Source organism: Ornithorhynchus anatinus, chromosome 2 (genome assembly GCF_004115215.2).
Source record: "Ornithorhynchus anatinus isolate Pmale09 chromosome 2, mOrnAna1.pri.v4, whole genome shotgun sequence".
NCBI lineage: Eukaryota > Metazoa > Chordata > Mammalia > Monotremata > Ornithorhynchidae > Ornithorhynchus > Ornithorhynchus anatinus.
Window position 1 is genome coordinate 30,406,661 of NC_041729.1, and position 121,896 is coordinate 30,528,556.

Consider the following 121,896-nt stretch of genomic DNA (forward strand, 5'->3'; position numbering starts at 1 on the left):
ATCCTCTATTCTAATAATCGGTATATGTGATTGAATAGGAATAAATAGATGTGAGTCTATCCAGTTGTCAAGGCAACAACAGCCATTGACATCGCAGACAACCAATGACACAAAGAGAAAAGCACAGAGACCCATTCAACTAGAATAGCCCCCGGGGCTGGGGATGACAGAGATAATAATGTTGGTATTTGTTAAGCGCTTACTAGGTGCAGAGCACTGTTCTAAGCGCTGGGGGAGATACAGGGTAATCAGGTCGTCCCACGTGAGGCTCACAGTTAATCCCCATTTTACAGATGAGGTAACTGAGGCACAGAGAAGTGAAGTGACTTGCCCACAGTCACACAGCTGACAAGTGGCAGAGCCGGGAGTCAAACCCATGGCCTCTCACTCCGAAGCCCAGGCTCTTTCCACTGAGCCACGCTGCTTCGAGTGGATGATGCTACAGAGGCAATGGCATAGACTGAGGAAGCCACGGGGTTATGGTTCAGTGTCCTCTAGCCAAGAAATTGTTCAAGGCTTGGAAATAGTTGCTGTTAACGCTCACCCCAATTACCGGGGTTAAGGGAGCAGCATGGCCTACTGGATGGAGCATGGGCCTGGGAATCAGAAGGACGTGGGTTCTAATCCCAGCTCTGCCACTTGTCCTCTATGTGACCTTGGGCAAGTCACTTCACGTCTCAGGGTCTCAATTTCCTCACCTATAAAAGGGGGATTAAGACTGCGAGCCCCAGCTCGTTTATACCTCAGTGCTTAATACAGTGCCTGGCACATAGTAAGCACTTAACCAATACCATTTTTTTAAAAAAGCAGGGGGAGGGTTGTCACAGCCACACCCGCCTTGAAGAGGCCCAGCCCAGCTGCAAACCAGATCAGATTTGTGACTTCCATGAGGGAAAAACTTCAGGGTGGCAGGAACACTTGGGCTCACCTGAATTTCTTGGAAACGCAGCTACCCTGGCCTCAGTCCCACGAGCTCCTGCTCTGCCCAGCTTCCAGCAGTAGTCGAGGTAAGCCACTGCCTCCCAGTGATGCTTGTCAGGCGGTGGTGAGGAGCCTTCTGACCGTCCCCAGATGGCCATTCTCTTGGGGCACGATGCCCGGAGCAAACCTCAAGATGGCTGCCCCACATGCACACCATCAGATGGGGCAGGGCAGTGCTACAGCTGACATGCAGTTCCCACTGAGCCCCACCCTCTCATTCTCCCCTCCTCCCACCTCCTTCCTGGGATCCATGTAATACCACCGGGCCACAGGATCATGGTAGTGAGGCCAAAAGCAAAGACCCATGACGTGCTGGTGGATAACAGTAATGATAACTGTGGTATTTATTAAGTGCTTACTAATTGCCCCGCACTGCAGCATGGTGTAATGGGTAGAGCACGGGCCTGGGAGTCAGAAGGTCATGTTAGAGAGAGCCTGCTACCCTGTTGCTTCCAGACTAGCAGAGAAAAGATGAATGACATGAGAAGGGTCACAGGGAAGGGCAAGGATGGGATGTCTTAGTACAGTGTTCTGCACACAGTAAGCACTCAATAAATACTACTGAAGGATGGGAAGGGCTCATGGAATGAAAAAGTTTGAGAACCATTGAACTAATGGGAGGAGGTACTCAAGAACCTGCTGGAGAAACAGCCTGGCCTAGTCGATAGAAGACGGGTCTGGGAGCCAGAAAGACCTGGGTTCTAATCCCGACTCCACCACTTGTCTGCTCTGTGACCTTGGACAAATCACTTAACTTCTCTGTGCCTCAGTTCCCTCATCTATAAAATGGGAATTAAGACTATGAGCCCCATGGAGGACATGGACTGTGTCCAACCTTAATAGTTTGTGTCTACCCCAGCGCTAAAACAGAGCCTGGCACATAGTAAACACTTAACACCATACCGGGGGTGGGGGAGAAGGGGGGCGTTCGCATTGTTAGGGGTCAACAAACCACCTTGTGATATCAGGGTGGCCATCATGAACCTGACCCCTATCAACCTGAGACCTTCGCCCAAAAAGTCTTTAAACTGTGCTCATTTTATTAATAATAATAATAATAGTGGTACTTGTTAAGCGCTTACTATGTGCAAAGCACTGTTCTCAGTGCTGGAGGGATACAAGTTGATCAGGTTGTTCTACGTGGGGCTCACAGTCTTCACGCCCATTTTACAGTTGAGGTCACCGAGGCCCAGAGAAGTTAAGTAACTTGCCCAAAGCCACACAGCTGACAAGGGGCGGATGGGGATTTGAACCCATGACCTCTGACTCCCCAGCCCGTGCTCTTTCCACTGAGCCTCGCTGCTTCTCTAAGGTACTTCTTGACTTCCACGCAGCACCCTTCATTGGTTTAGAATGGAGACTCAGAATGCTTTGGGCAGATGAAAAAAAGCAACCACCCTCCAACCAGCCGGTGAGACTCTATTGAGCTCTGCGATTTGGAGTTTAATTAAATAAACAAATAACCTTCCTCTCCTTAACTCTAAGCCACTGCCATTCCAGAGAAAAGTCAAAGATAAGGAGCCGACCAAGAGGAAAGTCTTTTAAAACTGAAATTAGAGGTTTCTTAAATGTAAAGATGGAGGTGATAGGATTGCAAATATCTGTAAGAATGTAAATGTCTTCTCCGAAGCTCCGGCTATTCAAAGGAGCCCCAAAGGAGAGCTGTTCTTATCAGTGAGCTGCTGCTCAGCTGCATTCAAATGTTAATAAGAGAGGATCATAATATCTTTCAAGTATTATCTAAGTCGCTTTTTGGTACATAATAAAAAAAAAGCTGCAGAGAAATTTCTCACTGCCAGATGGAGAAAGTGATTTTATCAGAAACACGATCATACAAGCCCGACTGCAGCCCCAATTAACTGCCAAGAGAAGATGGGAGGATTCAGGAATACAATGAGGTGTCAACACGCTCTGCCCACACCCCACCCCGACTTTCCCGTTGTCCCCCTAACCCTCCCTGTAACTTTCAATTAGCTACCTAGACACTTATGAAAGACTGACAATTGAGAGGCTTTTTCCCATGGACAATAAAATTCCACGACCTCGAGTTGCCTTCCCTGCAAAATCCATTCCCTAATCAGTTAGAAGTCAAAGGACCTGGGTTCTAATGAGCTTGGTCGCTCATCTGCTATGTGACCTTGGGCAAGTCACTTAACTTCTGCGGGCCTCTGTTTCCTAATCTGTAAAATATGGGGGTTCAATACCTGTTCTCCCTTCTAATTAGACTGTGAGCCTCATGTGGGATTGGGATTGGGTCCAATCTATATAGTATCTACTCCAGCACTCAGTGCAGTGCTTGACACATTCGCTTGTTTCCACTCCAGCTCCTAGTACAGTGCCTGGCACAAAGTATGCGTTAAACGAATACCGCGATTATTACATAGTAAGCCCTTAAATACCTCCATTATAACGGCAATGATGACTATGACTACAACAACTATAGGTCATCTGGGAGGGGATTGGGATTGGCATAGTTTACTGAATCCCCATTTTGCAGATGAGGGAACTGAGGAACATAAAAGTTAAGTAACTTGCCCAAGGACAGCAAGGCAAAAGGCGGAGCCAGGGTTAGAACCCAACGTTCCTGACTCCTAGGCCCATTCTCTTTCCACTAGGCCACACTGCTTCCATGCTTAAGCATTTAGTATGTGTCAAGCACTCTACTAAAGGCTGGGATAGATAAGAAATAATTAAATCAGATATTGGCCCTTTCCCATATGGGGCTCATAATCTAACAGGGAGGAAGAATAGATATTTAATACTCATTTTACAAATGAAGAAACTGAGGCTCAGAAATGTTAAGTGCCTTTCCCAAGGTCAGGCAGCAGGAATGTGGCAGTGCCAGGAATAGAGTCCTAGGGAATGGGCTATAATGCCCAATGGGCATTTACTGCCCATCTGCCCAGATAAGGGCTAGGTTTAGCTGTATTTTATTTTATTCACTCATTCAATAGTATTTATTGAGAGCTTACTATGTGCAGAGCACTGTACTAAGCGCTTGGAATGGACAAATCGGTAACAGATAGAGACAGTCCCTGCCCTTTGACGGGCTTACAGTCTAATCGGGGGAGACAGACAGACAAGAACAATAGCAATAAATAGAATCAAGGGAATGAACATCTCATTAAAACAATAGCAAATAAATAGAATCAAGGTAATGTACATCTCATTAACAAAATAAATAGGGTAATAAAAAATATACAGTTGAGCAGACAGTACAGTGCTGAGGGGAGGGGAAGGGAGAGGGGGAGGAGCAGAGCGAAATGGGGGAAAAGAGGGTTTAGCTGTGGAGAGGTGAAGGGTGGGGGTGGGTAGAGGGAGCAGAGGGAAAAGGGGAGCTCAGTCTGGGAAGGCCTCTTGGAGGAGGTGAGCTTTAAGTAGGGTTTTGAAGAGGGGAAGAGAATTAGTTTGGCGGAGGTGAGGAGGGAGGGCGTTCCAGGACCACGGGAGGACGTGGCCCAGGGGTCGACAGTGGGATAGGCGAGAACGGGGGACGGTGAGAAGGTGGGCGGCAGAGGAGCTGAGCTTGCAGGGTGGGCCGTGGAAAGAGATAAGGCAGGAGAGGTAGGAGGGGCAAGGTGATGGAGAGCCTTGAAGCCTAGAGTGAGAAGTTTGAAGCCTAGAGTGAGAAGTTTAGCCTAGAGTGAGAAGTGTCTGCCTACCCCAGTCCATTCTTAGCTCCTTGAGGGCAGAGAATGCGTCTACCAATTCTGTTGTATTGTACTCTCCCAAACGCTTAGTACAGTGCTCTGTACACAGTAAGTGCTCAGTAGATACTATTAATGGATGATGGCTGGAATGGATCCGGCTGTCAAAAGGAAACTGCTGGATGCCAGTAAAACAACCTGGGTACCTGATTTTAGATAACACTCAACCTAATCAGTCCATTAATCATATTTATTGAGAGCTTACTGTGTGCAGAGCACTGTATAAAGTGCTTGGGAGAGTACAAGATAACAGAGTTGGTAGATACCTTCTCTGCTCAAGCCTAGCAGGGGAAATACATGGGTTAAGGGTTACCAAGCCAGGCGGGAGGGGTTGTTATGACAGAGGGAGCACTTCTGGAGTGGATTGACCAGACTGACCTAAGGATGAGGTCACCCATCCAAAGTCACCACAGGAGTGCTCAAGTTGTGGCTCAAACACCTTTCCTGTGCACTGCCAGAATGAACTGTCAATCAGTGCCACTCAACAAACATCCCACCTTGATACACACCAGAAATAGAAAGAGCCTGTATCTATTACTACCCTTGGAAAGTTATAATAATGATGGTATTTGTTAAGTGCTTACTATGTGCCAAGCACTGTTCTAAGCACTGAAGTTATGCAATAGCTTAGGAGAATGTGGAGGGGGAGGGCTAAGGGGAAGACATCCTGAAAAATCAGAATAGCTAATAACTCTTACTCAAAGCAGAACTTCCATTGGCCCCTGCTGCTTTCCAGAATGCAAAATCTTATAAACAACATCAGGGAACCAGGATGTGCCTCTGACTAAGTAATAATAATAACTACAGTATTTATTAAGCCCTTACTATGCATCAAGCACCATTCTAAGCGCTGAGGTAGATAAAAGCTAATCAGGTTGGAAACAGTCCCTGCCCCACATATGGCTCACAGTCTTAATCTCCTTTTACAGATGAGGTAGCTGGGTACAGAGAAGTGAAATAACTTGCCTAAGGTCACTCAGCGGATAAGTGGCAGAGCCAGAATTAAAAACCAGGTCCTTCTGACTCCCAGGCTTGGGCTCTATCCACTAGAACATGACTGTTCTCTCCACGTGATCTATGCATGGTTCCAGTGCATATTAAATACGACTGTCTCCCCTGATTTGTATGATAAAGGCCTACTGAACAACCCTAATCTCCACTGTCATCGGTATATGTTGGCTAAATCCAGGCGAGACAGGATCACAGAAATGGTGAGTTAAACAGAAATCAGTGAAGGGAAAAAGTGGCATTCCTGTGGTCTGAAATGTCGACTTTAGAAGAGGGAGAGAATTGGCATTCTGAACCCAGACAGACCAATCCGGCTATTACATTACTAGGGAAACAGCTAGAAAAAGCCCCGGCTTGAAAGTCAGAGGACCTGGGTTCTAATCCTGGCTCTGTCACTTGCTTGTTGTTGTTGAAAAAAGGCCCAGATTTATCTAACTAGATATACACAGGTAAAGGGGCCTGTAATGGCCATCAAGTTTGATCCTCTGCTTCCAGGCAGGACTATGCTTAACCTGGACACAAGCAGCCTCTGAGAGCTGCCCTGTCCTCAGTGACAGGAAGGAAATCCCACCATCTCAGAATTCCATTTCAAGAAAATGAGCTCCATTTTACAGGTAGAGAAACAGAACCCAGAGATTGAGTGTCACACTTTAAGGGTTGGAACCAAGACCTGAATCTAAACCTTCTGAGGGCAGGAATTATTTCTATTAACTCTATTGTATTAAACACAGTTCTCTGCAAACTAGGTGCTCAACTAGTCAATAGCATTTATTGAGCACTTATTGTGTACAAATATTAAAGATCGATTGACTCCCAATTCAATCCCCTTTCCAGATGCTGCCCCTAATCCATGTGCACATTGTTTGTCTATGATTTATATATTGTGCCTTTAGGAATTTAACATAGAGTGTCTAAAGAACTCACCAGGCTCCACTTGTTTGCCTTTGATGCTGTTACAGGCTGGGCTGGGTGGGTCTGTGAAAACTCCTAGTTAGGCTCTGAAGAAATGTTTCCCACTTGACTGAGGTACTAGTCGATGTTATCACAGCTCTCAGAGATACCTTGTTTTACCCTTGAAAGCAGAGCTGTAACCCTGGATGTCTGAATAAGAGGTGCAAGTCAAAACCACTGGGGGATCCAAGACTAGAGAGAGGTGAAATCTTTCGAAGTGTCTCTCCCCTACCCTTGAACAAATGAACAGAATAGCACAAACACAGACCTCAGACAGCACTGCTGATTCCAGCCTCCAACTTCCCAGAACACTTCTCTGGGGACATTTAGAAAGGTTCCTCTGGCTAGGAAGTACAAAGAAATGAAAGAGAGGGAGAATGAGAGAGAAAGGCAGAGAGAGAATGAGAGAATGAGAGAGAGAATGAGAGCAAGAGAGTGAGATTTGGTTGGAGTTGGGGATGGGAGGAAATAAGGGAAAGTGGGGAGGGTTGGCTCTATCCCAGTCTCTCTCCAGAGAGAAAAGATTGAAGTATTTTGAGCAGATAAGAAAGGCACTCAGATAGGCCTATGCTGTACCAAGTGCTCTTCGGCGTGGGGTTGGAAGAACATATCAGAGGGGTGACCCTGGGCAAGGATTTACATTCAGTGCAGCAGAAGGACTGGAGGGGCAAAGAAAGATTAAGGCCTCAGCTCTGATATTATTCGAACTTGGAAGAAAAAGCCCACATAAGTCTGGCTAAGGCTAAACTGGACAAGAGGAGAGCTGCCTATGGAAGTTCCTATTTGTGAGTTCCACTACCCCTGTAGGATTCCATTTCCAATCTCAACCCAACTTGCCTCTTGCTCTTGGGTCCCCAAGGAAAATGGCCCAAAAGGAGAAAGGAGTATCTGTTGGCTTTATGTTTTAGTAGGTTTTATGGAAATCACTCGCTCCACTTTCAAAACCTTACTGAAGGCACATTTCCAAGAGGCCTTCCCTGACTAAGCCCTCATTTCCTCTTCCACTCCCTTCTGCATCACCCTTGCACTTAAATTTGCTTCTCTTGTTCGCCTCTCCCTCAGCCCCACAGCACTATGTACAGATATGTACATATCTTCAATGTATTTACTTATATTAATTTCTTTGCCCCCCCTCTAGACTGTAAACTCATTAAGGGCAGAGATTGTGTCTACAAACTATTATACTGTACCCTCCCAAGTGCTTAGACTAGCGTTGTGTACACAGTAAGGGCTCAATAAATATGATTAGGGGACACTGCATATTCACAAGCATCCTTCAGGGCCATTTAATTATTGTATTTGCTAAGCACTAACTATATGTCAAACACTCTTCTAAGCACTGCCATTTTCAATGAATCAGGCAATGGCATTTATTAAGCACCTACTCTGTGCAGAGCATTATACTAAGGGTTTAGGAGAATGCAATAGAGTTAAATAATATGACCAAGGAGTTTACAGTCTAGTGGGGGAGACAAACACTAAAATAAATTACAGTTAGAGGAAGCATAGAATGGATCAGGGCAGGTGGGAGTAGGGGGAGGGCCCAGGGCTTAAACTTATTCAAAGACCTTCCTTCTAGCCAGGTTTTGGCAGAATTAATATTGGATAACCTCCCACTTAGCTACTAGCCTGTGGTCTAAGTCCTCACAGAAAGGGGCATTAAGAGGTCACAATGCAGCTGCATCAGGTTTTCCCTTCACGACTGTGAGTCTTGGCTATAGGCTACTAGCCACCACTAGCCCCTCCTCGAAAGACAACAGGTTAGGTCTTTTCTCCCTCAGCCAAACCAAGTTTTGGGGATGTTTTTGTTTAATAGTATTTGATAATCGTTTACTGTGTTCCACTCACTGTTCTAAGCGCTGGGGTAAAAACAAGCTCATCAGGTTGGATAAAGTCCATGTTCCACATAGGGCTCCACAGTCTTCATCCTCATTTTACAGATGAGGTTTCGGAGGTACAGAGAAGTGAAGTGACTTGCCCAACGCTACGCAGGAGACAAGCGGTAGAGCCAGGATTAAAATGCGGTAGAGCCAGGATTAAAATTTAGGTCCTCCTGACTCCCAGGCCTATGCTTTATCCACCAAACCACACTTTTTCTCATTCTATTCCACCCCCATTCCAGTTAATTCCATTTCCACCCCATACACTAGCCACCACCCAACCCTGAACTTTCCCAGTCTTGGTGAATCTGGTGTTTGGATCTAGATTGCGCTGGGTGGCCAAAGGCAAAGAGTTTTGGCATAAATGAGGACTCTGGCTTCTCCTCCCTCCTTCCCAACAGGCACTGGAGCTGCTGTTTGCCCATCATGATTCAGCAGACAGCCACTTGCTGCTCTAGCCTTAATCGAAGGCCTTCTCTGCTTGCTCCAGGTAAAGGCCCCATGAAGGTCACAGGCTGATACAATACCAGTTAATCCCTTCAGTCAATCCTGTCGGGCAAAACATTTCCAGAGTTGGTTCCTGCTTGGGGGATATTTTACACTCTGACTTTGGCCACTGCCCGGGCCAACCAATTACCACCCCTGAGGACTTGGGTTCTAATCCAGGCTCCACCACTTGTATGCTGTGTCACCTTGGGCAAGTCACTTTACTTCTCTGTGCCTAAATGATCTCATCTGTAAAATGGGGATTAAGACTGTGAGCCCCATGTGGGACATGGACTGTGTCCAACCTGAAGGGACTGCATCTACTGCAGCTCTTGGTACAGTGCCTGGCACATAGTAAGTGCTTAAACACCACTAAAAAAAAACCACAGAGGCTGGTGAGCTGGTTCCCTACCTCATAGACCCAGCCAAGTTAACAGCATCCAGGATTTCCAGACATGAAAGACGAATTGGAAGTCTCCAAAGCAGGAGTGGGAATCCATTCCAGAATCTCTGTGCGTCCTGAAGTAGAAGATTCTTTGTCTCTTTGCACTGCCATCCCTTTTCTCTAAAACAGCAGAAAAAAAGAAATCAGATGTTCCCCCTTGAGAAGGAGGAAAGGAAGCATGGTTGAGGCACTTAATTTGCCAAGTAGGGGCTCAACCATTATTAGCTCTAATAGCTCCAGGGGCCATCTTATTATCTTGTATTTATCCCAGTGCTTAGCACATAGTTAGCCTTTTATAAATACTATCATTATTACAGCAATCTATTGGGGAGGAGGGGAAGAAATCATCACCAATCCTCTAATTAGGCTGGAAAGGCCTCGGGGAGGTGTCAGAAGTGCCAATCAGTTCTCTTTTCTTCCCCAGACCCGTGATCTCTGAAGGGCAAGCCAGGGGCTGCTGCATTATATTTGTAGTCCCCCCTACCCGGACCCTCAACCAGCAACAGGAGACCCTTGAAACTGACACTACCTGAACTACCTAGTTCTGTGACCAGCTCAACTCCTCTCTTCCCCCACTCTTTTAGAAGTAACGACAGTACTCATTCGGCATGTACTATGTGTGAAGCGTTGTACCAAGTGCTGAGAAGCAGCCTAGTGGATAGAGCACGGGCCTGGGAGTCAGAAAGACCTGGGTTCTAATCCAGATCGGCCACTTGCCTGCTGTGTGACCTTGGGCCAATCACTTCATTTCTCCGTGCCTCGATTAACTCATTTGTAAAATGGGGATTAAGACTACGAGCTCCATGTTGGACAGGGCCCTGTGTTCAACCTGACTATCTTGTACCTACTCCAGCTCTTAAAACAGTGCTTGACGCATAGAAAATGCTTAACAAATATCATTATTATTATTGTTCTTTGCCTAGTTCAGTGCTCTGCACACAGTCAGCTCTCAGTAATCACAACTGTGCCAAATCACCTCTCCTGTTTACAGCTGGAAGACACAAGCACATAGGATTAGGTCTGGAGACCTTGTTCTTCTTGTGAGGCACCAGGATACCTAGAGTCACAGCAGCTGCTCAGGGAACAATGCGTGGAAATCTGACTTCTGACTACAGCACAGTTGATAATAATAATAATTACGGTATTTGTCAAGCACTTACTATATGCCAGGCACTGTACTAAGTGCTGTGGGGGAAGGGGTGCAAACAAATCGGGTTCATTCAATCACATTTATTGAGCGCTTACTGTGTGCAGACCACTGTACTAAGCACTTACAAGTTAAAGTCTAGAGGAGGGGAAACAGGCAATATTATTATTATTATTATTATTATTATTATTATTATTATGAATGGTATGTGCTAGGCACTTACGGGGAAGCAGCGTGGCTCAGTGGAAAGAGCCTGGGCTTCAGAGTCAGAGGTCTTGAGTTCGACTCCCGGCTCTGCCACTTGTCAGCTGTGTGACTGTGGGCAAGAAACTTCACTTCTCTGTGCCTCATCTGTAAAATGGGGATTAACTGTGAGCCTCACGTGGGACAACCTGATGACCCTGTATCTCCCCCAGCGCTTAAAACAGTGTCCTGCACACAGTAAGCGCTTAACAAATACCAACATTATTATTATTATGTGCCAGGCACTCTTCTAAGTGCTGATAAAATTACAGATATATACATAAGTGCTATGGGCCTGGGAGGGAGGAAGAGTGAAGGGAGTTAGTCAGGGCGATGCAGAAGAGAGTGGGAGATGAGGAAAAATGCGACTTAGTCTGAGAAGGCCTCTTGGAGGAGATGTACCTTCAATAAGGCTTTGAAGCAGGGGAGAAATAATTGTCTGTTGGGTTTGAGAAGGGAGGATGTTCCAGGTCGGAGGCAGGACATGGGCTAGGCGACAGCGGTGAGATGGGTGAGAACCCCCTGCCCCACATCGTTCATACAGTCTTAATCCCCATTTTACAGATAAAGTAACTGCCGCCCAGAGAAGTGAAGTGAAAGTCACACAACTGACAAGTGGAGAAACTGGGATTAGAACCCAGGTCCTCTGAGTCCCAGGCCCCATGATCTTTCCATTTAAGGAGCTGAGCACCTCAGGTCCTGGCCCAGCATCTGGGGAGATCCTTGGACTGGAGAGAGGTAGAGAAACTGCTCAAAATCCTTCAGAATTCAGTCAGCTAGGAGGAAGTAGCCAAAAGTGGGGAAGGAATTTTTTTTTATGGTACTTGTTAAGTATTTACCATGTGCTAAGCATTGGGGTAGATATAAGATAATCGGGTAAAATAAGCAGGTTGGACACAGTCTGTCTCACATGGGGTTCACAGTGTAGGTAAAAGGGAGTAGGATTTAATCCCCATTCACAGCTCAGAAAGCTGAGGTACACAGAAGTCAAGTGACATGCCCGAGGTAATCCAGCAAACCAGTGTGTGACAGGAAGCAGCATGGCGTAATAGAAAGAACGCAGACCTAGTCAGAAGGCTGTGCGGTCTAATTCTGACTCTGCCACTTGCTGCTGTGTGACCTTGGGCAAATCACTTCACTTCTCTAGGCCTCAGTTGTCTCATCTGTAAAATGGGGATTGCGACTGTGAGCCCAGTGTGGGACAAGGACTATGTCCAACCCGATTTGCTTGTATCCACCCCAGTGCTGAGTACAGTGATTGATACACAGTAAGCTCTGAACAAATACCACAGTTATTTGGAGAAGGAGCATTGAGTAGTGGATAGAGCACCGGCTTGGAGTCAGAAGGTCGTCGGTTCTAATCCTGGCTCTTCCTTCTGCCTTCTGTGAGGCCTTGCAAAAGTCACTTAACTTCTCTGTGCTCTCAGTTACCTCATCTGTAAAATGGGGATTAAGACTGTGAGACCAATGTTGGGCAACCTGAGAATCTTGTACCTACCCCAGCGCTTAGAACAGTACTTGGCACATAGTAAGCACTTAACAAATACCATAATAATAATAATTATTATTATTCCCTATAACAGTTACCTCGTCTGTAAAATGGGGAGACTGTGAGCCCTCTGTGGGACATGGACTATGTTCAATTTAATTTGCTTGTATCTACCCCAGTGCTTAGTACAGTGCCTGGCACACAGTAAGCGCTCAATAAATACCCTAATAATAATAATGATTATTAGTACTATTAAGTGGTGGAGCAGAATTAGAACCCAGGTCCTCTGATCCCCAGGCCCATGTTCTTTCCAGTAGGCTCCTTCTATTTTATAGAAGGAGCTATAGAGAAGCAGTGTGGCTCAGCGCAAAGAGCACGGGCTTGGGAGTCAGAGGCCATGGGTTCTAATCCCGCCTCCACCACTTGTCAGCTGTGTGACTGTAGACAAGTCACTTAACTTCTCTGTGCCTAAATTACCTCATCTGTAAAATGGGGATTAAGACTGTGAGCCTCACATGGGGCAACCTGATTACCCTGTATCTCCCCCAGCGCTTAGAACAGTGCTCTGCACATAGTAAGCGCTTAACAAATACCAACATTATTATCATTATTATTCTCGGCAGTGCTGCTAGGTGAACATGAATACAATGTCTGAAGGTATTGCATCTGCTTTGGATAATAATCCTTTGATGGTATTTAGTTTATTGCTTGGCTAACTCCAGGGAGCCAGCATCCCTCGCATGTCACCCTCAGACCGTGAGTTGTGTCTTGAAGTGGTCTTTGTTGTCATCTAGTGGCTACGCTATGCCAATACACGATTCCAGAAAGCCCTGGATTTGCCCAATCCCTCCTCATTTTTTAGGGCCACTGGGTAAGAAAGTCTGGCCTACCTGATTACTTCAAGGCGGCCAGCAAAATAGCAAGAGTCACCGGCCCTCTAGGATCACCCCAGGAAAGAGGGAATAAATAGGCAAAAGCGATACCCGGACAAACTTGGGGTTGGCTAGAAGGGACCCACCGGGAAGTCCTAAGATGGACAGGCTGGGCGAAGTTCTAAAAGCAGCTGGTGGCCTGGGAGTCAGAGGACCTGAGTTCCAACCCCAGCTCTGTCACTTGTCTGCTGTGTGATCTTGGTCACGTCTCAACTTCTCTGTTCCTCAGTTCCTCAGTTCACTCATCTGCAAAATGAGGACTCAATACCTGTCATCCCTCCTACTTAGACTATGAGTTCCATAGGGGCCCAGATTATTTTCTATCTACCCCGGCACACAGTTCGATGCTTGGCACATAGTAAGCGCTTAACGAAAACCCCTATCACTCTCCCAAGCGCTCAGTACGGTGTTCTGCTCATAGTAATTGCTCAATAAATACCACTGATTGATTTTTTAAAATACTACTGATTAAGCTGGCAGTTGAATCAGTCACCCAGGATAATGGACCAGACCCTCCTGACAGAAAAGACTGGGTTGGTTTATAAACCAGCTCTATAAATATCCATCCATCCACATACTCTCCTCTTCCCTCCTCCCCATGGCCACCACCATGCACACACAAGGTCAGAAATCTTTAAATGATTTTACAACAATCAAATTTGCCCTTAGTACTTCAATAATTCAAGTCCAGTGGTCAAAGCGGAACATCTGTGACACCGTGATGACTCTCAACTCTTCCCCAGCCCCCACTAGATTTGATCTGTGCTGAACTTTCTCCCCTTTGTGGTTTCATTTCAAGGAATGCACACTGCCTCAGATGCAGAGGTCATCTTTATTAAGCCTCTGAAGGATACAACCTAATAAGAAGATTATCAAACTTCTTTAATGTTTTTCCAATTGTTTGGCAAACACAATTCTAGCCCTATTGGGTGAGTGGCCATGGTCTCTCTATTTAATAAGTGGCAATAACAGGCTGCCATGATTGAAAAAATATTGCCCACTGTAATATTTGCCATAAAACATATTAACTCATTTCATACCACCTAAGGCTATATTAATATCTCTTTAATATAATCATCTATAAATAAATAATGGCCTGGTGACTTAATATGACAGCTGCCATTTTGATTTTCATTCACACAATGAGTATAATAGAAGTATGGATTTTAGCTGACCATGTGACTGTGCTTAGAAATTCACATGTCAGGGCTAAAGATGCATAGGTCAGTGGGGAAAAAGAGGTCCCTGAAGCTGGATATTCTCTCCCAAATGTTCTCTTTGTTAAATAAGAATTTGATCACCATCTATTGCTACCACTTGTCATGCTCAGGAAGATTAGTGCTCCTAATAAATTCACAATAGTCAAAGCTTAGAAATGCACAGTGCTTTCACCTCGAATAATAATCATAATAATTGTGGAATTTGTTAAGCACTTATTATGTGGCAGGCACTATACTAAGTGCTGGGGTGGATACAAGCAAATTGGATTGGACACAATCTTAGATTAATCCCAATCTTTATCTTTCTCTCCCTCCCCCTTGTCCCCCTGACTTGGAAATAAATTAAAAAGACCCTCCAGGACTGTCATTTCACAGATCTAAGTCAAGATGGGAGACTGGAGGGAAGGAACAAAGTTTCTTTAATAATGTTGGTCTTGGGTCCTAAAGCTGTGAAGACTTTGTGCCCAATTTGGGGGTGACTGGTGCAGAGTAGCTCTTTAAAATCAAACAATCATATTTATTGAGTACTGACTGTGTGCAGGGCACTGTGCTAGTGGCTTGGGAGAGTACAATACCTATTGAGATTGTGAGCCCCAAGTGGGACAAGGGACTGTCCAACCTGATTTGCTTGTATCCACCCCAGGCCTTAGTACAGTGCCCGGCACATAGCATGTGCTTAACAAATACCATAATTATAATCATCTTTACAAGTTAATCAGGTTGGATTCAGTCCCTGTCCTGCAGTCTAAGAGGAGGGAGAACAGGTATTGCATCCCCATGTTGCAGTTGAGGAAATTGAGGCCCAGAGAGGTGAAGTGGCTTGCCCAAGGTCAAACGGCAGGCAAGTGATGGAGGCAGCTTTAGAACCCAAGTCTTCTGGCCCCCAGGCCCATGTTTTATCTATTAAGCCACACTGCTTCCCTAAAAGATGTGGTTTTAGTAGGGTTCTGAAGATGGGAAAGCAGTAGTCTGCTGGATGTGAAGGGAGAGGGACTTCCAGGCAGGCAGAAAGGAGGGGATCCTTCCCTCCACAAGGCCTAACCTAGAGAGACCGATTGGGAGGGCAGCCTGAACACCTCCATCACCAGGAGAGGAGGTTGCGGCCTCCCTGGCCAACTCCCAGCATCCATCCAAGCCCCTTCTCCTGTTCTGTTAACAGCTGCTTCCAGCCCTTGTTCCTTTCCAGGCTGCCCCAAGGCTTTTCCCATTCCCACACAGTCTGCATTGACTATGAACTTGACTGTGTACTCTTTAGCACTTCGATACTCACCCCAGCCCCACAGTAGTGATGTAAATATTCTTATAGTTGACTTTTTCCCCTGCCCCTAATCTATTTCCATGTCTGTCTTCCCCCTGTAGATTATGAGCTCCTTGGGGGCGGTGATCACCCTTCCTTTCCAAAATCCTAGAACGAGTCGTCTACAATCGATGCTTAGAATTCCTTAACTCCCATTCTCTCCTAGACCCCCTCCGATCTGGCTTCCGTCCCCTCCACTCTACCGAGACTGCTCTCTCTAAGGTCACCCGTGACCTCCTTCTTGTCAAATCCAATGGCTCCTATTCCATTCTGATCCTCCTTGACCTCTCTGCTGCCTTTGACACTGTCGACCATCCCCTCCTCCTCCATACCTTATCTCACCTTGGCTTCACAGACTCCGTCCTCTCCTGGTTCTCCTCTTACCTCTCTGGCCAGTCATTCTCGGTCTCCTTCGCCGGAGCCTCCTCCCCCTCCCATCCTTTAACTGTTGGAGTTCCTCAAGGGTCAGTTCTCGGCCCTCTTCTGTTCTCCATTTACACTCACTCCCTCGGTGAACTCATTCGCTCTCACGGCTTCGACTACCATCTCTACGCAGATGACACGCAGATCTACATCTCCGCCCCTGTCCTCTCCCCCTCCCTTCGGGCTCGCATCTCCTCCTGCCTCCGGGACGTCTCCGCCTGGATGTCGGCCCGCCACCTAAAACTCAACATGAGCAAGACTGAGCTCCTCATCTTCCCTCCCAAACCCAGTCCGCTCCCAGACTTCTCTATCACCGTGGATGGCGCAACTATCCTTCCCGTCTCTCAGGCCCGCAATCTCGGTGTCATCCTCGACTCGTCCCTCTCGTTCACCCCACACATCCTATCCGTTACCGAGACCTGCCGGTTTCACCTCTACAATATCGCCAAGATCCGCCCTTTCCTCTCCACCCAACTGTTACGGGCTCTCGTTATATCCCGGCTAGACTACCGTGTCGGCCTTCTCTCTGACCTCCCTTCCTCCTCTCTCGCCCCGCTCCGGTCTATTCTTCACTCCGCTGCCCGGCTCATCTTCCTGCAGAGACGATCTGGGCATGTCACTCCCCTTCTTAAACAACTCCAGTGGTTGCCTATCGACCTCCGCTCCAAACAAAAACTCCTCACTCTAGGCTTCGAGGCTCTCCATCACCTTGCCCCTTCCTACCTCTCCTCCCTTCTCTCTTTCTACCGCCCACCCCGCACGCTCCGCTCCTCCGCCGCCCACCTCCTCACCGTCCCTCGGTCTCGCCTATCCCGCCGTCGACCCCCGGGTCACGTCCTCCCGCGGCCCCGGAACGCCCTCCCTCCTCATCTCCGCCAAACTGATTCTCTTTCCCTCTTCAAAACCCTACTTAAAAATCACCTCCTCCAAGAGGCGCTCCCAGACTGAGCTCCTCTTCCCCCTCTACTCCCTCTGCCATCCCCCCTTTACCTCTCCGCAGCTAAAGCCTCATTTTCCCCTTTTCCCTCTGCTCCTCCACCTCTCCCTTCCCATCCCCACAGCACTGTACTCGTCCGCTCAACTGTATATATTTTCGTTACCCTATTTATTTTGTTAATGAATTGTACATCGCCTCGATTCTATTAGTTGCCATTGTTTTTACGAGATGTTCTTCCCCTCGACGCTGTTTATTGCCATTGTTCTCGTCTGTCCGTCTCCCCCGATTAGACTGTAAGCCCGTCAAACGGCAGGGACTGTCTCTATCTGTTGCCGACTTGTTCATCCCAAGCGCTTAGTACAGTGCTCTGCACATAGTAAGCGCTCAATAAATACTATTGAATGAATGAATGAACATGAACCAGCGGTTGTATTATACTCTGCCAAGCACTTAAGATGGTGCTCTGCATGCCCTGAGTGCTCAACGCATTGCCTGACTGATATGCTGAACTGCCCCGGGCCCCTGCTTTCCATCCCCAATCTCCCTCCAGGGTTTCCACGCAAACTCCTCAAAGCATTGTCCTTCCAGCTAGGGGACCCTGCTGGTTTCAGCCTGATCTCCCCCATTTCCAGCCCCAAACCCACTCCCAGTCCTGGCTGCCTGACCCTGGCTCTGACTGGACAAAACCTTAGCCAGAAATACAGAGGCTTAATCTCTCACCTCCTTAAAGAATTCATCCAGGGAGCTCTAGCAGTAGATCTTTACCCTCTGTTGCTCCCTGTTATTTATTTTCAGGTCTGACTCCACTGTAAGTTCCTGGAGGGCAGGGATCATGTCTCCTAGCTCTATTGGACTCTTCCAAGTACTTAGCATAGTGCTTTGTACAGAGTGAGGGTTCATTAAATACTGTTGATTGAAAAGCAAATGGAGCCAGAAGATTCTGCTTCTTGCCTTCCCTCTCCCAGGCCAGTCTTTAATCGATTATTTTTTGCATGACTAAAGCATCTTTCTTCTTAACTGTCTGCGGCAAAACAAATAATACTCAGATATTTCAACATCGTTCGGGATCCTGAATATTTCATGGAGCCAGTTTAAAAAAAAAAAAGCCACAGGAAGGCACAGCCAAAGTTTCCTGAGTTCCACTTGGGGTCATACACTCACCACGAAGAGAGACCGCCGAACAATGATCCTATAAGCCGTCAATCCACCAAACCCCAAGTAATTTCCCACAGTGGCCCAGCTCCACTAGTGGGATGCTGAAGAGAATAGATGGGAGCAGAATAGCCAAGCAGCTTCTGCATGATGAACTGAAGTGGTAGAGAAGAGCCAAGTTGTAAAGGTCAGAGGAGCCAGGACCATGGCAGCAAAATGGTGGCAAGGACTACTAGGGGTGAGCAGCAGCTGATCAACTTGATTTGCTACATTTGGGAACAGGGGACTCTTTTCACTTGACCTCAATCTTGTCTACCTAACATTAAAGAAGCAGCGTGGCTTAGTGGAAAGACCACGGGTTTGGGAGTGAGAGGTTGTGGGTTCTAATCCCAGCTCTGCCACTTGTCAGCTGTGTGACTTTGGGCAAGTCACTTCACTTCTCTGTGTCTCAGTTCCCTCATCTGTAAAAGGGGGATTAAAACTCTGAGCTCCATGTGGGACAACCTGATTACCCTATATCTACCCCAGCGCTTAGAAAAGTGCTCTGTACTTAGTAAGCGCTTAACTAATACCAACATTATTATTATTACCTCACCACCTACCTCTCCCACATCCTGCCTCTGGCCTGCAATGCTCTCCCTCCACATATACAACAGACAAGTGTCACCTTGATTTGTTCCCTTTATTCACCCCACCCCATCACCTCAGCCCCACATCACTTATGTACATATCTATAATTTATTTGTTTGTCTCCCCCTCTAGACTGTGAGCTCATTGTGGGCAGGGAATTCATTTCATTTATTCAATTGTATTTATTGAGCGCCTACTGTGTTTCGAGCACTGTACTAAGCATTTGGAAAGTACAATTCAGCAGATAGAGACAATCCCTACCCAACAACGGGCTCACAGTCTAGAAATGTTTCTACCAACTCTTGTACCGTACTCTCCCAAGCACTTAGCACAGTGTCCTGCATACAGTAAGCACTCAGTAAATACTCTCGATTGACTGATTTTAGCGTAGAGGCTTTGCAAAGACTATAATAGCCCACTCCAAACAACATCGGGAACTTTAGATAACGAGTTAACATGCCCAGGGAGAGGCTGTCGGTCTGTGTGCACAGTATTGAAGTGTCCCGGTGTTTAGTCAGCTTTGCACACGTGGATACTGGCACTAGAGTCCACTTTGAACGTGAAGGAAGTACATGTACATGGTTCCAGCTGCCAAGCAGTCAGGTCAAAGCCACCCCACTGCTACTTCTTTTCCTCCTCTGAGAAAAAGGTCGGCTAAACTAATCGCTTCTTTCATCAAGGGATTAAAGAGGAACAATGTGACAACTAAGAGGATGTAGGGAGGGGAACTGTCATTTGCCCCCATGTTCCCACATCCAGAATTTGGCCTAGGTTCCCTAGGATTCCACAGATTATTTTTTTTAATGATAATTGTTAAGCACTATGTGTACAAAGTACTAACAGAGATACAAGATGCTCAAGTTGGACACAGACTATGTTCCACATAGGGCTCACAGTCTTAATCCCCATTTTACAGATGAGGTAACTGAGGCATAGAGAAGTGAAGCGACTTACCCAAGGTCACACAGCAGATAAGTAACAGAGTTGGGATTAGTACCCCAGTCCTTCTGACTCCCAGGCCAGTGCTCTGTCCACTAGGCCATGCTGTTTCTCCACTTGGGTTTGCAATCTAATGGAAGGGGATGACAGGAAGAAATTACCTATGAATAGGGAAAGCCAGAGGAAGAACAAATGAATAAGCAGGAAGCAGTAATGACTATTGACCTGAGGGTTCAGGACTCTAAAAGGGTGTCTGCCGACAAGAAGGCATTCTTATGTATTTTTTCAGAGCGGTAATTCAAAATACAAAGTTAAAAAAACTCCCTACCAGGTGCCCCTGGTTTGGAGTTCCGGAAGGTTTGCGAACACAGTGTGACTGGTTGAAATTAAAAGTGGTGGCCAGAATTCCAATGCAGAGATCGGAGGTGTGTAGAGGGGCTTTGACTCCCCCACCCCCGACTCCAATCAACTCCAAACCTGCTCTCGGGAATTCCTTGAATGTGGCATCACAGGAGAGCAGTCTGCCTTAAGAAACAACTGGCATTTACGATTGATTGTAGTCTCCCAGAAATCAATAACAAAAGGCCAGAGACTGGCTTTTGATTGACACACTTTTGATCCTATCGCTCTTCTACACAGTTTATCTGATCAGAACTAGAGAAAAGAGCAGAGACCCTGTAGATTTCTTCATTTAAACTCTCTCCATACAAGCCTGCGTTCCTGCCCCCGACAGCCATCTGATAAGTCAATCAATATATTGGGGTCTCAAATAAGGGAAGATCCCAGTATTGACTTTGGGCTGAGAGCAATACTTGTCCTCAGTCTCTAACCAAGGGACTGCCCTCTGCCAAAAACAAAACAACAAAACCACACACATACACACACAACAAAATCCACATCAATTTTAGGCTGTGGTGGTTTGGGAATAGAGTTTGGAAATAGACTAGAGAAGCAACAAGGCTTCATGAAAATGAACACAGGCGTGGGAGTCAGAGGACCTGGGTTCTAATCCCAGATCTTCCACATACCTGCTGTAGGACCTTGGGCAAGTCACTTGACTTCTTTGGGCCTCAGTTCCCTCATCTGCAAAGGTGGGGATTCAATAGCTGCTCTCCCTCCTACTTGTACCGAGCCCCACATGGGACCTGATATTCTAGTATCTACCCAATGCTTAGTAATCATCATAATAATAATGGTATATGTTAAGCACTTACTATGTGTCAGGCACTGTACTAAGCGCTGGGGTTGATACAAGCAAATTGAGTTGAACATAATCCCTGTCCCATATGGGACTCATAGTCTCAATCCCCATTTTACAGATGAGGTTACTGAGGCCCAGAGAAGTGAAGTCACTTTCCCAAGGTCACACAACAGACAAGTGGCGAAGTCGGAATTAGAACCCCTGACCTACTGACTCCCTCCGGGCCCATGCTCTATACACTACGCCATGCTGCTATGGAGCACTTTACATATTCTAAGAACCTAAATGCACAATTATCATTAGTTGCCTCCCCCTTTTTTAACAGTTATGGGCCTTCAAACTGTAAACTGAGGAGTCTAGGCCTAAACACCCCAACCTGATAAGGACCCTCCAGGCTGTGCCAAGGATGACTACTCTGTTTCTGCCTGCAATACCCAGGAAACTGCTCTAGACTCAAAGTCCCTAACCTTCCACATGCTTGAGGGTCTTGCTCTCCATGACAGTACACTGCCATAAAGCATAATAACATTAATAGTTTATGCATCTTGACAAATGTGAAATCCATATCTGGCCATTGCTTAGACTTGAGATAAGTTTTCTTTACTGTGCATTTCAAGGGATTGTATTGATACCCTAAGGAGACCATGACTCCTCCAATTTCCATTGACAACGTGAGTTTCATAAGGAAACATTCAGTATCACGTTTCCTTTACTGGGAGTTGAGATTCAGAAAAAGGGAGAGGCTGAGGCTACTGCCATTTTGATTTTCAGGGGTCACAGTTCCCTACTGTCACCTTATCCGAGGGAGGGGATACTGGCTTTCTTCCAAAATGCCTCCAAAAACTTTGCACTCCTGTTACCCCCATGGAACTTGCAATGAGTTGGAATAGGGTTGGGTTGTGGCTGGAATTACTATCAAGCCATTTTACAACTCACTGGTTTAGAGAAGCAGCGTGCTTAGTGGAAAGAGCCCGGGCTTGGGAGTCAGAGGTCATGGGTTCAAATCCCGGCTCTGCCACTTGCCAGCTGTGTGACTTTGGGCAAGGCACTTAACTTCTCTGGGCCTCAGTTCCCTCATCTGTAAAATGGGGATGAAGACTATGAGCCTCACGTGGGACAACCTAATTACCCTGTATCTCCCCCAGCGCTTAGAACAGTGCTCGGCACATAGTCGGCGCTTAACAAATACCAACATTATTATTACATAGATGTTATGTGGCCTAGAGGATAGGGCACTGGCCTAGGAGTCAGAAGAACCTGGGTTCTAATCCTGGCTTTGCCACGTGTCTGCTGTGTGACCTTGGGCAACTCATTTCACTTCTCTGTGCCGCAGTTACCTCAGCTGGAAGATGAAGATTAAGACTGGGAGCACCATGTGGAACAGGGATTGCGCCCAACCTGATTTGCTTGAATCTACCCTAGTGCTAAGTACAGTGCCTGGCACATAGTAAGCACTTAATACACTGTTGGAATAGGGTTGGGTTGTGGCTGGAATTACTATCAAGCCATTTTACAACTCACTGGTTTAGAGAAGCAGCGTGGCTTAGTGGAAAGAGCCCGGGCTTGGGAGTCAGAGGTCATGGGTTCAAATCCTGGCACATAGTAAGCACTTAGGTACCACACCCTACCAACTGCACTTACATATGTGTGCCCTATAAAAAAGTACATACATGCACACACACTATATATCGCTATTCTGTATTGCTTCCTGTAATTTATTTTGGTGTGTCTCTCACTAGACTGCAAGCTTCCTGAGGGCAGAAATCAAATCTATTTATCCTATCCAGCCTTGATTCCTCTATCAGATTCCCTGCTGACCTCCCTGCCTCCTGTCTCTTCCCACTCCACACCACACTTGGCTCTGCTGCCCAGTTCATTTTTCCACAAAAATGTTCAGTCCATGTTTCCCTGCTCCTCAAAAACCTCTAGCAGTTAGCCACCCAGCTCCACATCAAACAGAAACTCCTCACCTTTGGCTTTAAAACATTCAACCACCTTGCCTCCTACTACCTTACCTTGCTAGTCTCCTACTACGACCCAGCCCACACACTTGGCTCCTCTAATGCCAACCTACTCACTGTACCTCAGTCTCATATATCCCTGCTCTGCCACTTGGCAGCTGTGTGACTGTGGGCAAGTCACTTCACTTCACTTCACTTCTCAGTGCCTCAGTTACCTCATCTGTAAAATGGGGATTAAGATTGTGAGCCTCACGTGGGACAACCTGATTACCCTGTATCTACCCCAGTGCTTAGAACAGTGCTCTGCACATAGTAAGCGCTTAATAAACACCAACATTATTATTATTATTATTATTAACCAAAGGGAGAGATTAGAATGGATTTGTGAATTATTGTCCCCTGGAGCAAAATGGCCCAGACAGGCTAAGTCGCTTGTCTAGGGTCCCCATTAAGATCCCAAATAATAATAATAAAAATAATAATAGTATTTGTTAGGCACTTACTATGTGCCTAACATAAAGTTAGAGAAGCAGCATGGCTCACTGGAAAGAGCACGGGCTTTGGACTCAGAGGTCATGGGTTCGAATCCCCGCTCAGCCACTTGTCAGCTGTGTGACTGTGGGCAAGTCACTTAACTTCTCGGTGCCTCAGTTACCTCATCTGTAAAATGGGGATTAAGACTGTGAGCCCCACGTGGGACAACCTGATTCCCCTGTGTCTACCCCAGCGCTTAGAACAGTGCTCGGCACATAGTAAGCGCTTAACAAATACCAACATTATTATGTGCCAAGCACTATACTAAGTGCTGGGTTGGACACAATCCCTGTTCCAAGTGGCACTCTCAGTTGCAGTCCCCATTTTACAGATGAGGGAAATGAGCCATAGAGAAGTGAAGTGACTTGCCCAAGGTCACACAACAGACAAGTGGCAGTGCCAGGAATAGAACCTAGGTCCTTCTGGCTCTTAAGCTAGTGCTCTATCTCCTAGGCCATTCTGCTTTTCACCGTGTAACCTCACTCCTCTCCCACTATAACCCAACCTGCACATTTCACTCCTCCAGTACCAACCTCCTCACTGTGTCACTTCCCCATCCCCCCAGCCCTCACTGTTTTCACTAGACCGTGCCACCTCCCCTCAAACCAGCAATGAAGAGGGATGTTATAAGAGTGACCATCGCGATCAATTTAACGCAAATGAGGTGCCTTCGTGTCAGTGCCATGGTTTGTTTGGAACCCAGGAAAGACTCCGTGCTTACTCCTGGATCACTAAGACAGATGAAAAGTCTCCTTTCCTCTTGGAAACCAGAGACGCTTAGCAACCTGAATGCTTTCCACAGCTTGTACACTATTCTTAAGAGGGAAACACTGTTAAATACTGTTTCTGAAAGCATCCATCAGGCTGGTAGGGCTCACCCATGCAATCCCAGAACCCCACACTCTGCTCTCCTTTACCTCCTCAGGGCTTGTGTCAGCACCAAGGTCTTTATGCCAGTTCTAAATTAGATTGTTAACACACCACGGTTTCTCCAGCCTAGCGAAAAATCAATCACCATCGATTTTGTTATAAAGCTTCCAGTAGCCTCAGAGGGAGGTGGGCAGGCAGGGGACAGAGCAGATAAAACCTGTTAGTCACTTGCTTGAATTGTCCCCTGTTAACTATTGGCCCCCAAATTATCGAGTGTCAAATTGCTTTTCCCTGCTCATTTCATATGTAGGCTATTATGAGGCTGGATTTTCCAGCCCACCTCAATCTGCCATGAGAAAGGAGAAGCCTGTGGATGGCTGAGGACCGGGGGTCGTGATAGATATCCTTCAAGACTTCTTGCACAATGAGATGGGGTATGGTCATTGTCCCGGGAAGGAGGGAGGTTCTGAAACCAAACTCCTGTATAATCCCATTCCTCCCCTCGCTCCAGGTCACCACCTGTTTCCAGCCTTCCTTTCTGGAGAATCCCAAGCAAGAAAGGGGGCCTCATCCACTATCTTCCCTGAGCCCTGATTACTGCATGACTAACTGGAAAATCCAGGCCCACCACCCCATGGTTCAGTTACACAGGAGCTTCTGGAGGCAATGAGACTCAGCTCTATCACTGTCATCACACCCTGCATCGAGTCATTTCAACATCGTCACCCTCAAGGTATAGTAACATCGGTTACACATGAACACCGGCTTTAAGGCAGTCTATTAATGTTATTTACTGAGCACCTACTGTGTGTGGAACACTGCACTAAATGCTTGGGAGAGCACAATACAGAGTTGTGGACATGTCCCCTGCTCACAAAGAGCTTACGGACTGGAGCCTACCATCTTCATTCAAATGGCTCTATGCATCTATGCTCCTCTCCCATTACAACCCAACCTGCACACTTCTCTTCTCAAATACCAACCTACTCACTGTACCTTGTTCTCATCTCTCTCGCCATCAACCTTTTTGTCACACAGCCCTCCTGCCTTAGAATCCCTCCCCCTTTACATCTGCCAGATCACAGTTCTCCCCATCTTCAAGACCCTTCTGAAATCCTTTCTCCTCCAGGAGGCCTTTTCTGTCCAATCAGTTATTTCCCCACATCATTTCCCCTCCTCTGCCAATCCAGCACTTCCAGGGCACTAGACTGTAAGCTCATTGGGGGTAGGGAATGTGTCTGTTATACTGTACTCTCCCAAGTGCTTAGTGCAGTGCTCTGCACACAGTAAATGCTCAATAAATACAACTGACTTTAATACGACTTTAATCCTCATTTTAAAGACGAGATAACTGAGGCACAGAGAAGTGAAGTGACTCACCCAAGGTCACACAGTAGACATGTGGCAGAGCCAGGATTAGAACCCAGTCCTTCTGACTCCAAGGCCCAGCTCTATCCATTAGGCCACTCTACTTCTCTAGGTCCTACTGGAGTACGATATCTGTTTCTGTTCTCCTTCCTTCTTATTCTATGATCTCCGTGTAGGGCAAGGATTATACCTGGTTTTATTATTTAGCCCTATTTAGCCCTAGCACATGGGTACTCATGCCCCACCACTTTGCACTGCTTATGTCCATATCTTTATACTCTGTTGCTTCTGCCTACCTGTAGTTTATTTTAGTGGCTATCTTCCCAACTAGACAGTAAACATCTTGCAGGGAGAGCTCATGCCAACTATACTGTACTCCCCGAAATGTGCATTACAGTGCGTAGCACAGGAAAGTGCTCAATACATACCATTGGTTGATGGGTTTCTTGGGATGTTGGTGTTCAGACCCTCTGGCATTACAGTCAATGGGCCAGACACCATATCGTCTGTCAGCCTGTGGGAGGAACCCAGGTGTCCAGGCCATCCCTTTAATCTCAAGGAATCTTTCTCACTTCCCAAGGGCTTGGTTTGGACTGAAACTGAGCCAGGGAAGGGGACAGACTCCAACCTCCAAGTGCCCAAGAGACCCACTTTCAGTCTGGCCCAGTCCCACAAGCCCAAAGACAACATTCCCCCTCCGCCCCGACCAGAGGATTGTCCAAAGAACCTCCCTTCCTGGGGCTTTCTGATCCTCTAGCATGGGGTTCCAGAGGAAATTTGATTCTACCCTAGAGCAGGAGCCAGGCAAGGCCTAGAAAACACACCTGGAACAGGTGTGGCCCCTGCAAGTCTACTCAGAACCAATCAGAGATCCTAGAGACTGCAGAAAGACCTAAGATTCGGGGACATGGACCAGGTCAGGGGAGGCTACAATCTGCTAGTACTGTAGGCTGAGCTGCGGAGGGCACTGGAAACCTGACTCCCACATCCATCACCACCACCACACCACCCACCCACATACTAATACTGAATATTCAACAGCCAAAAGGGTCTGCACTGTAGCTTGGCCTAGTGGAAAGGGCATGGGCCTGGGTGTCAGTGGACCTGGGTTCTAATCCCGGTTCCACCACTCGTCTTCATGGTGACCTTGGGTAAGTCACTTCAGTTCTCTGTGCCTCAGCCCCCTCATCTGTAAAATGGGGATTGACACTGTGAGCCCAGTGTGGGGACCGGGACTGTGTCCTACCTGATTATCTTGTACCTCCCCCAGTACTTAGGACAGTGCTTGGCACATAGTAAGTGCTTGAAAAATACCACAGGTCTTCTTCTGCTTCCTTTACCTTTACCACACTAAATGATTATTCCGACAATCTAGCTCTGTTCAGTATGACTGGTGCAAAGGCTAAATGACAGTTTGGCTTGCCTCTATACTGCAGAATGAGGAATTAAGATTGAGCAACTTGCTTTCAATCCCAGATCTGCCATTTGCCTCCTATGTGATCTTGGGTGAAGTCACAACTTTTCTGGGCCCCAGTTTCCTCATCTGTAAAATGGGGATCCAATCTCGGTTCTCCCTCCTACTTATGCAGTGAGCCCTATTTTCTATAGTATTTGTTAAGCGCTTACTATGTGCCAGGCACTGTACTAAGTTCTTAGGTAAATACAACATAATCAGGTTGGACACAGTCCATGTCCTAATCCTCGCTTTACACATGCGCTAATTGAGGCACAGAGAAGTGACCCTTCCATAATTACACAGCAGACAAGTGGTGGAGCCGATGTTAGAACCCAGGTCCTTCTGAGTCCAAGGCCCGTGCTCTATTCACTAGGCAACACTGCTTCTCTACTGTGGGCCAAGTATTATGTCTGGCCTGGTTATTTTGGCCACAGTATGTACTTAATAGCACAATTACTATTATTAGGCAGGAGTCAAAATTCAAGCTTTGGTTAAGGAGACAGAAGGCAGCCTGAAAAGTGAAGAGAATGGGGTGCAGTCTGAAAAGGGTCTGAGAATGTGGGGACACAGCTGCACATTCAAGCATCAGGAAGGACTACAGGGCCCAGATCTGTGCAATCAGATAAATTCAGAGAGCAATACCAGCAGTAGGGTCATCTATTGGATTTGGAACCATAAAATGCTAGAGGCCAATGGCTGGGGAACAGCAGAATCAATCAATATTTGAGCACCTACCATGAGCAGAGCATTAAACACTTGGGGGTGTAGACTACAACAGAGTTGGTAGGTGTGTTTCCCTGCCCTCAACAAGCTTACAGTCCAAAGGCCTGTAGCATAACAGGGTAGCATTGATTAATGCTATTTATTGAGCACTTACTATATGCAGAGCACTGTACTGTTTGGGAGAGAACAATACAACAGAATTCGCAGGCACGTTTCCTGTCCACAATGAGCTTACAGTACAGAGGAAGTACAATGACAGTAATCAATCAATGGTATTTACTAAGTGCTCACTCTGTGTAACCAGAACACTGAACTAAGCACTTGAGAGAGACCAATAAAGTAAATGCAAGCCCTGCACTTTAGGACTTTATAGTCTTGCAGGGGAAGCAGACACACTAAAATAAATTCTGGTTAAGGGAAGCAATCAAGTATAGGAATAAGAACATAAATGCTGGTAGGGCAGGAGTATTTAAGTGGCTGGTGGGCAGTCTCAAATGTGTAGGTGATACTATAAGGAGGGAAAATTGGGTGGGGAAATGAAAGATTAGTCAGGGAGGACTTCTTGGAGGAGGGCCCCCATCCATTGCTCTTCTCCCAGCATGGAGTCTTCACCCATTTCAGTCTCCTATTCTGGAATGAGGGCAATTTCAAATCATCGGACAGTGCCTGACCACATTAGATTTCCTCCTGACACTTCGTAGAGAAACAGCATGCCCTAGTGGAAAAGGCTGGGAGCCGGAGGACCTAGGTTCTAATCCTGGCTCCATCTCTTGCTTGTTGTGGGGCTATAGGCAAGTCACTTGTGCCTCAGTTTCCTCAACTGCACATGGGGATTCAATACTTGTTATCCCTCCCAGACTGTGAGACCCCTGTGGGATCGGGTTACTCTTGTATCTACTCCAGTGCTTAATACAGTTCTTGGCACTTCCCCCCACAAAGGACTTTTACCCAAGGTCACACAACAGACAAGTGGAGGAGCTGGGATTAGAACCCAGGTCCTCCTGGCTCCCAGGTCCGTGTTGTATCCACTAGGCCACGGTGTTTCTCACTATGTATCCTCAGGACTTTTACAAAAATACTCTCCTCACTACCAGAGTGAAAACAGACCCGAATGACTGTTTACAGGGGAGAGCAGCCTTTCCTCCTTCAAATCCCTTCCTCAAGAAGCAGCGAGGCCTAGTGGATGGAGCACGAGCCTGGGAGTCAAAGGACTGGGTTCTTATCCCAGCTCCGCCACTTGTCTCCTGAGTGTCCTTGGGTAAGTCACTTCACCTTGCTGTGCTTCAGTTACTTCATTTGTAAAATAAGGGACTATGAGGGACAGGGACTTTGTCCAATCTGATTAGCTCGTACCTACCCCAGTGCTTAGTTCAGTGCCTAACACATGGTAAGCGCAATAACAAATGCCATAAAAAAGCTGCAAGTTTAGCAAATGTTTTAGGAGGTAAAGAGTGAGGAACCAAAAACAAGAAGAAATCACAAAAGGCAGGGACAGACATCAAGAACAATAAGCTAGTACATGTATCCCTCTAGGATATCTTTGAGCTGGAAAGGCCCTTAGATTTGGGACAATCAGTTTGCCTTGACATAATGTTCTCTCTCCGATTGCAGGGAACTTGATTTTCTTGCTTAACAAATGTGAGGAACCGAAGGGGGAAGGGAAGGTTTTTATGATTCTTTACATCTGTATAATTAGATATTCGATCCGTGTACTAAAACATTGAATCGGTGAATCTCTCTCACCATCTGGAGAATGTCCTGGGAAAGGAATTATTGGGTAAAATACAGTTCAATGAAAACAAATCCGATTAACCAAAATGAATAACAACAAGAGAGGCAGGAAGGAAAATGTCCCAGAGAACAGAAAGTAACTGGAGTCTTGGACTACAATTAGTCAGGGGTCATTTGAAATTGAAATTGCCACCGAGGGAAGTGAAGTGACTTGCCCACAGTCACACAGCTGACAAGGGGCAGAGTCGGCATTCGAACCCATGACCTCTGACTCCCAAGCCCGGGCTCTTTCCACTGAGCCACGCTGCTTCTCTAAGGAAGGAATCCCGGAGAACGTCCAGTACTGTTTCAATACCCTCAGTGAGCCTTCTACAATTTAAGGCTTCTCAACATGCAAAGACACGGCACATGCCCCAGTGACTAAGGAATAATAATAATAATAACATTGGTATTTGTTAAGCGCTTACTATGTGCCGAGCACTGTTCTAAGCGCTGGGGTAGACACAGGGGAATCAGGTTGTCCCACGTGGGGCTCACAGTCTTCATCCCCGTTTTACAGATGAGGTAACTGAGGCACCGAGAAGTTAAGTGACTTGCCCAAAGTCACACAGCTGACAAGTGGCCGAGCCGGGATTCGAACCCATGACCTCTGACTCCAAAGCCCGGGCTCCTTCCACTGAGCCACGAATATAGGATCATGAGCTACAGAGATAAAAACAAACGTGTCAGCACGCTCACAGTGCAGTTCCACAATGGCGTTTTTGGTCACACCTGCATTTACAGGTGACTTCCACTGCAAGTAGCATCTTTTTTGATCATGAACGGGGCTGGGGGGACTGTGTGTGTGCATGGGTGTTTTTGCATGTGTTTGTGCACCCTGAAATAGGAGGTGAGGGAAGCGGCTCAGTGGAAAGAGGCCGGGCTTCGGAGTCCGAGGTCACGGGTTTGACTCCCGGCTCTGACACTTGTCAGCTGTGTGACTGTGGGCAAGTCACTTCACTTCTCTGTGCCTCAGTTCCCTCATCTGTCAAATGGGGATTAACTGTGACCCTCATGTGGGACAACCTGATTACCCTGTATCTCCCCCAGTGCTTAGAACAGTGCTCTGCGCATAGTAAGTGCTTAACAAATACCAACATTATTATCTTATTTATTCACAATAGCTAAAATCCACTCTTTCCTCTCCATCCAAACTGCTACCCCAGAAATACAAACACATCCTATTCCGCTTTGATTAATGCACCAGCCTCCTTGCTGACCTCCCTGCCTTATGTCTCTCCCCACTCCAATCCACATTTCACTCAGCTGCCGGATCATTTTTCTACACAACTGTTCAGTCCATGTTTCCCCACTCCTCAAGAACCTTCAGTGGTTGCTTATCCACCTCTACATTAAACAGAAACTCCTTACCATCAGGTTTAAAGCATTCAATCATCTTGCCCTCCAACCTTACCCCGATGCTTTCCTACAACCCAGCCCACACACTTCACTCTTCTAATGCCAACCTACTCACTGTGCTTCAATCTCATCTATCTCACTACCAACCTCTCACTCATTCCCACTTCTGGCCTGGGACACCCTCCCTCTTTCATATCCAAAAGTCGATCGCCCACTCCACCATCAATACCTTAATAAAAGCACATCTCCTCCAAGAGGGAGGGCTTCCCTAACTAAGCCCTCATTTCCTTTTCCCCTCACTCCCTTCTGTGACACCCTTACATTTAAATTTGCACTCTTTTTTCACCACACCCTCAGCTCCATACTTGTCCATATCTCTAATTTATGTATTATTACTGTCTATCTCCCCTCTAGATTGTAAGTTCCTTGTGGGTGAGGAACATGTCTATCAATTCTGCTTTACTGTACTTTCCCAAGGGCTTAGTACTATGCTCCGCACACACTAAGTGTTCAAATATGACAAGAGTGCTTACTTTGTGCAGAATCCTTATTAAGCTCTTGGGAGAGTGACATACAGTTGGTCGACATGATTCCTGGCCTCAAGGAGTTTAAAATCTAATGGGGGAGGGGTGTTAGACTTAGTCTACTCCCTAAAGCAGGGAAATACCCCATTATTTAAACACTACCCCCTGTGCATATCGTTTTTTTCCTTTCTTTCTCCCATCTGTAAATTACTTTAATGGCTGTTTCCTCCAGTAGATTGTAAACTCTGTACTGCCCTGTCCCAAGTACTTAGTAGAGTATTTTGTATACAGTATGTACTCAATAGATGCTATTGACTCGCAAGGAGGAAGTGCCTTTAACTCTTTTGTCTACACGAGTTCAACCCTGTCCTTCCTATCAATGTAGATGGCACCAACATCTTTCCTGTCTCACAAGCCCATAACTTGAGCATTTTCCTCGAATCCTCTACCTCATTCACCCAACATATTCAATCCATCACTAAATCTTGTCACGATATCACTAAGATCTGCCCTTCCCCTCCATCCAAACTATCACGTTAATCCCAGCACTTATCCTATCGTGCCTTGATTACTGTATCAGGCTCCTTGCCGACTTACGTGCCTCCTGTCTCACCCCACTCCAGTCCATACTTCTCTCTGCTGCCTGAATCATTTTTCTACATAAACACTCAGGACATGCTTCCCCACTACTCAAGAACCTCCAGGGTGGCCCATCAACCTCCGTATCATACAGAAACTCCTTACCATCGGCTTTAAAGCACTCAATCAACTTGACCCCTCCTACCACAATCCAGTCTACACAAATTGCTCCTCTGATGCTAACATTCTCGCTGCACTTCAGTTTTGTCTATCTCACCACCAACCTTCCATCCACAACCTGCCTCTGGCCTGGAATGCCCTCCCTCCATCCGACAGTCTCTCTCCCACCCTTCAAAGCCTTATTCAAAGTATAGCTCTTCCAAGAGGCCTTCTCAGACTAAGCCCTCTTTTCCTTTTTTTCCACTCCCTTCTGTGTCTTGTTCCTTTATTCATCTTATGTACATATTTGTAATTTATATTAATGTCCATCGCCCCTCTAGACTCAACTCCTTGTGGGTAGAGAACATACCTGTTATATTGTTGCATTGTATTCTCCCAAGTGCTTAATAACTGTGGGCAAGTCACTTAACTTCTCTGTGCCTCAGTTCCCTCATCTGTAAAATGGGGATTAAGACTGTGAGCCCCACGTGGGACAACCTGATTCCCCTATGTCTACCCCAGCGCTTAGAACAGTGCTCGGCACATAGTAAGCGCTTAACAAATACCAACATTAATACAGTGCTCTGCACACAGTAAGCACTCAATAAATACGATTGACTAACAATATCTCGGAGAAGCAGTGTGGCCTACTGGAAAAAGACAAGCCTGGGAGTCAGGAAAACTGGGTTCTAATACCAGCTTCCATTATTTCTCTGTTGTGTGATATTGAGCAAGTCAAAATTTCCCTGTGCCTCATTTTTCTCAACTGTATGGGAATTAAATACTTGTTATCCCTCCAGCTTCAACTGTGAGCTTCATGTGGGACAGGAACTGTCTGACCTGCTTATCTAGTATCTATCCCAGCGCTTAGTGCAGTGTTTGGCACATAGGAAGTGCTCTATTTCCCATCTGCAATTTATTTAAATTTCTGTCTCCCTCTACGGATTATAAGCTTCTTGTGGGCAGGGATAATGTCTATAACTCTGTGTGCAGTATTTTCTCAAGTGCTTAGTACAGTGTTCTGCACAAAATAAGAACTCAATAAAGACAAGTGATTGATTACCTCGATTATTTTTATTGCTATCACTTTCTAGGTAAACAGTGAATTGCAATAAAAAAAACTAGTTACTAGACCTGCCTTCGTTAGCTGGGAAATGAGGTTGCTAATGCTTGAACCATTAAATGCAAGCTGGATCCATAAACTTTTTTCTCCTCAAGTGACAGGCTATTCACATGTGACAGACTACCACTCTCCCCACCTTCAAGCCTTATTAAAATCACGTCTTCTACAAGAGACTCTCTTCACCTAAACCTTCTTTTTCCCTACTCCCTTTCTGTCACCTTTGTATTTGGATCTGTCCCCTTTAAGCACTTGATATTCACCCCACCTTCAGCTCCACAGTACTTGTGCATATATCCATAATTTATCAATCAATAGTATTTATTGAGCACTTACTGTGTGCATATGATTGCATTAATTTATTTTAATGTCCATCGTCCCCTCTAGACTGAAGCTTTCTTGGGAGCAGGTCACATGCCTACCAACTCGGTTGCATCATACTCTCCCAAGCGCTTAGTACAATGTTCTGCACATAGTAAGCAATCAAATGCCGTTAATTGATTGATTGGACCACATGCACTGCTCCACTGCCAAGTCAGACAAGTCATGCATCTAACTAAGCTTGCGGTCATTGACAGGAAGGACAAAATGACCCTGGCCTTCCTTTTTCCCTCTGAATCTTTGATTTTCCAATAGAAAAAAAAAGCACTTCGGTCCTCTCATCTATTAATTCAAATCTTTTTTGAACATAATGATACTTCTGCTCAGTAAAGCTTCCTGGGGTAACAGATGTCTTATATTTCCTGCCTGAAGAAAGTGTTTCCTTTTGTTTTGAGCTTCCCAAATCTCATGCTTGGATGGAAGTCACCTCAACCTGGTGAGGTACGATTTGGTGGGACAAATGAAGCAATTTGAGGCAATTATCCAGATCGTTCAGGCAAAACATTTATTCCTCCATAATTATCCAGATACCCCAGGCAAAAGTGAATATTTTTCTTGCATTACTTGGTTACAACCAGACATAGTGTGGCCTAATGGAAACAGCACGAGCCCCAGAGCCAGGAAGCCAAGTTTCAAAACCTGGGTCTCCTTGAGCAAGTCACTTACCCACTCTAGGCTTCAATTACAGTGAGAAGGAGCATGGCCTAGTAGAAAGGCCACAGGCCTGGGAGTTAGAAGACCTGCATTCAAATCCTGACTCTGCCACTTGTCTGCTGTGTGACCTGGGGCAAATAGCTTAGCTTCTTTGGGCCTCAGTTACCTCATCTGTAAAATGGGGATTCAGACTGTGAGCCCCATATGGGACATGGACTGTGTCCAACCTCACTAGCTTGTATATACTCATCAGTTTGTACAATGCCTGGCACATAGTAAGCATTAACAGCGTGGCTCAGTGAAAAGAGCCCGGGCTTGGGAGTCAGAGGTCTTGGGTTCGACTTAAGCTTTCTTGGGAGCAGGTATGCCACTTGTCAACTGTGTGACTGTGGGCAAGTCACTTAACTTCTCTGTGCCTGAGTTACCTCATCTGTAAAATGGGGATTAACTGTGAGGCTCACATGGGACAACCTGATTACCCCGTATCTACCCCAGGGCTTAGAACAGTGCTCTGCACATAGTAAGCGCTTAACAAATACCAACCATTATTAAATACCATTACAAAAAAAAACCCAAAAAAACCTACCCCATCTGTAAAATGTGGATAAGACACCTGCTTTCAATCAATCTATGGCATTTTTCCCACTCCTCAAGGAACTTCAGTGGTTGCCCATCCACCTCCACATCAAACAAAAACTCCCCGCTACTAGCTTTAAAGCAATCACCTTGCCCCTTCCTACTTCACCTCACCACTCTCCTACTACAACCCAGCCTGCACACTTCATTCCTCTAATGCTAACCTTCCCATTGTACCTCGATCTCGTCTATCTCACCATCAATCTCTCGCCCAGATTCTTTCTCTGGCCTGGAAAGCCCTCCCTCCTCATATCAGACGGGTAATTGCTCTCCCCTACTTCAAGGCCTTATTGAAGGTACATCTCCTCCAAAGAAGCCTTCCCTAACTAAACCCTTTTCTCCTCTTCTCCCACTCCCTTCCGCATCACTCTTACTTGCTCCTTCATTTATAATAATAATAATAATGTTGGTATTTGTTATGCGCTTATTATGGGACGAGCACTGTTCTAAGCGCTGGGGTAGATACAGGGTAATCAGGTTGTCCCATGTGAGGCTCACAGTCTTAATCCCCATTTTACAGATGGGGAGGCACCAAGAAAAGTGACTTGCCCAAAGTCACACAGCTGACAGGTGGCAGAGCTGGGATTAGAACCCATGACCCCTGACTCCTAAGCGTAGGCTCTTTCCACTGAGCCACTCTGCTCTTTATCCTCCCTCCCATCCCCCCCCCCAGAACCTATGTATATAATTGTATATATCTGTAATTTATTTATTTATATTGACTACCTCCCTTTCTAGACTGTGAGCTCATTGTAGGCAGGAATGTGTCTCTCTGTCGTTATATTGTACTCTCCCAAGCACTTAGTACAGTGCTTTGTACACAGTAAGTGCTCGATAAATACAATTAAATGAATCATTGACTTTATTGAGTACTTACTGTGTGCAAAGCACTATATTAAGCACCAGTGGCTCACATACATGGGGCCATCAGAGATTAGCCTGTCTCCCTCTCTAGAGTTTAAGGTCGTTGTGGGCAGGGAATGTGTCTACTAACTCTGTTGAATTGTCCTCTCCCATTCACTTAATATAGTGCTCTGCACACTAAGTGCTCAATAAATATCAATGATTGCTTAATTGTCTACTTCTAGTAAATGTCTGGAAAAAGGAATCTAGGTAAGTTCATCAAATCAGCAGAATATGCTAAATTGCCTTCAAGAGGGGAATAGAATTCAAAGTAATACAAATGGGCTTGGGAGTCAAAAGGACTTGGGTTCTAATTCCGATTCTTCCACATGTCTGCTCGGTAACCTTGGGTAAGTCACTTCACCAGAAGCAGCACGGCCTAGTGGAAAGACCATGGGTTGGAAGTCACAGGACATGGGTTCGAATCCTGCCTCCACAACTTGACTGCTATGTGACCTCGGGCATGTCACTTCATTTCTCTGGGACTTAGTTGCCTCATCTGTAAAATGGAGAGTAAGACTGTGAGTCCAGTGTGGGAGAGAGACTGTGACCAACCTGGTTGGCTTGTATCTACCCCAGAGCAAATTACAGTGCCTGGCACATAGTAAACGCTTAACACCATAAAAAATGTAATAAAATGTTTTTAACAAAAATAGGATAAAGCACACTAGAAACAAATGCAAGCAAGTGCCTTTGTGGCCAAAACCAAATATCACAATCACAGAATGGAGAAACGTTGGCTGGAAACTTTGATATGACCAGAGCATCTTAGTGGACTAGAAGCTTAATAAATCAGCTTGTAGGAGAGTCATTTAACAATTCAACATGTATTTGGGATGTGTCAATTTGAGTGGCACATGCAAGGTTATGGAGAGGAATCCTTTCACTCACCCAGCATTTCTCAGAGCAATGTCCAGTTTTGTTTTCGTTTATTTTATGGTATTTCCCAAGCACTTACTATGTGCCAGGCACTGCACTAAGCACTGGGGATACAAGCTAATCAGGTTGAACACAGAACCTACCTCGCATATAGCTCACAGTCATAATCCCCATTTTACAGATGAGGTAACTGAGGCCCAGAGAAGTTAAGTGCCTTGCCAGAGGTCACACAACAGTCAAATGGCAGAGCTGGGATTAGTACCCAGGTCACTCTGACTCCCAGGCCCAGGCTATATCAGCTAGTGTTCTGATCACTGTACCTGGGAAAGAACCAGGAGTCCAAAGTAACAAGAATTAAAGCATTGGAAAACTGGCTTTATGAGGAAGGATGAAAGAAATTGAGATTGCAAAACCAAGAGAAGAGAAAGCCAAGAGGTGACAATGTGTCTTCAAGTATATAAAGGTTTTTAGGGGGAAGATGTTGATCGATCATTCACGGTGCCAACTGAGGGCCAAAGAGGCGAAATTTTAGTTGATCACAAGGAAGAAAGTCTTGCCTGGCAGAAATAAGTAGCTTCCAAAGGAGGCTGTGGAATCTCTAGCATTGGAGACTTCAGGAAAGGACAATCATTGGTGCCGGACGATTTAATTATTCAATCACTTGGAGATCGACTCAATCTGATGTGAACCTTCCATGGGACAGGGACCATGTCTGATCTGCTTATCTGGGCAGGGAACATGGCTACCAGCTCTGTTGTAGTATAATTTCCCAAGCCCTTAGTACAGCACTCTGCACCTAGTATGCATTCAATACCATTAATGATCTTGTACCTAATCCAGTGCTTGATACACTGTAATTGTTTAATACATTTTTTAAAAAACCAACCTCTTTGTGGCCCCTTTCAGCTATAGGGTCCTCCACTCCCTCCCTAAATTTGGACTGTGGAAGACAAGCTAGCTGAGGGCTAGCTGAGGGCTAGCTGGGAATCCGATTGCCAAGATGCCTAATGTCCAATTTCTTGGACTGGACTGAGGTGCCCTCTCCTTCTGGCCATTGGCTCCTCTGCCCTTGGCTCAGCCCCAGGACCTGGAGGGGCTGGAGGCTATGCCAGAGCTCCTGGCACTTCCCTATAGACTCTAAGCTCATTGTTGCCAGGGAATGTGCCTGCTTATTGTTATATTGTACTGTACCAAGTGCTTAGTACCCTGCTCTGCACACAGCAAGAGCTCAATAAATATGACTGAATAATTGAACACCTGGCGAGGAATCACCACCTGCTGGGCCTAGGGCTTTTCTGTAATTGTGATTGGATATCATTTCATCTTCCCTATTGTGTCTGTCATGTCACAATTTTTAGACTGGGAGCACTTGAAGAACTAGGGACCATGTCTAAATCTCACCTATGCTTTTTTTTCCCCAGCATTTAGTACAGTGAGCACCGAAAAAATGCAATTTCTACTTCTGGCAAACCTTTGTAGCTGACACAAAGATTTGAATGAATGAATGAATGAGCAGAGCCTGGAGTCCTATATAGAAAGTCAACATCCCTAAAGAGTTGCATGATCTCTCGACTCATTCTTCCTCCCCTTCCACCTCAGGGCTAGAACAGAATCATTACCTCGTGACAGTTGGCTAGAGCATAGGCTACTCTATGATGACTCACCTAAGAGCTCAGGCACCAGTGTGCAAGTCCATTGTTCTTTTGAAAAACAATTTGAGACATTATAAAAGGCAGCTGAAGCTCATTTACATTCCGTTCACGTTTCCATGTTCTTTTCAATGATAGGGGAAAATCATCATTGCATAACCTCCTAAATGAAAAACAATATTTAATTAGGACTGTGAGAGTTAGACAAGCAAACAATTAATTGTTCTATTACTATCAGTCTTACACAGTTTAAGCCTCTGTTCAATAAGGAGCCATTAAAAAAGGCTAATAGAATATCAAAATGTAAATACTGAAGTGACACGTTGCATTTCAATGACTTGCCCGGCACCGCAGGTCTTAAGACAGTTTGGTAAATGCTGATGAATCTCCTCACCGGTAGAAAGACGGAAGTGGGGATGTGAGAGGGAAGCAGGTGATTGACAAGTCCTCCCACTCTCTGGAAAAGGTGGGGAGGAAAACAATCGCTTGGAAGAAGACATCCTCCCAGTAGTAGTGAGAAAAATAGGGATGTATTTGCTGACACGGGAGTGACTTCGCAGGCATTTTTTAGCACGAGAGGGAGAAAAAGAGTCCTCCCTGAAAGGAAGAGACAGCATCAAAAGAGCTCTCAGGTGTTTGGTGTTATGCCAAGAAGGGAGGGTGCAGGCCCACAGTAGCAGTAAGACTGATCAAACTGTCTCAGACACCCATTTTGCAGGATTTGAAAGCAACTCTGGGTCCCGACACATGGAAATGCCTCATTGCACCCCACCAAACCCCTGGGCAGGGGATAAAGAACATGGAACGGGTTGCAAAGTCAGGCAGTTCCCAAGGCACAGGTCCGGACTTGGAAACTAAAGCATGGCTCAGCCTTCGTTCCAAATCTCACGCTTTCCTGTGCAATGGTGTCAGGGGAATGTTGTGATGTTGTGCCCCTCACACTCTTAGATGGTGAGCGCACTGAGGAGCAGGGACCATGTCCAATTGTCTCCCCCTCTGGACTGTAAGCTTTTTATGGGCAGGGAACACATCTGCAACTCTTCAGTCATTCATTCAATCGCATTTATTGAGGCCTTACTGTGTGCAGAACACTGTATGAAGCACTTGGGAAAGTACGATACAAAAATAAATACCCTGCCCACAATGAGATTATAGTTTGGGAAAAGTGGGAACGGAAACAGACAATTTAAATAAATGACAGATATGTACATAAGTGTTGTGGGGCTGGGAGGATGAACAAAGGGAGCAAGTCAGGGCGATTCAGAGGGGGGTGGAAGAGGAAGAAAGGGGAGCTTAGTCAGGGAAGGCCTCTTGGAGGAGATGTGCCTTCAGTAAGGCTTTGAAGAGGAGGAGAATAAATGTCTGTCAGATTTGAGGAGGGAGGGCATTCCTGGCCAGAGGCAGGACGTGAGCAAGGGGTCAGCAATGAGGCAGATGAAATCGAGGTACATTGTGAAGGTTAGCATTAGAGGAGTGAAGTGTGTGGGCTGGGATGTACTAGGAGTGTGGGCTTTGGAATCAGAGGATATGGGTTCTAATTCCAGCTCCATTACTTGTCTGCTGCGTGACCTTGGGTAAGTCACTTCCCTGTGCGTCAGTTACCTTATCTGTAAAATGGGGGTTAAGACTGCGGGTCCTATATGGGACTACCTGATTACTTGTACCTACCCCAGCGCTTAGAACAATGCTCGGCACAGTGTAAGCACTTAATAAATACCGTTATTATTTAGGAAAGTAGCAAAGTGACGTAGGAGGGGGCAAGGGGATTGCGTGTTTTAAAGCCAATAGTGAGGAGTTATTGTTTGAGGCATAAATGGATGGGCAACCACTGGAGTTTCTTGAGGAGAGGAGAAATATGTCCTGAATTCTGATGCACTGAACTCTCTCAAACGCTCAGTACATTGCCTTGCACAGAGTAAGCTCTCAATATCAACGATGATGATTCCCACCTGTGTATTTCCTCCCAGCGTTTAGCACAGTGCTCTTGCCACAGTGAGCATTTAATAAATACTACTATAATCACTACTCTCCCATGCCACTTGGAATAGAAATCATTGCTTTTTTCCTGGCAGTTATTTAATAAACCAGGGTGGCCTAATGGAAAAAATACTCAACTGGGAGTCAGAGGACCTGGGTTCTAATCCTAGTTCTGCCACGTCTGCTGTGACCTTGGACATGTCACTTCACTTTTCAGTGCCTCAGTTTCCTCATCTGTAAAGTGGGGATTAAATCCAAATCCCTCCTACTTAGACCACGATCCCTATGTGGGGCAAGAAATGTGTCATTCATAATTTTGGGGTACTTAGTGTTTGCAGAACACTGTACTAAGCACTTGGGAGAGTATAACACTTCACTTCTCTGGGCCTCAGTTCCCTCATCTGTAAAATGGGGATTAACTGTGAGCCTCACGTGGGACAACGTGATTACCCTGTATCTACCCCAGCGCTTAGAACAGTGCTCTGCACATAGTAAGCGCTTAACAAATACCAACATTATTATATAACAGAGTTGGTAGCCATTCCCTGCCCACAAAGATAATGTCCAACCTAAGTATCTTCTACCTACCCCAGCACTTAGGATAGAGTACTTCAGTAGTATCATAACTAGTCCCTGCTCAGGGAAAAAAAAAGGCCAGAACAGAGCTAGAAAATCTAGGCAAAGGTGCCAGAGTTGGTGTCGAGGGAAATGAGAATAAGAAAAGGAGGGAAAGTTGTGCTGGGGAAGCAACTGAAGAGGGTATAAGGACAGTTGCTTCCCCGATAGGCAGCGGCTGCTTGTTCTGGAGCGGGTGGTGAGGAGAGTAGGAGTGATGACCAACAGCTCTCTGGGTTCATGCCAGACCCCCTGGCTACTTACTGCCAAAAGAGCCTCTTCATCAGGTGTGGTGATGGGCAAGACTGAATGAGGTCTTGAGGCTTCAAAAGAGCTGCTTTGAGGAATTCTGTCTGCTTTCTCCAACACCTAGCCCCAAGAGGCGGAGAGTATATGGGAAAGAACGATTGCTCACCACCCTTTGCGTTCTCATCCTTGGAAATCCACCTCAGGCTGCAGGAAGTGGAAGGGCCTGTCCGAAATTCTGGATGGTGGCTGGGAGGTCTGGTGGTGAAGGGAGGGGAGAGGTGGAGGTAAGCACTTTTCATTAAAGATTAAAGCTCAGGAACAAAAGCTGATATAGCAATCTCTCTTTCGCTCCAGGAAAGTAAAATTGTCAGAGGATCCCACTTGAGCCATCTCAGGAGTAAAATACATCTGATTTCCCCAGGTAAGATATGTGAGACAGATGAGTATCCCTAAGTTAGGATATAGGCTCCTGAAACCACTTTCGCAATCTTGAGCATGGGCATCCTAACTAACCAAATGTTCTTTTTCCTTCTCCCCAAATCACTACAAACCTTTTCCCCTTTCCTCTGCACTCCTCTTCCTCCTTCACAATCTCTCTTCTTGACATACTCCACTTTACTGGCTCTTAATTATTATAACATAGATGAAAAATGAGCCTCCAAAAGAGAGGTCTATTAAACTTTTTTAAAAAAAAATAAATGTGCCTTAAACTTCCAAATCCTTTGTTTTGAGGAAGAGTGGGAAAAGGAAGGAAAAGGGAGGAGGGGGAGAGGGAGGGAAAAGGAAGAGGTGAAAAGGGAAAACATGTTGATATGCTGAATTTCAGTGACCAGCACCCAATTGCTCACTTTTAGGTTTTCTGCTAGAGGTGCAAAGAAGTGATGAGAAGCAGTGTAGCCTAACAGAGCGCAGGCCCGGGAGTCGGGTTCTCAGCCCAGCTCCTCCATGTGTCGGGCAAGTCAAAACTTCTCCGTGCCTCAGTTGCCGGATCTGTAAAATGAGGATTAAATCCTACTCCCTCCTATTTAATAATGAAGACAGTTCTGAAGCACTTACTATGTGCCAGACACTGGACTGTGAGCCCCATGTGGTACAGGGACTCTGTCCCATCTGATTAACTTGTATCTACCCCAGCGCTCAGGACAGTGCTTGGCACATAGTAAGCGCTTAACGAGTACCACTATTATTATTAGTGCTTGGCACATAGTAAGCGCTTAACAAATACCACCATTATTATTACGGGAAATTCCCAGGACGACAGCATGAAACATGGTGTGAACCCACTGTGTAACCCTGAAAAGGTCTGACCTACGCCCCGTCTCCGCTCTCACTCAGTCCGCTACAATTGATCTCTCCCTCACAGCAGCCATGCTCAACGCTCTTCCAAGAGTTCAAAACATTCCCGAGCATTCATAACCGTCGGACACAGCTCTTGTGAAACAATTAGAAATGCTAAGAGATGTAGGTATTAACTTTCATGGCAGCTTTTTCCTCTTCCAGCCAGCCAAAGGGGGGAACGAAAAATCCTTTACTGGACTGTATTCAAGGGTCAAGTTCTGCGATGACTTCCTCGATTAGGGGGAAGTAAGAATTTTGAAAATCACCCCAGTGGAATTTCTGCTTATAGAGGAACTTGGTGGTGTGCGTAGATCTTCAGCGCCCCAATGTGGCCAAGCTACTTTCCACGACATAGGGAAGAGAGGCCTTGCCTGGAAATAGGCAGAGGGAAGCAAACTATCGCTTCGGACTCTAGACAAGTGGGTTGTTCTGGGCACTCGCTCTCCACCTTGGTGAAGTCCAGCTCTCTTACTCCATGTGCTGAGGCTGAAACAAAGGAAAAAGGCTTTAACCCCAGCCTGTTTACTTCCCACAGAAAGAGATCTCCGGGTTGGCCCGAGGAGAGAGAGAGGAAGATGGCTTAGATGGGATGTCACGTAATAAATTTATTGACTTTATTACATTTTTCCGCTTTTCTCTTAATTCCAACTACATACTGTATATTCAAACTGTTCTTTCGGAAAGAAAAGTTTTGTAACATAAAAATATAAATTCTGAATATTAAAAGTGCATACAACTTGAATAATAAAACATACAAATAAATAACAGAAGGGCATTGACAGTCATGCTCTGATCTTCAAATAATAATTTATGGTACAATTACTGTTTTTCCCTCAACATCAGGAAAAGAAAATTTTGCTTACTATATTACTGTAGAGCTCTAAAACATTTATACAGAAGTCACTATCAAAGGTGTGAACGATACCAAAGAATTGAAATGTACAGTGATATGACATGCAGCTTTCAGAAGAACTGTAGAAATTCCAGTGTAAAAACTGAAGCTTGGAGTTCAGTTGAGAAACTAGGTTGGTACCAGAACTTGAATTCAATTTTAACCAATGGTGAGGCACATTTGGTGAGCAAATCTATAGAACGCACAATTTCAAGGCCACAAGAAGGATATCGGGCTCAGAAAGAACCGTAGCTGTTTTCCCTTTGGTGTGACCACACCAGAGCAAGCAGAATAGCACCTAGGAGAATTTTATATTGTATTTATTTTCTTGACTGTTAGAGAATTCTCTACTGTCTCTCAAGCAATGAGAGCACTGAGTGGCCTTAAAAGGGACCTCGACTTATTTTTACTTTAAATCGTGGCCTATTCTAAACATTTTCTGGTAGAGACTGGGTGCTATTGGTTACTTGGAGGTCTCCTTTGAGTTGAACCTAAAGAATAGTGCTATTCTTTTGTCTGCAGAACAATGCGCCTCAAGGTAAAGAGCCATGCTTCCCCCAGTGGATTGAATTAAGCAGAACATGTAGTACTTTCAGCTCACCACAGATTAAAACTAAATTCCAGTTGCCTTCTGATACAATAATACACACTGCAAAATTATTGGAGATTGGTTGGCAAATGTTGCGACCGAATTAAAGAGGATTATGTTGTCATATGTCATTTCAAAATCAACATTTTTCACATTTGCTTTTCATCTACCAAATTTTTTTTAAAGTTCCTGGAACTGCTGACCTGATAAAGATCATGGAAAAGGAGGCGGCAAAAATGGCCAATTAGCAATAACCAGATATGGGTGAGGTTAATGGTGGACTACAAAAGAGACACTTCCATTTGGAGGCACTCTCTCCTCTAACTGAAGCAGGGACAAGATTTACTAGCGTGACTATAAAATGGGGCCTGTGGTTTTGCTCTTCTGTTGTCTCCATAATCAGTGAAGCTTTCCGGACCACTCAATATGCGTCTTCGGTTGAGGCGTAGAGCTTTGAGAATACGGACGGAGTGCCCTTTGACTATTGATTTCCAACCTTTTGAGAATTTGTACCTGGTACATCAAACTGAAATGCCTTCCAAACTCATCATCTCCCATTCGGTTCTCGTGTTGCTCGTCCACCCCATAAAACAATCCCAGCTTTCACAGGGGCCCCCTAACACTAATGACAGAGAAACCTGACATCCCCTAAATCTTTACAACAGATGACTTCAACAAAACCCCACTCATGGCATGGGACAGTCAAAGACTTCCTAAAACTAGCCCTGTTCATTCATTCATTCAATCATATTTATTGAGCGCTTAGTGTGTGCGGAGCACTGTACTAAGCACTTGGAAAGTACAGTTCGGCAACAGATAGAGACAATCCCTAGCCAACACCGAGCTCACAGTCGTTACGACTAGAAGGCAGAAATCATAGCTTTAAAACAACAGTAAGAAAAAAAAGTACAAACACATCTTAAATTGCCAACACTGCTAGAAGCTATCTTCTTGTCAACACCATGATGCAGTAGAAGATTTAAGTCATTCATTTAAATCCTGTAGAAAATGGCAGGTAATTTACAAGACCCATTAAGAGGTTCCACTAGTCAGAAAAATACAATATATAAACCAATTTATTCTCATCTGAGCACTTTGATTCCTTTCATACAAAATACATCTTGCACCAGTCTTACCGATAATCTGAAAGTTCCACGAGGAAGAGAATCAAAGATGTGCAAATAAAGCAAGAAACCATATACATGCCTCTCCGAATCGACACTTGGGTCACAGGAAAACACAATTAGAGCTTCCAAAATAGAGCTCCATAATATATCTAATAGCTTTCTTTGTAAAAGTTAGTGCAGTCTATGGTTTGTAACAGTTGCTTGCATAGTTAATAAGGGCATGCATTTGGGATACCACACTAGAAAGTGGCCATGCAATGGTTGTTCTCATTATTTTTTGGGGAAAAAAAATGGCTGGTCGTGCTTAAATTGCAGCTATCAAAAGGCAACAGCACTGCATTTTGGAAGGAGGTGAAGGGAAGGAGAGGCAAAGGGGTTCTAAGGATGAGACATCCTGAATTTAGGATATTAGGTTTTATCTAAAGCATTTGGTCATCTGTACCTATAATAAACAATAAATTATATGTATAAAAAGGGCAAAAAAGGTGTACAATGTAATCCACACTCATGGTAACAGGCACCGATATGGCTGTACAGCTTAAACTTCTCAAATCCAAATAATCCAAGGTGTTTTACATTAAAAAGTCTCCTTTAGAATATGCTTCTGATATGCATACAACTGAAATCCTATCTCTGACCCCCCACCAGAATCCACACTAGAAATGCTTAAATATCTTTGCATCGAATAGGTAAAATGGCAACATAGCAGATCAATGAAATTTTCAGTGGATATTCACTCTAAAGACTGAAGTGCAAGGGATGAGATGTAAATGCTGATAAATATACCCTAACTGCAGGTCTCTCAAGGGTTCCAAATAAACTGAGGCCTTGCAAAGAGTCATCACTATCCCCTATCCCTTGAGCTTCTGCAGCTGTTTTGGATGGAGGTTACTTTATTCTCCTAAAAAATTGCCTCTCGTCCTTTTCACACTAACATTCACCAAGCACATACTCTGAGGATACGATTTTTAGAAAATAAATTTGGGTTAATAGGGTTATATCCCTGAACAAAGAGGTAAAGATGTGGGAAGACAGCGTCAATGAGGATAATTTTCCTCCAAATATAGTGGGAATTCACTTTTCAATCAAGCTATCAATCAGTGGAATTTATTAAGCATTTCCTGGGTGCCAAACATTGTACTAGGCACTTAGGAGAGGGTCTAACCTAATTTCTCTATTATGAATTGGCTGCAGCCATTCTCTGTAAAGTGAATTCAAGCACAATGACTACAGATCCCTGTGTGGACAATTCTTTGGCGTAAGTCTTGCCAACACACGTTCGAGGTTAAGGAGGAAGACTGACGTAAGAATATGAGACATATGTGACCCCCAGGTGGAATGGTAGGTACCCTGAGTCACGGTAAGCTAAATCAAAAAGTCCACAACATTTATACTCACACACTTTTGCCATATCTTTCTACAAGGTACAAAGAAAGCTTTGAAGAAAGTCTTGAACACTAGCCCTCAAAATGGCCAGCCCCCACTTTACCACACTGATGTTCTCATAGGAGGTATACATATAAAGTAAATGAAATCAGATTTCTTTCTGCCCACTTGTCAAATTGTTACTCACCACAGGTGAACGGCTGCCTACTGAATCTGAAACCATATGTTCCTACTGGACAGAGAACCTATTTTTTCCATGTGCTTAGTTCAGTGCTCTACACACAGTAAAGTGCTCACTAAATACAACTGATTGATGGATTGAATGCACTGCATTCAAATACCATTACTACTACGAGATTACACTACAGTTGACCTAGTCCGTTCCTTTGAAATTCTTTTTACAGGGAGTTTTTATCGGTTGTTCAAACAAGGAAGAGAACAGAGATCAGCTGGGATCAAATGAGCCCAGCTGGGATCATTCAGATCAAGTAATTTTTTTTTTTTTTGGCTTGAATTACTCCATTTGGGCTGTTGACATGGAAGGAAATCAACTGGACAATTACTCAATCCTCTCCATTTGGGCTAGGTAGACTCAGCCAATATGTAAGTGAAAACTTTGGGTGTACAATAAAGCGGTCAAAATCAGAGTAATTTATGATAACACCCAAAGACCTTGTTTACTCATTTAATTGTAAAAAGTCTCAAAATTAGATACATACTAGTATTTCAGACAGAACAATTCGAGTCCCTAATTAGAGTCATGGGATCAAGGATCTAATGAACATTTCTGTCAACTGCCACCAGAAAAAGAAAATCTAATTCTTTTAAATTAACTGCAGTGTTTTTGCTGTCCAGTTACCTTCCCACTGGACACCACAAAACTTAAGCCATTCCCATCAGGCATTTTAGAAAAATACTCTTGGAATGAAGCATGGACATTGCTGTACCTTTGGACAAGCAGACAAAACAAAATGTCCCCAGTAGTTGGAATGGATAAAAGGAAAATAAAAGCATGTAAAGGCAATTCTAAATAATCCAAATGAGAATGGTATTTAGTAACCAGAGGCCAGGTCCAATCCTTCCAGTAAAACAATGAGAACAATTCTCCCTGAGCTCAGATTTACTCTTGGATAGTAGTTTAGGTACTTGGGACAATCATTAACTCTTTCAGGCCATTATGGGTCACTTCAAGGGCACTGCGGCATAAAAAGCACACCAACTGCAATGATACAGTAAAGGGTCCCAGTAGTCTTTTGAGGCTAATAATCCTCCCCAAATGCTTAACCTAATTCCTGGACATAAATGTGGACACAGAGATTTGTTCTCATAATAATAATAATGATGTTGGTATTTGTTAAATGCTTACTATGTGCAGAGCACTGTTCTAAGCGCTGGGGTAGATACAGGATAATCAGGTTGTCCCACGTGAAGCTCACTATCTTAATCCCCATTTTACCGATGAAGTAACTGAGGCACAGAGAAGTGAAGTGACTTGCCCATGGTCACACAGCTGACAAGTGGCAGAGCTGAAATTCAAACCCATGACCTCTGACTCCCAAGCCCAGGCTCTTTCCACTGAGCCACGCTGCTTCTCCTTAACTATATGGGGACAAAATATAGTTTTGAGATGAAAGAAATGTAAATTTTTTTTTATTCCTTTGGGATATCTTCAATGATGCTCAGAGTTTAAAATGACTGAAGATCCACAAAACTGAGTATAGAGCACTGGCCACTTCAGAATCAAACCCAATCTTTTTGAACAAGTTCAACATGTTCTGACAGAATCGTGCATGCTTGCATTTAGACTGAATGTGAATCCAATAAAGCTGAAACAGATAATAGTAAATCGATTCCTAAATTAAAGAGAAACAATAATCGAAAAAATATGACAAAATTATATATTCTGAAAATTAAACAAATTTTTGTTGGTATAAGTCATTGTAGAAAGTTATTCTTCTTGACTGCTCTAGGAGGTATCAAAAAAAGCCTCAAAACAATCCAAGTACTCAAATCACCCAGAAGTTGTTTTCAGAGTTCCACAGTTATATGATGTCTGAATGAAACTCGACTGTTCAAATACAAATGGGAAGTCTAAATTGGAAAACATTTTCATGCCACTTTTCACCACAATGAAAAGCCAGTAAGAATTGAGAGGTATACAAAAGTATGGTCATACTATGTTTTAAAACAATGTCTGGACAAAGATAGCAATATGAAGAACTCTATACACCATTAGGAGTCAAGATAACATCAAAAGGAGTTGCCTTTAGCCAAATTACAGCATAGAGAGAAATACTCCTTCTGGGTCTTTTAAGTGCCTATACTTCTAAAGAGAAGAAATGAAGCTGAATCTCGGTTACAGGGTGTAGTGTTCTTTTGTCTTATGTTAATGGAATACATTGAGCACTATGCTAGATTTATTCACAAGGCTGAATATGTTGGTGCCTTAAATGTTACAATGGTCTAAAGTTTCAACAATCCTGAAAACGAATGATTTCCAGTCCGGTTAATTATCGCTAAATTTTCAAACTAGTAGCAATTGTACCACAAATACACTGACCTGCAAAGAACATTTCCCAGCAGGCACATCTGAAAAAAGTTTCCAGCAACAGACATTGCAGGATGCTTAAATACATATGGAGCTATTTGTTCCAGTCAGTTTGTTACTCTGAAATACTGAGCAGGAAAGGTTAGAAATGGGTCTGCAAACCAAACTAAATTACAGAACGCCACAAGACTCACAAATATTAATATCTGAAGTCATGAGAACTGGCGATTCGATATAAATATGTAGCATAGCACATAATACCTCTATTCAAGGCGAAGTAACAAAATGCTGGCCAAAGCGTCCTGACAGCCTAAGAAAAAAACAGAACATGAACACACTTCCATTACCAAAAAAAAATCCCCCCAAAAACAAAACAAAACAAAAAAACCAAATGAAAACAACGACAGCGCAAGAGATGGATCCCAAAGCTCAAGGAAATGGATTCCATTTTTAGTTGTTCTTTAGACAGGGAAAAAAAATGCAAGCTGCCCCAAGATGGAATAAACTTGGATCTCAACTTTCACCTCCAGGAAGGAGATGAAACCTGCAGAACAAAGTAAAAGAAGTTGGATGTTGAAGAGTCTGGACATATTCATATTAGAAATGTTTAATATTTCATTATATTAGCCTCAACCTTATATTACTGATTTTTGGCAGTAAGCTTGCTGTTTATCTCCCCAAGTTAAAAGTCTTTTAAACATAAACATTTCTGAAAAAGGCAGGATACAGCAGACTCCTTTCACTAAATAAAAAGGGAATAATAGAAACAGAGGATGGCACCTCTATATCCTATATATATTTTAATAGGGTGATACCTTACCAATTATATGATTCCAGTTTAAAACCAGTCTTTCCACAGGTAAACACCCTTAGAGTTACAGAGCACTGCTATATTACAGAATCACAATTTCCTTGGCAGATGTTATTTTTAAAAAGAAAAAAAAAAGATACAGGCTAGCAACTTACAACCCAATTTGATTTGCCTTATCCAAACTTCAAAGCCAAGGAACAGCTTAAACTACGCACACATCTCCATGGGGTGACGGCGATGAGACTTCTCATCAGATTTTTCGAAAAACCTTACACCTGGTTGTATTATGGAAAACTGCAAATATTCTTGCGTGAAAAATGCATCTTTCAGTCCAATTCATTCACAGATGCTCACCCCTCTTATACTAGCTGAGTCTACACCTGAGAAACAACATTAGTGTTCAAATATTGCCCTAGAAAAAGCCTGAAGAATGGGATGAGAGCCTAAGAAGCCACAGTCCCGCTAACTCCGCTGATACTGTAGCATTTTCTATAATTCACAGCACCAGAAAGCAATCCACAAGGCAATGAGGATGGACTCAGATGAAAACCAAGGAAGTATTTCACAGCTCTACACAATATACAAATTACAGCCTAACTGGTTCACAGGTTTCAAAACCCTAGCGTATGACAAAAGTTGTTGCATGTCACGAGAGAAAAATACGTACAAGTGCTATGGGATAATCCCGGTTAAGTTCTACACTTACTCCAGTTAGCTTGGTATCAATGCTTTGCCTATGGCTACTATTTGGTTTGATGGCAGAAAAAGGTAAGGCGGTGCTTTAACAATTTGCAGTTAAGTTTTCCACACACGCACACGTGTGCGCACGCATACACACACACATACACACTTTTAGGCACATGAACCAAATTTACAAAACAAAAGCACAAGAAAAAAAACCCAAAACACAAGAAGAGGACTGGGAATAAATAAAGTCTTTCTTTACACAGGTTAAACACCTGGATGGCAGACGCCTCACTGAGGTTTTTGAGAAGGCCATGCAGATGTATGCATGCTGGAAGGTAGTGTCTTCAAAGGTTTCTCGGCAGCTTGTTTACCCCCAGGGGACAGAGGGGCCCCTGGTTTTAACTGGGAAGACTTGGCCCCTCGGGACAGCAGCGAATGTTTGACCGAGGCAGGATCCTTAGAGACAACCTGCTCTTTAGCAACAGCGTTGACACTGGGAGGCTGGGAAGATGGAGGCTGGTTGCTCTTTTCAGGCCTGTCATCCCCTGGGTTCCTAGAGACAGACCTGACAGAACCACTGCTCGCCTTCTTCGAAAGCAGGGTGGTTTTGCCGAGATCCGCAGACCGCCGGGTCTCCTTCTGCCTCAGAGCGGATTTGAAAAAGGAAAGCCCCTTGTCTTCTGACTTACTGTCTCTCTTCAGGCCTGACTTGGTGCCTGGGTTGGGAGAGCGCAGGCTGGCCATCGAAGAACTCCTCACGTGCTTGCTGTCCCCACTGTTCTCACCTCCTCTAGACTGGTTGACTCTAGGCGAGTTGGGTTTGGAGGTGGAGAGGGAGCTGCCTTTGTCCGATCCAAGGCTCGATTTGGAGCCCTCCCTACTGAGGCTTCGGTCTGAAGTCCTGGTCTTGCTGCCCGAGGAGGGACCCCTTGGGACAGAGCCCGGGGCGGATTTTTTGGCAGGGATGGAGGGGGCCGTGGGGGCCGGGACAGAGGCTGACTTTTGCTTCTGATGAGCGGCTGACGACGCAGAGTCTTGGTGTTTGGCTGCCAGCTCCTTCTTGGGGAGTGGAGGGGCAGGGGATGCATGTCGCCCACTGGCCTTGACGGAATCAGCCTTGCTCCTGGAAGTCTTCAGAGAGCTTTTTAAGGGGAGAGGAGGAGGAGGAGAAATAGCAGTAGTAGTAGTAGTCGTAGAGGGGGTGTTTGAATGAGAGGACTCCTGGTTTGCCAAGACCATCCTCCCTTTCCTCAAGCTTTTATCTGGTTCAGGAACTCCTTTGGAGCCAGGAGACTTTTTGGCTGTGCTGTCTGATTTCTCCAGGGGTAAGCCAGGGCCGCTGGAGGGTTTGCTCTCTTTAACGGGAGAGCTCTCAACAGAGTCGCTCTGATCCACAAAGGCGATTTGATTATTGTTATCAAAGGGATCCAAAATAGGATGCACCCTGTCCCCTTGTCCTGAACCTATCCTCTGCGTGTCTGCAAGGCTTGAGCCTGATTTCCTGACGGCCAGTTCGTCTCGAAATACTCCTTCCATAACAGCAAGAGGAGCTCTCCCCTTCTGCTCACGCCGGCTGTGGCTGCCACTTGGATCCATGTAACTACTGGAAAGATTTCTCAAGCTACCAAAGCAGGATATGGAAACCTTGTCGTCTGCGGCCTCACCGATCTTCTCCAAGGTAGAGGAAGAGGTGTGAACTGGAGACTCCCCTGAGAAACGGGAAGGAGAGTTAGAACGCAGTTGCAGCTTAGCAGACAGTGACCAAGATGGTCTCATACAGTTCTCGTTGACTGCCAGAGGGCTGGTGACAGAGGATCTGGAGGATAAGCTTTGGCGCTGGACGCCTCTTACGAAGGGTCGAGTAGAGAATCCACCTGTAGAAAAAGAAAAAAAGTGGAGCGGATTATACCAGGTAAGGGCTGAGGCTTCCTTTCTAGTGGCAGAGGGATCAAGAATTTTTAACACGTAACTGGTTGCTAGTGAATTCGTAAAGTCTCACAGGCTGAAGGTTGTTTGCTCCCAGATAATCATATAGCGGCCAATTAACTACGGACTCTACTGCAGGAGTCTATTTCCTACAGGGGCATCTCTAGACTGTGAGCTCCTTGAGGGCACGGGAGGGCAGTACACTCTATTGTAGTGTACTCTTCCAAGTGCTTAGCTTAGTACAGTGCTCAGTATATACAAAGCTCTCATTAAATACCATTGATTGATTGAATTCAGTACTGTGTTAGTGAAATCAGCATGTCAGAAGTAGTTTCAAAGGGAAATAAAAACTCCCTCCCCACAAGATTGAGAGCCCCTGTTTAGACTGTGAGCCTGCTGCTGGGCAGGGATTGTCTCTATCTGTTGCCAAACTGTATATTCCAAGCGCTTAGTACAGTGCTCTGCACACAGTAAGTGCTCAATAAATAGGATTGAATGAGTGAAAGTGCCCTAATGCCAATGTACACATATTCACTGTATTCAGGCCCACTTACTTGACATCATGGTGCAGCTTTTAATGGAGGCATTTTTTCTAAAAACATTGCTTTATGTATAATACAGCAAAACTCACATCCAGCAAAACACATACCATTCAGACTCCACACTTACTGGTCAGTTCCCACTTCCCTCCACAACATCACATTGTCTTTCTTGACAAGAAAAGCAGTAGCTGAAACTCCTCACAGTAATCCCTCTCTCATGCAGCTGAAGTACACAATATGCATGGCTACAAATTCCACAATCCTTCACGTTTAAATTTCATTCTTTGGATTATATGCCCCCTTTTAAACACATTCATTTTTAACTCCTAGGTATTTTAAGAAGATCACTGTGGCCTTATGCATTGTCTTTAGCTAGAGAGGTGCCAGAAAGAAGGCTTAATAACAATAATAATAACGATGGTATTTGTTAAGCGCTTACTATGTGCCAAGCACACCAGCCTTGCTTCAGAGCTTGTGTCACCACTTCCAAAACTTCCTAGTTCTCACTGCCCTGGTAATCCCAATAATCCCATCAAGCATTTTATGGTTCTGCCCAGAGCTTTATCCCCAAATGAAAAAAGGGGATTTTAAAGTAGCTCAGTGGAAAAGGAAGAGGAAAGAATCAACTGTTGCTCTTTCACTTTATTTTCCTTAAACATTTATACACACCATCATCTTCGCTTCGTTCACCAGTCAACTCCACAGATTCCGAGAGCGAAGCCAGAGATGTGCGACGGGAAGAAGCTGCAGAGGTGACGCTAGCCTGTTTGCTACCAGGGAGCCGGCTTACCCAGTGTTCACACAGTGAAGAACTCGTGGAGCCTAAAGGGGAGGAATGGGGATATAAATCAAACCAAGATCACAAGATCAATTAGGGGTTTCATCTTCTCTTACAAGTGCTGCCGAATGATCACAAGTCAATTCTTGATGCTCTCATTATTAGGGTTCAACTTTAACCGTGAGAAACATGAACTGGGCACACTGGCTGAGGTTATGACAAACCAAGAGAGAGTTAATCACAATTCATTACTATGGGGTGTAGCCATAAATAATGCAAGGTCATAGCGAAGCATTTCACAAAGCAAATTTGAATTTAATAGCTGAGAGCAGTGGAATACATCACTGTCCTAGGGCCATGTTCCTGGCTACTACAGAATAAGAGCTTTTCTTTTCTAAAATGAAGACCACTTGCTAATTTTTGGAGGCTTTGGTTTAGAGCGATTTAAACGCACCTCCAATCAGACATGAGTTCATTTTAATAAAAGCTGCCCCATGTACCTGGACTCACATGTCTGTCTTCTGCTGAATTGATCAGAGAGATCTATTCAATCATTCTCCTTAATACAGGCTGCTTTATCCCATCTTTTGACTAATGGGTTTTGATGGAGAAGTTGTTTCTAACTGAGATGGCTTATTTTTGAAAACTTATCCAACATTCTGATGGGCAGGGACATAATGAGTTTGGCAACAGGTCAAGAGCTCCATAAATCTTTGGGAACACAGAGCCCAACACTTATGCTCACCATCTCTTCAGAACTCAAGAGACTCACAGGTCAGCACTCATACCCTGTATAAATTCTACATGTAAATGGAAAAGTATATTAAATACACCCACATTTTACATAATCACAGCCCTCTTAGGATATGCCTGAACACATAACAGTGTATTCGAAACTTCAGCTATAATACTAGGTTCAGGGCTTGAAATTTAATGATGTCCATGAAAATGAAATTAACCAAGACCCTTCCTTTCATCAGAATGAAAACTGGGAGACGATCCAAAATGGAAAGTATCTCTGCTCTCCTATTACCAAGAAGTTTCTTGATTGAAGTTAGTATTCCTATTCCTAACTAGCTGAACCCTAATATAACGTAACCGTCTGAACCCTAATAGCACCGGTAACAACTTTAAATTCCATCTGTGAACATGCCTGAATGAAACAGCACAATCACCATGGTCAGAGTGTACAAAAGAAAACTTATGAGCTTCCATAGGCACTTAGGTACCACACCCTACCAACTGCACTTACATATGTGTGCCCTATAAAAAAGTACATACATGCACACACACTATATATCGCTATTCTGTATTGCTTCCTGTAATTTATTTTGGTGTGTCTCTCACTAGACTGCAAGCTTCCTGAGGGCAGAAATCAAATCTATTTATCCTATCCAGCCTTGATTCCTCTATCAGATTCCCTGCTGACCTCCCTGCCTCCTGTCTCTTCCCACTCCACACCACACTTGGCTCTGCTGCCCAGTTCATTTTTCCACAAAAATGTTCAGTCCATGTTTCCCTGCTCCTCAAAAACCTCTAGCAGTTAGCCACCCAGCTCCACATCAAACAGAAACTCCTCACCTTTGGCTTTAAAACATTCAACCACCTTGCCTCCTACTATCTTACCTTGCTAGTCTCCTACTAGGACCCAGCCCACACACTTGGCTCCTCTAATGCCAACCTACTCACTGTACCTGAGTCTCATATATCCCTGCTCTGCCACTTGGCAGCTGTGTGATTGTGGGCAAGTCACTTCACTTCTCTGTGCCTCAGTTACCTCATCTGTAAAATGGGGATTAACTGTGAGCCTCACGAGGGACAACCTGATTACCCTGTATCTACCCCAGCGCTTAGAACAGTGCTCTGCACATAGTAGGCACATAGCAAATACCAACATTATTATATCTCGCTGCCAACCTCTCACCCACCTCCTGATTCTGCTACACCCAAAAGACACTTTTCTCACCTTCAAAGCCTTATTGAAGTCACATCTCTTCCAAGAAGCCTTCATTGACTAAGCCCTCATTTCCCCTTCTCCCATTCCCTTCTGCTCCACCTGGATTTACTCCTTTTATTCACCCCTCCCTCAACCCCAAAGCACTTACGTACCTATCCATAATTTATTTATATTGTCTGCCTCCCCCTCTAAACTCACTGTGGGCAAGGAATGTGTCTAACCACTTTTGTTAGACTGTTCTCACCCAAGCACTTGTAGTACAGTTCTCTGCCCAGAGTAAGAGCTCAATAAATACAATTAATTAATTGATCTCCTAGCTCTCTTGTACTCTCAAGTGCACAGTACAACGAATGCTCTGCACAGAGTAAGCACTTAAGTATTACTGATATGTAAAATCATACTGGGGTTTCCATTCCTAGACAGGAAGGGAGGACGATGGAGAGAAGTCAGGGGAGGAAGGAGAAAAGGAAAAGGAGAGGTGCCTTGGTGGGGGGGCTTTTTGCTCTCAGAAGGAATGCATCACAGGAGCATGGGTCTCTCTGCCTTCACCAACAAATCAAACTCTGCTGTCCATCTGAATAACTGCTCAGCCATTCTGTAACAACTGCATAAGCCTAGCTTGAAGGTACTGTTACTGACATAGTACTTCAACAAAGTACTCTGAGAAGCAGTATGGTCTAATGGATAGAGCACAGGCCTGGATGTCAGAAGACCGGGATTCTAACCCCACCTCCGCCACTTGTCTGCTGTGTGACCTCGAGCAAGTCACTTAACTTCTCTGTGCCTCAGTTACCTCATCTATAAAATAAGGATTAAGATTGTGAGCCCTATGTGGGACAAACTGTGTCCAACCTAATTGTTTTAAATCTGCCCCAGCGATTAGTACAGTGTCCAGCACACGATAAGCCCTGAAATGCGATTATTTTTTTTAAAAAAAACCACACAGATTCCTTAGCAAAGTAGCTATGTTCTAGTTCCAAGATCCTTAAGTAAAGGAGATTTGGATCTGGATTTTTCATCAGGCTGAAAGCATCAAGGTTTTTTCCCAAGACCCTCCCAGGAGTGAGCCAACATGGTGTGCATCCTTCTGGACCACCTTACCAAAGCTCATTCCTTAAGTTTTAAAAAAATAAGAAAACTCCACATTGACTTATGTATACTGCCTCTTCTATTAGCGGGCAAGCTCCTCATGAACTGGGCTCGCATCTCCCTTTTTTTGGATGCTTCCCCCTAGATCCCAGTATAGAGCTTAGCAAACCGCAGGTGCCCAACAAATACAGTCAATTCGGACTGCTAAAACTTAGAGTAGCCGGGAGTTGCAAGACTTTACCTGCAACTGAGCTGTTGGCTGACCACGACGGGATGGCAGTCCGCCGCTGGTAGAAGAGGATATAAGCCGTCTGTTTGCAGACTTCATCTTCAGACAATTGCTGCACATTGCTGTCGTCAAAGCAGTACCATAGCCCATCCACTGAGTTCTTACAGTAGGCTGCCAACAAGAATTTGCTGTCATTATGGAGTTCAGTCTCATCAGTCAGTTCATTCCCATTATGAAGCATTCAATTTAATTCAACGATAACGTAAAGGCACGCTTATCTTCAAGCTACGGGGACAATTCAAGGAATTTTCATGAGAACAGGCAATTAGTCTTTTTTATTTAATAAATTTTGAAGACAGGCAAGAGAAACACGATTTTTTTTCATCGCACTGAGGCAATAGGCTCCTACTGCTTTACAGGAAAAACTTACGGCAACTTCAAAAGAAAATGTAGTTAATTAATCCTAACTTATAAATGTGCATTTTTCCATCTTTCAGGCATTTCTTCCTTAGTGTTAGAACACAACATGCCAATGAAAACACAATACAATTCTCTAGAACATACTGGCAATGAAAACCTCAAAAACTGTTTGGTGTGTGCTCACCAGGCTGAGAGACAATGAAAACACAAAACACTGAGAGCTACTGTCTCTGCCTTTCTAGTCCTAAAAAATAGCCTAGAAAGAAATAAAGAACATGCACATTGCAGCAGGACCAACAAACAGAAACTCAGTGTTTACCAAAGAGAACAATCTCTTCTTTACAAATACTTTTTGGACCAAATTCTGTAGGATGCATACTACATATCCAATTTTGAAAATATGAAATTATTTTCTAAAAAAGGAAGAGGACAAATTATTATTGTGTGTACTGCTAAAGCAAATTGATCAAAGGTGAAAAACAAGAAATCACAAATTGTGGCTTCCAATTTGGGATGGCAGTGAGAGTGAAACACTCTTAAGGCAGTATTTCAAATGAATATCTTAGGAAACTATGGTAAGGAGCAGCATGGTCTAGTGGAAAGGACACAGAGTCAGAGGACCTGGGTTTTCACCCCTGCTCTGCCACTTGCCTGCTGTGTGACTTGAGCAAGTCACAACCTCTCTGTGCCTCAACTTCTTCATCTGTTCTCCTTCCCACTTAGACTGAAGGCCCCACATGGGACTGACAGTGTGTCTGACATGATTAACTTGTTACCTACCCCAGTGCTTAGAACAGTGCTTGAAGCATAGTAAGCACTTAATCGAAATACTAAATACCCTTAATTCACCCAGATTCTCTCTACTGTGAAGATTAAAAAAACCACCACCTTTGAATGCAGCTGAGATTATTTAAAGTTAAAATGCACACATACTTAAACTAGCAGGGCTCACCCCAGTATAAAAAGTACTGGGGGCGAAAGGTAATTTTAAGACAGGTAGAGGAGTTTTTCTATACCTTATCCACATCGATAGCACTCATGGCTGGTAGTAACCTGGTAGTTAATTGGCAGTTGACATGAGGAAAGGTGATGGTTTTCAATTTGACATTTGAAAGGTGTCCATTTTATTTGACCTTTGGACACCAAAGGCACCAAAGGCCATTAAAAAAAGAAAAATCATTCTGTCACCTGAAAACCATTCATAATTATGGTAATTGTGGAATCTGTTAAGCACTTACTGTGTGCCATGGACTATACGCAAGAACTGGGATAGATACATGAGAATCACGATGGACACAATCCCTGTCCCATGGGGCTCACAGTCTAATCAGTAGGAAGAAGAGGTATTTAATCCCCATTGTACAGATGAGGAAACTGAGGTGCAGAGAATAGAAGTGAAGTACCTGACTGGTGTCACACAGCAGGTAAGTGGCAGGGGCAGGATTAGAACAAAATAACTAAGAGTTAACTAGAAAATTCCCAAAGCTTTGGAAAAGGGTGACAAGTTACCTGTATAATGTCCCCCTTGCATGGTCCCCTGATGATTACATACAGCATACAGATCATATATGTAGTCCTCAGGGTCTCTCCCAAGCCCATAAGGACGCCTCCATGGGGACCAATGAGATGGTAGACTCCAGCTACTCTGGCTGCGTTTTACCACATGAGGTGTCATGTCCAAGCCAGTCAGAGGGAATTTCACCATGTTCTGAAGCTTCACGCGCCTGTCCCCTTCCTGTTTCAAGACAGTACAGAGGGTACATAAATTTCTGTGGTCTTAAAGCCACTAGGCTAAGGATTCCTGAACAATCGATCGATCAAGACCATTTATTGTGCACCTACTGTATAGAGAGTACTGTATTAGGTGCTTGTTTGGACTTGGGTGGTGCAAAAGGGCTGACATGGGAGCTGAAGATAGGAGGGGAAGAGATTAGAGAATCATCGGAGAAGGCCTCTTAGAGGAGCCCATACATCCAGGATCAAATCTCAGAGACCAGTGGAAATAATCAGATCCAGAGTCGATCTGTAAAGTTACTGGCTTGACAGTTAATCAAGAAAAGCTCATGAAATGAACTGAAAAATCATACATATAGAGACGAAACATTACCAAGTAAGGAATAAGTACGATTCAAAAATGAAACACAACCAACTTGCACGGACACTATATTTTAATATGACTAGTATCTTCAGAGTCCGTACTTCACATGAATAGGAACAGAGAATTGCAATTACAATCTTCCACTCATCATGTGGCTAACAGGCACTCAGTTCTGCCACAATGCATGCTTTCACTATACCCTTTGGCTAAAACATGACTAGGAACTAGGGAATGCCAGTTTATGGAGCCTCAGCTTGCCACATCATCGAAGCAACTGCTCATGAGCAAACAGGCTGCATTAGGGTGGGTAGTACAACGTGAGTTTTCCTTAAACAAGAGGTTTTGCAATAATACAACCCTTGCATTACAGGTGAATTGTGTCTATCATATCTTTTCAGAAATGCAATCATTTTAAGAAACAAAACAAATGTTCCGTTAGCAGCTCTGAAAGAGAGAAATCCATGGCTAACCACGATCCATATTTCAGTCAATTTCCAGGAAGCCAATTCCATAGTTTCAAAAAAAACAACTATGCCCCGTTAATGTGTCGGCAATCTATGGAATGTCAACCCCAGGGAACAGTCCAAGTCGGTAGGAAGAATCATTGGATCACTGGTATTTATGGAGTGTTTACTCTGTGCAGATCACTGTGCCAATTCTGTTGCAGTCCTCTCCCAAATGCTTAAGAGACATATTCCCTGCCTAAAGAAGCTGACAGTCTCGAGGGGAAGACCAGACTGTAAGATAAATTATGGATATGCATATAAGTCCTATGGGGCTAAGGGTAGGGTGACTATCAAGGGCTTAAAGGGGTTCAAGTGCATAGACGATGCACAAGGGAGAGGGAGCAGGGGAAATGAGGACTTAGTTGGGGAAGGCCTCCTGGAGGAGGTGTGATTTTTAGGAAGGCTTTGACGGTGAGAAGAGATGGTCTCCCATATATGAATGTGGAGGGGAGTTCCAGGCCAGAGGGAGGAAGTGGGCAAGAAGTTGACAAGCAAACATTTCTACCGCTCTGCCAGCCTTACTACTTCTCTTCTGACACCTCACCCACTCCCCAACTCATACAGTATATTTAGGACATTTGTTATGCATTCATAGAGTACGAAACCCTGTACTGAGAGCAGAGGATGCAGAGATGAAGGGGTAATCACTGGAGATTTTTGAGGAGTGGGGAGATGTTTGTAGCATGCTATTTTAGAAAAACAAACCAGGCAGGAGAGTGAAGAGTGCACCGATGAGGAGACTGGAAGCAGAGAGGTCTGCGAGGAGGCCGATACAGTTTGGAATGTGTCCAATCTGTATCTGGACAAGCACTTAGCACATAGCTTGTGCTTAATTATTACCAGCAGAAATCTACAGCCACACCCCAGGAAGATTTTTTGGGGGGAAAAAGGGAGGGAGGAAGTGGGGGTGTGTTAGGAAGGGAAGGATTGCCCAAAATTTTGTTGCTGCCTGTAGACAACATTCTCCATATTGCCATATTCTGGGTAACTATTTGTCAGAGAAATAGAAACAGAAAATAGAAATGCTACCTAAGATCATACTCAAATAAGCCTTACAAGTTGCTATGCACGAAGTAATTTGTGAAGATAACTGGGATATTCGGATTTTGCTCTAAGAAACGATCATTCCTCAAAACATAAGCCAACAAATAAGCATACCTGGAATACAGTATGCATCTTTTATGAACACCAAACCATTTTACTGTATTAAAAAGTAACCTGTGGAACACTGAAAGCTTTTGGACCCTACGGGATTTTACACACCTGGGGGCCGTTCTTACCTGTCGAAATCTCTTTAGGTGTATGATAAGCACATCAGGCAAAGTCCATAGACTCAAAGTTATGCTCCCCTGCTGCAGCTTCTTACAATGGGGACAACGCCAGGCATCATCTGGAGCAAGCTAAGAACAACTCTGGTTAGCCACACCATGTGGTTTTTAGGCAATTTTGAACAGAACGGCTTGTCTACTTCTTATTCAGAAATGTCTTCTAACTCAGAATGGCCCTGATAATCAAACCCGCTGCGATGGATTTGAAGCCAATGCTGGGAAGGTTAGGGGGAGGTGGGGAAGAGAGACGGACAGGACTACACATCTCTCTGGGCCACTGTACCTCTTTTGAGCACTGGGACTTTGCCCCTCTCTCCCTCCTAATATTCCCCTTCCAATCTTATTTAAAGCCTTAATTTTCAAACCAAACAATTTAATTTTGGTAAAATATTGTGTGATTGTTTCACATTTCTTAGCTGTTATAGGAAAAAAGAACCTTTCCCCTCCACTTCCCAGCCTAAATACAATTTTAACTTCTACAGAAACCTTAAAGCTTCTTTCGGGAACTACGCCCTCACAATGGAGCACAAGTTTCTTGCAGAGACCAGTAAATATCTATGCTCTAATCCCCCCACCCATTATTTATACTGTCAAATATTATATTAATTGAATACTTTGAAACTTGAAAAAGAGCTGTTTTCAGAAAGTAGAGTCCTACAACCCTAACCTGATTTTCCTAATTTCTCTCCACAGAGAAAAATCTTACGATCTCTCAGTTCACACTTGTTTTTTGTGCCCGGAAATGCTGTTTTAGAACTGTGACATTCACAATCATTTAGGATTCAAACACATAGTACAGTGCTCTGCACACATTAAGCACTCAATAAATATCACTGATTGACCTTTAATGAGCTCATACTCGAGTGTGCATATATATTAGCCAAATCAAAATTTTAAAACTGAGAATAAACAATATCAGGAGGGTGGAGATTAGGGGTTGGAACAAGATGGGAGTTGCAAAATATGACTAAGGCAGAGGCATGGGGGTCGGGTGGAATAAAAGGTGCAAAACATGGCTGTGAGGACAAAGGAAAATAAAGACCCAGCTAGACAAGCAGACACCACCCACTCTACATAAGGTGACAAAAGTGAGGAATGACAACAGATGGCACGCCTAGCGATAGAGGAACCAGCAGGTAATGTGTCCTTTTTATTCTCTGTAGACAGGTAGTAGGCACATTACAAGAATGAAAACATGATTCTACAACAAAGAGAAAACAGCGCTCACCCTAAGCCTAAATCCAAGTCATTTAATGCTTGGCCTAGTGGAAAGAGTATAAGCCTGGGAGTCAGGGGATCTGGGTTTCTAATCCCAGCTCTGCCACTTGCCTCCTGTGTGACCCTGGGTAAATCACTTTAATTCTATGGGCCTCAGTTTCCTCATCTGTAAAATGGAGATTCAACAGTTGTTCTCCCCACTACTTACACCAGTGAATCCCACGTGGGACAGGGACGGAGTCCTACTCAGTCCTTGTATCTACCCCAGCACTTAAAGTAGTGCTTTTTTTTCCTAACAGGTATTTGTTAAGCACTTACTACATGCCATGCACTATACTAAGCGCTGGGGCAGAGAAATAGCATGGCCTAGAGGCAAGAGCACAGGCTTGGGAGTCAGAGGACGTGAGTTCTAACCCCAGCTCTGCCACTTGTCCACTGTGTGACCTTGGGCAAGTCACAGCTTCTCTGTGCCTCAGTTCCTTCATCTGTAAAATAGGGATTTAGACTGTGAACACCATGTGGGACAACCTGATTACCTTGTGTCTACCCTAGTGCTTAGAACAGTGCTTGGCACATAGTAAGCGCTTAACAAATACCATCATTATTATTACTATTATACCAGATAATACAAGATACAAGATTATACAAGAAACAAGATAATGTTTGGTATGTAGTAAGTGCTGAACAAATACTATCAATATTATTATTATTATAGAATTCAATTTCAAGGTTGAGTGTACTTGCAAAATCCCTGTAAATTTATAGATAGAGCTCCAGCCAGTTGACTGAATATTTTAACTTTCTCCCAATTCTCTAGTATAGATTTGATATTAGAACAGTTTCCACAACACTTACCTGCTCCTCTTTGGTGTAAAGTTGGAAACACTGTGATAAAGTGCAGGTCTGAGGCTGATTATGCTGCTCCTTCTGCAGACGGACACTTTCTGCATCTGGAACATATTCATCTTCAGTATTTACAAATAGGCTGCGGCAAGGAAACAAGAGGTTCAGCAGAAAGAAAGGTACCCTATGAAATTGTCATAGCAATAGTGGTACCTTTAAAACTAGCAAGTTCAAGAAACGGCTTTCAAAACACAACTTCATAGTTTTAGAAGCTGGGAGTTGATTATATTTCTGTTAATAAGGTTGTAACCAAAAAGAACAAAGTGAGAGGCAACCAGAAGCAATATGTGCTATAAGCAGAAAAAAAAAAATCTCACCAAAGTCAGTTCTGCTATAATAAAAGTTTTCATTGCACAATTTAATTTCAGCAAGATGGAAGCATTAGGGAATACACCTTCCACACACAACTCCATTCTGCATATGAGGCCACATATTGAGGTAAGCAGATTTGGTGCAGGAAGAAAAGATTCTGGGCAGGGTGTTGTTTATGGCACAGTTATCATAATGCTTCCCAACCTCAGGTTTAATGTAACACCTCACAGAATCTTGTGTTTTTGCAACTTTAGAGTATTTCATATAATTAAATAGCCATGAGTAGCAAGGGTGTAAAATATTCACTTGTCAACATAAATGTATTTGATTACCTACAAATGTCATTCATGATGATACCTTCAAACCCTTCTGATCCCATTAAAACCAATGATTATTAGCATATGATTTTCCCAGAGCACGAGATTCTTGGAGAATAAAACTACTGCATTATAAGAGAAATGACACTTACACTATATGTAAAAGCTGCCTTTCAGGTTCAAATATAGTACTGAAGGTGAGATTTTTTTTTAATTGGTGTGTTTGCAAGTGTGGTTGACAGAATCAATAGCATGGCAGACAATGCATTCAATATGGTGGGCACTTGTTATCCCAGGTGTCTATCTGTAAACATTTTGTCTGTCTCCCCCCATAAAAAAGTGTAAGCTCCTTGTGGTAAGGGAACATAACTCGTGCGTCTGTTGTACTTTCCCAAGCACCTTAGTACAGTGCATTGCACCCATGCATCCAGTGGACACTCAATAAATGCCATTACCACCAGTGTCTGGCACTGTTTTCAGTTCTCCCTCTTGGTGTAACAATCTTCCTGAAGCCTCTGTTCTAAAAGAGAAAGTCATTCCCATTTCTAATTGTTTTGCACTGGGCTGGCCGACCTTCTCTTCCTCTCTCCCAACTGGCCAAAGCTCTGCCACAATATTTAAGGTCTTGCTTCCCAGCATCTTTTAAAGCAGTTATTTGATCAATTCTGTTGATGGCTGCCCTGACTGGATGACTGCAGGATACTCACTCTCCTCACACAATTCATCGTTGGGCTGGACCAACAAACACTTGCTTTGGTGCTCGTGGACTGACTGAATTATAGGACCTGACTAAGGTGATCGCTTCTTTCTGCTTACTGTTCAGTACTGCGGGTTCATGACAGTGCTGAAATGGCTCTTCAAGTTAGAAGTGGCATTTGTGGACGGTTTAAGTCCCCCAGTCATATAGGTTTGGGCATTATGATGGCTCTATAAATCTTGTAGAGGGTCCGTTTGCCATTATCTCAAAGAAGAGTCAATTTTTTAAGACAGTTTTCTACCTTCAAGTCTTTGCATCAGCGCAGTGGGCTACCTATGGAACACATTCAGGAAAAACATTACCTGTCCTGAGGTAGTGTGGCCTAGTGAAGCACTTGTCTGTGCCTCAGTTATCTCATCTGTAAAATGGGGATTAAGACTGTAAACCTATGTGGGAGATGGACTGTATCCAACCTAATTATATTGTATGTATCCCAGGACTTAGTACAGTGCCTGGCATGCAGTAAGCACTTAACAAATAGCATAATAAAAAATATTCATTTCTTACACCTCTGGGGATAAGATTTTCTAGCTTCTGTGGTTGTAATAATAATAATAATAATGTTGGTATTTGTTAAGCGCTTACTATGTGCCGAGCACTGTTCTAAGCGCTGGGGTAGACATAGGGGAATCAGGTTGTCCCACGTGGGGCTCACAGTCTTAATCCCCATTTTACAGATGAGGGAACTGAGGCACAGAGAAGTTAAGTGACTTGCCCACAGTCACACAGCCGACAAGTGGCAGAGCTGGGATTCGAACTCATGAGCCCTGACTCCAAAGCCCGTGCTCTTTCCACTGAGCCACGCTGCTTCTACTGTTGTCTTCAGACTGTCCGTCCAAAGGACTTCTCTGATTTTAACATAATCATCTGCCAATTTTATTTGGTGTATGCTCCTCCCAAAGATTATAAACATCTTGTGGCAGGGAATGTCTCTACTAACTTTATTGTATTTTACTCTCCCAAGTGCTTACTACAGTGCTCTGCACCCAGTAAGTGCTCCAGTTGTCTGTTATATTGTTGTGTTTTACTCTCAGAAGTGCTTAATACAGTGCTCTGTACGCAGTTAAGTGCTCCAAGTGTCTGTTATATTACTGTGTTGTACTCTCCCAAGAGCTCGGTATAGTGCTCCACAGAGTCGGCACTCAATAAATGACTGATTGATAAATGCCACTGATAGACTGATTTCCAGAGAACAGTCATGAGCAATTAGAAGCTACTGAAGAGCAAATCAAGAACTTTCAATGATGTTCACGACCTGTTGAGCTGAAAGTCTCTCAGAAGATAAGAATTGTACTTTAACAGTAGCTTCCAGCATTCCTTGTTGCAACAAGAGCAACTTGCATAATGCTGAACTAGACTCATAGTTCTGTATTTCTCCTATGCTCATGAGGACAGGATCGAAGTGCTTTTAATTCTGACAAAGCCTGCCATATCACCATTTGGTATAGAGCTGCCAGAGTCCAGGTTTACAGGTAGTGATTAGGTGCTTTTGCTATACTAATAATAAATATGGTACTTGTTAAGCACTTACTATGTGCCATGCACTGTTCTAAGCATGCTGGGGCAGGTTGGATACAGTTCCTGTCTCACGTGGGGCTCACACTCTCAATCCCCATTTTACACATAATGTAAACTGAGGCATAGAGAATTGAAGTGATTTGCCCAAAGTCACACAGCAGAAAAGTGGCAGAGCCAGGATTAGAGTCCAGGTCCTTCTGACTCCCAGGCCTGTGCTCTATCCACTAATCCATACTGCTTCCCAAGGCCTGTGAACACCAACGGCCCCAATTAAATATGGATATCCATACAGTATTCCTTGATTTAAGAAAAAGGATAGTACGAAGAATTTGCAATCAACCATCAAGAAGCAGGATTCTGAGGGCTAAGGAAGGAAGCCGATTCCCCCATTTCCTGTCAGATATGAAGGGCCAAGACCTAGTTGGGAAGACAATTATAACAAGATGGAAGACAATTATAAAACCACAGTGACTAATTAAATTATACTCACTAATCTTTTGTCTCTCTGTCCCATTCTACTATCAATTTCACATGAGCTGAGCCACCATGTCCACACGACCTCAATGCCCTACAATATATGAAAAAACAAACACTGCATGATTGCCTTAGAGATTTACATTAAATCTACCATCCAAAAGAACATAATAAATATCATTATTAGATTATACCAATGGTCCATCCTGCTCAGTATTCTTTCTCTGACAGAGGCAACTAGATGGTTGGAAGGATAGTGTGAGAGCTGCTTTCTTTGATAGCCAAACCAATTGTTAGAGATGCATCATGTATCATTCCTAAATTTTCCCCTCAACAATCCTAACCTTCCCTCCAGGAATCCAAGATACACTGCTTGGCCAAGAATTTCACCAAACTCATACTGACCTATTGATGCTTTTTGGCTTTTAGATCTTCCTGTGGTAGTTAATTCTATTTGTTGATGATTTCTGAGTGAAGGAAATATTTCCTTTTGTGATCTGAATTTACAGCCTTCACGATTCAAAGGTGGTTGCAAAGGAATTTGTTGAAGTTCAATCAATAAGAACTCCACTCCTTCAAGTGACTTAAATCACTCTGGCTTCATATGCAAGATTCTTCAACACTCAGTCTTCTTGGTTACCCCTATGAGTACATTCTCTAGCTGGGCTAACCCAATCTAAAACATGGCAACTGAAAGCAGTAGCCCAGGGGCCGATGTACCACAACTTTCTATAACTGCAAAAGCTCTGCTTTATGTTTCTTCCAGCACATTCCTGACATAACCCAGAACTTTACTGAAATGGTCTCCATTATGGGACTTCTTGGACCTAATTTACCTAACAAAGAAAAAATACATGTAGAACTACTTACTCATCCTTGCTTGGGTAACAAAAAATTTAAAAAGGAGGATTTTTTTCAACCTATTCTTGGCACTATCGCGAAAACCAAACAGCTAGGGCTGCCTCCCTCCCCACACCCAACACTACAAAAGCCAAAGTCCAGGCCCAGTGGAATTGAAGAGCAGGCAAAAAGTAGGATGCAGCCATGATCTCTGTGCCAATATGGGCTCTAGGCAGGGGCAGGTGGCCACTAAATGACCAGATTTGCCTTTGTCATCCCCTACCTGAACCTACAAGAGCCAAGCTTGCCTTACCAAGCTTTAGGAATTTGGGAGATTATGACAGTTTGTAAAAAGGACTGGGGGAGTACCTGTACATTGCCCCCTGCAAACACTAGTTTTATTTGCAAACTTCATTGCTTATTATTTTTGACTGTTGCACCTTGCTTCAGTTTGTCATTTGTAATATATTCTTATTGTTCTATGTGCCTGTCCCACCTCTCTCAGACTCGGAGCCCCCTGTGGGAGGCTAGGTGCTAGCTTATGTATTGTATATGCCCCAGCATTTAGTACCTTGCTTTGCTTGAAGTACTGTTTAATACCTGTTAGTAACAATAAGACATCAAAAATAAGTTGGAGACAATGTCTCAATTCTGATTTACTGGGTGGCAGTGAGGTCACCATAAATTATTTCTAACAAATATTTTTAGAGTTCGAGTGTTTAGGTAGTCACTCCATTCTAGCACAAAAAACGCATGAAGATTAAACTAATCATTTCATCTGTGAAGACATCTAGAAGATTGTCCAGGGAAGGACTCTTTTGTCCCCAGTTAAGCTATTTCTTCCTTTAGCTAACAGAGAAGGGCACTTTGTGTAGCGTTGACCCACAGCCAATACTTATAAAATGAGTATGATCATTTCAGTCATCACATGGAGGCGGGATATTAATAATTAGTAATGAAAACATTTATCAATATAGCACTACTACAAAATGCCAAATTACCCACATTCTCATCCTAGGAACCATCCAGGAAGTGCTTTGTGGAATATCTGGAGTCTAAAGAGATTTTTAAAATCAGAATCTGATCCAGTATTTCGTGTGAAGCTTCCCTTCAGAACAGCAACGTTGTCTGCTTTCCTAACATCGCTACTTACTTGGCTATTCGGAAAGATCACAGAAACGGCATCCCGAAGAGGGATCTCGGTTATGAAATTCACACTAGTCCTTGGTCTTTGGATGGGAGTGGGATTTGCCTGTGAGGTTTACAACAAAGACTTGACTGTAATCCTGGTGACGGCATCATCCTGGCATAAGTACCAGAGGGTGGCACGCCAGGACACCCCTACAGTATCGATCCTAACCCCCGTTTTGCCTCATCAAAAGACACATGCCTGGGTCGCCGTTTCTGTGCTCTGTGCCGCTCTCCCAGGCTCCCTTGCTGCGATCCTCCATTCACATGGCAGGAGGGCCGTGAGGGTGCCTGAAAAAGTGGCACAGCGTAGAATCCAGTAAGCTCATTGTGGGCAGGGAATGTGTCCGTTATACTGTACTCTCCCAAGCGCTTAGTACAATGCTCTGCACACAGAAGCGCTCAATAAATATGACTGACTGCACCCCAACTGTGACTGCCACTGTGAACCTGCAAGGCTCTTCCCCAGTTATGCCTCAGAGAAGACAAGACACTTCGTCAAAAATGAGGGAAAACACATTTTTACCTTTCTACAGCTGGATGGCAGAGGGGCTGCTCCTCCTGCGGTAGCAGGTATGTTATTCCCACCACACTGACCACTCGCAAACTGAATGGACAAACCTAATTTGAACATAAAACAGTTAGTCCAAAATGCTGAACATTTCCAGGAGTTACTTGTGGAATGCTCACATTTGCTACTATGACTAAAATTTTCAAACAATTGAAATCCATATATTTCCAGTCTCTTAGGCAGGTTTGCTGTCCAAGTTGGAACAATTCCAGATCCTCCTATCTTTCCTCTTACGATTTATTTTCCATTTCATGAACTACCTTCCTTGCAGGCAGAGAACTTGTCTACCAACTCCGTTGTATAATTATCGCCCAAGTGCTTACCTAATACAGTGCTCGACACACAGTAAGTGCTAAGTAAATACCACTGATTGATAACCTCCTTAAGATCCTTCAATCCCCTATAATTCTATACATCCCTTTAGTCGGGCTCAGAACTAGGCGCTCTGGAAAAGAGTTGGCCAGTGCTGAGGACAATGGAGGAATTAACCCGACCCATTTAAGAGGTAAACTCGTAAACTCCTTGTGGGCAGGGAACATATGCATTGCTTCTGTGGTACTTTCCCAAAAGCTTAATACACTCTAAGTAAATGATCAATAAATGCCACTGATTGATTCATTGTAGATGCTTCATCCTAGAGAGTTAGCATAAAGCCACATATTATAAGCACACTGTGATTTTTCTTAGCTCTTAATGAGCTCAAGTAACTTCCTGTAAGTAAATCAAGCATTTTGGGAGGAATATTAATGCTTTCATACTGCATCCTCCTCAACATTAAACAATCTCCTAGTGTTCTAAAAGAATTAACTCTCCTCCCAAAGTCTGTAATTTATGACTGAGGAATAAATTAAACTCAATGTCAGGAATCACAGGCATATTGCAAGGGTGCTCATCTCAGAAATTCACTTTTTCATTTTGGTATAAATGTGAATAAATCACTTGGGAGTCAAGTTTGGCAACCGTGATCTTACGATGCTTAGTTGGTACGATTTTACTTAAAAAATTATGGGTTAAGCTAGAGAAACTTTATTTCTGTTCTGTGATCAGTTTGAATGCTTAGATTTTCATGGACCCCAATTAAATATTGTAGTAATTTCCCAATTTTAATAGTGATAATATTTATTAAGCAGTTACCGCATGCAGAGCATTGTAATAAGTGCCAAGGAAGACTACACAGGTGGGAAAAAGACCCGGCCTCGGGCCCGGGGGTGGTCAATATTTTTGTACATGTAGTTCTTCCCCCAACAGTGTATTTTCACTATGCTTTATTGGACAGAATTCAACTATGGCTAAAGGAATGTTCTTCTGACTAAGTTCGTTATGTGCTATGAAAGCGTCTGCTAATTCTGTTGTACTGATGACGATGATAATGATGGCATTTGTTAAGCGCTTACTAAATGTCGACTACTGTTCTAAGCACTGGGATAGATACAAATGAACCAGGTTGGACACAGTCCCTGTCCCACGTGGGGCTCACAGTCGTAATCCCCATTTTAAAGATGAGGTAACTAAGGCCCAGAGAAGTGAAGTGACTTGCCCAAGGTCAGAGAGCAAACAAGTGGAGGAGCCGGAATTAAAACCCTGGTCCTTCTGACTCCCAGGCCCATGTTCTATTCAGGAGGTCACGCTCTCCCAAGTGCTTAGTACAGTGCTCTGCACAAAATAAGCGCTCAGTAAATACTACTGATTGATTGATATTGTGAAGATGAACTGTGAAGTAGAGATAATCGGTTGCCCACACACATGCATACCAGGCAAGGTGTGCAATACCATACATAGCATAACTATCAAATTCAGCAGGAATAGAACCCCCTGCCTTACAGGAGAACTGAGTGAAATTTGCTTCCCATTCTTTCTGGGGATTCCAAATCTAAGAGTTGCAGAGGGTCAGCACACTCCTGGGGCTAAAATCTCTACCCAGGTTGTAAATGGTTATGGACACTGGGTGCCTAACCTTAAAAATACTGCCAATGTCGCATGGTCCTGTACTGACTTGGGCCATTTCTGCCTCTAGGTGCAATTTAGCAAGGCCTCTGGATTTCAATCTCCAGGAAGATTTAGCTTACTTAAGTCATCTGTCACTGCATCTCAACAAGATTGGCTTTTATCCTCTGAGGGGAAGGTGCTCCTAATTTCAGCCTCCCTTCCAAAAATTCAGTGTCTTCACCACTTCACAGAGGTATGGAACTTGGGAGTATCAGATAGAATATTACTCACCTGAATGCAAACTGTCGGCCTCAAGAAATACTGCATCTTCTCTAATATCTCCTTCTGAAGAAGATCCCAGGCTATCGTCTTCTCTAGATGCAGCACAAAGGGTTGTCCAAACCTAAGAACATAAGCATTTTATGAACTTTGAGAATTACTGCTAATTTTAGCCCTGTGATTGCTTAGTTTACTGGCCTCTGCAATTTTCTCTCTAAAATCAGGATAGAATAGTTCATGCACAGCACTAAGAATTATTTGTAACTTGGAATGCACTCTCCAAGGTCAGGATCAGAAATCAGATCCTCTCACTCCCAGGCCATGCTTTTTCTATTAGGCCACACTGTTTCTCTCATTGCACTGCCCCAAATGCTAAGTACAGTGCACTGTAATAATAATAACTATGGTATTTGTTAAGCACTTACTATGTACCAAGCATTGTTCTAAGCACTGGGATAGATACAAGATAATCAGGTTGTCCCATGTGGGGCTCACAGACTTAACTTTCATCTTACAAATGAGATAACTGAGGCACACAGAAGTTAAGTGACTTGCCCAAGGTCACACAGCAGAAAAGTGGCAGAGCTGGAATTAGATCCCATGTCCTCTGACTCCCAAGCCCATGCTCTTTCCACTAAGCTATGCTGCTTCTGCTCAATGAATGCTACTGACTGATTAACGCTTGTAGATGAAACTGACAGGAAAAGGTTGGGTTTCTATTTGAATATTACACAGTCGAGGAGACAAAATCGCTCCCTTGAAGGTCCGCTAAGCCAGCCTTTCCACAAAAGTAAACCAGAGACAAAAATGCAATAAGAATAATGATTTTTCCATGGAAATTACTGGATCGCCCATTACCTCAGCATAGTAAGGTAAAGAAATTCCAGGTTCTTAAAAATTAATTTAATCTAGTCTCTAAATTTCATCTAAAAAAGTGAACTACTTGAACAATCACTTAACGTTTCAAAATCATATAGTCTGAATGCCCAATCATTAAAAAATGCCAAAAATTTAAAACATCTTTTTCACAAACAATTGATTCAAACTCTATACAACGTATCCCTTTAGGAAACCTACAGGTAGGTCCTCAAAATTGCCCAGGCTGCTTGATAAGCACTCTAAAGCTGCATGAATGGTCCGGCACAGCTGCTGTGAAACTAAATGTTCTAAATGCTGAATATGCTGTTTTTCAATAACTGGAAAAATCAAAGAGCTTTTCTTTACACCCTTATAATTGTCCTAAGTTGGACATATGTGGAACAGCATGGCCTAGTAAAAAGGTCATAGGACTGGGAGTCAGGAGGCCAGAGTTCTAACCTTGGCTCCACGACATCTACTGGAACAAGTCACTTCCCGACTCCATTTGTCTGCTGTGTGACCTTGGGAAAGTAGCTTCACTTCTCTGGGCCTCAGTTCCTTCATCTTTAAAATGGAGATTGAGACTGTGAGCCCCACGTGGGATAAGGACTGTCCAACCCAATCTGCTTCTATCTACCCCAGCACTTAGTACAATGCCTGGCACATATTTAAGCGCTTAACAAGTACGATTGTAATTATTATTACTATTATTATTAACTTCTCGGGGTCTCAGTTTCCACAACTATAAAATGATGATTAAATGCCTGTTCTCTCTTCCTCATACTGTAAGCCTTTTTTGGGACCGGGATTGTGTCCAATCTGATCAAGCCTATCCCGACTTGACTTCAGAATCAGCCTCCCTGCTGACCTCCCTGTCTCCTGTCCCCCCTTCAGAACATACTTCACTCTGATGCCCAAATCATTTTCCTAAAAACCATTTGGTCCACGTGTCCCCACTCAAGAACCCCCAGTGGTTGCCCATACACCTTCACATTAAACAGAAACCCTTTACTACTGGCTTTAAAGCACTCGATCACTTTGCTCCCTCTCTTACCTCAATGATTTACTACAACACGGCCCACACACTTTGTTCTTCTTACACTAACCTACTCAATGTACCTCAATCTCATCTTTCTTAATCTCTTCGCCGACCCCTCACCCACATCCTGCTCTGGCCTGGAACTCCCTCCCTCCCCCTTCATATCCAACCGATGATGACTCTCCCCACCCTCAAAGCCTTATTAAAATTATACCTCCTCCAAGAGGTCTTCCCCATCTAAGCCCTCATTTCCCTTTATTATCGTTCTCTTTTTTATCACCCTTGCACTTGGATCTGTACGCTTTTATTCACCCCACCCTCATAGCACTTTATTTTATTGTATCTCCCCCTCTAGACTCTAAGCTCCTTGTGGGCAGCGAACAGGTCTACCAAATCTGTTGCACGGTACTCTCCCAAGCGGTTAGGATAGTGCTCCACACACAATAAACGCTCAATAAATGTGATAGATTATACTGTATTTGCTCCAGCACTTAGTACAGTGCTTGGCACCTAGTAGGGCCAAAACAAATTCCAAAATTATATTTGGAGATACAAAGTGGAGATTTACATCTGCATCTCTTAAGTATGAGGATCTTAAAACAATAAATTGGAATTACCCAGCATAGGAGAGATCACTATTTACCTCTTGCCCTTCTGCCCAGTACATGCTCGGTTACACACCAGCAGAACGATCTTGTCAGTTGTTGCTCTTGTTGAGGACAATTCCAACTTTCCTTGCCTTGTTGTCGTTTGTATTTGTGAAGGTATTCTATGGTGATCAGTAGCATATTTCAAATTGTTCAGATTATTGCTTAAATGCATTCCTGAAGAGGAATAAGAATAGGCAATTATTTCCAGTAACTATTTTTCTTCAACCTTCTTAATTTAAGAATTTGATCTAACAGTAGAATCAGAGACTATCTTTAACTTTAGAAAACCAATTCTGTCTTTTCAACTACAGGTACTTTACACTGGACTAGAAGTAATCAGCAAAATTATCAGATTGAGATTTACCTTAGTAGAAATTTTCCCTATCTTGAAGTACAGTCGTATTTGGATTTTCAATTTTTGTCATTCTCTCAGAAGCCTAAAAACTAGCATTTCCATTTGTTTTGGTTCTATTTGCCTGTCAACTTCCCAGTGGTCTATCACCACAAACAACCAAATTTACCCAAGGCTGAGCACTGTTCCCCTTCCTCCCTAAAACAGATTAGGGCAAGCAACTGGAGAAAAGAACCATAACAAATGCAGTTCCTCTCCCTCCTTAACAGCACCAAGACCACAGCCAGAAAGCAAACAATAGGTGCCCTGGGATGGTCCAGGTTACCCAAGACCAACTGCAGACCGAAGAAAGCAAGCAAGCAACCTTGGCATTGCAGAGAGTGAAAAGGATATATGGGAAGAGGCAAAACTGATAATCCTGTTCGTGTTTACAAGAAGATATTGATCCCTAAAAGGGCAGAGAAGCTGCCATTTTCTAACCTCTTCCTTTTCTTATCTTAGTCAACTTGTCCAGTAAGGGGGACTATGTGGACATTGAAGCTTCACCAGCTCATACCTGGATGGTTGAAAAATCAGTTTGGTTAGCAAGGAGTTGACCAAATAGTCCTGAAACCCATACATGAGCATCATCAGTTTGCTCAGACTCTGCCATAAAAATTAAGCATTATTGCTGTTAAACATTACAGGAATGAATAGAAACTCTGATACACCTAAGTGTCCTATTTCATAGTAATACAGAGCTATGTGTGTTTCTCTTTTTTTAAAAAAATCATTCCCAAACAATGCTTTTAGGATCTGAAGCCTAATCAACGAGTAAGTAGCAGGTTATTTTCACCAAAGGGTCACCCGAGAACCTAGTTTAAAGATTTTGCAAACTAAGTGGCTGCTCCATCTTGGGGTTCTCAAGTGGAGATACAGTCCAAGTCCTGATCCACAAAAAATAGGGTGACCCAAAATGGAGGGCTGCAGGATGGATTAGGGATGAGAGAGAAGGGTAGTCAAGAAAGCACATGCCACTATCCCAGAAAGTTGAGTGCACTGGAGAAAAATCTATGTCTGATTTTGAATCGATCCCATAATCTTATACATTAAAGGTGGAAGGGTAGGAAGATCTTATTATACTAGGTAAGTTCCATTCGTTTACCTCTTTGACTGAGTATTCCTTCAGGTCTATATATCTCAGGAGTCTCAAAGGCAAAAATGCTGTCACTTTCTTGTACCACCTCCAGATCATCTGTGTCACAAAAGGAACGATGGAACCCATCGTAGTACATCTCTGTTAACACAATCTAAAAACAGGAGAAATGGAATCACAGCTGGATAACTGGAATGTCCTTTGGTTCTTGTCTCAAAATTCTAATAGGAAACTGATCCCCAGAACTTCTCCAGAAAGCATAAATGGGAGCACAGATGGGCCTTGGAATTTCTTAGGTCCTGAGAACACCAAGCATCTTTGCAGAAGCATCTTTGAAGGGAAACATTCCTACATATTTTCAGCTTCAGAGAAACTGCTGCCAAAACAAACCTTGATTTCAGGATGTTTATGATCTTTTGCCGGATCTAAATAAGCTAGTTTTTTTTTGACATGCTGAGAATTAGCATGTCAAAACAAATTCCTGTCAAAACAGGACAGGTGTGAGATGGAAAGGATAGAGAAAAGACACAGGGACAAGTTTGTCAAATGGACCAGGTAATTTTTCAGGATTATTCATGGCATATTGCTCCCCATTTGATTTCAATGGTCAACAAGTGATTCTAAGAGCAAATATACTAAATATGGGAGTCATCGTTCACGAACCCCGCTCACCATGTTGAGGATCGAGAGGAGGGCCTGAATTTGCACTCCAGTTGTATTTTATCTCTTGTCTTAAATAGGAGGCAGTACAGAGGTTTGATTTAATGGCTGAAAACATTTTTGCATTACACAGAGTACCAGTCAAAAACACCCCAACAGAACCTCTACAAAGAATACTGAGGGTACAATCACAATCCTGCTAAATTTGAAGCCCCTTGAGGACAGGAATCATGTCACCTAAGTCTATTGTACTCTCCCAAGAGCTTAGTGCTGTGCCCTGCACAGAGTAAGCATTCAAAAAATACTACGGAGTGACTGTTATCACTTTCGGCTTCTCCGAGGGGAAGGATCTTGCTAGTTTAGAGCCACATTATGGTTGTGAGTTTGATTGAAAAGTGGCTTTAAGAAATCCCCGTCATTCCTCAAACTGAAAAGAAAACAGTTAAATACAAGGAACCTTTATTATGAACTTCTTTTCCCACTAAACAGAGTAACTTCCAGAAATTGTCTTGGGAGAAGATACTCAACTGTTGTATTGCATTTTCTTAGAAGAACAGTCCCCAAAATAGATGTGTTCCAAAAGACAATTACTTCAGTCGATGTTTAAAACAAGTCAATAACAGGCTAAAATGATTTCCATTCTTAAATACCCAAAGATTTACCAAAGTGAATTTATGAATCTGTCTAAATACTGTAGGTTGAGGAGCCCTGGACTAACAACGGATGTTGAACCATGGGTCACAAGGTCTGAGTTCTATCACTGCTTCCGAAGTTGATTTGTTACGGGCCCAAAGCAATCAGAGATATTTGCCTTCGGAGAACATTTAGAGAAGCAGCATGGCCTATTGGAAAAGACACAGGCCTGGGAGTCAAAAGACCTGGGTTCTTATCCTGGTTCTACTCCAAACCTGCTGTGTGAATTAGGGCAAGTCACTTCGCTTCTCTGTGCCTCAGTTACTTCATCTGCATCTTGTAAGATTGCAAGCCCTCTGTGGGACAGGGACTGTGCTCAACCTGATTACCTTGTAACTACTCCTGCACTTAGTACAGTGCCTGGCCCATAGTAAGTGCTTAATTCCATAAAAAAAACTTCTGTTCCTTAGTTTTTAATCTTACCTTCAAACCCAAACATTCTCCCTGCTTGTTCCCTTTACAAGTAAATTACAAGAATGAAAAGCACTTTGGGCTTCTCAGGGAAGGGTACTTATTCAAATATTTGTTAATTGAGTAGAAAGCATGATACTGCATTCCTCATTAAAAAGAGCAAAAACCAGACAATCTAAACTTCAAGCTTGTAAACTTGGACTCACAATGTTTTCTAATTTGAGATCTTCGACTATTTTTCCAACTACTGGATGCAAATCGTCTGTTTGGGTGTATTAAGTCTAGAAATGCCTTAAAATTCCAGCAGAGCTTGATGATGCTTCTATGACAGACAACCAGTCTTTGAGAAGGACTTATTACCTGGTCAGTGGGGATCTTGGTTTCCTTGGACACTGCCTCTCGCAGCCTGGCCACTGTCCCGGTCAGAGGTACCGCCACACCGATCCTCATGCAGTGAGAACATTTCCCTTGATAGACCACAGTAACGTACAGAGGCCTAGCAGATCAAGGTGGAGACAATCATTTGGACCAATTTGATCACAGTTCAACTACAAAAAAGCAAGTCTGTCCTGAGTTGAATGAGGGGCTGAATCTCACTTTTGGACACCACTCCTTATCTCTCGGACTAAATGGAAAAATCTTCCTCAAGGCCCAAAGAAGTTTTCTGGGACAATTCTCCAAAGGCCCATAGGGAAAACAAGTATTGCATTTTCTAGAGAGATAAAACGGGTTAAAAGTCGGGATAATAAATAGTCTAAGAATCAGAAGTCCTTGTAGTTTCACCACAGTCTCATCTTCTGACCTTAGTCTCTGGACCTTGCACTCCAATTCTATAAGACCAGCTGTCCTACCTCACCAAGTTGTCATAAATAACTGAAGAAAACGCTCAAAGTGGACATGTGACTTTCAAAACAACTATGTGCTATGCAGCATGGCTTAGTGGAAAGAGCATGGGCTTGGGAGTCAGAGGTTGTGGGTTCTAATCCCAGCTCCACCACTTATCAGCTGTGTGACTTTGGGCCTGTCACTTCACTTCTCTGTGCCTCAGTTCCCTCATCTGTAAAATGGGGATTAAGACTGTAAGCCCCACCTGGGACAACCTGATTACCTTGTATCTACCCCATCACTTAGAACAGTGCTTGGAATATAGTAAGCACTTAACAAATAACAACATTATTATTATTATATTTGAATGTTCTATTTTTGCTAGCAATCTCGATGCTTCTTATTGCAGCTCAACTAAAAATTGAGTCCCTGGAGTCCCAGGTCATCAAAGAAGGTAGGGGAGACACTTGGTACTATTAGTTAGGACGATGTTACCAACAGTATCATTTTCCCCTGTCACGTTCAGCTGGAGGTTATGAAGAAGGGAGAACCTCAATTCTATTACTAAACAAAGCCACCAATCTGCCCATCCCACATTTCCTAATAACAATAATAGTAATGGCATTTGTTAAGCGCTTACTATGTGTCAAGCACTGTTCTAAGTGCTGTGGTAGATACAAGCTAATCAAGTTAAACACAGTTTACATCCCACATAGGGCTCACAGTCAATCCCCATTTTACAGGTGAGGCAGCTGAGACTCAGACACACAATGTGACTTACCCAAGGTCACACAACAGACAAGTGGCGGAACTGGGATTAGAATCCAGGTACTTCTGTCTCCCAGGCCCATAGTCTACCCACTAAGCCATAATAATGGTATTTGTTAAGCACTTACTATATGCCAGGCACTGTCCTAAGCACTTGGTTAGATGCAAGGTACATGGGTCTGTCTGACTCTCGATCAGTCAAAATCAAAGGATTCTCTACAGAGAAGCAGCGTGGCTCAATGGAAAGAGGATGGGCTTGGGAGTCAGAGGTCATAGATTCTAATCCCGGCTCTGCGACTTGTCAGCTGTGTAACTTTGGGCAAGTCACTTACCTTCTCTGTGCCTCAGTTACCTCATCTGTAAAATGGGGATTAAGACTGTGAGCCCCGCATGGGACAACCTGATTACTTTGAATCCCCCCCCAATGCTTAGAACAGTGCTTGGCACACAGTAAGTGCTTAACAAATACCAACATCATTATTATTATTATTATCATTAACAAATATCATTATTATTATTACAGGAGGAAAGGCTAGAGTACCCCAGGGAAGGATAACTCTCACACACATTACTAATATCTTGAGAATGAAATAGTGATGATTATCCACCCAGACCTGTGCCCAAAGGTTGGGGAGAGAGGACAAGAACACAGGAACAGCAGAGGGATGACTGCAACAGTGCATTTGGAAGCCTGAACAGGAATGGGGAGTTAACAAGCACTGATCTGAAATTCAAAGGACCTGTTCTATTACCTTTCTATTTAGATCAGGAGTACCATAAAAAACACATAATCTTTGATCCCAGCAAAAAAGGATTGCTATGACAACAACTGCAAGATAGATGCAACTAAGCAGCTATCTCAAAATAACATCTTTCTCACTACCTACCCATCATCATCTAGGAATGGAGTATCCCAGACCAACCATGGGATTGCAGAGGCTATCTTGGGAAAATGTATCCATCCTGGGGTCTGTTCCAGGCCAAGGAGCAGAAGCAATATGGCATCTTGGATACAGTGTGGATCTGGGAGTCAGATGGTCATAGATTCTAATCCTGGCTCCACCACTTGTCTGCTGGGTAACCTTGAGCAAGTCACTTCACTTCTCTGGGCCGCAGTTAGCTCATCTATAAAATGGGGATTGAGATTGGGAGCCCCATGTGGGACAAGGACTGTGTCCAACCCAATTGGCTTGTATCTACAGCAGCGTGCAATACAGTGCCTGGCACATAGTAAGCACTTAACAAAAACCACAATTATTATTATTAAGGGAGTCCCATCTCTGGGATCACTGAGAGGCAGAGGGGTTTCTAAGGCTCCCATAACAATCCAACAGCTACAAGAGAGCCGAGTATGGATTGTTTCCCCCCAAATCTCTCAAAACCTAGCCAAGACTTAAAATTAGTGTCTGTCCTTGAAACAACATAACTGTGAGGGTTCTCTGGACTGGGTAGAAGCAGCCGAACAGCAGACCCTCCTTTGAACCGCTGCTCCAAGACCTAATCAGAGTGCTAGGGGCATTAGTAATTTCAACAACAAAGAAAGGAAGACTGTATAGCCTAGTGACAGGAGCACAACAGGCTCTAGTCCCAATTCTGCCACTTGTCTTCTTGGTGGCCTTGGACAAGCCATTTAACCTCTCTGTGCCTCAGTTCCCTCATCTGTAAAATGGGGTTGCAAACTCCGCTCTCCCTCAAACTGTGAACCATATGTGAGACAGGGAACAGTCTGATTTGGTTATCTTCTATCTATCCCAGTGTTTAGCACAGTGCTTGGGATATAGTTCATCCTTAGTAAATGCCATCATAATTAGGATATCCTCCAAGAAATGGCTTCCAACAGTAGTCATCTGGCTTCCTGCCAGAAGCCACTGTGAAGAGGTGATTACTGTCTTTGGATAGGCAGTCGAAATCCTCCTACAACAAAAACTGCCAATGTTCCATGTCTGCTTAACTTCCCCTATTGGACTGTGTCTTTTATGTCTACTGTGTGACCCCTCTCCTCAAAAAAATCTTGTACTGGAATACTGGACATTACATCCAGGAGGTGCTCATGTCCTCTAGACTGTGAACTCATTATGGCCAGGGACTGTGTCTTTTATTATATTGTACTCTCCCAAGCACTTAGTGCAGTGCAGAGCACACAGTAAGCACTCAATAAATATGATTAACTGACTGCTGTTGATACAGAACAAAACGTCCTTTATCAATGGCATTTTGCTGTCATAATAATGTAAATGAAAATCCACATGCTTTCCCCTCTATCCCCTCCATTGATGATTTGTCAGGCTGGACACCTAGCTGGGCCTATTGCCCATTTTTGGAAGGGGAAGTAGCGTGGCCCAGTGGATAAAGCATGGGCCTGGATTCCAAGTTCCCTCACTTGTCTGCTGTGTGACCTAGGGCATGGCACGTCACTGTGCCTGAGTTATCTCATCTGTAAGTGGGTATCGAGACTGTGAGTCCAATGCGGGGCGCTCTCACCCAAGCGCTTACTACAGTGCCTGGAACATAACAAATACCACAAGAATTATTATTAAATGGGCAGTTATAGATTCAAAGTGCAAGTCTAGTTATAGCTATTTATCATTTATTTGCCTGCTTTCTGTTAATTATCTGACTCATATGTCCTTATTTTTTTTTAACCTACTGTATGGTTGTAATTGCCCATTATCTCTGTTTGTCTCCCCTTCCCCTAACTTCCCCCAGGCCTCAACTTCCAGGAGACTGCAGACTCCTGGAGAGCAAGGACTGCATATTTTTCTTGGTAGAGAGAAGAAAGTCAGGCTAAAAACTCTGGGAAGGCAGATAGGAGGGAGTACTGTGCACCTATCATCAATATTCAGCAAAAACATCAAAATGTTACCAGGAAAGGAGAGCATCCTGGAATCTCTGTAAATAGATGTTTCATGCTTAAAAAAAGAATAAAAGGATGTATTACATTACAGCTAAACTATACACCACCTCACCAAGATGAGGAAAGTGAAAAGGAGATACTAGATTCGGCTGTGAAAGTTGATTTAACAGATATAAGCAAACCTAATGGGAGATTTTAGTTATCTCCACAGAATAACTAAACTTAAGGCATTAAGACAAGAAGGAACAATTAAGATAGAGGTTTTGAACAGGATTATTTCTAGAACAACTATTTCTAGAACTTACAAGGAAAAAGAGAATACTGAATTTCATTCTAAATAGTGGACCAGAAGTTGGTGTAGAAGGTAACATTAAATTATATTTAACATTCTTTCTGAGGAAGGAATCCAACTCAAGAATACTGAGTTTTGGAAAGGGAAACTATAATAAAATGGGAGTCTTGGTTAGGAACCAGCTATAAGAAATTGCTATGAAAGAAAATTGGCTACAAGAAACCCAAAGGCTGTTTAAAAATAAAAATAGTTTAAAAGTGTGCCACAGAAAAAAACAAAGCAGGCAAACAGACATAGCTAAGTGGCAAACCAGAAAAGTTAAGAAGAAAAAAATCATCCTTTGTAAAAAATGGAAAGCACCTGAGGGAATTCAGGGAAACTAACAAAGGGTGATAGTTAAGGGTAAAAAGGAGTTTGAGAAGCAGCAACTTAAAACAAGCACTAGAGCTAGTAGTGATAATAAAGGATTCTTCAAATATTTCAAAATCAGAAGATTGCTATGAAATTAGAGGCAGTACTTGGTGATTATTTTCTAAAAGATGAATGCCGGTGAATAAGAGAGATGGTTAGAAAGCTCACTTAATATTTAGGCAGGGATTTACCAAGGAAGCTATTAGACAGGTTTTTATCCCAGACAAATCAGAGGACTTGGATCAAACTGGGGTGAGGACATGAGACATTTTAGACCAAATCAATGAACTAGGTGTAAATAAATCACCAGCAAGAGTTGGCATCCATTTGAGGGTTTGAAGGAACTCAGAGTGAACAACCTCTTTTAGGAAGCAATCACTTTCCAGGAGACGGGTTAATTTCCAAGGTAATTCTCCTCTATAGAAGGGTTACAGAGGTGATAGATCATTACAGACCAGTTAGCCCAAAATTCTATGCTGCTGGGGGGAAGCAACAGAAGGATCTCAAAGCTAAATGAGTGGCAGAAAGGTGAGAGACTAAGTTGATGATGGTATTTGTTAAGCACTTATTATCTGCCAAGCACTGTTCTAAACCCTGGGGTAGATACAAGGGAATAAGATTGTCCCACATGGGACTCAAAAAATTAATCCCCATTTTACAGATGAGGTAACTGAGGCACAGAGAAGTTAAGTGACTTGCCCAAAGTCACCCAGCTAAAAAGTGGCACAGCCGGGACTAGAACCTATAACTCCCAACTCCCAAGCCACTTCCCAGACTCTATCATCTAAGCCACGCTGATTCTAACTTAATATGCATGAACATAAGGTAAATTAAACCAAGTGAAAAAATACTGCATAACTACAAAATGGTGGACTCTGAGCTACCCTCAAATGGATGCCAACTACTGCTGGTGATTTCTTTACACCTAGTTCACTGGTTTGGTCTAAAATGTCCCATGTCCTCACCCTAATTTGATCCAAGTCCTCTGACTTGTCTGGGATAAAAACCTGTCTAATAGCTTCCTTGGTAAATCCCTGCCAAAATATTAAGTGAGCTTTCTAACCATCTCTCTTATTCACCGGCATTCATCTTTTAGAACATAATCACCAAGTACTGCCTCTAATTTCACAGCAATCTTCTGATTTTGAAAGATTCTGATTGGGAAAGAGCTCTCTGAGTTACTGTTCACTTCCTTCAAGTCATCAACATGCGGCAATAGCCACAAAGGCCCACAAAATACTAAGCACCATCGGGAAGGCAATTGAAAATGAAACAAAAAGGAGAATTTTGCCTCCATCTTAAATAATAATAATAATAACAACAATAATTGTAGTGTTTGTTAAGCACTTACTGTGCCAGGCACTGTACTATGCACTGGGGTGGATACAAGCAATTCGAGCTGCACACAGTCCCTGTCCCATGGGGGCTCACAGTCTCAATCCTCATTTTACAGATGAGGTAGCAGAAGCACAGAGGAAGTGAAGTGACTTGACCAAGGTCATACCGCAGACAAGAGGTGGAGGCGGCATTAGAACCCATGACCTGACTCCTAGGCCCATGCTCTATCCGCTACACCATGATACTTCTCAAATGATGGTTCAGTCCGCACACAGAATATTGGGGTGCAGTTCTGGTCACCTTGTTTGGGCTGTTGGAGGATTTCACCTGAAACAGTGATCACAATACTGCAAAGGACCTCCAAAACATATAGGAGAGGGGCAACAATTTGGCAGGATTCCTAAAGAATGAAATGAAGCATGGGCTGATGAGGTAAACACTCACTTCTCTACAGGACCTGGGCATCCTCAAAATACAGGCAGGCATTCTGCAAGGCAGCACTTCTGGGTGTTTTAATTTAGCAATCATTGTGTTTACTGACGAACAGCTGCAGGAAAATCTCAGAGCAGCTCAGGGGGATGCCATCCAAAACAAAATAATCCATAGCTCCATTATAAAAGTTTGGTTCTTACCTTGTATGGGGTAGAGGAATTGGTAGAGAAATGCAGAGGAAAGGGTCAAAGGTGTTGCTCTGTTTCTGGCAATGAGGACATGTCAATGAAGACCTTAAAAACCAGGCATGAGAATACGGAAGAGGAGAGTGCTTTATTTTTCCTACTACAAAAGTACAAAACATAGTAAAAATTGGAACAGTATGGGGAGGGGGTGATCTTCACCTAGTCATGCATTAAAGTTTAAACTCTTGAATAGTTCAAATAGTACAAAAACTGTCACTTAAGTGACATTAAATGTCATTTAAGTGACATTTAGTGACAACCACATTAGTGACATTAGTGACATTAAATGTCATTTAAATGACATTTAGTGACAACGATGGGAATTGAAGAAAACTAAGGGAGAGATTTACAGAAGCAAACACCAAGAATCAACCACCCCCAATCATTTATTCAGTCATATTTATTGAGTGCTTACTGTGTGCAGAGCACTGTACTAAGCACTTGGGAGAGTACAATATAATAAAATATACACTTTCCCTGCCCACACAAGAACCACATAGCGAACTGTCAGGACACGCTGTTTTGGGTCTGCTGGCTTCCCTACGGGGACAAAGAAATATATTGATCCTAGCAGCACATAAAATAGAGCTCACGAAGTCCCATAAGGTCTGGCATGTTACTGTACCTGTACTGGGCTTGAAAAAGTTCTTGTACAAAAGTGCTACTAACAGGAAAGGTTGGTCCCTCTGGCACCACATCATTTTCTAACGGTGGCTGAAAAAACAAAAGCGCAATCTTACAGATTGGAAATAGCTCTCCACATAAAATGACCTCTGGGACCAGATTAAGGACCAGGATTGGTTGTAGCAGTAGTGATGGAAAGATGCATGAAAAATTCATACATTCCCTTTGCTGCCTCACAAAGTCACATCAAGTAAGCCTATCAGTACCATACTGTAAGTACTCCGCACACAGTCAGTGCTCAAAAAATACCACTCACTAATTGATTAGTCCACTGTGGAGCCAGAAAACAAGGTATATGGGTGGGAATCAGAGTTTTCCATTTGTTTTTCCTCATCCACTTAAATGCAAACTAAAAAAACAACTTCAAAATGTTCTAGGAGAGCAGGATTGCAGTTCTCTCCGTGGCATTTGTTATCCCCTGGATCTTACACCAAATTAGAAGATTTGTGTACCGTGTTTTGACAACCATTTAACAAAGTACAAATGGAGTTTTCATCACCCCTCAAAACCAGACACAGAGCAGGTCGAATGGACTGACTCACCTTAAGCGGGGTTCGGTTATTGTGTTTCACACTGTTGTTGAGGTCTTCGTGCACACGATCCAAAAGCCACAACAAAAACTCCTGAGCATCATGCTGAGAATTTCCTCGATACTGGAGTGCATTTTTTGACACAATACTCTGAGCAAGAAAACCAGAAAAACAAAAACAAAAAAACAGTGAGGGTCTTCGTCCATAAGCTACCATTCCCATAGCTCCTAATTATGTAAATTCTAGATCTCGACTAGTCATATACTGGCTCCATTAAAAGCAAGTTAAAAGGAGAGGGATAGGTCTTCAACGGTGAAATTCCCTTTTATACTGGCCTTCCTTAATCTTTTACTATTTGTCTAGCACTGTTCTAAGTGCTGGGGTAGATACAAGTTAATTAGGTCTGACAGTCCCTGCCCGACGTGGGACTCCCAGACTAAGGGGGAGAGGGAGAATGGGTATTGATTAAATTCCCATTTTACAGATGAAGAAACTGAGGCATGGAGAAGTCAAATGACTTGCCCAAGGTTACACAGCAGGAAAGTAGCAGAGTTGGGATTAGAACCCAGGTCCTTTAACTTCCAAGTCCATGCTGTTTCCACTAGGCCACCCGGCTCTTCTTTTTGCATAGTAAAGTGACTGAGAGAGTGTTCCAAAGTGACTGCCAATAATATCTACTGGGCAAGAATGCCAAATGGAAGATTAGTGTATTTCTCAACTACTTTTGGAGGCCACTTCTGCCAGTTCTGACACTGCTGTCTGAAGTCACTGAATCTTCATGGACACGTGCTCCTGACCACAGGAATGTTTCTGTGCTTGTTCAGTGAAATGAAAGGTGATGGCAAAATTCTACGACCTCTCAGAGGCCCCGTGAGCGAACAAGTCCTGGACTTTCAAATTAAGGCTTCAAAAAAACCTCGAAAACAGTTGTATCTAAAACCCTCAAGTTTGGACCAGATCCTAGGGCCCTAAGTCTGATCATCTTACATTCACTAAAGGTGCCACAAACATTTGCAAAGAGGAAAGCGGAAAAAAGTTTCATTGCTGGAAGACCTCTGACTTAGGGCACCCAATCAGGGATACAACTGTCTCTGATAGGGGACTCTGTCATTTATGGCAGTAATAGACACAGGGTCTTCTCTCTCTACTGAACAGCTTCTTGCTGGACTCCCAAATAGACAGGAACTCAGAGGACTCTAGCAAGGGGCATAACTATCGGCAGTTGGGCCTGCAAAGAGAAAGCAAAAATTTTGATTCCGATGCTGCTGCCATCAGCTTCCCAGCATTCACACCTGGTCAGGAGCACAGCAAGAAATGGCCCTGTGGGTATAAATACCGATTAATTTATGGCAGTGGCAACAGCAGAGGCAGTTTGGCTTTCCATCCCTGTGGCTGCTGCTGCTGCTCTGCCTACTTGGTTCTAGCTCTCAGTCTTCTCTGGCTACTTCAATTAAAATCTCAAGACCCCAGCAGTACAGTTTCTAAAAATGGCTGAAAACAACTGTCTTCATGTAGCATTAGCTGAAGAAACAGCACCTTTCCCCAGGACTATACTTAAAAGGAGTAAATAGCCAACTAAAAAGTCAGAGAAAAAAACCCTGCAAATTGGCATTGTGCCCTTCTCTTTACTTTCCTACTCTCTCTTCTGTCTGCAAAAAATAGGTTTGAGGTTGAGGATTCATTCATTCATTCAATTGCATTTATTGAGTGCTTACTGTGTGCAGAGCACTGTACTAAGCGCTTTGAAAGTACAATTCAGCAATAAAGACAGTCCTTACAGTCTAGAAGGGAGGCGACAGATATCCAAACAAGTAATAGGCATCAATATAAACAGAATTATAGATATATACACATCAAAGCATTAATAATAATAATGGTATTTTTAAAGCACTTCCTATGTGCCAAGCACTGTTCTAAGCACTGGGGTAGATACCAGGTAATCAGGTTGTCCGGCACGGGGCTCACAGTCTTAATCCCCATTTTACAGATGAGGGAACTGAGGCACAGAGAAGTTAAGTGACTTGCCCAAGGTCACACAACAGGCAAGTGGCGGAGCAGGGATTAGAACCCACGTCCTCTGACTCCCAAGCCCATGCTCTTGCTACTAGACCATGCTGCTTCTCTAAAAAGTAAACAGGCAATAATATAACCAAGTAGAATTATAGATATATACATATATAAGCACCATTATTTTCGGAAAGAGCTGGCATTAATGTCTGCCTCCCCCTCTAGATGGTAAATTTGTGAAGAACAAGGAATATATCTACCAACTGTTATACTTTACTCTCCCAAGTGCTTAGTACAGTATTCTGCACATAGTAAGGGTGCAATAAATATCATTGATTGATTGATAAGTGAATCTTTCCTCTCTCCACACAGACCTAATACTCCAATGTATTCCAGGCAAGTGACACTTTGCTTTGTCTTTATGCATAGCTCATATTGATATCTCTAGACTGAAGCGCCCTATGGACAGGGAACATGTCTACTAACTCTGCTGCACTATGCTCTCCCCAACACTTAGTACAGCCTCTGCCCACAGTAAGCTCTCAATAAATACCTCTGACTAATTTGACACACGCTACTATAAAATTCCTCTGCAAAATGAAAACAAGAGCGTGAAATCCTAATCTAAATAATTACACTGGGGTCAAACCATTGTCATGTTTCACTTTAGAGAAGCAAAAAGGAAGTTAATAACTCTATGAATGTATTAGAACATCAACCACATTTGTCAAAGTGATCTAGAATTTGTACTTCAAGTAAGAGCTGAAAAAATGGAACACAGCTGGCGTATCATAGTTCTGAAGGTATTTGTCAAAAAATAGTATGGAGCAAACGTTTCTTGTAGAGCAGGGCTAAAAACGAAATTAAATCAATCCTAGTATCTGCATACTTAAAGTAACTGAAGAAATACTGAAAATGGCCACTCAGCCATGGAAATTCTGACCAAAGTCAAGTTTTAAAATTTGGAGCAGAAGAACTGACTTAACGGTGCACTATGTATTCATCAATTAATGGCACCTCTAAGCTTATTTTGTTAATAAAATAATGTAGCACATAATAATGATGGTACTTGTTAAGCACTTTCTCTGGGCCAAGCATTGTACTAAATTCTGGGATAGATACTAGATAATCCAGTTGGACACAGTCCCTGTCCCACATGGGGCTCACAGTTCTAACTAGGAAACATCCCAAAGGCAAATCCTTTATCTTAGGCTACATCCTTATTATTAGTTTTATTTATTCAACACAAAGAAAAACAGATTACTTTCAAACAGTCACAAAGTCAGTGGCTGAACTAGACCTACAATTCAGATATCTTAAAATGCCAGTCATTCTCTAGACTGTAAACTCGTCCTCTAGACTATAAACTCGTTAGAGGCAGGAAATGAATCTGCTAATTCTGTTGTACTGTACTCTCCCAAGCACTTAACGTTGTGCTCTGCACCTAATAAGTACTCAAATACCATTGATTGATTGATCCTTAGCGTCAAAGAAGAAAAAGAAAAAAAACCTGCTAGGATACAGGTCTGCCAAGTTCCAAAATGACCTAATATTGTATACTAAATCTACACAGACATCATTCCACAAACCTGTTTCCCTTTAATTTATTGCTCACAATGAATGTCGATTTCTGTAGTAGTCAATCCTGTGAAATGTGTGGGACTATTAAAATTATGCCATCTTGCTTACAGTTACTCCATAAAAGCCTTCCACTGAATTGTACCCATTTGTCACTGCTTCACTCCCCACCTCCTTTTAACAAATGAATAGAATTCTGAATGAAAACAAGTTTTACTCTTAGCATCTTTTCATACAGCCTATGAAAATATCAGGTAGCAAATTATAAACACGAACAGCAGCAGGTGCAAATATTCAACTTTGAAAAAGACCATCTACCAGTTTGCTTGCCAAGCAGCAATTGATTTCCTTCCCTATTAGATATTAAAATCCTCTCGAGGTCAAATATCAAAGAGATAGAATAGGTGGGGTTAGAGTTGTAATATAAATGTTTGCAATATAATAGATGAGACTCCCAAAATGTATATTTTCTTCAGAAGCATGATTTAAACTGATATTAACCCCACTAGATCATGATTTCATGGCTGGCTTCATCGGAAAATTGTAACCAGATTGGAAGAGCAATATAAATAAAATATACTAGTTCAGAAACAAAAATTTAAAGAATAAGAAGTTTTGCTCAGTGTGCAGACACCGTTCTTTTTAAAATACACTTACCTACTTGACTTTCTTGACTTTCTAATTCCCCTGGGGATCTTCCATCCAAAAAGACCACTCTGTCCTTTCCTAAAGGGGCTATACAACTTAGAAGGGCTAATTCTTTCTCCCAAGTTATCTTCCTTAGTTTTTTGGCATTGGGTGTACTATTAATAGAACACTTTCAGGTTTATCTCACTAAGAAATGGTTACTTTCAAAGCGATTTTTACAGTTCAGGTGGTTCTTTCAATACAGTAGACGGTCTACCATTTCCACTTGCTACTTGCTTTGAGTACCTGAATGCTATTAAATGAGTTATGTGTGGCTTTGAAGTCTTTCAAAGAGATGTTGCACAAGAAAAACATTAATCTCAACCACAGATGATTTACAAGAAGCCAACAATGTGTGTGAAAGAATGAATGCATGCAAGTTATTACAGAATTTCTACTGCATCCTCTCATCAGAAACAGGCAACAGAATAGCATTACAAAGGAGGCAAAACTATGCTGTGTTCCAGATATTCTAAGCACAACTCTGCAGCCCCAAACCACTTAGTCCACCAACTGCACAGAAAGAACAGCAAGGTCAAAAAAGTAACTAGCTTTTCCAGACTTTCAAAGGTAGCCTTTCAAGCCAAAAGGAGAAGTCATTCAAAAAAAGTAAGGTCTCCCTTATTCACTACATGCTGCACTTTTTTTCTACAGAGAACGTTTATTTAGTGGATCCTTTTATCAACTGTTCCCCTAAATCCTATTCTATTACCCTTTTTTCCGAGACCCCCTGTGTAATACACGAGCATCTTGTCAATTTCCATGGTGAATATATTCCTTTATTCACTACATGCCGCACTTTTTTTTCTACAGAGAACGCTTATTTAGTGGATCCTTTTATCAACTGTTCCCCTAAATCCTTTTCCTATTACCCCTCTTTTTCCTAGACCCCCTGTGTAATACACGAGCATCTTGTCAATTTCCATGGTGAATATTTCCTCTGTCTTATTTTCTCATATTTGGTGCTCTACCCTTATAGCACAACCAATAGGTTTTTTTGAGCACCTGTGCTGAGTGCTCTGAACTGGTTTGGAGGGTACAATTAATAATAATAATGATGTTATTTATTATGAAACAAACTTGGCAATCACTGCAGCATGAGCCTGGGAGACAGATGACCTGATCTATCACAGCTCTTTCACTTGCCTGCTGTGTGACCTTAGGCAAATCACTTCACTTCTCTGCACCTCTTTTATCTCATCTGTAGAATGGGGATTAAATCCTCCTCCCTTCGACTTAGACTGTAAGCCCTATGTGGGGCAGGGACTGTGTCCCACCTGATGAACTTGTATTAGAACACTGCTTAAGACATAGTAAGCACTTAAAAAAATTACCATTTTTTTTTTAAAAAAAGTCAGGTCTCCTGACTCCCAAGGCTCACTCTCTTTCCACTAGGATACCCTGCATGAACTCTGCCCTCAAGGAGCATACAATTTAACAGTGGAGAAGGACCGAAACAAAGCCATTGCCAAATAGTTGGAGGACAAAGAAATAACACTGGATGTTGATAGCAGAAGTATGTACGGATAAAAAATTAAGTACAAATTAATGGGTCAAGAATGTTGGTATACGTATACAAACATACACACACACACATATATATATATATATAAAATTATGGGCTAGGAGTAGCTGTTGGAGAATTTATCACACAACGGTAATTTGCCTTTTATTAGGCTCCCTGTAGGTAAGGAGCGGGTCTATCAACTCTATTATGGTATATTCTCCCAAGAGCTTCCTATAGTGCTCTGCACACAGTAAGCACTCAAGGACCATCAATTGATTATTTCACGTACATCCGCTTCTCCAACGTTGATGGGGTTGTTTTCTTGCAAAACTCTGCATTACGAAAAACACGCCCTGTAGCATTCACTGCGTCCAACTCCGCATGCACGCACAAAATTTCTTCCAAGTTCCTAATTCCCTATCAGCATTCTAGCCAAAACATAATGAAAATATATACTAAGGTGAAAGAGAGTACTGGTGAAATCTAACAAGTCACATTACAGTGGCACTCAAAGGAATTTTTATTTTTATTTCCTTTTTTTGTTAGTTGTGTCTCAACACCTCTAAACTCCTCACCCTTGACTTCAAAGCTCTCCATCACCTTGCCCCCTTCTACCTCACCTATCTTCTCTCTTTCTACTGCCCACCCCATACACTCCGTTCCTCTGCCACTCACCTCCTCACGGTCCCCCGTTCGTGCCTGTCCCGCCGTCGACCCCTGGCCCACGGCCTACCACTGTCCTGAAATGCCCTCCCTCCTCACATCCGCCAAACTCTCTTCCCCTCTTCAAAGCCCTACTGAGAGCTCACCTCCTCCAGGAGGCCTTCCCAGACTGAGCCTCCCTTTCCTTCTGCTCCTCCTCCCCTCCCCTTCCCCCCAGCACTGTGCTCATTTGTATATATTATTTATTACTCTATTTATTTTGTTAATGAGGTGTTTATCTCCTTGATTCTATTTATCTTGATGATGTTGTCTTGTTTTGTTTTGTTCTGTTTTGCTTTGCTTTGCTGTCTGTCTCCCCCGTTTAGACTGTGAGCCCGTCATTGGGCAGGGATTGTCTCTATCTGCTGCCGAATTGTACATTCCAAGCACTTAGTACAGTGCTCTGCACATAGTAAGCACTCAATAAATACAAATGAATGAATGAAAGGAATGGATGAGTGCTGAAACACAGTGGAGTTAAGTGTCTTGTTCAAAGTTGCATAACAAGTGTGGGGCAATTCTGAGGCTAAATTCATGAACTTTTGAGTCTTAATGCTGTACACATTAAGTCCAACTCCCTTGGCCAGAACCTAGTTTGGGCCTCACTATCATATAAAATTAGTTAGAGAAAAACAAAGAATCCACCTTCTGGAAAGAAATTCAGAAAGGATTATTAATGGCCTAAAAAGCTTACCACATCATATTCTTCCCCAGTGGAAGCCTGCAGAGTGGAAGATCCACCCAACCTTTTTCCAAGTTTACAACATTTATTAAGGTTGCAGGGTATCTATTTCATTGTAAGAATGAAGATTCCTTTATCTTTCACCTACCCCAGGGACAATGAAATGTGTGTTTGGATGCAGTGTGAAATGTGTGTTGGCTGCAGTGGAGTTGGAAACTCAATAAAAATCGCTCCAACATCTCTTCCCTAGGGGATATATGCTTTTAAATATTTTAAGTATCAACAAAGTGAAAATTGAAAACACACATGTCCCTTTGGAAAGGAAACCTCAAAAGCCTGCTTTGCTTTCAACGCGGCAACTCACGTGTCCCTTGGGCCACTGAGTGTCTATCAAAATGTAAGACAACATTCTCTGACACATGAACATAATAATCTGTTGCTTTGGGTAACGTTATCCTAGTGGATTGTCACAAAAGTTCCATATTCTCTTTTACTCTGGTTCCTTTCCAACTTGCATTACCAGTCAGAAGCAGCCTACTTGATGGCTTAGGGGCTGTGCCCTGAACAATAATAATATTTAAGTGCTCACTGTGCCCAGCGCTATACTAAATCCAGGGGTACGTACCATCAGATGTGGCACAGTCCCTGTCCTCCATGGGGGCCCCAGTCTAAGAGGGGAACGAAAACAGGTATTGATTAAATCCCCACAGATGATGAAACTGAGACAGAGAAGTGACCTTGCCTAAGTCACAGCAAGAGAGTGGCAGAGCCGGCATCAGAACCCAGGTCCTCCGACTCCCAGGCCTGTGTTCTTTCCACTAAGCCGCTGCTTTGGCCTGGGAGGCTAAAGAAAGCAACAAAAAGGGACACAGGATAGAGAACATTAGGGGAGTCACTTAAAAGATCCATCTAGGGAGGGACAAGGGATTCATTCCCAAGTATTTAGTACAGCGTTCTGCACAAAGTAAGCATGCAAAAAAACGCATCGATTGACTTAAAAGGTACATGCTGTTCTCATTACACAAGGGTTGCATTCTTCCAAAACCCTGTGTTAAGGAAACTCACACTGTAGTTCTCACCACGCATGCAGGCACACAAAAACACATTTCTACTGATACCATGGCGGACTATGCCCCGACAGGTCTGCACTGTTGGATCAACGTGCCCTAATTCCCTAACACCATTCTAGCCAAAACACGTGCAACTGCATAACTGAGTATTTTTTTCCCCCTGTATCTTTCCCAGTTCAAAAACAGTCAATACTGAAGCAGCTGTGCTTCCAGGAGACAAAAACAGTGCCAATGTGTCCTTATGAGCACTCTATGGATATTGTGCAGCACTTGCATAAAGATTACCTGCACTGTTGCCAAGTTTAAGGTCGATTTGGGTTGCCTGCAAGTATTTGTGCATCCAGCAACATCAGATGCTTGCTCACTGGAGTTGCCCTTTCCCTCGTCCCTCTACACATTTTGCTTCATAGTTCCTCGGTCTATTTTGCTTCAGTCAGTCAGGGAGGGTCTCTTTTCCACCTCTTCTCTGCCCCCCTCATCCATTTCCCTTTTTTGATTTGCCTTGCAAATCACAGACTCTTTCTTCAATTATAGTAAATAGACTAGGTCTTCCCAAAACAGCCAAAGGGGAAACACTGAGTTTGAAGCCAGCAAAAACATTAAATATTATTCCATCCCTGGTACAACAGAGAGGTTTTCAGGGGCCGAGACAGGGCGGTTGGGAGAACCCAGAAATCAACATCTCTTTAAAAAGGTGGTTGGCACTCCCTTTTGGAATTTTCACTCTCCAGAGAGTCCTCGAAATTACAACAACTGGTCCAGGAATCGGCATCTGAAATTGAAATCGGGGGCCACTTTTTCCTCTCCTATGAAACCCCCATTATTCACAAACAACCTATTTGCAGGAAATTAATCAATCGATGGTACTGAGTGCTTACTGTGTGCTGAACACTGTTCTAAGAATACAATTTTTCAGTATAGACCTATTTAGAGAGCTATTCCCCAATTTAATTTCCTGCTTGATCTTTCCAATAATAAAACCAATGGAGCATTAGGTTGCTACAGAAATTTCACAAGTAATTTTCAGCTTTCTACAAACGTGGCCCAAATACAGTGAGTCCTTGGGTAGCTCATCACTAATTCATTCATTCAATCGTATTTATTGAGCACTTACTGTGTGCACAGCACTGAACTCAGCGTTTGGAAAGTAAAATTTGGCAACAAATAGAGACAATCCCTACCCAACAACAGGCTAACAATGGTATTTGTTAAGCGCTTACCACGTGCCAGACACTGTTTTAAGCCCTGGGATAGATTCAAGATTAATCAGGTTGGACAGAGTCTCTATCCCACACAGGGCTCACAGTCTTAATCCCCTTTTTACAGATGAGGGAACTGAGGCACAGAGATGTTAAGTGACTTGCCCAAGGTCACACAGCAGACAAGTGGCAGAGGCAGGATTAGAACCCATGACCTTCTGACTCCACTAGGCCACGCTGCTTCTCAAGAATAAGGCAAACTGTCCTACCATGCAGGGTTCCCTGGAGCCAGGAACCATTAATGCTCTTCCCAAGGTTCCTAATTTAGGATCATACCATACCGTTAGAAGAAGCAGGCTGGCCTAGCGGAAAAAGCAAGGGGCTGTGAGTCAGAGGATCTGGGTTCTAGTCCCGGCTCTGCCACTTGTTTGCTTGCTGTGCAACCTTGGGATATATATATATATATATATATATATATATGAAACAATATTGCAGACACACCTCCTGTCCACAGCGAGTTTACAATCGAGAGGGGGAGACAGACATTAATACAAATAAATTACATCTATGTATTTAAGTGCTGTGGGGTTGGGGTGGATGAATCAAGTGAGCATGTCAGGGTAACATATAAGGGAGTCTATCTACTCCAGCACTCATTGCAGTACTTGGCACATAGTAAGCTCTGAACAAATACCACAGTTGTTATTATTACCATTAGCCCAAAGAGAAATGGATGCTATTTTTAAAAATAATGAAACTAAAGGATTTAGTAGTCAAGAGTAACTTTGTACAACATGCCACTACACAAAGCAAGAGATTTATGTCCCCTAGATTTTTCTCTTGACCCTACGTACCACGAGAGTAGTACTACTAGTATTTATTAGGTGTTTACTGTGTGCAGAGCCCTGTACTAAGCACTGGGAAAGAATATACACCTGGGAATTAGACAAGGACCCTGTCCCTTGACTGGCTCACAATCTATGAAATGGTAAATAGTAGAAAACCTTATGAAGTAGCGTGGACTAGTAGAAAGAGCACAGGCCTGTGAGTCAGAGGACCTGGGTTATAATCCTGGATCTGCCATTTGCCTACTCTGTAATCTCTGGCAAGTCATTTGACTTCCGTGCCTCAGTTTGATAATCTGTCAAATGGGTATTATGACTATGAGCCCATGTGGGAAACAGTCCAACCTGATTAGTCTGCATCCACCCCAGCACTTAGTACAGAGCCTGGCACACAGTAAATGCTTAAATACCATTAAAAAAAAGCCAACGCTCATGAAATAGTAAAGACGACCTGGAACACCACTCTACCTCTTTTCATTATGAGGAATAAAAAAAATAAAGAACAAAAGGGAATGCCAAAAGATCAAAACACTGGAAGAAAAAAAATCAAAAAGTCTTCATGCTGCTGAGATTTTATGGGGTTTATCATATATTTCCAACCTTTTCTACTAGCAGTCATATTGTATCTGCTATCCCAAGAATTGTTCAATGCCTGTTTTGTTTGAGCATTGTTCACTAATACCAAAGCAAAGAGCGATCAGAGAGGAAGCTACAGATGTATAGTGAAGAGCAGCCAATTCCTTTGGGAGCGTCTACAATCAGGGACACAAAACAATCCCTTTGAAATGTAGACAAAAGGCCCAATCAAATTAAAAACAAGGGATCCTAGATTCGCCCAGGAACACAAAATATTCTTTGTAAAACAAAAAAACACGAAAAAAACAGCTTCTGACCAAGTACCAAAGTAAGAAGTTTTTGAAGGCAGATGGAAAAAAGGAGTGAGTTTGAAATTACAAAATTTAAAGTGCACTATTTCATTTAGATTATTTTGAAGATTTGTTAAAAAGTATGGGCTCATTGTTTTCCATGGGTTTTCAATAGGAAACAGATGTGGAAAGGCTATATGAACGGATGGGATGGCCGTTAGTATCTTTCTCCATCTAACAATTGCACAGATGGGAGCAGGAAAGGACTTCAATTACCATTCTACATGGAAACAAAACAAAAAAAAATTGGATCACATTAAACTTAAAATGTTTAATGGCCTGAATGGTGGAATATTTTGAGACACTTTCATAACAGCTAAATTTTTCAACCTGCTCTGCCCTTTGGATAATCCTTTTGCTTGTCTGCATATTTCACCATAGAGGCAATACATTATTTTCAAATTTTATTTAAATCTAGGTTCAGGAAGAATTGGGGGAAATATAATTTGTAACAAGAAATGTCAACAAGATATGGGATTAAAGGCTTGCCAAATAAGCCCATTTAATCAAGCTTTTATTTTCAACCATAATTTAATTATACCAAATTATTCTTTTAACTTATATGTTTTCCATCAAATGATTGTCGTGCATTTTGTAATCATTAACTCCTAGGCAATTGGGGTCAAGTACCTTCATCTAAAAACAGGAAGCATTTTACATACGCTGAATTAAAACAGTAATTGTACATTCGCAATGGGATCACTAACCAAACCAGACATGGTGAAAATATAAAGATTAAGCGATTTACCCCAGGTCACACAACACGCCATTTGTAATTAATATTAGATCTAGGCTATCAGACTCAGTCCGTGACTCAGACCTCAGACTAACAGGAATTCTACTGATATTCATTCCATGTAGACGACTGGTCTATAAATCTCATTCCCTGCTTGACTTTAAACGTGGCTTCTGCCCCAATCCAAAACACAATTGATTGGGAAAAATCAAGAAGAAAACACAACATCACATTCAACAGGAAATACAGTACTCATTAAGCACTTGTCCAGTAAGTGATAGATTGTGTGCATTTCATATACCTATATGCCACCTCCAAGGGTATGGGAAGGAGGAGAGAAGGAAAACAGGGAAATGGAGGTAGAGGGGGAACGGAGAGGGAAAGAAGGGAGAAACAGGTTTGTTTTTCAAATAAGACTCCTTACTTCAAGACTCATCAGCTCGCTCAATCGGCGACACAGAGACACTCTTCAACCCCCTCCACTGGCTCCCTGTGTCCTTTTCCATCAAGCAAAGGGTCCTCACAACTGGCTTAAAGGATGTCCACCAACTCACCCCATTTTACATATCTGCTCTTTTCACCCACTACTCCCATCTCACTCTTTATTTTTCTCAAGCAAACCTTCTAACTGTATCTTGCTCTCGCCTCTCCCACCAACGTCCCGTAACTTATGCTGTTCCCCTAGGTTAGAATGCTTTCTCTTCTTCCCTAAATCTCAGACCTCTCATTTTAATTCCAAGCCATTCTACTCCATCATACTTTACCTGATTAATTCCCCATATCCTAAGTCACACAAACCCATTGACCATCTTCAGCATTTAAAAACTTATACCCAACCTCAGCTCTTAACGCATATATGCCTGTTTCCCCCTCACTATGGTAAGCTCGTTGTGGGCAAGGATCATGCCTACTGACTCTGTTGTGCTGTACTCTCAGAGAAGCAGCGTGGCTCAGTGGAAAGAGCATAGGGTTGGGAGTCAGAGGTCCTGGGTTCGAATCCTGGCTCTGTCATTGTCAGCTGTGAGACTGTGGGCAAGTCACTTAACTTCTCTGTGCTTCAGTTACCTCATCTGTAAAATAGGGATTAAGACTGTGAGCCGCACGAGGGACAACCTGATTACCCTGTATCTACCCCAGCACTTATAACAGTGCTCTGCACATAGTAAGCGCTTAACAAATACCGATATTATTATTATTATTACTCTCCCAAGCGCCTAGGACAATGCCCTGCCCAAATAACTGGTACAGTGTTCTGCACAAAGTAAGCACTCAAATATCACTGACGATATGTTTATTCAATTGTACATTCAATTGTTTATTCTTCTTATATATAGTTTTATGTCTGTCTCCCCCAGTAGAATATAAGTTCCTCATGTGCAGGAAATATATCACTTGCTTGCTTTGCACTTTCTAAGCACTCAGTAGAGTGTACTGCACTTGTAGGAATTTAATAAAAGCTATTTTTACTACAAGCTATCAATTTCCTAATACTACTCCTCTGCTTGTGCTCTTCATGCCTCCATTTCCGAATAAGCCCATTAAATCAAGTTTTCATTCTCAATCATAATTTAATTACACCAAATTATTCTTTTAACTTAATTTTTTTTTCCATCAAATGATTGTCATGCATTTCCTGACTGTATCCCACATTCATCTCTCCCACCTCCAACCTACTGCATGGCTCAGTGGAAAGAGCCCAGGCTTGGGAGTCATAGGTCATGGGTTCGAATCCCAGCTCCGCCACTTGGCAGCCGTGTGACTGTGGGCAAGTCACTTAACTTCTCTGTGCCTCAGTTACCTCATCTGTAAAATGGGGATTATGACTGTGAGCCTCACGTGGGACAACCTGATTACCCTGTATCTACCCCAGTGCCTAAAACAGTGCTCTGCACATACTAAGCACTTAACAAATACCAACATTTATTTTATTTTATGTCCCCAGGAACAGAAACTGCCTCCCTCTCCAATCCAGCAGCATGACCTAGCGGATAGAGCAGAGGTCTGGGAGTCAGAAGGACCTGGGTTCTAATTCTGGTTCCGCTACTTGTCTGCTGTGTGACCGGGGAAGTCACTTCACTTCTCCGGGCCTCAGTTACCTCATCTGGAAAATGGGGATTAAGATGTGAATCCCAGGTGGGACAGGGACTGTGTCAAACATGATTTGCTTGCATCTTCTCCAGGGCTCCAAACAGTGCTTGACACATGGTATGCACTTAACAAACACCACTGTTATTATTAACTCTCCCAAGCTTCAAAATCCTAAAATCCCACATCCCCCAATAAAGCTATAACAAATTATCTCTAGCCCAAATCTTAACAACCCTTCAGCCACCTGACACCTAGGTACCGAATTTAATTATGCATGGGCATTTTCTACTGAAAATTCATTTTTTTTTATTCAATTCCATTGCATGTGACTTTGAGGCAGTATGGCCTAACGGAAAAAGCAACAGACCTGGAAGTGAGGGGACTTGCCACTTGCCTGCTGTGTGACCTTGGGTAAGTGCCTTCACTTCCCTTTGCCTCAGCTTTTTCATCCATAAAATGAGGATTTAATACCTGTTCGTTCCTATTTAGACTTTGTACCCCATGGGTGACAGGGACTGTGTCCAGCCTGATTATCTTATACCAGCACTGCTTGACAGTTAGTAAGTACAGGAGAAGCAGCGTGGCTCAGTGGAAAGAGCGTGGGCTTTGGAGTCAGGGCTCATGAGTTCGAATCCCAGCTCTGCCACTTGTCGGCTGTGTGACTGTGGGCAAGTCACTTAACTTCTCTGTGCCTCAGTTCCCTCATCTGTAAAATGGGGATGAAGACTGTGAGCCCCACGTGGGACAACCTGATTCCCCTATGTCTACCCCAGCGCTTAGAACAGTGCTCGGCACATAGTAAGCGCTTAACAAATACCAACATTTTTTTTTTTTACTTAATGGGTACCATTATTAATATTAATTATTATGATCATCATTTTTAGAATGTACATTTTCTTTGAAAAGGGAATGTGCCATGTGATACCTCCCAAGCACTTAGCACAGTGCATAATAAATTCAGCACATGCAAAATAAATATTATTCCTACTATTGATAGAGTCTGCCTTCAGGAACACCGGGAGAACCTCAGTCCAGAGACTTTGGGATAGCAGCATTTCTGTACATATCTCATATTTATTTATATTAACGTCTGTCTCCCTATTTAGACTGTAAGCTTGTTGTGGGCAGGGAATGTGTCTGTTGTTGTACTGTACTCTCCCAAGCATTTTGTACAGTACTTCACACACAGTAAGCACTCGATTAATACGACTGAATGAATGAGATCAGTGCAGAGCTTTATACTTACCAACTCTGACAAGTGGCAGGAAATCAGAATCAGGTCTTCCTGACTCCCAGGCTTATGTTCTGTCCATTAGACCACACTTAGCAGATACAATTCCTGCTCATAACAAGCCTTTTATTTTGTTTCTTATCCTCTTCCTAATGACATCTAACATTCAGTTGGCCATTTAGGCTGCTGACTTGTGACTGATAGCTCAGGACCTAACATTATAAAGCTGTGATCTGGCTTATTTTTTCCCTACATGCATTATCTTGTCCTTGCTCACTTTGAAAACCATTTCCATTTTTCAGTACATTCAGCTTCATGAAGTCTTCCAGCAATTTATCACCACATGCGTGGCAATTCACAACTCTGAAGAGCTTGCTGTCATCTGCAAATTTGAAAATTTCACTGCTCTCCCTCTATTGCAGATCATTTATGAAAATGTTATATGAAACCAGTCCTAGCATTGATCCCTGGAGGCCCCTACCACATTTCTCCATCCTGAAAGGTAGTGGTTTATTCCTACCCACTGTTTCATATCTTTTAGCTTTTCTAGCCAGTGGAGGTTTTTTTAAGAAGTCTTTGTTGTGGAATTGTGTCAAGGGCCTTTACAAAACCTAAGTGAATTATATTCCCTGCTTCCACTGTATCCACATGTTAAGTGGCCTCTTCAAAGAACACCAGCAGGGTGGGGAAGTATGTTTTCCCCTTACAAAAGGTAAGTTGTTCTTTCCCCAATAGGTTATAAGAGTTCATTGATCCTAAAATCAATTGTAGATACTACTTTGCAGGATAAAGAAGACCCACCCATTTATTGTAAGTCCCAGGATCACTTCTGGAACTCTTCTCACAGATGAGCTAAACTGATGAGCACTTCAGATCTTCAGTAGAGTGTTTGTTTTAAGTTACACATTGCATCTGTCAGGAGGGCAAATTTTTCTCCTCCAGAAGCTCTAGTGCTTAAGTACTCAACCTTTTTCCTGTGTGAGACTCTTCCCTCTGGAAGATGGCACAGAATGGCAAAGGTACAGTGAATCACCGACCTCTTGTCCTTGTCCTGTCTCTAACTTGTAACGCCCCTCTAGACTTTAAACTTGTTGTGGGCAGCGAATGTGTCTGTTAACTGACTCCCTCTTCATATCTGACAGGCTCTCCCCACCTTCAGAGCCTTAATGGAGGCACATCTTCGACAGACCCTCCCTAAGCCCTCATTTCCTTTACTCTAACTTCCTCCGTGTTGCCAATTTGCTCCTTTTATTCATCCCCACCCACGTAGGTACATATCTGTAATTCATTTATCTATCCTAATTTATGTGTTCCCCTGAGGACACCAAGGGAATGTGTGTGTATATGTATGTGTGTGCTTATGTGTATTTTCATGTGTGCACAAAACCTCCTAATTCTAAGACTCACTGCTCTAGGGATTAGTGCACAATCTGGTATTCTCCCAAACCTGAGCAGCCTGTCCTTACAAAGCCTAGCTGACTGAACCTTAGATACTCCCCATATCTTTTGAGGATTCCAAGTCTAGGAACCTTGAGATGTGAGTGGGGAATGTGTCTGTTTATTGTCATATTGTACCATCCTAAGCGCTTAGTACAGTGCTCTGCATGCTGTAAGTGTTTAATTAATACAACTGAATGAATGAATGAATGAATGATAGAACATATGGTATCTACTGGGAACACCACAATGTACTAAGCACTTTGGAAAGGGCAAAAGGGACTCAGCAAATTACTGGAAACTTGAACCTCTTCATTACAACTTTGGGGTCAGTACCTGAATTCTAGCAAGGCAGTTTTCATTAGAGCAAGCACATTTTCACAAATACAAAGATGCCTTGCACAGGACACAGAATGCAAAAATCAGAGAAAGTCCTTCAAAGAGAGATCACAGTGCGGTGTACCTGCTGGCACAAAAGTTCAACACCGTCTCCAGAAGCCCTTGCAAGCAAGAATCATAACAGAGTCCAGAAGAATATGTACTTCCTCCCTGAACTAAGCAGAAAAAAATGCCTATGTACGGTAGTATGCACTCAATAGAATGATGGTATCCAACCAACATACAATTTCTGGAGATGTCCTGGATCCTCCACACTAAATTTGAGGCTAATTTTAACTTCCAGCTTGAGATGATCATGGATCATCAATGGCATTTATTGAGCGCTTAACTGTTTGCAGAGCACTATACCAAGCGCTTGGGAGAGTTTGATAAAACAGAATGGGTAGATACGCTCCCTATCTACACTAAGTTTACAGCATGGGGGGAGACAGACATTAATACACCTAGTTTATATCATTTATAGCTATTTCCATAAGTGCTGTGAGGAGATTAATCAAATGCCTAAAGGTCACACATCCAAGTGCAGAGACAACACAGAAGAGAGAGGGAGCTAGGGAAAAGATGGCTTAATTAGGGAAGGCCTCTTTAATAATGCTTTGAAGGTGGAAAGAAGTGTGGTCCAGCGAGTAAAGAGGGGAAGGCAGTTCCAGGCCAGAGGAAGGGCGTGGAAAAGGGGCTGGCAGTGAGATAGACGTGATCAGGGCACAGCGAGAAAGCTGGCAATAGAGCAGGGAAGTGTGCGCACTGGGCTTTAGAAAGAAATCGGTGAGGTAAGGTAGGAGCGGGCAAGATGATTGAGTGCTTGAAATATGGTGGTAAGGAGTTTCTGTTCGATGCAAAGGTGGAAGGGTGACCACTGGAGGTTCTTGAGGAGTGGAGAGATATGGACTGAATGTTTTTTTAGACAGACAAACCAGGCAGCAGAGTGAAGTATGGACTGGATGAGGGGAGATCATGCTCAAAAAAACAACAGCAAAAACATCTGGAGAGCCAACTTCTTTCCAGAGTATGGTGATTCAAATGGTGGGAGCTAGAAACTTCTCAGTGGCCCAAGTTTAGATGATGGTAGCTTTCAGAAGAACCTTGGTGATCAAAGAAGGATTGAAACTCCTCAGAGAAGAGCAGTTCTGTCAGACAGCAGTCTAACTTCTGCCTTTACTGTGTCTGAACAGACATTGCCACTGACTCAGAGAAGAGTGGCCAATAATCAGACTTCAAGATCCTACAATCTTTTCTGGAAATTCCTGGTATTACAGAAGATTTGATTCAAGGTTCTTCTACTATGACCATTACTTGCTCTAACCAGGGGAATGCTTTTGAAGGTTTTTAAAAGCCTTCTGAAAATGAAATGTCATTTCCTTTAACAGATACTGAATTATGACCTTGTTTTTCTGACCCAGGCATCAGCCCTGGGCTTGCCATTGAAACTCTGCCTTATCGTTACTACAGGGCTGTCAGTTTGGATGGGCCGGGTGGGGTTCTTTATCAAGAACATCCTGATGGAGAAGACCTATGGCCTCTGCCAGCAGAGGCTCACCCTTTCTGGCTAAAGACCTTCACTTCTCAAGTAATATTGTCTGGCACTAAATTGGGTAATGAAGGATAATGTTACATGATTATCTCTATGGAGCCAAGTTCTCGTTATGAATTGATAATTGTCAGCCAAGCCTCCTCTCCTCAGTTTCCACCACATCAAATCTTCTGCCAAACTGAATGTAGCAAGATTTAAGGGGGAGAGCTGCTGCCAACTTATGATTTTGGTCAACAGAATTGTTTCAGGAGAAATAATATACCTGTAGATGCCCCTCTTGCACCCCCTGGACCCAAACGGGGAGTAAAAAAAAAATGTCATTTATTACAATCTTTTGGGCTGTGGATTTCTGGGCTATGTTTTTATCCAGTTAAAAGTTACCCACCCTAAGCTCTATCGTTAGTCTTCAACAACATTCCCCAATTAAGCCTTCTTTTCAATTAACTGGTCAATCTTATTTATTGAGCACTTACTGAGTGCAGAGCAATGTACTAAGAATTGGGATAGTACAATAGCTGGTAGACACATTATCTGCTCAGCTCCCTCTCCCTTCTGCATCACCTCTGCACTTGGATCTGTGGATAGAGCACAGGCCTGGGAGTCAGAAGGTCATGGGTTCTAATCCCAGCTCTGCCACTGGTCTTGGCCTTGGGCAAGTCACTTCCCTTCTCTGTGCCTCAGTTACCTCATCTGTGACATGTGGATTAAGACTGTAAGCCCTTTGCAGGTCAGGGACTGTGTCCAACCGATTTGCTTGTATCCATCCCAGGGCTTAATATACTGCCTGACACACAACAAGCGCTTAACAAATAGGATAATAATAATATTATTATTATTATCTGGTATTCATCCCATCCTCAGCCCCACAGCACTTGGGTACATATCTATAAATTATTTATATTGTCTGTCTCTTCCCCTCTAGACTGTAAGCTCATTGTGCGCAGGGAACTTGTCCACCAACTCTATTGTATTGTACTCTCTCAAGCACTTAGTACACAGTGTTCAATAAGCACTCAATAAATTTGATTGGTCAATAAAAACATTGTCAATTTGGGGCTCTGGTGTTTAAGACAGTCACAGAAGACATTGTTCTTCCATCTCTTTTCTGAGGGCAAAAATGCTCCCTTTTATCTCGCCAGAAAGTTTTGTCTGATATGGACTGGTACATGGAATTAGTGTTTATTGGGTTAACAGGTATTTCATAACCTGTTGAAAAATAACCCAAAAAGCACTTTACAATAACTGGGGATTTAGCAATCTAAATGAGTCTGCTGAGAACTGTTCCTATTGATTTGTGTGCCCTGTGGAGAACTACAAAGAGAAAGAAGTTCTTACCTTTTCAAGTATCCCTACCAAATCAATGTTTACACCCAAGTTCTCATCAAATTCGGGTGCCTCTGCTTACCAACCTTTGAAAAGGACAGGAAAAATATCCAAGGTGGTTGTTATTTTTATTAATAAACCCAAGCTTACCACAAGAAACCAGCAAGCCAGTACTGAGGGCAAGACTCTTTGGGAAAATATTCTAGTATAATATGGGTTGCCCTTGAGGAGTCACTCATTAAGATAGGAATTTGGGAAGCCGCTTAATTTGATATGCTAAAAATCCTGGGCTTTAAGAGAAAAAAAAGTCAAACCCTGTTTCAAGTCTACCTTAATGTAGTCTGGGCAGTTTAACTGGACCTCGTTGATGGTAAAGTTCTAAAACCCTTCTACTATACAAGAATGAAGTTACTGGTTTTTCTCTTTATCCGATAGGAGGCCCAGCAGTTCAGATTTGGATTTTAGAATTTATGAGGATATTAAAAAAAAAAAAACCATGTCTGACCTGATTATCTTGTATCCAACCCAGTGCTCAGACTTGAGCTTGGCACATTGTACGCATTTAGCAAGTACCAAAATTATACAAGTTAATAAAATAGAGAAGCACTTCTGCAAGTTAAATAAAGCAAGGCTACTAACAAAACCCAATTTAACAGAAAGGTGGATTATCAAGAATTATAGACGGGAGACAGCCCTACTAAAACAGAGAGACTGTAATTGCTAACTGATGGGGCCAAGACCTTTACTATGATAAAAATTAAAAAAGGTTCCCGGATTGACTATTTATCAAGCGAGGCCTGGGGAGAGGGGAGACACTTCATTTGGGGGAAATGTAACCCATTAACCATTTGGAAAACAAGCCAGTTCCCGAAACCTGTGAGAAACTATCACCACAATCAAATATGGAAATACCTGGATTCAACCTGAGAGGTTTCCCTTTCCGCAACCACTCCTGTATTCCTAAATGCTATCAACCTGGATGATGTCATTAATAATAATAGAGGAGGGGGGATGGAGGGGGGGGAGGGGTGATTTTGGGGAGCTCAGACCCGATAGTGTTAATTTTCCTAATGAATTAGGTGGCCAGATCATTGTGGGTGAGGGATGAGGGAGGGCTGGAATTTAAGCACTATGTGCCAAGCACTCTACTACTAAGACTTAGAGTAGATACAAGATAATCAGGCTGGACACAGTCCCTCTCAAACATGGGACTCACAGTCTAAGGTAGAAGAAGTAGAAGAATTATCCAATACTACACTCCCTCATATTTCCGCTGAACCTCAAATCCTGAGGCACCATTTTTGCCTTGGGAACAGGCTGCATTTTTCCATGGACAAGTTGCTGACATGGGCTCCCAAGATGGGAAATGGAAGAACATACCAGCTTATATGAGAAGTTAGGGTCGGCTCTAGAAGAGAACCTTCTCCCAAGTGACAAGATCAGTGATGTTTCTTCAGGCTACACAAGAGAAGATGCAGAAAATGATTTGAAGTTCACAGGTGGGTGACCTTCAGCCCCATAGAAGCAATAAATGAAGCCCCCAGAGTAGAAAAATGGTCACATGTCCTATAGCAGAGACTGCAAAATGGGGGTGACAGTTTACTTATTCCTTCCCCACCCCTCTATTCCCTAGGAGTTATGAAATGACTGAAGGTCTGGAGGAATAGATTCTCTATTACAAATTCAAATCTCAGGACCACTTCCTCCCTAAAAAACCTCCACCAAAGGGGTTGTAGTGAATTTGATAAGGAGGAAGGAATGAAGATGATATCAGGAGATTTCTTCCCCTATCAGTAACATTCGACCTAGTGGGAAATTTCTAACAAACTCACTTCCCCACCTTACATAAGGCATACTAACAGCCACCTGCCTTAAGATGAGCATTGCCAAGTTTAAAATGACACTGTGAAGTGGCGCCACTATTCTACCAGAAAATGGGAGTGCCATTTTAGTTAATACAAAGTTCTGGGAAATCATCTCAGCATTTTCTCATCTCCCTTCACAGATGGGAGGATCATTCGTTACATAGTTATCAGACTACATCTGCCATTGGCAGAAAGGAGTGGCAGAGAGATATCTCAGAGAACTAAGGACTTTTCCTAGTCCTCTGAAGAAATGCTACCCCAGAGCTAAATTAAAACTCCTGCATCAAAATAAATTCTTAAAATTGAAATTTTGAAGATGTGTAAGTTCCTGAGAAAGTAAGCAAACTTGGGCAATTTTTGCAGTAAATTTATTTGGCCTAAATTCATGTCGGTTTCAGACTGAAGTAGAAGAATGAGAATATAGTATTCTGGCCATCCTAGCTCAAAATGATCACTCTTGGCAGGGTTTACACTGGCAACTACTTGGTACATTTTGCCATAGCTTTTTCCCCGACCATTCCTGATTTGCCAAACCAGATTTCACTATTGGCAAATTTTTATCCTTAAATAGAATATATATTTATACAATGGATATTTTGAATATAGTCCATAACAGCATGGGAAGCAATAATAATAATAATGTTGGTATTTGTTAAGCGCTTACTATGTGCCGAGCACTGTTCTAAGCGCTGGGGTAGACATAGGGGAATCAGGTTGTCCCACGTGGGGCTCACAGTCTTAATCCCCATTTTACAGATGAGGGAACTGAGGCACAGAGAAGTTAAGTGACTTGCCCACAGTCACACAGCCGACAAGTGGCAGAGCAGCGAGGCCTAGTGATAAAGCATGGGCTCGGGAGCAAGAGGGCCTTGGTTCTAAAGCCAGTCCTGCCACTTACCTGCTCCATAACCTGGACGAGTCACTTAACTTCTGTTCCTCCCTTTCCTCAACTGCAAAATGGGGATTCAATATCTGTTCTCCCTTCTACTTAGACTGTGAGCCCAATGCGGACAGGAACTGTATCCAATTTGATTAACTTTTACCTACCTCAGTGTTTAAAGCAGTGCTGGACACATAGTAAGTGCTTAATCAGTCAGTTGTATTAACTGAGCATTTACTGTGTCCGGAGCACTATACTAAGGGCTGGGAAAGCAAGCTACAACAACAGACACATATGCTGCCCACAATGAGTTTTCAGTCTCATTAAAAAAAATAAACTGCAACTTGTTTTAAGTGATTTATTATGCCAAAAGGTAAGAATAGTACATTATACTATTTAATAGTTTAATAGTTTGCCCAATGAACACAACACCTGGGCCTTCACAAACTATACAAATTGGATCTAAATTCTGACAAATCAGTGATATTTATTGAGCACTTACTCTAGGTAGAGCACTGTCATAAGTGCTTGGGAAAGTACAATAAAATCAAGTTAGAAGATGTCATCCCTGACCTCAAGGAGCTAAATATGTGAGTGCGGCTTTCTCCCTATTATTACCCTCTCAAAAAGTGGCCAAGTAGTACTCTCGATTATATATCTCAAAATGTTTCAATGTTTAGAAACCTGTTTAAAAATGGGGTTAAGAAAAATTAGATTGCACACAATGCAGTTTTCTTTTAAGAGAAAGTTGTGAATGTCCCTAAATCGGTGAATAAACTATTTGTAAAGTTTATTCTTAGGTGATTGGGACAAATGAAGGCAATTTTATAGGGTACATTTCAGATAAAAACTCAACCAACTCAAACTTTTTTAAAAGGCCCCAACTTTTAGGATTTGGTAGTGTGCACTTTATCAAATCTTCACATTAAAGCAAGACCCCAACAAAAGACAACATAAGTTATGGCAAAAATGGCAAACGTTACTTCTGAGATCTCAAAATTTGCAGCCAGGCTCAAGTTTATGACCTCAGCTTTGGCTTATAACACTGGGTTCGTTAAGTCCTAACACTGTCCCCCTCTTCGGTCCTTAAGGCTTTCCTATTCTCCCCCTTGCAGCCGCCTGCTCACTGCCACCCTACTGTCACTGGTCTTCCCCAAAGTCCCCTTCTCCCAGGGCCACAGATCCAGAGTGGGAGTCGGGTTGGCAATGGCAGGATTGGCAGGAGAGCTCAGCTGGGGAGACTGCCATGCTGCCCCTTCCATTTCTTCACCCTTGCCCTTCCTGGCCCACCACCAACGGCAGAAACAGGATCACAGAAAGCAGCAGCAGCAGCAGCCACCGGAATCCCCACAGCCCCTTCCTCTTCATCCCTCACTAGGCACACCCCAACCCCAGCAGGGTGGGGGATAGCAGCTCAGCCTTCTCCTTCCCCTCCCCACACCTTGGGGACCACGGAAGAGATACCAAATTATGACCAGAGTCAGCCAAGATACCTTTAAAAAGTCCCGCCGAATCACCTCAAAATCCCCAGGTCACCTCACCCAAGCATGATGGATATTCATGTATAAAAAAAGTAAAATTAAAATAAAAATACAAGGTTTTAATTTATTTTACATCATTTTTAACTATGGTCCCTTAACAATGCAGTTCTCTGTGTTTAGTTCCAGGTGGTGCAAACTCTCCATTTTTGGAAAGTGGACCTCAGAGGAAAACTGGGCCAGAAAGCCACAGTTTGGGGGTCTTCAGAACTTGAGCTGGAAATTCAAGGAGCCTTAACAGAGCCCTGGAATGAGCTTAGTTGTGAGGATTAGTTCTCATAATATTTCACTCTGTTAGATATACTGTGACTACTTTAGTCTTAGTAGTACCAATCAGTGGTATTTATTAAGCAATTACTACAACACAATCAGCTGGCACATTCCTAGCCCAACTGATACTAAAGAAGGCTCAAAAATAAAAATGGAAACCTATGACCTGGAGAAACCAGCCAATCTATAATCAACATGACTTAGAAAGCTTCCAACATGCCAAAGAATTTCCATATTTAGCCTTATAGATCCTGTCTCCAACAGATCTTACACTAAACTATGACGTGTGTGTGTGTGTGTGTGTGTGTGTGTGTGTGTGTGTAACATAGCTATCCTTATTCAAAGATGACACTGACATTGACCCATTTGCCCCTGTGTTCACATGAAGCTTGTCCTCTGCTATACTAAAGTATTTGTCACTTCCAGGGCTTGTCACTGATTTTGAGTCTGCCACAATCTTTTCTGTACTCTCCCAAGTGCTTAGTACAGACCACTGCATATAGTAAGCACTCAATACATGCCAGTGATTGATTTTGATATACCTGGGCATGCTACAACACTAATCAGTGCTCACAGCACAGAAGGCTCAATTTAATCTGAGTACTGCTAATCCCATTACTTTATGGCAGCAGGGAATGGGAAGAAGTGTCTACTGCCTGCTCATGTTTAGAAAGTGCTCATTAAAAAAAAAATCCCTGGAAGGCACTGCTAGAAATTTCAACTAGAGTGTTGATTGGCAAAATTGGGGATAAAAATTCACACTTCCTCTATCTCAATCTTCTGCCCCATCCAAAAGACTGCACTGCTTCAGCTCAGTAATAATATTTGGAAAACCGCCCCTCTGATCAAGTCAAAACACTTTAACAAGACTGCAAGCCCTCTGTGGACACGGATTGTGTCTACCTACTCTAGTGTACTTTCCCCAAGTGCTTAGTATAGTGCCTGCATACAGTAAGCATTCAAAAAATACAACTGATAGAAAACAGAAGTAGCTTTGAGCAACTGAAAGCTCATTGTGGGCAGGAAATGTGTTATACTGTACTCCCCCAACCGCTCTATATAGTATAGTGCTCTGCACAAAGTAAGCGCTCAGTACGATTGACTGTGATAAAATAAGTCTCCAATCCTCCCCATTAGGCACCTTTTAAAATACACAGTGAAATAACTAGTTTCAAATGAAAGCATATGTATTAGTGACCTGTGGTCAGAGGACAATAATTATACTCTAATATGTCTTTAAATGCTTAAGACAGAATATAACAACATAATTCAGAAACATTAGTGCTCAGCAAAACTCTCAAGAGTTGACGCTGTAAATCTTAATCATTGCTAGACCCAGTCTTATTTACCGTATTCCGTGCTGCCATGATTGAGGATCAGACAAGGAACATACAAGTTGGAATGTTCTTCTAATTCTTGCTGGAGAAGCAGCATGGCCTAGTGGATAGAGCACGGGCCTGGGAATCAGAAGGACCTGGGTTCTAATCCCAGCTTTGCAACCTGTCTGCTCTGTGACCTTGGGCAAGTCATTTCACTTCTCAGCTACCTCATTTACCTCATCTGTAAAATGGGAATTAAGACTATTGGGACATGGACCATGTCCAAATTGATTAGCTCGTAACGACCCCAGTGCTCAGTTAAATGTCTGGCAGGTAGTAAGCACTTAATACCATTAAAAAAAAAAATCAACACTTATGAAAACTAATTCAAAGTCTTTGAAACTGACATCCAGAAATGGCTCCGTGCTAATAGCTGAGGTCTGAAAATATATATACACAAGTGTACATGCCTGATCATAAAACACCCCAAGAACCAATACGGAGATAAGGACTGACAATAAACCTGAAAACTAAAGTTACATACTATCCGAAACCTGGAAAATAAGACAAAGCCAAAGATGTTCTTCAACAATAGAGCTATACGCAGCATGGCTCAGAGGAAAGAGCACGGGCTTGGGAGTCATAGGTTATGGGTTCAAATCCTGACTCAGCCACTTGTCAGCTGTGTGACTCTGGGCAAGTAACTTAGAGAAGCAGCGTGGCTCACTGGAAAGAGCATGGGCTTTGGAGTCAGAGGTCATGGGTTCGAACCCCAGCTCTGCCAATTGCCAGCTGTGTGACTTTGGGCAAGTCACTTAACTTCTCGGTGCCTCAGTTCCCTCATCTGTAAAATGGGGATTAAGACTGTGAGCCCCACGTGGGACAACCTGATTCCCCTGTGTCTACCCCAGCGCTTAGAACAGTACTCGGCACATAGTAAGCGCTTAACAAATACCAACATTATTATTACTTAACTTCTCTGTGCCTCAGTTCCCTCATCTGTAAAATAGGGATTATGGCTGTGAGCCTCACATGGGACAACGTGATTACCCTGTATCTACCCCAGTGCTTAGAACAATGCTTTGCACATAGTAAGTGCTTAACAAATACCATCATCATTATTATTATTATTATTGTTATGCGGACACAAAATCTGCCACCTAGATGCACTTACAGAAATAGAAAACAGAGTCGAGAAGGCCATGAGTCCTTTAAGACTGATAATCTGGTGACAATCGGACATCAAGTGGGAGTGTGTGATTATAGTGAGAGACAGTTGCTTACTGAATTCATAAAGTAACTGATGGTAAAATTTACCCACAGTACATGCGTAAGCAAAGAGGCCAATGCAAGACACATATACCTGCAGACACATATTTGGATACACGTGCAGTACTTAGTAAATAGTATTTTCTGAGCGCTTACTATGGGCAGAGCAGAGTATTAAGTGCTTGGCTTAGAGAAGCAGCGTGGCTCAGTGGAAAGAGCCCGGGCTTGGGAGCCAGAGGTTATGGGTTCGAATTCCTGCCCCATCAGTTGTCAGCTGTGTGATTGTGGGCAAGTCACAACTTCTCTGTGCCTCAGTGACCTCATCTGTAAAATGGCCATTAAGTCTGTGAGCCTCACGTGGGACAACCTGATCACCCTGTATCTCCCCCCAGTGCTTAGAACAGTGTTCTGCACATAGTAACAAATACCAACATTATTATTAATATTATTGGTTAGCTGCAAGTACTTGGCACTGTCTTCACCTTTGCCTCCAGGCTCCTTAATCCTTAGGGGCACCTGGCTCCAGCACAGTCACTCCTTCCCCAGTTGCCATGCATCACGTTGGGTTATAGAGTAACCGACTCCAGGTTTCACCTGAGAGGCAGCATGGCTGGAGGCTTTGTTTTACTGTATCCTTAAATCATTTCCTCTGGCCTTCTCTCATTTTCACTTTTCCAATTTCAATGTATCATACAGCAGTTACTTAGGCATCTTGTTTTCATCCATTCTCTTCCCGAGAACCACCGGGCCTTAGCTTTGCTGCGGTGAGCAGAGCTTCAGTGCTAAGAAAACTGACTTGGCTCCAGAACTCATTGCTTCCGATCACACGCTTATGAGACCAAAGATATCTCCAATTTCTCCAACAACTTTTTCAGTGTGGTCTATGGCCCATACTCACCCCAAAAGCAAGATGGGGAATCAACCCAAAATGAAGTAATGGGAACACGATCATTTCACCGGTCCCGAGGCAGAGCACCACGTTACAACTGGGAAGGATGTGTGAGTAGAAGTATGGTGGCACGATACAAAAGCTGTTGCTGTTTAATGAGCTGAATATTTGCAGGCAAGATGGGCAAAACAAATGCTTTAAAAACTTAGTAAAGCACTATCTGAAACTCTGCAGTTTGAGAGCAGATCTTTTGGGAAGAAATTACAGTGGAAAGGGAAAGCTGGGCAGTTAGCAAACTGAAAAAGGTCACCTTTCATGAATAGACTACAGGAAAAATTTGGATAGCCAAGGGGCAGACTCAAAATCAGTGACAAGCCCTGGAAGTGACTAACTAGTATAGCAAAGGACAAACTTCACGTGAACACAGGGGCAAATGGGTTGCCAAATGCAAAGTCTTTTCGGGTCACAACCATATGCAAGACCAGGGCCCTCCAGCTGTCAATGTCATCTTTGAATAAGGATAGCTATGTTTCACAAACACACACATATGTGTCATAGTTTAGTGTAAGATCTGTTGGAGACTGGATCTATAAGGCTAAAGAGTTACTTCACAGCTTTACAGAATGTGTTCACAAACAATGAAGAAACTTTTAAAACTTGTGCATAGGCAATACAGAAAAATGTTACTTTCACCTCAGGACTTTGCTGGAAATGGGACAAGGGAAAGACTATGGGTAAATTTTTAAAAACTGCATGAAAATGGAATGTTCCCTTTAAAGAAAGGGATTAGTCCTCATGCTTCATCAAAAGCCAAACTTTCAGCCAATTTGGTTCCCATACAGCAATGACTTAAAAAATGAAAAAAGGCCTTTTAAAAAAAAAAAATAGAAAAACACACACTGGATTTAAAGAGCATGGGCCTGGGAGTCAGATCTGGATTTTAATCCCATCTCCGCCATTTGCCTGCTGCGGGATGTCACTTCACTTCTCTGTGCCTCGGCTTCCTCGTGTGAAAAATGGAGATTCAATTCCTATTTTCCCTATCCCTTAGGCAGTGAGTCCCATGTGCGACCAGGATTGTGTGACTGATTTGATCGCACTATATCTACCCCAGTGTTTAACACAATACTTGACTCAATAGGTAAAGTGTTCATGAAATACCACAATTATTAAATATTCACAAGGCTTTTCTAGACAAAGTTCAATCTTCTACCAACAAACTCTGAAAAGTCTCCAATTCTGTGAGAATCAGAAGTCATAGCCCAAGCAAATAAGGCAGAAAAACTTGTTTCATCAAATTTTGCATTTTCCCATCTTCCCATGTATGCAAAATGTTATATATAATTTAAAAGTATACCTATCAATTTGCAAATGATGTACTGATTTCAAGTGGTATTTTAGAAAAAGAGTTAACCCATGAGGGCAACTGGATTATTCCACAGAATTCTAACACCATGGTTAATCTTACCATCATTATGGTATTTTGTTAAGCATTTGATATGTGTCAAACACCATTCTAAGTGCTGGGAAAGATACAAATTGATCAGGTTGGACAAAGTCCCTGTCCTGCATGGGGCTCATAGTCTAATTAGGAGAGAGGACAGGTATTTAACCCTCATTTTACAGTGGAGGAAACTGAGGCACAGAAAAGTTGCGAAAACATTAAGTCACTTTGCCCATAGTATTCAATATTCTCCCTCTTTCTACAAGGAAACATGTTTCTGTTCATGCAAGAGCTGTTGCAATTAAAAATTACATAAAGGAGATTTCACTTTCATCAGCCCTCCCCATTAATTTATCATTGGGGGAGAGGGTACTTGAAATAACTATATGTGCCATGTTTAAATAACTTCAAAATAGGAGTTTTAAACAACACAGTTAAGTCATCAAACTTCTATACATACTAAACAGCAACCACAGAAAGATCTACGATAATATATGATCTAACTGCTTTTTGCAGATTTAAACACAGGCTCAAAGAGTATATAGGTATAAAAACTAAGGCAAACCATGCCAAGGTAACAGGTAGATGTACACTGTAAGTGTTAAAAAAACCAAAGTAGTACACACGCAGAGCTGAAACTAAGCAGATCCAGCTGAAAGCAAGTGGGTTTTATTCCAAGACAAATGGAGAAACTGACGGAAAGGGAAGAACAACAAAAAGCAAAGTGGAATGTCCACAAAAAATCCAAGAGTAAAATTTGCCTCTATAAGCAAAGCCGATGACAGCTGTAAACCTCTCAAAACGGAGACATTTTCTCAAGGAAAAAAGTTGCAAGTCCCAACATGTAATTCAGCTGTTTCAATTAACAGGCAACATTAAAATGTAGTTTCCTCTGTTGCACTTACACGGTAACAAACAGTAATAGTATGTTTCTGTGGTTCAAAGATGACATTGCCAAGCATCACAATGGGAAATCATCTCCACACATCTTTCCTCCTTTTCCTCTCAAAAATAAAAAGTGTCACTCCAAAGCTAAGGCAGCATACTTTAACACACAAATACCTTAAGCTAGAAGATCTACCCTGTTATGTTTGTCCCATAGAGGACCTCTCGATTTTCAAGGCTACTGCTTGGCATTCATTCAGTCGTATTTATTTAGCGCTTACTGTGCGCAAAGCACTGTATTAAATGCTTAGGAGAGTACACTACAAAAACAAAAAGACATATTCCCCGTCCGCAATGAGCTCACAGTCTAGAGGGGAACACAGACATTAATATACATAAATGAATAACAGATTTATACAAGTGCGCTGAGGGGATGGGAGGGAGGATGAATGGAGAGAGCAAGTCAGGATGACACAGAAGGGAGTGAGAGAAGAGGAGAAGGGGGGGCTTCTTGAAGGAGATGTGCCTTCCATCGGACCTTGAAACAGGAGAGAGAAATTATCTGTCTGATATGAGGAGGGAGGGCATGGGTGAGGGGTCATTGGCGAAAGAGACGAGATCGAGCAACAGTGAGATTAGCATTAGAGGAACGACTTGTGCGAGCTGGGTTGTAGTAGGAGAGTAGCAAGGTGAAGTAAGAGGGGGCAAGGTGACTGAGTGCCTTAAAGCCAATGGTGAAGAGTTTTTATGTGATGAGGAGGTGGATAGGTCACCCCTGGAGTTTCTTGAGGAGTGGAGAAACACGGTCTGAATGTTTTTGAGGGAAAATGATCCGGGCAGCAGAGTGCAGGATGGATCGGAATGGGGAGAGACAGGAGGCAGGGAAGACAGCAAGGAGGCTCATACGGTAATCAAGGTGGGATAGGATAAGTGCTCTGCATTAACGTGGTAGCAGTTTGGATGGAGAGGAAGGGAAGGATTTTAGCGATGTTTTGAGGGTAGAACTGACGGGATTGAATGATGGCTTGACTATGTGGGTTGCCTGAGAGAGTCAAGGATAAAGCCAAGGTTACAGGCTTGTAAGACAGAAAGAATGGTGGTGCTGTCAACAGTGATGGAGAAGCGACCAGGAGGACAGGAGGAAGAGAAGTTCAGTTTTAGCCATATTAAAAAGAGGACAACCAAAAAGAGATGCCTTGAAGGCAAGAGGAATTGCGAGACTGCAGAGAGGGTGAGAGATTAGGGCTGGAGATGTAGATTTGGGAGTCATCAGCATAGAGGTGGCAGTTGAAGATGGGTGAGCAAATGAGTTTTCCAAGGGAGTGGGTGCAGATGGAGAAAAGAAGGGGATGTACCTTGAGGGACCCCCACAATAAGGGGACGGGAGGCAGAGGAGGAGCCCACAAAAGAGACTGAAATGAGCAGCCAGAGAGATAGGAGGAGAACTGGGGCGGACAGTGTCAGTGAAGCCGAGGCTAGATAATATTTCCAAGAGAAGGGAGTGGTCGACAGTGTCAAAGGCAGCTGAGAGGTCGAGGAGGATTAGGATGGAGTAGAGACCACTGGATTTGGCAAGAAGGAGATCAATGGTGACCTTTGAGAGGGTCGTTTCTGTAAAGTGAAGGGGATGGAAGCCAGAATGGAGCGGGTCAAGGAGAGAAGTGGAGGAGAGGAACTTGAGACAGCAGGTGTAGATGGCTCGCTCAAGGAGTTTGGAGGGAGCCATGGGGTCAAGGAAGGGTATTTTTTTAGGAGAGGGGAGTTAAGGTCACGTTTGAAAGCAGTGGGGAAGAAGCCATTGGAGAGTGAACAGCTGAAGGTGGCAGTTAGGGAGGGGGCAAGTGTTTTGATGAGATGCAAAGGAATGGGGTCGCATGCACTGGTGCCGGGGATGGATTTTGAGGGAAGGCAGGAGACTTCCTCTAGAGATACTCTTCCAAAGTTGGGAAACCTTCGCCCAGAAAAGCAACCTTTCTTCTGACTGCTGTTTGCCTGGCTGGTTTTTCTGCTGCTGTGGTGTCTTAACAGTACTGAATGCTTACTGTGTGCAGAACCCGTTACCTGGGTATGTGGAAGTGTATAAACATAAATCGACAAGAACCCTGCCCTTAAGGAACTTCTCCTGTACACCTTCATTTGAGACTGTACTTCTTTATGTCTTTGAATCATTTATTCTTGCCCTCCCAGCTTGCTAGTGCCCTTTCAATTCACAATACCGCAACTGCATGGGATATCCTCCTGTCTTCCATTCTCCTCACATGTCCCACCCCTGAAAGCTACGTTACTGCTTCAATCCTGATGAGCTCACGACATTCCAAGGCCTCGTTGTTAGTGATCTTGTCTTTAGGTACACTTAGGCAGGTAAGGGTGGGAAGAACACCGCAGTTCTAGCCCACAGCTTCCTTGGGCATTAGGAAAAGGGGAAAATGTGGTCTGAAATGATGAGAATAAATGAGCTCTAAGTTCATTAAAAGAAGCAAGCCAAGTTATTAAATAATGATTCACTGAAGAGGCCCAGAATGTGGGGGGGGGGGGGAAAGAGTTTTAGGAACTCTTTAATTCCCCATTAAAACCATAATGGGGTTGATCGACCAGGCCAAACCTCTGGCATTCCAATCAGTGTTACCTTTCGTGGCAAATTTTATAAGAAAACTCAACAGGGAAACTGGCGTTAAAGGTACGGCCGCTCTCTGGTACACAGGACCATCCAATATTTCTGAGGAGACAGAGACAACGGAAGGGCTTTATATACCGCTTCCGAGACTGCCGAAGTATAAAAGTTAAATTTAGTATCCCTTGTATTAAAGGTACTCCCAAGAGGTGGACTACTACATTTCCGGCCAAATGCTACTTTTACTGGTATTTACCCTTACGCCAGAAGCAACGAAGCCGACTAGTCAATGAAGTCTTACAGATGTCACATTTACTCAAGAACTGGTGGTCTATAAGAACCATCACTGCCAGGGTACAAGACGACTATAAAAAAAGTTTTGTTTTTCTGGAACTACTACTCTGGTTCCCCGTTTAACTAACGGAAATACATGGGAAGAAGTCAGAATCGGAAAAAAAGGGATGCTCGAGATCCACCGCGGTCTATCGTGGAGGTCTGCATTCATCTTCACAAAGGATACTTTCGGTAACCGGGTAAACCCTTCTACTGAGCTTCTCTGTTTCCCCCTTTCATCGGTAGCTCGTTCAGTTTCAACGAGTCACACCCGTCCTGCCCAGAGAACAGGTGGAAGGCGTGTGTTTTTAAAAACCCAACTCCAAAGAATCACTGCAGTCAAAACGCACTCAGCTATCTTCCCCAAGTGGAGTCAAACGGGAATCGTAAGGAGGGAACGGTCTCGGCTTTAAAAAGAAGGCAGAAGGTCCCTCCTGGGGAAAAGGCACATCTCTATGTTTGGCACAAGGTAATGACGGGCTTCCTGACTTTGACTTGTAAAGAGGTGGAGGCGTCGGCGAGGGGAGCGGACGCTCGCTGGCCAGGAGGCCGGCGGCCAAGAAGCAAACCAGGCCGGACCCAGCGGGGGGGCGGCCGAGCCCCTGGAACCGCGCAGGGTCCGCACCTTTGGGGGAAAGGGCGGGAGGGGGCGGAGGCCGCAACATCCCCGGAGCCTGCCACAACCCTGAAATTAAGCCCCGTGCGGGGCTCCCGGGGACAGGCTCTCTCCCGGCTGGGCCGGCGCCAGTTACCCCCCCAGCTCCAGGTTGCACCAGCACCAGTTACCCCCCAGTTGCGGGCTGTACCGGCACCCGTTACCCCCCCAGTTGCGGGCTGCCCCGGCGCCCGTTACCCCCCAGCTCCGGGCTGCACCGGCACCAGTTACCCCCAGCTCCGAGCTGCACCGGCACCGGTTACCCCCCCAGTTGTGGACTGGGCCAATACCAGTAACCCCACAGCCCTGGGCTGCACCGGCACCAGTAAACCCCAGCTCCGGGCTGCCCCGGGACCAGTTACCCCCCCAGTTGTGGACTGGGCCAATACCAGTAACCCCACAGCCCCGGGCTGCACCGGCACCAGTAAACCCCAGCTCCGGGCTGCCCCGGGCCCAGCTACACCCCCAAACGTGGGCTCGGCCAGCACCAGTTACCCCCCCCCCCCAGCTCTGGCTTGCACCGGCACCAGTTACCCCTCAGCTCTGGGCTGCAGCAGCACCAGTTACCCCCCAGCTCTGGCCTGGGCCAGCACCAGTGACCCCCTCGGCTCCGGGCTGCACCGGGACCAGCTACACCCCCCCAGCCTGGGCTGCAGCAGCACCAGTGACCCCCCAGCTCCCAAGTGCACCGGCACCAGTCCCCCCTCCCCAGCTCCAAAGTGCCCCCGCCGCCGTCGCCCCGACCCCGGGTGGGCGGAGGAAGGGGCGGCGAGCCGGGGGTGTCTGCTGACCTTGAAGTCCCTGCTGTGCTGGGGGGTGTACTCCAGGGTCCACAGCGCCCGCACGAGTTGCGCCAGCTGCTCGGTGACCTCGCCCTTGGGCTGCGGGTTGCCGGGCAGCCCGTTGGGCTGGGCGGGGGGCGGCGGGGGGGTGCCCCGGCCGTCCCCCCGGTACTGCTCCAGCGCCAGGTACTCGGCGAAGAGCTCGGTGTTGCTGAGACACTGCAGGGTGGCGTTCATGAAGCAGGTGTTGCCGTGGTTTTTCAGCCCCGCCACGCCGGGCACGGGGTCCGAGGCGGCGGGGGGCTGCGGGGGCGCGGCCGGGGACACCGGGGGCTGCGGCGGCGGCGGCGGCGGCGGCGGCGGCTGCTGCTGCTGCGGGGAGGCCCGGGGCGGGGCCGCGGCCGGGAAGCAGCCTCCGAAGGCCGGGGTCCGGCCCCGCTCGGCCAGGGGCGAGCTCTCGGTGCCGTAGTGGGACAGCGTGGACAGCGTCTTCAGCACCCGGCTCATGAAGCCGCCCACCGGCCGGGCGGACGGCGAGGCCGGGGAGCCGGCGGCTCGACCGCTCCGGAACAGGCGCTTGCTCAGAGAGCGCTTCTCCTTGCCGACCGCCGCCGCCCCGGACGCCGCCGCCCCGGACGCCGCCGCCCCGGACGCCGCCGCCGCCGCCCCCGGCGCGGGGCTCCCGGCCCCCGTTACCTTGGACATGGCCCCGGGCGTCCGGCGCGCATCGCCCTCCCCTTCCCGCGCCTCGGAGGGCGGCGACCCCCTGCAGGCGGGCGCGCGACCCGGGGCCGCCCGTCACGTGACGCCCCCTCCCGGGCACGCTGAAGCTCGGCGGGCGGCCATCTTGACTGTGGGCACGGGCCTCCCGCTCCCCCGCTAGAAGCCGGCAGGGGGCGCCCAGAGGGGAAGGAGATCAGCGCGGGGGACGGGGCCTCGTCGCCCGCGGCCCTCTGCGACGCCTTGCGCTTGGCACCTAACTCACCTCCGCCAAACTCATTCTCTTCCCCTCTTCCCGACCCTACCGACAGCTCACCTCCGCC

The 121,896-nt window shown here is 43.7% G+C and overlaps 1 protein-coding gene across 1 annotated transcript; it reads right to left on the reverse strand.

Moving 5' to 3' along the window:
- Window positions 1-51,042: 51,042 nt before the first annotated feature.
- On the reverse strand, window positions 51,043-121,558 carry USP31 (ubiquitin specific peptidase 31). The gene is made up of 16 exons (XM_029058238.1): window positions 120,863-121,558; window positions 86,178-86,315; window positions 85,577-85,665; window positions 84,907-84,999; window positions 78,147-78,282; window positions 76,032-76,176; window positions 74,529-74,709; window positions 72,001-72,112; window positions 69,739-69,833; window positions 67,201-67,278; window positions 63,759-63,888; window positions 61,638-61,757; window positions 59,263-59,488; window positions 57,346-57,504; window positions 53,950-54,102; window positions 51,043-52,686 (listed from the first exon to the last, which is right to left on the reverse strand). The coding sequence occupies exons 1-16, from the start codon at window positions 121,556-121,558 to the stop codon at window positions 51,101-51,103; spliced, it is 4,137 nt and encodes a 1,378-aa protein (XP_028914071.1). The 3' UTR covers window positions 51,043-51,100.
- Between the last annotated feature and the right edge of the window lie 338 nt (window positions 121,559-121,896).

Coding starts and splice junctions, on each gene's coding strand:
- USP31 (XM_029058238.1), bottom strand. CDS start 121,558: ATGTCCAAGGTAACGGGGGCCGGGAGCCCCGCGCCGGGGGCGGCGGCG. Junction 67,279..69,738: donor TGCCATCCAGCTGTAGAAAG/GTAAAAATGTGT, acceptor CATATATTGTAG/GGCATTGAGGTCGTGTGGAC. Junction 63,889..67,200: donor GACAGAGAGACAAAAGATTA/GTGAGTATAATT, acceptor TCCTTGCCGCAG/CCTATTTGTAAATACTGAAG.